General features: G+C 40.9%; 3 protein-coding genes across 3 annotated transcripts; 1 reads left to right on the top strand and 2 right to left on the bottom strand.

Moving 5' to 3' along the window:
• Window positions 1-26,127: 26,127 nt before the first annotated feature.
• Window positions 26,128-50,063, bottom strand: dipk2ab (divergent protein kinase domain 2Ab). The gene is made up of 4 exons (XM_061240311.1): window positions 49,584-50,063; window positions 43,350-44,209; window positions 33,237-33,540; window positions 26,128-26,459 (listed from the first exon to the last, which is right to left on the bottom strand). Exons 2-4 carry the CDS (start codon window positions 44,001-44,003, stop codon window positions 26,128-26,130), a joined length of 1,290 nt encoding a protein of 429 aa, XP_061096295.1. The 5' UTR covers window positions 44,004-44,209; window positions 49,584-50,063.
• A 2,317-nt stretch (window positions 50,064-52,380) lies between these two features.
• On the top strand, window positions 52,381-125,891 carry LOC133125880 (sodium/hydrogen exchanger 9-like). Its single transcript, XM_061237577.1, has 16 exons — window positions 52,381-52,647; window positions 53,565-53,716; window positions 63,487-63,567; window positions 63,779-63,855; window positions 72,426-72,541; window positions 79,748-79,853; window positions 81,841-81,979; window positions 82,979-83,084; window positions 86,811-86,899; window positions 89,005-89,118; window positions 90,850-90,961; window positions 91,962-92,115; window positions 117,042-117,111; window positions 117,965-118,062; window positions 124,932-125,037; window positions 125,194-125,891. The coding sequence occupies exons 1-16, from the start codon at window positions 52,500-52,502 to the stop codon at window positions 125,374-125,376; spliced, it is 1,851 nt and encodes a 616-aa protein (XP_061093561.1). The 5' UTR covers window positions 52,381-52,499; the 3' UTR covers window positions 125,377-125,891.
• Window positions 125,892-127,594: 1,703 nt separating this feature from the next.
• Window positions 127,595-129,921, bottom strand: chst2b (carbohydrate (N-acetylglucosamine-6-O) sulfotransferase 2b). Its single transcript, XM_061237576.1, has 2 exons — window positions 129,780-129,921; window positions 127,595-129,419 (listed from the first exon to the last, which is right to left on the bottom strand). The coding sequence occupies exon 2, from the start codon at window positions 129,302-129,304 to the stop codon at window positions 127,913-127,915; it is 1,392 nt and encodes a 463-aa protein (XP_061093560.1). The 5' UTR covers window positions 129,305-129,419; window positions 129,780-129,921; the 3' UTR covers window positions 127,595-127,912.
• Window positions 129,922-144,179: the final 14,258 nt, after the last annotated feature.

Raw genomic sequence — 144,179 nt, 5'->3', positions numbered from 1 at the left:
TGCAGTCATCTTTATTCATAATGATATATATGGAGTAAACGGACAAAGAGAGGGGGGGGGGGGTGTAGTGTTCTAATCTGATTCTTTATAACTCCAGATGTGAGTTAACAAGTCAAGGTAATATCAGTGTCTTTTCACGGCAAGGGTTCAGCCAACCAAATACAGAATAGTTTCTGATTCTAAAAATGTGCAAACTCAGAGAAACTTTTCACCATTGCATATCTACAAAGGTTATTTTACATAGGAATGCTATAATCTCCATTTTGTATAGGCTCTCTGGAACATGGTGAGCTCACATACAAGGTTCTCTGACCAGTAAAAACTATATGGCAGTTCCTATGTGTAGGCATTCTCCAATCCATGAGTGAATAACTACAGTATGATTTCTGCTCATCATACAGCCAGCTAGGGGTATAGTATGGATTGTCCTTAATAATCACATGACTATTTTCTTGATGACGAGAAGCTAACAATTTCATGTAGCAGTAGGATGCATTATATCTCAGCCTAGGAAGGTGCTATTTTGGAACAGCACCAACATTGGATTTACTGCGTACTATGAACAGAAAGAGCATAACTGTGTCAGAATAGCACCTTCCTAGGCCAGGATATGGTCAGTCCAATTGCTATATAAAAACCCCCCATTTGTTTATATTTGACCCCACATATCTTGGCCTTGGAAAGTACCCTTTTGAAACAGATTAGAATTTTTAACTCCGTAGGCTACTACTGAAAAAGACGTCCAAAATAATTGAATTGGGTCTCATATATGGCAATTGCATTTATAACTATACATGGTACTTTGAACTAAATGCCTTGGTCAAATATATCAAATGTATACCTACTGTATGATTCCACCAAAACAATACTCAAGAGGAATCCCACTTCCAATTTAAATGGTTATATATTGATTTGTACACTCTATATCTAGGCCTAGAAAGCTGCTATTTTGAATCAGGTCTGCCACTCTGAATGTAATGCCACAAAGGAAATGTAGATTAATGGAGGGATTTTATGTCACAGGTTGATACTTATCTCGTATCTCAGCCAATATGCGCATACAGAGAAGGAGTGAATCAATACACCTACAAGTTGTCAAATCGCAATGTCATCTTGGCTTGGTCCGTGATATGTGTTTCTTTTCCAGGATGGGAGAATTGTAGTCTGTTGGAAATCCTCAATGTTCCACATGAACGTTAATTCCATGTAGATTCCAACAGCATTTCCGAAAGAAAGTTCTTGTATCGTGGCGATCGATTAGAAACTTTCTCCTGTCTCGCCACTGATGCATGGGTGTAATTGCAAGGTTTGTTACTCAACACACTGGCCACGCTGGATAATGTTGGGTGAGGTTCCCATTTAACTGTAGATGCAAGATGTTACATTTTGTGCAGTCAAACAATACCGTGGTGTGATGGCAGCTCCTTGAGTGTTGGTGAGAACTGTGTGCTCTCATTCCTGTGCAAACGTCCTGTTACTGTGAGTATTTATAAGCACCTGTGAATTTGTGAATGCCCCCTCATGCACAAGATAGGCAACACCAAACATATATACAAAAAATACTTACAACACATAGAAATGGCTCAAACAGGCCTTATGAACAGATAATGCCTCGTTCAGGGCTGTGGCAATACAAATGTAATTGTAGTTTCTGTTACTAAAAAATCAACTTAGCTCAAAATGAAAGAAAAAAGAGGAAAGAGTTTAATGAAATTGAAATTCCTGTGCTCAAACATAAGGCTTTGGTGAGAGGTTAACGACTACAAAAGCACAGGGATCCCAGCTCTTCTGAAACGTCTGTCAAAGCGTTTTCCTCCAAAACTACACAGCACAGAGCCTCTGCTCCGTGTCTTTGATAAGAATAATAATACATCGTTTGCGCAGCAACCTTTGCGAATAATTAAACGCGTCGCTGTGCTGTCACACGGATCCAAAGCTCCGGCTGTTTTCCGAGGCAGACGCCGCAGTCTTTTACGCAACACATGTTCCACGTCTCCTTTCGTCACACTGTCATCCGAGTCCGAGGACGTGACAGACATGTTCGCGCCCTCGTTTGTTTGTGCCGCTGCGGAACGTTGCGCTGTTAGCACTGGCTCCCGGACACGCAGCTGCGGGCCTTCCCCGGCAACTGGCGTGACGGACAGTCGTTATGGCTTTCCGTCAGCTCGCTCCCCTAGGTCAGGCTCGCACTGGCCCGTGGGTACACATCCGCCATGTGGAGCCAGACTGATCATTTCCCTCAAAGGCAGACGCGATGCAGGCAGACAGCTGGCGAGAGGGGCCGTGATTAAACCTCTTCTCTCTCGCTCTGCCCACCAGTTCCCTGTTCCCACACCTAAAAAGCAACTCACAGAAAATAGCTCCATTAAATAAACATTGGGATCAATTTTTCTGTTGTTGTGGAAAGAATTGCTGTGCTTAATATTGACCTTTTGTGAATGTCGGAGAATAATGACAACGATGCTTACAAGAAGACTACTAAGCTATAATATGTTTCGTTTTCCCACACATATGGTTGGACAAACTGACAGGTAGATACATTGATTGATTGATTGAGAGAACCAGTCGGTGTAATCTTGCTAAAGATGTGGAGGAATGGAAGAATGATGCAGTAGATAATTGAAGGTCAATAAAGCAATGAATTAATTGGTGCTTGATAGGTCATTTTGCTGATGATAATGGAGGAGTAAATGACTTGGACCGGTTTCCCCCATCTTGGCTTGGCTGAGGTACCTTTGTTCTCTTCACATACCTACCATCTGCCTTCCTGCTCCCACTCAGACCAGGTGGGGAGCAGGAATTCATATTTTTTGCTTCCTTATTAAATCTCAAGGGACATAACACATTGCAATTATTCACAAAGACAATAAATAAACAGGCGTAAAGCATGTTCTGCAAATCAAATCCTTCGTTAAAAAAAGCATTACATGTTCATCTTTGTCTGTTAAACGTCTGTTATTGTTGATGAGTTACTACATCGCTGCTAATAATGACCTGATTCATTATTATTTGCACCTTATTTTCTATATTTTTGAGTTTACTATACATTTGCCATGCAATGTCCAGTGATAAACCCATGCACTAACCCCAAGCTGTATTATTTCTGTAACTGGCATTCACAAGGTCTATAATAATACTGCATTATCAGCATCACATTTATGTCCATCAAATTATGCTTCTTTATGTCAGGTGCTGGTGGAGGTATTCTTCCTTTTTGTCTTTTCTCTAAATAAAGATTTTATGTTACATATCACAAAAAATACTTTTAGGAAAGTAAAACAAAAATCCATAGTTCTTTACATCAATATTCCATCCATCCATTATCTGAACCCACTTATCCTCAACAGGGTCGCAGGGGGGCTGGAGCCTATCCCAGCATACATTGGGCAAAAGGCAGGAATACACCCTGGACAGGTCGCCAATCCATCGCAGGGCACACTCACTCACACACTCACACACTCATACACTCATACACTCATACACTCATACACTCATACCTTCGGGCAATTTAGACTCTCCAATCAGCCTAACCTGCATGTCTTTGGACTGTGGGAGGAAACCGGAGTACCCGGAGGAAACCCACGCAGACACGGGGAGAACATGCAAACTCCGCACAGAGAGGCCCCGGCCGACGGGGATTCGAACCCAGGACCTCCTTGCTGTGAGGCGGCAGTGCTACCCACTGCACCATCCATGTCGCCTACATCAATATTGCTGTCAGAAAACATATTCAGGATACCAATTTCTTTTTTTCATCACATGAATATTTGACAATAGGTTTGATTTCTTGAGAGGCTGTTTATACAAGCCAGGGCACAGCTGGTTTTTCTAGTTGAACAAAGTGATGCGCAGTTGTGTACCCTTTGAAGAACTCATCTCCACTACGGAGCACTTTGAGGGCAGATGGGAGTGATAATATACATATTATCTATGTAAGTGAAACCTTTTGGTTTCTGCAGACATGTACTGTAGTCAGTCAATTCAGTAGTAGTGGTCATTAGTGTGTGCAAAATATGTAGGTCGCTTGAGGGTTTTTTCGTTTTTCATACATGGACTAAGAGAAAATTTTTCACAAATAACTGCATGTTTAAAGTGATTAGGTTCAGAATTCTACCGCATGTGATCATTACTTTTTATTCAAAGAGACTAATAGTTAGACTAAGCAGGAGACAATCCTCCCCTGGAGCAATGTAGGGTTAAGGGCCTTGCTCAAGGGCCCAACGGCTGTGTAGATCTTATTGTGGCTACACCGGGGATTGAACCACTGACCTTGCGGGTCCCAGTCATGTACCTTAACCACTACACTACAGGCCACCCCACTTTATTAAAAGAAAGTGCATGTACACACACACACACAGACAGACAGACACAGACACGCAGTATATTCGGTTACTGTGTTTCTGGGACATTACCAGGCAGTTAGAGGCATACATCCATTAAAAGCTCATGCTGAGACAAGGAAATGAAAGCACTGCGATGTATGTTATTGCATTAGTAAGCTGGAACAGTATCTTAACAGTGAGTAAGAGGGAAGATGTTGCTTCTGGCCATTATTGAAGGTTTTTACTGTCCCGAAACCCCAGTGAAGCAGCGAATTACCATGCTCCATCGATACTCATCAAAGCTTTTCTCAGGGGTCCCATCCCTTTTAATGTACATAATGAAGTGGGAAAAATCACAGCAAACTGTCATCTTTAATATCTAAAAAAAAATATCCCGGTAGTCACTTTTAAGAAATGTTTTCTACCCAAACACAAGAAATTATGACAAAAATAGATCCTTCTGCCTAGCTCAGCCTGCCTTATATGATACGGAGTGAATCCATAACAGCATTGGCCGTTATCCTCTTTAAATCTCAGTAAGATATTCCAAAGCGCAGGTACATACATAATATTAATATAGCAGATACAATGGATCATCTGGTTTTCACTAGGACAGACCCTGTCTCCCTAACGACTGGGTGAGTCCCTAAATCTGTGCCAGTATGCCAGTACTGCAAATGACAGTGACCTACACGACAGGCAGTCTGCATCCCCGTCCCAGCACTCTCTGTGGACAGGCAGAGCACATGGAAATGTCCTCTCACTCTCAAATAGCCAGCTGAGCCCTAGGCCACAGGGCCTGAAAGCAAAAGGTGCCACACTTTCACAGTATTTCCCACCTCATTTAAAGGAAATAGCACCCAGGTTCTGGATGGCTCGTGGGGTCAAAGCTCATTACGGCTCCTGTTCAAAGTGCTAGTCCATCACAGGGCTATTACCGCAATCCATCTCGGTAATACTGAGTGACGCAGGGTAGGGGGTGGGGGCAGTTGTGCTTAGTAAGGCTGGAAATTGAATTTGCAGGCATCCGGAATTGTGGGAGGCCCCTGAATCGGTTAGTTTGAGACAGTGTGGCAGATCAAATTTCCCATCATCTCCCAGTAGTAGCGTGTTCCTTTATGCTTGCACATTGTAATGCCTACTTTGATATTTATTTGTATTTATTTGTGGTGTATCTGTAGCCAATAAATACTTATGTACACAAATAACTGTAATATCACTTGAATAGTTACTCTTGGTTCCTCCTTCAATGGATAGTTTGTCCCAGGAAATCATATTACACTCAGATATGAAGCACACATTTACATACTCTCTGATAAAAAGAATCCCAGAGATTCTGTCTTGGTGCCATGTTGGGTTACTAGGACAACCGGTCTTTCACAAGTGTGTTGTTCTGCACCATAAGTCAAATACAGGCCATGTGACAAGCATGGCATTAGCATATGCAAATATGAGGGCTTCTGTCATGGTTACTTGCAAATGTGCAGTCAGAACATCATCTCTGTGGAGGAAGCACAGAGTAATTACATTGTCCTTACAGTGCACACTCAATTGCAGCCTCCAACAAACACTATTGTTCCATCATTGTGCATAACACTACACTTATGAGTATTCTCATAAAACACTATAGAAATCCACTCCATAGTTTTATTATTACAATGAGAGGGTGCACAAAGTATAGAAAATATGGGTGCCAATATTTTTGACACTTCAATACTAGCTCATTCCCTGTGTTTATTTTATACAGCCTTTTTTCCCCATCTTTATCAAGTGTGCCAATCATTTTTGAGAGCACTCGTCTGATGTTTTACCATTAGCCATAACGCGGAGGTATGAAATTATATCATAACTGTGTGTTTAATTTTCTCGCAAAATAATCCACTCCATAATGTTGATATTCATGCTGCAGCTACCTGGTAATTTGGTGTACGTACAGTTTCGGCAGCTTTGATGGAAATGGCTTAATTTCATTTCCATTTCTCATTAAGTGCAGCGAGAAATGAGCAGCCCCCACACGGGACTTGATTTAATTACAGTATATCATTACCATCACCCTCAATGAAGGCAGCCGAACCGTCCTCATACCACCCAGGCACACAACCTCCAGATTACAAGGGAGGCCCTCGTTTACATACGTAATTTTATGCAACGCTTGTATACCAAAGCCGTGTTACATTTAATTGTCAAGTGATTACCGGTCTAATTCCCCAACCTGAAGTGCTAAATGTTTTAAGAGTGAGATTAAATATATAAATCCCTCATCTCCCAGCCCGTTGTCAGTTTAAGATATCCTAAATACTTAAAAATGTAAGTGGTTCTGCAGTGCCGTGAATGACATTTGTCCATAGCACACTGAGAGCTGAATTATGCTAATATCCTTGTGTTAAACAGAAAGCAAATTGTTGGAAGTAATTATCTCCCAGTAGTATTGCCTGTCTTCACTTAAAAGAACCATCTACATTCACTTCAGAGTACATTTATATATTTTGAATGCATTTATAATGCTATCATTTCATCCCATTTCAAGGGTTCCTTTTTGTATAAAATTGAATTTCTCTTCTCTCTTCCCACAAGACATTTCATTCGCTCTGATGATTCGTTAAAAAGTACATTTCCATAAATGTGGTCAAATATGCTTGTGGCTGCCATTAACAGGGAAGTCTTCCTGATTCCATTTCTGGAAGTGCATGCATGCAGGGAGCTGTGGTACAAAGGGAATAGCAAAGGCTCGCTATGGGGATTCCTGTCATCCAAAGTAACACGTGGAATCTGAGAGAGGGTACAGTCCCATCTCTGCAGTCCTAAAAGATGAGCTGAGACGGAAGGTAGAGCGGCACTAGCCCCAGCGATATGACACATGCGCGACAGAAACGGCTCTTTCAGGGGGGATTTTTGGAGGGTGGAGCGTCGATTTGACTGACATGAAATGAGGAAGGGGAAGCAGAGCCGTAGCCGGCCGGCCCGCTGGTACACAACGACGTCAAATCTTGTAAAATCTTGTTTTCCAGGAAGTGTATAGAAAATAACATTGGCGTGAAAAAGTATTACAACTTTATATTTTTCGGGGAATATAGACGGGCTTGGATGCTAATGAAGAATGGACTAAATTGAGGAAAAAGTCCATTTTAATTTCAGCGTGTCTTTAAAGCTGATGACGGATACAGTGTATGATACACTACAAGAGAAGTGCTCCTCAGATGCAGAATGCAAGAAACAACGGGGTCTCTGTCTAGAGGCAAACATTTTTACACTGGTGCAGCTGGAATTGACCTTGGGTTAGACAGGTTCACTTGCTGACCTCCTCTGGCGTAGAGGGGATGGCCGGCAGTCAGTGACTATAAGCTGATTGAGTCAGCCAGGCATGTGCCCACTCCTTTACAAAATGCACAGTCCTTCTCTGGAATAGGTAGCAAGATGCAAACACAATATCTACGTATATAAATTAATCAAAAGAGACAATGGAGTGTGTGCATGTGTGTGTGTGTGCGTTAGGAGGCATGCAGATCCTGAGAACTGTTACACATAATTTATATCACCTGTATGAATAATTAAATATACTGATGTTATTTCTCAGTGAAGCTCCAGAGGCAGACAGATGGTGAAATTAATCAGTTATAAACCCTCAGATGAGAACTATTCTCAGAATGATTAATGAGAATTCAATATATTTATGCATTGGCGCCTCTTGATAAATGCAGTACTCTTTGTGTTTTAACGATTAGAACATTTCATGTTTTTTTTCTTTTTCAAACCCTACATTGCCTACAATTTTTGTATACCGTCATAAAAATCTTCCATAGATGAAATAATGTTCATTGTTATTCAAGCTCTTTCCACAACAGTAAAAGGCTCTGGCTATAAAAGTAACATTATAAATCACTTAGAGTGTTTAGGAATTGAAGCACTCTGTTCTTTTGGTCATGAATAAAGTAATCGTAGAAAAGATTATATAAAAAAGCATTCTGGAGCTGAAATATGCTGTAATGGTGAACAGCTATTGCAATGGTTGTGCCATGCTGTTGTACCATGTTTTAAAAAGTAACATTTTGAAGCATGTTATGTGCTGTTGTGTTAAGGGAGAGGCAGGTGATCCTTTGTGTCACACCAACCCTGAAAGAACTGATAATGCATTTCATGACCAGATTAATCAGAAATACCATCCCATAGAGGCTCCTTGAAATCATACTTTTGGCCAATTTTGAAGGATACATAAGACATTAAAAAACACCCATAGAGCGGACATGAATATGCATGCCTTATGGAAACGCCCCAGGTGTCTCCTTCACAGCCTCAGATATCCCACAATTCTTTGAGCACAGGTTGCCTGGAATAAGTAACTAAATTCAAACAGTCTGATCACCACTCTAAATACATCTGCATAATGCCATGCCACAGCTAGCTTAAAAAAGAATATCAACTTGTGATTGCGGAAGCTGATAAAGAACACTTGTTTTACATTGAATATCTTTGTTCCATTGGAGTCATTGGATTGGCGTTATTGTCCTGCTGGAAAATCTCTCTACGGCCAAGACTCCTTCCGAGCAGAGGCAACCAGATTCTCTGCCAAGATTTCCTAAAAGAAACATTGAAATATGAGAGAATGTATTGAAATACAAGTATATATTTTTCTTGCATGTTATAGGTTTCCCGTAACATGCACCTACACCTGGACCGTTTGCACTCCTTGAAGTCACTGATTTTTTAAATGTGATCTAAATGACTTTGACTGTGGAATGATTCTTGGTGGCAGACATGGTAGTTTGAGTATCTCCGAAACTGCTGATCTCCTGTGACTTTCACGCACATCAGGTGCAGTTGTAATGCATGGTTATTTACATTACTGTCACCTTCCTGTCAAAACTGAACATAAACATGAAACATAAACATGAACATAAAACCTCTAAGTGGATAGGTTACAGCAGCAGAAGATCAATAAGTAAAAAAAAGAAAAAAAAAAGAAAGTCTTATAAATACCTAATAAAGTGCTCACTGAGTGTATATTGTACAGGCCTTTCCTTTGTGCTTCCATTTACACTTGCCATGTCATCAAATATGTTTCTCTTCCTGTAATTATTCCATATTAAAATGCACACTTGAGGACATCTCTGGTGGAACAGTAGACAGGATTTGAGTGACAGCAAAAGGCCCATAATTGGATAATTCCAATTCACAGGGCAGGCACTTAATCATGTGAATTAAAATGTGCTGTATGAACCCAAATAATGAATGAAAAAACTCAGGAACTTTTTTCTCTTTTATGTAACATTTTTCAACATATATTAATATGAATTATTGCTTGGAGCCAGGGCTGAGATTTATCAGGAATAAACAGACGCGCCTCTCTCGGCTATGCTTTTTATGGTTTGTGCTTTTTACACAGTGAAACTAGCTACGCCTTCTGTTCAGAAAGCAACTGCACGTGTGTGCCCCATGTGATGGTAATGCTTACTTTCTCACTGGAAACCTCACCTTGGTGCATTATCATTGCATTTATGATTGCTCTCATTATGTCTTTCCTTCTCCTAAGAGTGTTTTAATGCCAAATTATCCTATTATCCTTAGGTCCCACAGTGCCAGACACAATATTCATCCCACATCCATTGTTGAAATGGATTTACACAGGGCAGCTAAACCACCTGATCAGCAAAGAGACCTGTTATTTTCTTGCTTTCTTCTCCTTCTGCTGTTCATGAATAAGTCCACCTTAAAATGGATGTTTGATCCTTTTTGCTAATTTAACAGCTGTTTTGTTTAAAAATTGTGTATTCTGGGACAAAGGGAAAGTCTGAACCTCTTTTTTTGTTCTTATTTTTCCTTTCTGTCTTTTTGTGGATTTTCATCCACTTAATGAAGGATTCCTTATTAACTGCTCAGGCATCAGTTAGGACATGTCTCCATCTTGAACAAAGCCTAGCATAGTCTCCATGCTACTTGGAGACCATCATTGCACTTCCATTCAATCATCAAACAACACCCTACATTATTTTTTTAATGTAATCGGTGCAATATTGTGATATTTCTTCTACAAGCCAGTATCAGACTGAATATCTATGATCTGTGAGGACAATGGAATGACATGTTATTCAGTTGAGGGGTAGAACAATTGGACTATTGCGTTCATGATATCCAGTTTGGGATGTCATATATAATGAAAACTGTCCACTTGATGTATTTGTTATTATGCTTTTATGAAACTTTCATGATAATTTAGCTTATTTTCATCTGGAATGTTGTACACCCACTTGCTGTTTCAGATTCTTTGAATAAATAATTCCAAGCAGCCCCCTTCCGCCCTCCGAAAAATGTATTAAAATGAAATCAATGTTTGTAATAATTTTACGATTAAATAATGAACCTCGTTTTCAAATGACCCACACAGGAGCATGTTGAAAATAGAAAGTAATACGAAACTGACCCTTTTCTTTCTGCTGTTTTTCAAATATAACTGTAATAATAATGTGCTGTCATTGCTGTGATAATTGGTAGTGGCAATAATAATAATAATAAGGGTTGTGATAATACTGTATTTGTCTTCTGACAAATGCAAAAAACAAAATCAATTCCTGATTGTTAGAACACTCCAACTTCAATGGAAGCTCAGTGTCTTTGAAGCCATTTTAAACAAGAACTACATAATAAACCAGGTACTGTAGAACTGTATGCATGCTCAAACAGTTTTTGTTCCAACCTCAATCACAGTCCAAGATTTTTTAACAAGCTATTGTTTTTCTAAATTAGGTACTTGTCATGTTTTGAAGGATTATTTACCCTCTTCAGCCACATTACAGTATGTCTGAAATTGTTATACTTGCCCTGAACAATAAAAGTTCATATTGTGCTTATTGTAATAGAGTATACTGCAAACAATTACATACAATGAGGCAACATTTTGAATTGATCTAATTAAAGATTTAGGTTAATCAATAGTCTAAGTAGGTTGCTAACAACATGTATTTAAGTACTTTCATAATTTTTCTTTATTGACATAATTTGGCCCCATTATACTTCCTACGTTCATCGGCAGGTATGCACACTTTCACCAATTAGGAACTAGTTGATTCACGTCAGTGTTTCATTTGTTCAGTTCAGTTGCTCTCATTATGCAATTGTTTGGTTGGCATTTATATAGCGCCTTTATCCAAAGCGCTGTACAATTGATGCTTCTCATTCACCCATTCATACACACACTCACACACCGACGGCGATTGCCTGCCATGCAAGGTGCCGACCAGCTCGTCAGGAGCATTTGGGGGTTAGGTGTCTTGCTCAGGGACACTTCGACACAGCCCGGGCGGGGGATTGAACCGGCAACCCTCCGACTGCCAGACGACTGCTCTTACTGCCTGAGCCATGTTGCCCCAATACATGTTTCCAATACAGCACAATGTAAACACGTGACTTCTCTTCAGGGCATGCATAGCTATTTCTGACATAATGTGGCTTAAGTGGATAAATAATCCCTCTAAACATGACAAGTACCTAATGTAGAAATGAAATTAACAGCTTGTTAAAAATTCTGGTATTGCAATTGTAGTTGGAACGGAAGCCAGCACACACAGGGGGGTCCCAGGACCGGGTTTGAGAACCACTGCCCTAAGCTAGAGAGAGCGTCTTAAAACCTGACTCAAGAACGTTCCAGAAAGGTGCTTTCAGGATTTCTGGTTCATACTGTGTCCTCTGGACGACTGAGGAGCTTAGTTAGGGAAGGATCTGCGGGTATGTGGAAGGGACCAGGGTGCGAATTTGGGTGCAGATTGCATGCTGTTCTCCTCAGGAGCCTGCACTGTAGTTCTGCCGTTGGCTGTTTTTGAGGGAACATTTTTGTGTTGTGTTTTTAAATAATCACCCCCCCTCCCTTTGTAGAAAAAAAAAACCCAGCTTGCTCTCTCTCCACTAATGCATTTTGTCAGTTAGACTGTCTCTCACAGTCACAGCTCATCGCTGGTGGATTATAGAGTCCTCCAGGGGTTCCTTCCCATTTTTCCTTTACCCAGGAGTAAGCCATGGCGCATTGGCAGTAAGCTTCTTATCCTCTATCCTCCCCAGGGCCCGTGCGATTAGAAGAGGAACTTTATAACGTCTTACAGCGATGTCCATCGCTCAGCCCTCACGCTGGACCCAGCAATGCCCAACACCGCCCCGGTCCTGTCAGGTCACCGTCGCCTTCCAGAGACATTGGCCGGTCTCCAAGCGAATGGAGGGACAGCCGGCTTCAGGGTCTTTTGGGCAGTCGGAGCGGTGGCTGTTGGCACCGGCATATGAATTTTTTGAGGAACAATGAGCAAGGCTCCACTCAGTACGTGAGAAGAAATCTGAATTCCAAATGATCTTGTCCTTTAGTTCCTGATAGCTGAGGAAAGCATTAAATATAATGAGCTAAAACAAGCAGGTGTGACCTATTTGACCTTAAAGTGATGAGTAAGATATTTTTGATTAGTCTCCTCTTTAAATAAGTGCTATCGGGCCTCAGCGGTTCTGTAAGAGACCGTTTAAGGTCCAGTAATTACTGTAAATGTTAGGCATAGTTTATCCAATTGGTGTACATTGTCTTATTTGCTCTGTGTTTTTTTTCCAAGCATTGCGCAACTACCAGGGGTTTGAAACACGAGAGCAAGTTGATGAGACAGATTACAAAATGTGTCTTGTTTTCTTTTTACGGGCAATATTTACAGAATTGAGATATCCTTAAGTTAAACTGCTCACCTCCTTAGGAGCCAGCTGCCTCAGCATATGACACAGAGCTGAAGCAGCTGTACATTGCCACCATTTAATCACAACACAGTTCGCATTGCACACTGCTGCATAAGGGTCGCAAGTTGCCGTTTTCCCAACCTTTGTCAACATAAATACCAGCTGAATACATACAAATAGACAAAAGCGGTACTTAAGATAGACCCGTTTGCGTAATTGCCGATCCAGTTCCTGATAATAACGTGGAGCTGGTCTTAATTGCACTGGTAATGGTAAACGCCGGCTTCTCTCACAGCCTTAATGATGGATAAACGCATCCCAATCTGAGTAAACACTCATTAATTCGTTGGCATTTCACTTTGGGGACCTCGTTGTTGTTGATTCCCCTTCCTGATCTCCTCGTGCTTCGCGGAGATGAAAGGGGAATGTCTCCCGTCAGTCTGGGCTTCCCATGGCGTCTCCGAGGCTCAATACAGTCAGCTGCTCAGTCTATCCAGGGTTATCAAATTAATGAAAGCAGACAAGGAAGAAGGAAGCGGGGGAGAATCGTTTGTGACAGTGTTTATCTCAGGAAACCATGTGATAAAACCTTTGCGTCTTCTACAAACAGCAGCGAGCAAAGCGGAACCCAGTTGTGTGAAGGTTACTGCACTTTAAGTCAAAATAGTATATTTGTTAAGAAATTAATAAAAACGAAGTCAGTAAATAAGAACTTGCATCATGGGAATTTGGGTGCAGGTACAACAATACAATAAAGCATACTGTGCTGTTTGTTCAGGGTGTTCGAATCAGATTAACGTTAAGATTAAGATGTACTTCATTAGACCCCATGGGGTAATTTGCATTTGGCCCATCCAAGTTACTTAAAGGTGCAATAGGCAAGATTTCTGTGTTAAAACTTCAGCACGTTCACAGAGAAGGGGGAGGAATAAACAGTGTAGTGGTTTCAGCTTGTTTGTTGCTACAATTCCTCTCTTGACCATTAGAAGTCTGAAATTACCTATTAACAGCAGTGGGAAGTCACAGTGCAGCACCCAGGGACCAACTCCAGTTCTGAGGGGAACGCCTTGGTCAAGGGCAATAGCAGGAGCACATCTGATATGCATGTCTTTGTGGACCTTCTATGTGGACTTTGCATGTTCTCCCCGTGTCAGTGTGGATTCCCTCCCACAGTTCAAAGACATGCAGGTTAGGCTAATTTGAGAGTCTATATTGCCCATAGGTATGAGTGTGTGAGTCAAAGGATGAGCATCCAGCGCCACCTCCCCCGACTCTGACCAAGAATAAATAATAGGTTAGATAATGAATGGATGGATGCAACTCCTCTATGTTTAACACTGTCCAGACTGCAACTCCAATTCTCAAGGCACAAAAGGCAGCCAAGCCTACTTTGGAAAGTCCAAATACCCAGCAACTCTTCATCCAAAAAAAATAAATCAATCTGCTTGTCCTAAAGGGGAGAAACTTGGTGCCAAGAAAAGAAGTAAATAAGTATTGCAGATGCTCGGACAAATTAGTTGGGAATTAAAACAAATGTGTGTGTTGGGGTTTCAGGCAGCGCATTGACAGAGTACCACTTTGTGACATACTGTACTGTACTTTTCTGTTGTGCAGGTCTCAACAAATACCAAAGCAATTGCCTTTGGTTGTGTCTGTATCATGTGCCTTTCTGGATTTCAGCCTGTGTCAGCAGACAGTGTCTGACTCAACAATTATTGAGGTCTCGTGGGGGAACTACTCATAGAAACCCTGGGTTTGCTTCGTGGTGACCCAACACCAAACGATCCAGCAGAAAGAGGTGGCAAATACGAAGCAGGCCAGCGTCTCCTTTATGGTTTGGTTCCTCCATGCAGAGGCCTGCTCTGTGTAAGTCAAACTTTGGTACAGGTACTCTAGCTACCTTGGGTTGGAAAACCCCTCATACAACTAGCAACCTCTAATACAAATATTTAAATAAAAACATTACTTACAATAAAGCAATAAATAATATGCAGCGAGAACCTTTTTAACATCATGCATATCGGCATGGGGTTGGGGGAGGGGAGGGGGAGAGGATTCAGGACTCATTTTGCCCCTCACTGTTGTTTTTAAGTTAAAAGCAATGTTATTCTCCGTGCACAAAGTGAAACACTGGACAGCCTACACTGCAAATCTGGGCATTAAATCGAGGAGGCTTAATGAGATGTTAAGTCTCTTTTTTTATTACAGTTGACTGTGTACAATGTTTAGATGTCTTGGAGGTTTATGTTAATGGAATGCGCACTGATATTCAAATGCTGTATGAACATTATAATTATTTGTGCTGTATCGTGAATATTAGTAATGATGAGAATGGTGTACTTATGTAATATTGGTCAGTCAGCAATCAGCATTTAGGAGCAGAACTAAAACCTTAGAACATTCTCATACCAGGGGCTGAAATTGACTGCGTTTCCGAATCATTGCCTCAATTTCCACAAAGTAATATCATGGAGGGACCCTAAAATATAATGTGTTTGCAGTTTTATGGGTACAAAACCTTGATCATACTAGGAAATATGTGACTTGTTGCTAACATGGTCACAGAATAAAGATATGACAGTGACAGTGTCTATAATAGAGGTCCTACTGTATGTGCATCGTGCATTTTCACCTTGTCACTCAACTTCACACTTGATTGCACAACTACAGAATTTCACACTGGGATAAGGATTAATGAGGACATAATTTCATTTTCATTCTGTGTTAAATCTATATATGTTGCTGTATATCTTACTGACAAATACCCTTGAATTTAACACAATATTTTTGCAAACCAATTTATATTGTTCAGAATTTACTCCAGGCCCGGTGCACAATCTGATTGACACTATATGCTGTCTTTGTACTACATATGCAATGTTACTGCACTGCATTATAAGAAAATGGCAGTACACGGCAAACATTCATATCGAACACATTTGTGATGACTGGAGGCATTCTCATCTACTGTGAAGAGGATGGACCTGGCATTTCAGAGAAGGAGATGCAGAAAGATTGCTCGCCATTTCATTCTCTGCATTTATAATTAGAGAAATCAAGTACGTTTTATGAAGAGGGAGGCAATGTAAAGATGGCACATAGAATCTGAATAATGTTTTTCAAGCTGGAAATTAAGTTACTCTCATCTGTTGGTTGTTACTCCAGTGAAACGCAATGGTCCGTTTACCCCCCAAGGAAGAAACCAGCCCTACAGGGAGAACGCATGGGTCTGCTCAGGTATTATCATCTCTTTGTCTGAAACAAACCGGCCATTTTGCACCGTGCCTAAGGAAATAAGAAAAAAACATCCAAACGTGTGGTGGTTGTAGTTCTCTGAAACTGAGCAGGTATTTCTCCACTGACTGTAAAAGCCACAAGCAGAGTTTGTTCCTTGAATTATATTGAATCACCCATCATTTTAAATGTTTATGTAAATGTGGAAATAAAGGTTCATTTTACAGCACTTCACATTTATTTGCATTCATTTTTGTACGCTCGTTTTAATTGGCCGTTTAACATTTTTTTGGAAATAGCATAGCAAAATAGCACAGACAGTCTGTTTTTTTCCCTGTGAAAGGCAATTAGCAGCCGTCAAAGTGCATTTGCCATATATAGAAGCACTCTTGTGCAATATTTATTCTTCCCTCTCCCCTTTAAATCAGTAAATTAATAATCAGGCCATAATTATACAAGCTTTATTTTCATGTGCAGAGCCTCTCACCATGACCACCAGCATGAATCTTCCTCTTTTCCTTTTTTCCAGGAAGCACACATAAGGCATGAACTGAAATGAGGATTTCATAGCATGCACTTCATCTCTGAGCAGTAGTGCTGCCTCACTCAGAATTTATTGGATCATTTCACTCCATTCTAATAGAATTGAATTTCATTTGTTTTAGAGTGGGTACCAACCAATCACATGCTATGGACAGCCAAGAATATGCAGGTTTTCATTCCACCCTATCACTTCACATGCTGATGTTACCAATTAGTTCACTCTCAGGTTCAAGGGGTGTAAATTCATGAAATCAGCAGGTCTACTGATTGGTTTGAATAAAAACCTGCATATTTGTGACCCTCCATATGATTTACCACCACTGTTTTTAGACAATGCAGCTAACTACGTCATTGTTCTGGATTCAAATACTGTTGTACGCTTCACTGAGCTTGTCTGGTGAAGCTTAGTCGAGTGAAATCCCAGATAGCCGGGTCAACAAATCCTGAACAATCCCGGCAATCACAGGTAACAGGTATCACGACACTATAGTCCAGTTATAGTTTGTAACAATGAGCCAATCGCATTGAGTCATAAAGATAGCCAGCGTTTACGATACGTCGATACGTATAGTGGTAGTTGTTTTTTTTTTTTCACGTAGGTTCGTGAATTAATAAACACATCTTAGAACTTGATGTTGAACATAAGAGTTTGACACTGATCATGTGAAAGCAGCTTTAGTCTGCTTTGATACCGGCCCAAGGTCTGCTGCTACCAAGCGGAGGTTATGACTCATAACTTATGAGTGCATGTGGTTCTTTTGTTTGTTTGGGAGATGAATGACGAAAATCAACCAGCATTTGTTTTTAGTTAGGACTTAAACATTGTATGCAGTAGCTGTGGAATGTAGCAGCTGTGTGGGAAACGAAAGCACTCCAACTTATCCTGTTCACTGCTCCTGCGTTTAAGGGCGGCCATTCTTTCTTTTCCACATAAGAACGCCTCGAGCAAAGCTGTTAAAACGGACGAAGGGTGGGCGTAAACGGTGCGACTTCCGTTTAATCTTCTTTCGCAGAGTGGGTAATCCTCTCCTTCAATCCTTCACCCGCGAAGCTTACATTACAAGACTGAACAGACTGACATTAGTCTGATGATATCATAATGGAAACCATTACAGCTGCGCTACTGCCTACCTTACCTTTACCGTTACCTCCATCCTATCAATGTCAGCAATAATCGTGGCATGAACGGAAATGAACAGCCCCATTTGTATTGCATTTGGTATAGTGATGCTTAAACAGCCATCATTCCACATTTATAATTCATAATGGCATTCATAATTCCTGTGTTGCAGAGGTGTAAAACCCGCACTAACACATCTCATGAAACGAGAAGGCATAAAGGGGAAAGGATATTCTAATTTGCCTTGGGCAGAAATGTATATTCAATTCAATATACAAGCGCTTTATAGCACAGTTCAAGTTTGTAGGCTGCATTTTTTCCCCCTCGGTAATGGGACAGAGGCAGTGGAGTATGGGGGGGGGGGGTCCGGGGGGTATGGCTCCACTGATCCCATCACCATGAAGACATTCTGCAGTGATTTACGTCTGCTTTTGAGTCAGCAGCTCAATGCCTTCTTATCGGGGAGGTCGCACCATATTCTCACACCCTGGCGGCATAATAAAAGCGTGGGTCCGCTGCTCCCAGCAATGACACCTTGTCAGCTGAATCACATTCTCACATATTTTCTCCCTTTCTCTCTGTCTCATATTCAAATATGGTTTATTACCTCATATAACGCATATTCTTTTTTCAGCAACTGCATGAAAATAATGTTCTCATCTTTATTTTGATACCAATCCAGAAGACCGGTCGTCGACCACCCTCTGTGGAACAACCTGCTGCTCACACTAAGGGTCAAGGTGCCAGGGCCATTCCCATTCACAAATGCACACAGGACTTCAAAGTGACTTTGAATTTTTATCGGTGAGGAGACAGGTACAATAAGTCAAAGAGACAAACCACAGTATGGATTTATTTATTCATACCTTCATTCATTTTAATGGACAGATGGCCTCAGCTCCTCGTTTCGCCCCGGCGTCCCCTCTAACCTGAGAATGAGGATTAGACGGGTGCCTGAGGCTCACCGTGATCTACATCCAGCCTGACCCACATCTCAGTCGCTCTTAATCCTCCTCCTGAGACTCTCCGGAACTTTCCAGACTACGGTCTCTTCAGCCATTTCAGGCTGGGATTTTGCCAATCAGTGGGATCTTTCCCAAACAGTACCCTCTTATCTCCTCCACTTGGTCTATTCTGCCCTTCCGTGAGTTTCCTACTTGTCTTCAAATCAAACATGCACTCAAATTGAAATGATAATGGCAACATGATTACCCCGGCAGGCATAGACGGTGCCAGGCTGAGCGGCTCATCATGAAGTTAAATTAATCTCTTTGCCTGTCTGTCATGCAGACGAGGTTGTTTTACAGTTCTGATGCACCTGACAGTCCTACATATGAAACATCGTCTGAGCCCAAATTCTTCTGCCGTTAACATGCGATTTGCATCGGCAGCACTGGAATCATGTTATTTACACTCCACATCTCTACACAAGCTCAGGTTTAACAAGTGTTGCAATACGCTGACTGGCTGATGAAAATAATTGTTTCATTAATGTTCGGTTCAGACGCACGTCACCGGCGATGACGCACACAACCCGATTGCCGGTATGCCGACAGCCGTTACAAGCCCGCTGCTGTGCGGAGAGATACGACATGATGCGAACGTACGGCGCACCGCTGTGTGACATTACAGCGCTCGCTCCGGCACCGACGTGCGAAGGAGCGGAGAAAGAGAAGTGACAATATAGGCCGTAACGCACACCCAGAGACATAACTGCTCCAGGAAGCTCGAGAGATCCTGCTGGCACCGCCTCATCTCACCAGGCTGTAACAGCATGAAAACACTCACAATGTTCTCATGACAACTTAAAAAAACAAAACAATAAACTTCAGTTCGCAAGGTTAATTTCTATTAACTTGAACTGTAATCTGACTGTGCTGTCTGGCACCTATCGGGAGAGGCTTGAAAAAGAGGCAAGAAAAACAGGGAAAACAGGAAAAACAGGGAAATCGAGAAAACCTGAATTAGCCAAACAAATGTTCTCCTTCAGACATCAGTTAAAAGCCAAGACGGTTACAGACGTGCCAGACGGGAGGAGATGGATTCAAAGGTTGATAATTTATGTTAGGCTTTCTGGGAAAAAAAACTTCCACAAAGGATGCACCCATGTTTTCTTGCTCAAAGACAAGATTGGGAGTTCCTAACTTCTACTTCTAGCTCCTAGAAGGAACATTTAACGGGTTTTAATGGCCTTAAAGATGCTGGTCGATTTCCGGGTCAGGAGGAAGAAAAAGAAAAAAAGAGGAGAAAAATAAGTGAATGATTGCACAGTTCAGCTGTCGGAATAAGTGAAAAGAAGAGCTGGCTGGCTCTGAGCACCTTGAAGGCCCACACTTTAGTTCGACTATAAGCCTTCAGTAATGTTCACCCATACCAAAAAATTGGGATGACAAGAAGTAAAAAAAATTTATAAATCGAGAGGTTGTGCCATGTAGCTTGATGTGGGGGCAGTCCAGTCACATTTCATGCTGGCTTAAAAGTGAGTTCAGTACGCCTTACAGTCCCTCCTCACCCGCCCTCACATTGAATTCAACTACGTGGAAGTAAACTGCCGTGGGAGTACTTTTAACATGTTGCCTCTTCCGTTTTAGAAGTCATTCCTTTTTGTCCACTGAGTTGTGAGTAACAGATGGGGGAACCTTGGCTCGGAGACGGAAATGTGCTCACAGGTGAATGGGCTGTGAACCTCTTGTGAAAACAACATTTAAGCGCGAGTGTCAGAGGAGCTGAGCTGGGAAGATGCCCAGGTAAAGAAAGGGTTGCCACCACGGTGGTGCCGCGGTTAAGGTATCGGACTTTGGTTCGATATGGCTGCCCCCCCGGGTCCTGCCGGATCAGAGTATGGCCGGCACAAATTGGACCACTGCTCCGAGTTTGGGGGGCGGGACTTGGCGGGAAGGATCATCATACAGACACACTGCGAATGCTCTGGATTCACGGTCCGAAGCTTGAGAAGACAGTTTGCATGTTGCTCTCCTTCTGGCCACTGGGGGCAGGGCTATGGTGGCGATTCCGCAGCAGTACATGGGAGATTAAATAAACAGGGTACAATTGGCCACCAAGTTGGGAGGAAAAATGGAAAGACAAAAAAAGAAATGCATACTGGTCTTCCAAGGTGACAATATGGACTTAAGCCGCAGTACGTAGCAGAGCTCAGTAAACCCTCAATAAACACCAAGCACAAACCCTTGGGCTACAGGTAGTAGGACTGCAAGCTGGTGTGATCCAGAACCGTAGCGCATCTCCACAATCGCAGCCGTGGGTGTCCGGTAAACCCACCCTCGGCGGAGGCAGAGGGATTCTTTCTCTCCATCGCTCTGCGTCTCTCGCTCTCACTTGCTGTCAAATCATCAGTCTATCGAGTCCCCGCAGGCAACGATCATGTGGGTTTAAATGGTGGCGAGAGTTGGTAATGGGATTGAGAATGCCACTCCCCCCCCCCCCCCCCCCACCACACTGTGTAAGCTTTTCAGACAGCCAGTTTGACCTCAGTGTAGGGGAAGCAAAGCAGATGGGGGCAGGGGCTTAAAGTGAAGGGAGCGGCAACAGAGCCAGGCCACACCAAACGCGCTACGAACTAAAACGATACAATAGCACAAATTGAGTTTCATTAGAAATAGACGGAAATTGGGAGTTTCTTTAAAACTTCACAGGGACTTTATCACTGTCCAAAGGGGGAAAACTAAAAAGAATAAATCTGCCCCCTTCTCATCGATCAGTCCACAACCACAACCGTCTTTTCTCCTGCTCTCCACGGCATTTAACCGACGGAAACAGAACGAGAAAAAAAATCAAGCACACCAGGCACACAACGTACGGACGGGGATGGATCCGCACATCTTTATTTATAAAGCAAACAACGGCCGGATTTATTTCCTGGTGAAAATATAGGTTATTCCATTTCTAAAAATGGCCTGCTTTTGCTGGGCCTGACAGAGCATGAAATAGACTTTACATCAAGTTAGCAGAGCAACAGCACTGGGGAAACTTTCCTTTGTCACCGCTCATTTTTCTTCCCCCCTCGCTCCCCTGTAATCGAAGACAGCGAAGCAGGCCGCTTACGGCCTAAACAAGATATCTGTAGCAGGCACGGCCCTCGCCATCCGACAGCCGAGGCTAAGGTTGCCTTCGGATTTAGATAACGCGGCTTCAGAGTCATACAACACCCTGCATATACAAATTCTTCGAATAAAAACAAAAAACCCTCAACAGGGAAGTGGGACATGTTGGGCGTGAAACTCTCTATGGAAAAAGAAAAAGGTAGGATCTGATTACAACTGGGGAAAACACATTCCAAAACTTTTATTTTTACAGCTCTGGAAATGTGCCCTCGGAGAATGAGAATGCATGTAACCTGGGACGATGGGGTCAAGGGGAGGGGACACAGCACTTCCCCTATATTTCGGCTCCGATTGGACAAAAGGAAGAAAAGTGTTCCCCTTTTAAAACAGTCAGTTCATTTACATCACGTGCCGTTAAGAAACACGCTTCAGCTTTTGCTTGGCAGGGCCTGGTGTTTATTTAAGCGCGCGGGGGGGGGGGGGGGGGGCCTCCGGAAAGACTCATTTTCCAGCGTGTTCGCCAGTTAGCCCAGACCAAGCTTATTATTCACTTCTGCCTACTGTAGCTGCGTGGAGCCCTGCAATGCAAGCGTGGAACAGAGCAGCGCACACGTGCAGCAAAAATTTTCGTCCATGGAAGCTTCCAGCAATTTATCTTTGGACATAGTGCAGTTGGACTAGGCTTCCTCTCCCCCTCGGGCTTTCACACAGGAGATGTTTGCCAATGTGCTGAGACAAAGCGTATGCTGGCCATCGTGCAAACCCCAGACTTCCCTCATTGTGGCCCTGACTTCTGCCGCTTCTGCTGCCACTCACTGTAGTGTTTACGCATATTTTCCTTCTTGCACCTTAAAATTCATCCGAGTTTCTCGGCAGCTGAAAGAGTAGAGCGCATCATTTCCTGTCGGAGTCACGGACACTCGGTTGACAAAGGGTTCTTATGCAACACAACTTATGCAAAGAAGAGCAAATCATTTTCCTCCCTGGGAGCCGGGCGAGTACACTGCAGAAAGCACAAATGGGGAAAAATTGGCATTGGAGAGTCGAGCACACAAATGCAGATGCCTTTGAAGGGTCAGTCTTATTACGTACAGCGATGCATTCACTCAAATGTGCTTTGAGGATTTCAGGGGATAAGGTATACGTTGGTAAAAGACCACTGTGGTGTTTATGAAGGGTAATGCACCAGAGACAACACCATGCATCAATAAATTTCCACACGCAACATAGTATATATATATTTATATTTATATATTTTAATATTTAAATCCACTAAAAGTTGTAAATACAACTTTTGAATGAAAGGCACAGTAAAATCAGACATTGCTGATATGATACTCAACTTAAAAATTACAGTACAAAAGCAGACAGTTATGTATGCACATATGAACCCCCCAAACTCAGACTACTGGACCGTAAGGTTGGCAAACAGGATTAAGGAGCAAAGGAATGCATTAATCTGAAATCGTAAAACAAGCACAATGTTTAGAATTAAGTCAAACTGATTTATTGCTTTTCCCCCTATTAAGCTGGGTTGATTCGGCTGCATCTGCGGCCAGTTAAAACAATAGAAAGTTACCTCTACTTCCATTCCATGTTTTGTGGGGTGTTGGGTGTGCAGGGGGGATTCAGATTGAGATGGTCTTAAGAATGATTGCAGACCAAGTAGTGCACTTCATTAAGTATATCCTAGCACAGGGGTCTCATGCACACTGGTAGTAAGGTAAAAAGAGAGACAGAGGATTGCTTTTAACCTTCACACATTATATATGCATATTACGTCTTTCTTTACTGCGTTGGTCCACCTTTAAAACCTTTGAAACAAACTGTGTTAAATTGTTACATAAAACACACAGCCTTCACTGTAAGTGCCATCAAGTCTTTTTGTCCTCATTTTAGTGGAGAAATGGGGAAAAATCAAACAGCGGAGATGTTTCTATAGGGTGTGGGTTGCATTCCCTTTTCAAATGGTGACAGGCAACAGGAGTCATTTATCAAATCCAATTAAAGAGTCTGGCAAGACCACTTCAACAGAAATTCCCTCTTTCAATTCCACATATCAGTGTCCCCCTGGGCTCACCTGATACACAAACCGACCGCAGGGTCACATTTATCAGGGCTAAGCAGAGGCTCGTTGGTCAGTCACAGGAGATTTCAGCAGGGAACAAGAAACAACAAACAGAAAACGTACTCGCTTTCGTAAAACTCGCTTTCAACAGGGAGTAAGGGACAAATACTAAAATGGCCGACTCTTTCACAAACCAGAGTGTCACGCACTGCCAGATTGTTTGGCGCATGCCTGTTTTCGAAGAGCACGGGCATGCTCCCGTAACTTTCCAATTTATGCAATCCCGTGAATCTCCTGACGGCCGCTCCCTCCACTGAAATTACTGAGTGCAAGAAAACAAAAACAGCGTGGGCTCGCCAGACTTCCTGGGATTGGGATTGTTGTGACATTACGATTCTTGGTGTTGTCCCATGGTTTAATTCAGGCTGATGTGGAATTGCACCCCTTCAGGTGTATACGCATATTATCACCAAGAGGAGCATAGGCCAAAGGTGGCACAACAGAACTTCTTAAGAAAACATTACTCAAGGCCAACATTAGTTTTTAACAGCAGATACCTCAGTGCCAAAAAAAGGTAACTGCATTAAATTCTTGTATAGCCATCTAGATAAAGAATGAGCTTCATGGACACCTAACTGCATAGAATGGCCAGAGAACAATTATGCAGAAAATTATCTTTTTTTAATGATATTAAGACGGTAAGTTATTTTTAGCAACGATGAAAGCAGATAATTGCCTTTCGGTTCTTCGTGCCACCATCTGGAACTAAAAACATGACGTCCTGCGGGCACATTCACTGATAGCTGATGGCCATCTGAATGGAAAACCTGCGTGTGGAAGCAGGTAGGGTATGAGAACGAAGCAGGGCACGATGCCTTGCACGTTCCCTCCCGCGCGTGTCGAGATAAGCTCAACATCGCCAGGTCCAATTACTGCGTAGCACAGCTGCAGTTTGAAAACTTCTGTTTGAGAGTGAAAAATCCATTGTTCTATCCAGTTTAGCAAGATTTCTCCACCCACACGAAGTGCTGTTATCAAACCTTGGTCAAAATAACACGGGTACAGGGCGAAACCTAAAAGAGAAAGCAAAAGGCAGAGGATTGTATGGAAGCTACTCCTTAAGCAGTTTCTATAAAAGTGAAATCTCTTGACTAGCCCTTTTGTAGAGGCGTGTGTAAGGAAGGACGGGGGTAATTCTATCGCAAGACGAACAAGTTGCCCTGCCAGCTTTCCAGTCTGCGGCTCTACGTCTGCTCAGCTCCGGTCGGGAGAGTGGATAAGGGGGATATTGATTACAGGCACGGGGGACTGTCCCAGCCTTTTCGCCGGCAGCAGGCGTCTTTCCTAATCCCTTCTCGCTGTGCGAAGGGCCAGTCCCTCCGCCACCCGGTGGAAACTGGAACAGGATTTACCAGCAAAGGCCCGGCAGACTCAGAGACTCCGTAACACGAGCCCGTCGTTACAACGAGCTCTAATCAAAGCTGTAAAAAAAAAAAAAAAAAAAAAAAAAAAAAATGCTTGGTACATTTTTGTGAGTGATCATTAAAAATTAATTAGGGAGAACATAATAGTCCTAATAAATTCCCCCGCAGATGGAGGGGACCTCAGGCAAGCGAACTCCTATAAGAGGGATGTTATTAAGCATCAGCCCCTCTGTAATATCGCTGCCCGCATGCCCTCCAGCTCATTGGCTTGTCGTCATTAGTGCGGCCCAAAGTTCCCGGGCGCATGCCCTGATCTGAAGTCCGCCCTTCCTTCCGGTACACAGGGGAGGCTGGGGTAAGTGCAAAACGTAACCAGTCCATCGCTGCCCTGCTCCCATTGTACAAAACAAAAACAGACAATCACATTGCAGAAAAAATAAATAATTAAAACAAACACAAGTCGGGAAAAAACAACAACAAAAAAAACAGTTAGAAACACAGAAACGTGATGTAAACGGAAAGAGCCGACGCGCAGCCTCAGATTCCTGGGAGTCCGGTTCCAATGGTACGATTTCCAATGTGAAAAAAAGTCTGCTACCGCCCTGGAGAACGTGGGGTAACCGCAGCCAGTGCAGACAACCCCCCCCCCCCCCCCCCCAGTTCACTACCTGGCGCCGTTCCCCAGCTGCGTGAGGTAGTCGCGCAGTTCCTTAGCCGCCTGGAACCGGCCGTAGCGCTTTTTGGGGTTGGCGCACTCGTCCAGCAGGGTCTCCAGGCGGCCGTCTTTGGCCACGTCGGCCGGGGGGTCGTGTAGGAGGCCGCCCGTGGAGCCTCGCCACGTGGCGTACCTGGACAGGAGGTTCTGGCAGACGGCGTAGTAGTTGTGGTCGACCGTGACGCGAGAGCAGAGGACGTCCTTGGAGAAGGACAGGCAGGCCTCCTTGTCGCACTCTTCGAACTTGCTCTCGTACCAGACGTCATAGTTCTCCGGCTTATCTGCGGAGAGAGGGAGGTGTTTGAGTCAGGCTTCCTTCGGCAATTTCCCCATTTTTTCCCACATTAATTTGGAGTTTCCAGCAGTGTTGTCGTGTTGTAACCATCGCACCCGCGCTAAGGCCGTTATGCCCTGATACCCACCATTGTGAAGAAACAGTGGCCGATGCACGTTTTTAGCTGTGCGTGAACTTCCACCTGCATCCTACAGTTAAAAAGCCTCTCTTGTCCAACTTATTGATCCCTTTTAAAAATGAAATCCTTCAACCAAAAGCACCTGTGCCTTCTTTTACAAGATGAATCAATGACATTCCTTACCTACTCTTGAAAGTTCAAGGGACATGGGTTTTCAGTTGCGCTCAAGTAAGCAGAGATAAAAAGATAATGCCCCTCATATTGAACACTCTATAAGAGAATACTAACTTTATTTTGAAAAAGACTGTAGCATCTCCAAAATAAAAGCAGGTTCATGTTTTCTGTGACCAGATATGAATTCAACATACAAATTCCCCCCAACCTACAAATTTCCAAAGATTTAGAGTTTTTCCTTACAAAGAATGGACCTCTTTATGGACCTCTAAAAAAATCACATTTCATGCTGTGATGCCTTTTTCATTGCACCACCCGGCGAACTTTAAATGGTTCTACTGGCAAAATAGTATGAAGCTCAAATTCAGAAATGTGATATCTCCATAATCGTCTACCAACACATAGGAAAAAAAATAAAATAAAATCCAAGAGGTGCAACATTCTGTAGTGAAATGGCCAATAAATCCACAGATTTTGAATAAGAACTAAAGTGAATATTTATATTAATAAAGTAGGTCATGCAAAGGCAGTCAAACCGAGACTGAAAATCAGCACAAATCATAATGTCCCAACTCCTCTTTATATCCATCATTAAATAAAACGGACGGTTTGTCCATTTTTCCCCCCCACAAGTTTATCGATTTCTCGGAAGCTCACCTGACACGAGAGTGTTATATAGCTTTTAGGGACTCGCACACACACGGGAAAGAAGAAATAATTTCAATTACAAGCAACCCTTTGGAAATGCCTGTACAGGGGGGATCAATAGCGGGAAAAAATAAATCACACAGAGAAAATACAATCGCTGCAATTTAACGCACTCCTCCCCTGCATCCAAGCAGTTCAATCAAAATTTTTTACCAGTCCTCTCCTGGCAGTGCACCTCAACAGCCACTTCTAACTCAATCAATACATCAGATGAAGATGGATCTCTGTGCGTATAGCATGAAGAAAAGACTGGGCAGTGTGAATGCATGCAATTAATGTTCAACCGCAGCAAACTACGTACATCAAAAAGACTGACATTTTGTAACCGCCGCGTATTCGCAGTGGCCTTCCCTTATCATTTATAAATCTCCCAATTGGAGAAAATGGCTAGGAAACCACAGGAGGCCTACACAATTCTACCAGCCACTTTCAAGGACAATGGCAGAGCGATACTTCACAATTTCTATAAGGTTTTTATTTCCAAACAAGAGTTGGTAAATCTGAAGATATTTTCACTACCGAGTCTCGCACTGCAAAAATCAACAAGGCAAACATGCTGGTGCTGGTTAACCCAACACCATTCCTACCCTCTCCATATGACAATGGTGGAATAATTGTAAACAGTCTCCCATAAATGATGCTTAGAGTGGAACATCGTGGAACCACATCATTAGTGTGTATGCTTCTGAAATTGTGTGTTCTAATAGTCATCATCATTCAAGGTGCTAGGTGTGAAGGTACCATCAAAACAAAATGTATTTGTAACGCATATTTCATAAGCTATTGTCACAACGTGCTTCACAAGAAACCCGGGCCTAACCGCGACATGAGCAAGTCTAGAGCAACTGTGGCTGCCCAGTGATATTTCAGAAGAAACCTTGGACTCGAGGGGGGAGCTCATGCTCGTCTGTCCTGACAGCAAGCCAATAATACCACTCCACAATACTCTATGGCTACAAGCTTCTCTCAGCCTGTCTCCAGACAATAACTGATATAAACCTGATTATAAAGGTGCGTTCTGACCTCCTTATTCATTTTAGAAGAATGTTCCAATGTAGTGGGGCTCAGTCGGAGAAAGCTCCATCAACAGTCAGGTTTTTAGATATTCTTCAAACTACCAAGTAGCCTAACTCCTGAGAAAGGACTGAAATTGTGGGCTTATAGGGTAAAAGCATGTTAGTTAAGTACACTGGCCTAAGTCCATGCATAGCTTTAAAAGTCAGGAGCAATACGATAAACTCTGTCCTATACTTAATCAGTTGCCACTGAAGTGAAACTAGCGATGGGGGAATATGCCCATACTTCTTAGTTGTAGTCAAGATGCAAGCAGCTGCATTCTGCACAAGCTGGAGATTCTTCAGCAAGGTATTAGGGCTGCCAGTTAGCAGGGCATTACAGTAATCTAGCCTAGACATAACAAAAGAATGGATCAGTTTCTCTGCATCCTCCACTGATAGGAAGTGGCTATTTTTAGTTATGATCTGTAACTGAAAGAAAGCCAGTCTGGATGTGCTTTTTCATGTGTTTAAGAAACAACATTGTGACTAACACGACAGAGAACAAGAGGTAAATTGCTTTCCAGTTTAAAAGCCAGCTTGGAATTCACAATTCATTGTGACATAAAGAAAAATGTTTCTTTATGTATGGACCTGCAAATACTAAGCATTTAAGAAATGCGTAATTTTACACTGACCTGTCACACCAAAAGGACATTGTGGTGAAAACACATACCGTAGCCATATCACCAAACTGTCTCGGTTTAGTAGCAGTTACAGTAAAAGCCCACATAATGCAACACATTAAACCTGCACTTTATTCAAGTATGGTGTACTGACACAGAGCTAAAGTGAGCTAGCTCGAGAAGCAGCGATTAAAACATGAGGGAAAAAAAAGAAAGAAATGTGAGTAGTAGTCGGAATACCTAGCTTAGCATGTTGTAAAATAATCATCAAATCATCATAAAACAATAGTTTACCTACTATAAATTGTATGAAATGTGTGTGCCAGGTAGGGAATATGGTCACAAAATTTGGAGGGCGGAAGCTCTGAATCCAGCACAGTCCATTACCAATTAGCACATTTTTAGCAGGTTGCCCCCCTGGAAGCCCACGGGAACAAGCAACAGAATACCTGAATGCCACACATCTAGACTATTCCAATGTTACACAAAATAACAACAAAGTAATTTAATTAAAATTCTCTCATAGATAGGTTGAACAGCAAAGTGGTAGAATTAGCCAATAAGTCCAACCAAACTCACCATCAGATTTAATATTAAATGTGCAAGCAAGATACAAGATAAGATAAGATAGCAAGATAAATTACAAAAAAAAGGTACAATAGGTAAGTTTTTTGTGTGAAGACCATTGTGGTTAGCATTTATATAGCACCTTTATCCAAAGCGTAAATCCCTTCCTATTATTGAAAAAGGCTCACTGACATGTTCACTCACCCTCTCCCTGTGTTTATAGTTCTTAAATTAGGGTTTCAAAATATACAGTTGACGGACCGACACTTTGTACCAAAACACTGTATCGCTGTACAATAACTTTTTATACATTTTAATTTTTTTAAAGACGTCCAGTGGAAATTATCAGAAAGTGAGAGACCAGTAAACCAGACATCACAACATAATTATGCTTCCATCTGTGTGAAGGGAACCGGAGAAAGTGAGGTTGAAAACTATTAGAGCAAACAATCAGGGAATCACCTTTCTTCAAAACTCTGAAGGATTGAGAGGGGAGGGGGATTCATGTATGGCAAAGTTTATAGCTGATTTGTGTGCGCGTTGTGTGAGGCTAAAGCAACAAATCTTTTGATAAAACTTTGGTTCTTAGATGTGCTGTTGAAACCTAAGGGACACTTTTACTAAAATGTATTTTGTCAGGTTCATTTATGGCAAGGAATGCCTCATCTAGGAACTGACAAAATAATATAAGTAAAAGCATCCCTAGCACATCTAAGAACCAAAGTCTTATCAAAAGATTACTTGCTTCAGCCTCACACAAAGCACACAGAAATTTGCTACTGAATACCATTCAATTAAAAGGCAATGTTTGAAATGATGTTAAGAACACCAAGTACTGAAATCCCCATTCTACGGCAAAGAATATCGCTACCATGTGACAAGGAAAATCATAGAACCTGGATCTCCACAAACCAGTCTTACAGTTTTCAAATAAAAACTTTGGTTAATCATTTTCACACCAAGGTTTTCAGAAGAAAATAGATACTAAATAAAAAATATTGAAACAGGAGGAAATGTATTGAAATAATAGTATTCCATGTTTGAACATAACATACAAGTGATCTGTGTTGTTTATTTTATGCAGCCTCTTGAAATTTACTAAGGGTGCCAATAATTCCGAAAGCCACTGTACATGGAAATTTAAGACTCATCCTTCAACTGAATGTCACAGGTTGAGCATTAAAATCTAAAGACCCTGTGGTAAGGCATGGCCACTCTAGGCCATGACTGTCAGGAGAGCTTTGCAATGTGGTGCACGATGAAGTAATACAACCTTACAGCAGGGTAGACACCGTAACAACCCAGATTTGTGTAAACATAAAAGGGCCTGTGTGTCTGATTTGCCTAAAGAATTCTGTTTGATGTTTATGGGGGGGAGAGAGAAACAGGCAATAGCCTTATAATCAGATTAAACAGTGCAGGCCACTTTGTAACAATGAGACATCGCATGCACCATGAATGAAACGATAACCTGAATTGAAACAATGTCCCTCACTGCCATAAACCGCATTCTAAAAACGAGGCATCCAACAGGATATGGAAAAAATATTAACAGACCCCTTCTCCAGAGTAATACTGTAGACAGTGCCAAGAATATGTTTAATTCACTTTGCATTTGCCGTACAAAGACAGAGAAACTCCATTTTGTTAAGCAAGTTATCCAATATGAGCATAAGAAACATAAAATATGAAACCTCGCGCTGTGTGAAAATCAAGAGTAACCAGTAATCTGGCCCATTACAGAAGATGATTGATTCTTTCCCACACCTTCGTTAAGCTTCTTATGCATAACTGGTCTTTAGGTGAAAAATGAGCGATCAGTCTCACATTTCTCACAGTGCAGTGATTTTGGTGTCAAACTGCACTTGGGTCATATTGATAAAATATTCGGTTCAGGAGAGCACTCGGTTGGTATAACAGCCAAGAGGTTTAAAAACATCCACCATCCATATCCATTACATTCCACACTGCGTTCCTCATTCGTTTATCACCCCAGCTCGTTTCCGCATCACACGCAAGGCACGTTTTCCGTTTACAAACCGCCTCCCTTCTGCGTCCAAAGTAATAAAATCAGTCAGACATGGTTGCAAATGGTCTTAATAAATTTGTGCAAGACCCATGAAGTGTAAATAGCCTCATGTTTGACTGAAAAGTAGGGGCCGGTGGCACTTTTCCGACAGTGCGCCCGTTATGGGAATCGCGTAAAGTGTGATGTGGCTTACTGTATGTACAGCAATATGAATGTGTGTGTGTGTGTGTGTGTGTGTGTGTGTGTGTGTGTGTGGGTGGGTGTGGGTGTGTGTGGGTGGGTGTGGGTGTGTGTGTGTGTGTGAGTGTGTGCACATGCAAGAGTGAGAGAATGAGAGAGAGAGAGAAAGAAAGAGCGAAAGAGGAAGTGAGATGTAAAATATTATGGTTCCAAATAGTATCGTCTACTGTGAACGCAGAAGGGATATGCGTGACACTGTGAAACGTGAAACAATAGTGACATGGGAACACACTCCTGTCACTTGCGACAAATCAGAATGTTAACTTTGACATGGGAAAGTGGCACCGCACTACAGACGCCCTATGACAAACGGAGGAAATGGAAATATTTGTGAAGGTTTATGTCAGATGTCATGCAGCTTATGTAGGCATAATGCAGATGTTACGAATTTCACCTTCAAAGTAAATGTTACCATTTGACTAGGTTTAGACTTTTTTTTCTGCCGCGAGCCAGCTGAAATAATACTGCTCAATGAACCCCCTTTTCCGGTACAGGAACAGGCATCTCCAGGGACACGAAGAGACCTACATGTGTCACTCGCTCAAGCGGCTGACGCGCTCACGCACGCACGCGGACACACGCTGACGCGCGCACAAACAAAGACAGACTCGCATCTGCAGTCTGCAGACACAGACCTTGTACTTTGTCCAATTCTGACTGAAGGCATGTCCTTTTATCTCGTGCACAGCTCTGCAACACCGCGACAGGCATCACTGCTAAAACTCCTTCCTGCTGCCATTTCAGTTATATTTTAGAAACGCTACCTTTTTTTCCCCCCTGTTACTTGTCAGGCGGGGTTCTGCGGGCTTCAACTATTTTGGTGCTGCTCCTAAAAACACTGATGATCGGCTGCATATTCATGTCACGGTATATCCACTTATGACCGACTGCAAAAAGGGACACCAAGCCAAATGACAGATAATGTTCACTTTTGTGAATGTTTAGTTGTTATTCATTAACCACAGAATCAGTCTGACTGCACATTCCCACAGCTGGAGATCTTGAACAAATCAATTCTTAGTATTAAGAAATCTACTCGAATGACTGCTTCTGTATCAAAGGCTGGTCGGAAAAGTATAAGTGGCAATAAAAGCTGAATCCTGAAGCAACAAAATCCTAATGTGCCAAGAATATGGAAAATGATAATAGCAATTTGATTTAATTGCTCATCTTCCAAAGTATGGTGGACATAAAAAAATAATGTCAAAGTTATGATCGAGAGAAAAAAAAACAAAAAAACACTTACTTTGTTTTATTAATCTTTTATCGGCCACAACGATGTTTTCTGCGTCCACAACAATGACCTTTCCGTCCCGTGGCCCGACGGCAAAGTTGTCGAAGCTGACGTCCAGGAGGTAAAGGGCGAAGTCGAAGTCGTTGTTGGTGAGCTGCTCGGCTATGTCCATCAGCTGCTTGGCCAGGTCCACGCGCTTCCCCCAGGGGGCGTTGTAGAAGCTCCAGAGCTCCTCCCCGACGTAGTTCACCGCCACCATCCGCCCGCACGCTCCCAGGTACTTGGCAAAGGGCCAGCCCTCGTCTGACGGAAAGCTCTGTGGAGAAGAGACGAGGGGGACCGTCATTGTACATCTCATTTAACACTCCCCCACTGCAGGTTTTATTTTTCTATTCCACGCCACGCACGAACACATCAGCCTGTCGGGCGAGATTAACTACTGTAATTCAAACAACTCTCTGAAGGACTCTGCTACACCGGGGCTTTTCATGTAAAGAACATTTCAAGATGGCCACTGTGCCAATTTCTCAGTCTACCAGTGTGCGAAAGCATGGAAAATGTTGTATTCCCAAATGATCACGTTTGTATCCAAGATGCCGCTGTTCTGACCAGCACGGCAGCATGGTAGGTACTGCTATCTTTGCAGTGCTTGGGAGAAGAGGTAGGGTAGAGTATCAGAAGACTGGATAAGAACATTATTTAGGGTTACGGACTAGATGACAGGCAAATACAGAAAAACAGAAAACCAATTGCTTTCTTTACCAAAAGAAGGAGAAAGAAAAATGGACGAAAGAGAGTAGGCAAATTTTTCTTACATTCATTAGAATATGTTACAGGTAAGAGCCCATTTTCAGCAGTCCTAGAAGTTATTTTGCTAATATCTAGGGTGCATTTGAAGGTACATTTAATTTCCCTTTTTGTGAAATGCATACCGCCAGTTGGTGAATGGAAACAATATTTCCCATTAATGTAATTTTGTCACAGTAAAACACCAAACTACAAAGAAACTTACAAAGCTAAACAAAAAAGATTTAAAGGCTTGAAAGTAGGGACTGACATCCACAGCTGGACAGTCTGTGTTTAGGGAGAAAACATTTTTGAGGTGAACTTTTCATACAAAATCAGAAATATTCAAATAAAATAACCAAAGACATCGGTCAATCCCAGATCTTATTCCTTAAATTGTGTGTTCGAGAAGTTATGGGTCAGCGTGAGAAGGTCAGTTTGTGGCAAAGGCCGAACAATGGATCACATGTTCATTGCTCACGCCAAATGTCCGCATTGGCCTGTTTCTGAGCCCGGAAATGCCCTTCATTAATGTGACTCCTTCCTTTAGTAACTGGTTCTGCAAAGCCAAGGCACTTAAGAGATTAGTCATAACAAAACAAAAAAACACTGAGAATATCTAACTGTGCCTCCATTTATCTTACTTGCACGGCACTGTGTCCTGTGTCGTTACGTTTTTGAATGACAGATCCTTAATTTCATTCCCCCCCCCCCCCAAGATAAACTTGAGGGTTAGCAAGAAAACTTCAAGTTTTGCTTGCCTGAGCACAGCTGCAACCAGGGAACTTCAGTAAGCACAAAAACTTTGCATTATATGAAAGATGTCAACAAATCTTAATTCGGTTTCACTTCACAGCCGTAAAATCCAATACCCGTTTCAATTGCAGAGAGGAGAATTAAATATTCATTGGACATTGGTATTAAAAATTTGATGTGCCTCAAATTATATAAAGAAATAAAACAACATAGATCGTAAAAGAGGGGTCTTCCCTCCTCAATCAACTGTACCAGCTGGTGCCCAGACACAGTCACGTCCTATGGGCTCAACGGAGCGCTCTCCAGAATGATTACACAGCCATGTTGACAGGGCCTTCCTTCAGTGCTGGATATTAAGAGTCATTCGCCAAGCCGTGTGGAGAAGCTGAAATGTGAAACGGACCCTGGGTGTAATGTTTGAGATGGCTGCCACTGTTTGTCAGGGGCTCGCCGTAAAGGGTAGGATTATGAAGCCTGCAATAACGGCCATGACTCGACTCTCACCAGAACAAACTCTGCCCACATTCAACTCCAGACAGTCAAAAGTCCCAATAGACAATACGAAAAGAGTGGCAGTCTTTGCTTCATTCCCAATTAAAGGACAACTAGTAAATGTAAAAATTGTAGTATCAAAACCCATCATTTTCTTTTTTTAAATTTTGACTGCCAAGACCGGTAGCACTTTGAAAAAGCAGTTATTCCGGCCTATATGACACATTGTTAAAAATAAATGTATGTATCACTTGAGGAGTTCAATAAAATTAAAAATTAAAAAATTTTCATACATTTCATAATTTTGGTTTACGATGCAAGAATCAGTGTCCTATGAAATAGTTATATCCAGACCATATTATAAACTGTTATATCTTATATCCCCATCGTATCCCTTTCTTGTTAAGACACATCTATTGATATCAAGAGGTGGAGCGAACCACAAGGTTTTCATGCCACAAGGTTTTGATTGTAACAGTAAAATGCTGAAGAAATGTAGTAGACAGTAACTGAATATTTTAATCCACAAATGATTCTGTAAAAGCAGTCATTTACAAGGCTGGGAACAAATTACTAACAACTAACTTCCTTAATTGGAATCAACTATTAAAATTTAAGTTCATGAATTCTGTCAGAAAAGGCATATTTTATGCCAATACTGTACATGACTAAGTCATTACATCTACAACCCAAGCCTAGATCTACAGACAACCAATAAGTGCCAAATGTGAGCCAAGAACCGTGACAAGAATGTGGAGGTTTCAAATAGACATCTGGTACATATAATTGGCTTGAATTATGATATGGTATTCAATCTACACCTAGACACTTATATGAAAAATAAATGCGCCAAAATGCACCTTATCGAGCTATGCTGTGAAGCATAATGTAAAAACACTATGGATGGTGAAGAGCTGTCCGGAACAAAAGTATCAATTTTGTCATTATACACAGTCCAAGTCTAGTACTTAATAAATGTACTGTAATAAAGTTATTTACTTTACTGATGTGTGACAACCATGTAATTCAGTCCTAATGGATGTAGTTTTGGACCTTGAGAAATATCTAACACATACTACAAGAGCAATAAGTGCAAAGTTTCAGCAAAATTGGCCAATTCTGCCAAGAAAAAATGAATGACCAAGAAAGAAAAGGACAGGGTTAAAGGCATGGGTATGAGTCATGATGATTGAAACGTTTGCAGCTTGCAAATTACTAAAAAAAGCCATAACAGTTAACGTCTTACCACATTTGAATGCGCACACACTTACTGGAACTGTGCAGCTAGTTATCAGTATTATTTGTTGCACACACTTGGTTTACGTTCTTCTTTCTGCAGAATGAAGAAACAACATGGCTGGATGGGTCTTGGGGAAATTGTGCTTTCTGCAAAAATTGTCATTCACACACGGTCCCTAAATAGTAACGTTCCAGAACATTGTCTGCTATGGCTGCATGTGTGAAAAGGGTTAGTCATAACCACACTCATGAGGAAGGCTTTTGGCAGGTGCTGTTTGTTTCCTTGTGCACCACCTGGATCAGGCTGAAGGGAGATCAAAGGATAGCAGAGGAAACTTGGGACTCTGAACCCTGCTGAACATATACATAAACAAGCACAAAAAAGTCTGGAGGCAGAGAAAATATTCCTGAAAACATGATCTGCATCAATTTACGGTATTGCACGGGTGAATAAATTATACATACATATGGTTGTCCTCTGTCCTGATGTACTATTTGGTTGCCCAGATTTGTAATAGTAATAATATGCTTGGGTTGATCTGTGATTTTAAGCACTCTTGCAAAGAGATTGTTAGTGCAGACAAAACAACAGCAGGTACGCTAATGTTTGAGTCAATCAGGCAAGAGAATCTATTACAGTATTTTGTCAAATGAGAAAAGTGGAGTCCTGTAATATTGTCCAAAATCAGGTTGAGAAAACCGACTCCAAAGAAATTGTGAATAAATAATTACTGAAAAGGTGGCATTATCCTGAAAGTTGAATAGCTGAGGGATGATTTGCAGCAGTAAACGGAAAAAGGTCAATTTTACTGAAAATTGTATTATTATTTTTTTCAGTGGAACATAACCTTAACTTAACAGGCTTTAGCGAGCAGGTCATATTTTGTGTGAAGAATCAACAAAGTGAATTGTATGCATGGAGGATGTTAAGTGTTTCGTTCTATATTCTATTTCTATGGGTTGAAGAAATGGCTGCGACCACACGTTTTTATGATAATGAAATGCATTGCATGTAACAAAATGTAGCCAAAATGTATATATTAACCAAAATAAAATGGTGAACTTCCTGTGCGTGGTGCAGAGCTGAGACTGAATGGAAAACTGCTTACTGAAACACGTGAATTTCCCTGAGATTCAAACCGTGGCTGGATGTTCACTAATCAAGGTCATGGTTATATAAAGTCTTCATTCCATTCAAATTCTACATGCATAAGAAAACAGAACCTATGTGAAGCCCAGACTGCTAGGGTGAGCTTTGTCAGTTTCCCTTTTTCAGTGATTTTCTCCCACATTCGGCAGTTCCCCTGGACTTTAGAGGAATGTGCACGGAGGGAGCCATGTCAGAGTGTAATTTCACCTCTCCTTGACAACGTGGGTTATGGCATTCAGAAATGCTGATGACCACATTTCCAAAACAAAACCTTTCTGTGGTCTAATATTTGGAAATGCCCCTGCCACGAACAAAACTTTTTCCATTTCACAATTTCCTATGATTCAACATCGGCACACACCGAAATGATAAAGTTCAAGACAAAGGCAGAGGTGCTACATTCAAATCGGGTTTTGAAGTCAAACTGCACACAGTTCTTTAAGCATTTTGAGTCTGGCTGCCATTTTCACAACATTTCATTTTCCCCTAAGTTAAGCAGGACAAAGATACGATCCGTAGGCAATATGTGCATTCTATTTTGGTAGAAACATATTGTGGCTGGGCTGCAGAACAGTAGCGTCCTATTGGGGACATGCAGAGAAACATTCAATATCGCAGGCCTACCTCGTCAGAGAGCTAGTAAACAAACCATAGAATTGGACAGCGGGTCTCCAGAGAAGGCAGAACAAGCAAAAGCGAAATGCTGACAAACTCGCAACTGTGGCCCCTGCGTCTGCTGACCAGAAGTGCCCCCGGCATTTACACCGCTTGACCGCAACAGGACCGCACTGATGGGAGTTAAACGGGAGCCAGAAAACACAATGCGTTCGCACTGCCAACCCCCCTTAGGGGAGCTATGGGGATGGAAATGGTATGTTGGCTATAGATGCAACACACTACCTCACAGGGGTGGGGGGGAAAAGGCTGTGCTTTGACCATAATATTGTTACTGAAGATGTCAAAGTGAAGCAGGCTTGACAATCGGTTGTTAGATACATTAGCGGAGCAAGTTAATGTTCCCCCGTGCTAGTCAAGGGAGTAGCAAAAAACCTAATCACTCTCAGCTTTCCTGACGATAAATGTGGCCGTACACAAGCTGAGAGAGAGAGCGCACCGCACACTCAACACGACGCCGATGTGTGGAAAGGCAGGGAGACGCCGAGCTGGCAGCTGACTTCATTTGAGCGGAACCTCGTGGTAATGAAGCGGTTTCTGTGAAATACGCATCACTCGGCCCAATGAGCTAATCAAATGAGCTTTTTTTTTATTTTTTATTATTGCGTTTATTTATTTATTTTCACACGCTGATAACTTTAAAGCAGAGAAATTCCGCATTTCGTCCAGCGCTGCTCGCCCGAAAAAACACGACGTGTCCCCCCGCTCAACATTAGAAGGGCCCCTTTTTAAAATCGCAGACCCCCACTCTGACCTCCCGCATCCGAACGGGCAGCCGCGTCTGACGCTTTCCTGCCCATTAAAGTTTAACCGCAGTCAGCCCGGAACAAACGGAAGGCCCCACAGGGGACCGCTCTTCCTGCTCTTCCTGGCAGATGGCCCCCGACAGGCGGGCCTGGCTGCTCTGAACCGAGCGTGCGACGGGGGCCGCAGCACCGCGCGCGCGGAGTGGGAGGATAATGAAAACCTGCATTAATGCGCCCGCCAGAGACTGGGCAAAGGTTAGGCGGCAGGGCTTCGCGTGGGCAGGGCAGGGAGGCCGTGACACGACCGAGTGAGAGGGGGAGACTTGGGAGGACGGGACAGGGCTGATTGAGCCTGAAAACAGGCCCTGGCAAGGCCTTCTGAATGCGAAGCCAGGCTCCGGCAGCTGCGGTGAATGATGAACCCTGCGTCCTCATAAATCCAGAAGTTTTGGATTCTTGGCCTCCAACGGGCTAAAGTGGCAAGAGAACATGTTGCGTCTAAGTGTTTTTAATTCAGAAAACCGGTGGAGTGTGGCTATACAACGGCATTGAACTACGGATTCGAATCCCAGCCGCATCCTGCCAGACCTTGGCAGATAATATGCTGAACCAATCACTCCTCAGTGTACAGTGAATTCTGACCAGATAAGAATGGTATATTAATCATATTCCTTCATCTACTCTTGTAATGTGTTTTAAATCCTCCATCATGATTTTCATAAACCTTTAACTTAAAGTCCACACACCTTGTCATTACACAGCTGCAGAAGAAGATGAGTATTCTCTTTGATGAGCGCTGGACTTGCCAACACAATGGGACATCAAGAACCTGATGGTTTCCAAGACAGAGAGAAAGCATCCAGGACACTGTCGGCGTTTCTGTTGGAGATTTGTCTGTGGAGACTGGTCTGAAAGTTTCTGGCGGTCGAGTGTCTCAGGAGGCTCAGGGAGTCAGGGGTGCAGGAAGTGTTGCCAGCGTTTGTCTAAACAAACACAGCCGGTGCATGCGCACAGAGCGGATTAGGAGGTTCTCCAGCCGCCTCAGCCCGCAGCCCGATGACCAGTGGAGGGGAGCGGTCACAGACTGCCCCCCTGTCCTGTGCTAACAGGATTCGGTCTGTAAACAAAGGCCTCTCCAGAATAATGAAAGGGTTTGAAGTGCTTGAGCACTCCGCACAAGCAATTTCACATGTACAATGTGCCTTTATCCTAGCGCTGAAAGGAAAATCGTTAAAAAGTCTGAGGAGCGCCACAGACGCCTCCACGAGCCTTCGAGAGGTGCGTCTCGGAGAACGCACCAGCAAGTTGCGCGAAGAACGGGACACGCCCGGACGAGCTGTGAAAACGCATGTCCCTGTAAGCTCTCCTTTTCACAATCCTCTTAAAAGGCTTAGGCACGACGCCACGGCTAACTTTGTAATGTTATGGAAGCCAAAGAATATTTATGGCTTAATCAAGATTCATGAATTCAATACAGGGAGCATGTAATTTATAGTGAAAACTTAATTTGTTTATTTAAAGAAAAGTAATGAAATGTATTACATCCCTAAACATTTTGCGATGCGTTACATAAATGACTCAAAGATAGAACTGCAAATTGTTAGAAAAGACGTTGAATGCACCCATGCTTGTCGAAGGAAAAAAGTGGGAGTGTTCGATCCTGTGTGGGCAGGGCTTTCTATAGTTGAGTGGCGATATCACACTGGGCGTTGGGTGAAATGCAGATTTTGTCTGGAAGAGAAGGGCTTCCTTGACTGGCATGGCCCCTGAAGGGCCGTCACGCTGCATTCAGCCCAAATGAACAGATGGGACCACACTTCAGAGCGAGGTGGCAGTACAGGAAGTACAAACACAAACTTCACTGGAGGGAGAAGTCTGCAAGTTAACAGAACATCTGGTTGTTCATAAAAGAAATAGGCTAGGCATTACGAAATGAGCCAACTTTTATTTTACGTTTAACCAATATATATCAGCATAAAACATCAACTGGCAAAGTCTTACTAAGCAACTTCTCATAAAACTTTGTTTTCCCAAAAACATAAAACAAATCTCAGATAAGGATAGAATTCGATATAAATTGAATAATGCGCTCAATTTGGCAGCCATTCTGATATGTTAATTGTTTATTATAGATCTTACACCAATTGAAACTATGAAAGGGAAGGGACAAGTGAAAAGTTACTTTCCCAGTTTTAACCCAGTTTTTGCTATGATCCACATTTGTAAGGCTCTGGAACCAGACATCTGGGCTTAACTGTCCACAAGGATTCCCTTGTTCTTCAGTTCATTTTGTCGGAAAATATTTATTTACAGAAGATAAATGATCTCTGGACAACAATGTGAGACTTCAGAAGCAGGGAAAGTGTGTGCCAATTGAACAGAGAAGACACTAACACTACTGTTGGCCAAAACAAGGGATTGTTTTCCCCACAAAACGTTCAGCCTTTTTGTAGTTTAAATACAATGACTGGCTTCATCGCAAAGGCTGGAAAAAGAAGCAGTCTAAAGAAGGCTTTTGTTCAGTAAAATTGAATTTCTCCCAATGTGAAAAGTGAGGAAATTATTCCGAAGCTCTGGGAGTCAAAACAAGGCGTTTGAAAGACAATGCAGCATGCGGCCACATTCTGGCAGCCTCCTGTTCTGAAAGAGATAGATTTCAACTTTAGTTATAAAGATGGATCATTTTCCAGCAAAAGTATAGGACAAAGAACTGAAAAACAGCATCCCGGAAACACCGCCGTTTTTGTCTGTACCTTTCTCGCGCTGCGCCACCTCTCAGTGGACCAGATTAATTCTTAATGGCCTTGTGCAAATCCCACTTGTTTCCTGTCAAAAATGTAATTTCTCCCCCTTAGCACAGGGAACAGCTAAAGACACTCAGTCACTTCACTGGTGTTATTCCCAGCTTCCCCGCCTGGGCACCATTATTTCCCCCACCTCCGACCCCCCCCCCTTTTTTTTTTTTTTTCTTCTCCCACACGCTGCAGACGTAGGACCTCCCAGTAACTGACGGTTCACAAGTTCAGAACCAAATAAACAATTCATGAGTCCCGTAACCGCACACTTCCAGTCAAAAAGTCATAAAGGGGGGGCGAGCTGGGGGGGAGGGGTGTGTGAGGCGGACAAGGTAATTTATCACAGCACCAGACTGAGGCGTAATGGCATTTCAACGTTGATGGAATTAACTTGACGTGTTTTGTGTCTGTGTGTGTGTGTGTGAGAGAGAGAGAGAGAGAGAGAGAGAGAGAGAGAGAGAGAGAGAGAGAGAGAGAGAGAGAGAGAGAGAGAGAGAGAGAGAGAGAGAGAGAGAGAGAGAGAGAGAGAGAGAGAGTGTGTGTGTGTGTGTGTGTGTGTGGGAGGGGGGGGGGGGGGGGTCGCAAGAACCACAAGGCTAATCAAATTTTATAGATTGCACTTCTAAAGGGCTGATCTTGCCTTTGTCTCCCAAAATGCCGAGCATCAGTGCCTCGATTGAGAAACAAAATCGGAGGCCATTTCGCATATTGTATGCCTGTACACAATTGTCCTTTTGTTTGTCTGACCCTTCAAGACTGGAGGTCAAATCCAAATGAAATTGGAATTGATTGGTGAGCTCTAAATCAATGCAGGAAATGCAGGTGGAAAACAGCGCTGAATGGAAATCATCATTTCTACACGACGTCGTGGGGGATAATATCTGTTAACATATTGAGTACAGTATTTAAGATCAATTTACGTTTAATGACTTTGAAAGAGAGCATGAATAGGTATGTCAGCAAATGGCACTGCGGCGATTTGGAATTCATTAAAGTGAACTGACCCAGCTTTTTCCTCTAGCACATCGAAGTGGCCTAATTTCCACACCATCTTTCCAATTTCATGGAGACAAATCTGGTGGGAGAGAATTATCTGCACCCATTAACAGATGCAGGACATAAAGAATCTACAGTGCCTTATATACAAGGTTAATATGCAGAACCACCAGATAAAACCGCTTTCTGTACAGGCAGAAAACATTTCCGGAAAGCAAGTTGGTTCGGAAGGGCTTGCCTGGGAAATGGCGTGTATGACAAAAGAAAATCACGCTAAACGAAAGAGGGGGGCCGGAGGCGGTCACACGTCATATTTCACGGAGGCTGTGCTATTCTATTTACAGCGCAACAACCTAGCAGGTTCCTTTCCGAGTGCAATACCGCCAAGGGCATTTCAAGCACAAACGGTTCCGTCAGGCTTAAAAACTTCCGACAATACATCACAAGCTACACTTCTGTCAAAACAAAATGGGCGAGAGGGATAACGTACCTGAAGCACCAAGGGTTCGGGGTTAAAAGCCAGGGTCATCAGCAGCTGCATGCGTTCGGTGTCCTTCAGGTTCTTGAGTAGGAAGCTCCCTGAGTCTTTAGTCTCGGCGTACCTCCGCACCACCCTGTCCAGCAGCCTCTGAGACGGGCAGTGCACCAGGTCGGACCAGCCCTCCACCACATCGGGGGTCAGCAGCCTGACGTCCCCGTTCAGCCGGGCGAACTCCGTCTTGTACATGGCCTGGATGAGGTCACAGCGAGGCCGGCCCGTGGCCCGTTTGCAGATCTTCTGGTCGATGTCGGCCAGCTCCTGATTGGAGCCCAAGCGCTTGAGCACCACCCTCCGGGTGCCTTCCCTGGGCTCGCCGTACTGTGCAAAATAGACGTTCTTCACGTTGAACATGTCCAGGAACCTCAGCCGGCCCCAGGTCTCGAAGGAGACCTGCCCGTTCATGAACTTGCGGCACCAGCTGGTGCCGAAGCAGGCGGGGCACTTGTTGAGGTTGATGAAGCGACGGTCGGCGAGCTCGTTCTTCTGGAAGGAGGCGAACAGGTTGTGCGTGTTCATCAGGAGGACGACGAACAGGCCCACCACCAGCAGCAGCTTCAGGCACCGGTAGAGGCGGCCGAATTTGAGCGGGATGAAGCGCAGCATGATCGCATAACACGCGGGAGGAGGGGGTTGTGGGTAAAAGTCCGTCGCCCGGGCCTCACTGCTTTGCCATCGTCGCGCTCCGTCACCGTCTCATCGTGAGAGCAGGGATGTCAAGAGAGTCCCGGTTTCAGGTTTTCCCAAGAGCGTTCCCACCCATGTTCATGGCCCGTCGGCACCCCGACCATGTGACACTCCCGCGATCAAACCTGCAATGAACAAAAGGTTGTAGATAATGGTCAAAATGTAAAGATCAGCACAATGTCTACAATGCTGCAGAGCTGGCTCTTTTCCTTTAATGGATAACCGAAAAGCGCACACCAACCCTTTCCACCACCTGACTCGTCCTTTAAAACATATGGGCCAATACATGTTCTTAAAGAAAAGGGGGGGGGGGGAGAAAGAAGAGACGTTTATAGACTTCCAAATCCTTTTACAAATTGGAATTGCTTGGGTCATTTCAGAAAATTCTATTCTTTCTGAACTGGAACAATATGGATCTTTTCCAAAAAAAACTCTAGAGTCTGCTCCCTTGCTTTTAGTGCAAAATCTACCTTGTTTATGAAGGGTGTGACAGGCCTCAGCAAACAGGGTTGCTTTTCACTGCACTAAAAATTAGCAAATGTAGTTGCTAAACCCTTGTAAATCACATTTTAAGTCACAGCAACCGTACGTCCAAGGGGTAAATGAAATGGACCACACTGTATATCACAATTGCAAGATGCCCAGTCATTAATTTATCCTTTAAACTTATGGCCATGATTAGTTTTGGAGGGCAGAGTGGGATTCAAAAGGGGAAATTTAACCTTAGGTCAGGTATTCTAATTAATGGAGCCATCTTGATAGTTACTTGTGTCAGAAAGAATTAACAGAAAAGCGCAAGCTCTTTATGAGGCTTGGCGCGTACAGCAGTTTTGCCTAGCAGAGAATCTGGGAAGCAGGGACAGAGAACGACATGTCTGAGAGGGCTGCTGTCAGCGGATATAGCTTCGCATTGCAATAGCAGCATTAAAATGCCAAGAATGTATCAGAGACACCTCTGTAGCCAAAGCGGTGTCCAGAAAACGAACACCTGCTTTCACCATTTTCCTTCAGAAAAACACTACTGACCATGCAAATTACCACTCAATGAGCAATCATTTGGTCATGCAAATTAAAAAACAACAAGCTAAAAAGGCCCTGCTCTCAAAAGTGTGTGTGACTTGGACGTGTGCAAGCGCTTTAGATTTGCATGTAATTAACACTTGCCAGACGTGACAATGACGATGTCTGAGCTCGAAACCAGAACAGCGCCTGAACGCAAAGTGCCTTTACCTTCATGTGAGGGTTTCTGGTCTAAGCACAGCATCCCACTGATTATGCATAGCAAATTATAGAAGATGAACTTAATGCACTTTCAAACATTTGAAAATGTGACCCTTGGGTGTTTTTATCTTCCCCTTTTAAAAAGGCAGAGCTCACCTCTCTCCATACAATTAATAACTACACTCAGAAATTATGCATATCTTACCGATTACCTGTCACCCGACTATTTTCTTCCATTTAAATTAGGGTTGGGCATTGTTAATCGAGTAACCGGTTCACAGAAATGGTCTTAACCATTACATTTTTTTATTATCATTTAAAATCCTGCATTATAGTGATAGCTATAATTATTAAATAATTAAATGCATTTAAAAAACATTTATAAAAACATTCTTAAGACTCTTCTATATTTTGATTGTAGTTGTGGGTAGCCTACAGCAGTGGGGTCTTGCATTTCAGAGTAGCCAAATGAACATTAAATCAATCCTACAGAATTTCTTCTTTTTTAATTTTTTTTTTTTAAACACATGAACCAAGACAACATAACTAACATTGGGAAATTAATTAAAACGCAAGGATCCTCATCTGCAGAAAGGTCAGTGGGTTCAGCAAAGACTAGCGGCAGACTCCTTCCCACACGCTGGAACAGCCCGAGCGTGGCGTGACGCATGCGTGCGTGTCAGTTAGCGCCTCACACGGGCGCCGGTTACACGGCCCCGCCGGATGAAAGGGTGACAACACATTTACCTTCTGGAGAAACGAGCGGCGGAGCACGGCCATCTGGCCTGAAGCTGTGGCTGCACCTCCGTTCGGGTGGGCCCGGGCAAGCCGAGACACGCCGGAGAAGCAGGCCAAACGCCGCAGACGAACGGTGTAGACGAACGGCGGCACTAACCGCCGCGCCGACGCCCTTGGCTACGCTTTCAGAGGTGACGAGGGGGCATCTGGCTCTCAAAGCGCAAACACACCCTTCTTGTCAGCGGCCACTTACAGCGGGCGAAGATAGTTCTGCGATGTTCTTTTGCTCCTCTGTCACGTGGAATGCTCAAAGGCAGGCTACCAGGCCAAATCTCGTCGTGAAAATGGTACAGGACTCCGGATGACCTTTTTCCCTTAACCTGTGCATCAAAGATGCAGGCCTGCTGCAGGCTAGGCCAAACTTCAAATATAGATGGGACTGCTGTATAAGCTAATAACTGAGTTGAAATTTTTTTTCCCAATAACCTCCTCCCCGCAGTCATCTTTGTGTGCTATATATATATATATCCATGATCCCTGCCGACTTGCTTCACTACTGGCTGAGAGTCAATTGCCCAGGTGTATGGCATGGAAATCTTTGCCTCAGTTAATATTTTTAAACTTTTAAAAAATTTGGCTTCACTGCAACAGATGTGCAGACCACATTTTGGGAAATAAATTATATATTTTTGATATAATTATATAATACTCTGTTCCAATCCGTACCCAAGGATAGTGTATGGGACTCGTCAAAACACAACTGATGTGAAACGCAGGCATCCTTAGCTGGATGGATCCAAGTTTAAAGTGTTTTGTCTTCAACCCTTCCAAAAGCCTAATCTGTAAAGGGGATTCAGGCAAAACATTTTCACTCCATGTTTGCATTTTTCCCTTTCACTGCAGGCTACTGTCAGACTATATTAAGCCTCAGCAGCACCCTAGTGTACCTAGTTTAGTCTGCGTAATGCACAAATGTCTACAAATAGCTACATGAATAAGTCACGTTCAATACACAGGAACACAACAATCAAGTATAAGAAACAAAGGCAAATTAAAAATGCTAAATTTGACCCAATAAAGCGTGGGCATGTGAGTGTCAGAAGAAGGTAAGCTACATTTTCTCTAATGGAACCAATACTTAAATCATAAAAAGCACAAGCTCCACAGCGTTTCCACTTTCCTTCTCTAGTATTGTGCAGCAAGTGCAAAAAATGAAGAACTACAGTCTTCAAGGCTATCGACTGAGGAAGTCAATACTGTTTGATCACGAAACCATTCAACCATTACTGAAAGGCTGCATCCAGGATGAAGCTGCAATACAGCAGAAACAATCAAACTGGAATGTGCAGGATCAAAACATAAAATAGATTCAGATTACAAACCTAAACCTAAATTAATGGCATTCCTTCCTCATCACAAACTGCAAACAGAACGCACAGCCAGTTTTATGAAAATATCGATAAACATCAAGTTCTTGTACGTTGTTGCTGCTACAAATTAAACAAAATCCAAATTCAATACATATCCCCACTTGCCCAACCATGAAAATTTTAATTATCAACAGTCCAATTACTTCCATGTTGCACCTCTGCCAATCCCAAACATTTTTCATGTAGTGAGCTGAATAATGACTTGAAACAAACTATGGATTACGAGACACGTGCTGACCAATAGAATCACAGAGCAGTAACAATTGCATCTATGCAATCGGGAGGCACAAATGCTGTAGTGAAGAACACAATCAAGTACATATAGATTTAGAAGGGTAGAAAACTACACATGATTTACTGACAAGTTCAAGGACAAAACAGAAGTAAATAAGGAAAAAAGTATTACGAACATGCATGTACTGTAGCTGAGGCAATGCCAGACACAGAATAGAATAGAAATGTCCTTATAAATCAAGTGCCAAGAGAGCAGCATTGCTCAAAGAAAAATAATTGTCCCAGAGACGTATAAAGACAATTAAATAAATAAGACCTTTTATACACAGGTTATAGAAAGCCAATCATTTGAGGGGTTTCTATTTTCTTCATTTCCAAGAAAAAAAACTAACACTAAATTGAACCATCAGAATTGGGTTGCGTTTTGTTTCTTCAGATATTTCTTGGTTTTGTGCTGGAGATGGTACTCTCTAAAAGGACCAAAATGACATTGCTTTAACTTCAGTTCAAGAAAGTGCAATTTCGACTGTAAATCGGTGTAGTTTTCGCTCCATCATACTTGGTCTCTCACATACAACCAAAAGCACAGACACACAAAGCCTGACAATAACACTTGATTTGACATGTGGGACAACTGTAGAACCCTTTCATTTATTAAAAAGACAACTTCCTATGCCAGAACATCCTATAATGTAAAGGGATAGATAAATAGATAGATAGATAGATAGATAGATAGATAGATAGATAGATAGATAGGAGAGAGACAGAGCATGGCCCCGCACACACAAAATCATTGATGAAATTATTGACAGACAAGGATAAGCTTACCCAGCGTTTCAAATATCTGAAAACTGTGCCACGAAATAGAATACCATCCCCATTATGAGAATGCACAGCCGTATTGTCTCAGCATAAAACAGGTAGCCTATCAAGGCAATGTTAATGTAGATGCATTCTGATTTTTCATAATCCAGGTCTTTACCTCATATTAAGCACTAAAATAGGGTAAGGATGCATTTGACCTTTCCCCATTTTATAAAAGGGTAGAGGAATATAAATATATATAAATTGGCTACTGGAATATTACGAGGTAGGTGACGATCCAGGATTAGATTACAGGGAAATTGATAGCGACTTGACGGCTACCGTTGCCATAGCCTACATTCTCCAGAGCCATCGGGATGAATAGGCTATGTGGTCGTTAAACTCTTGATTGAATTTCTTTTCTTTTTTTTTTTAAGTTATAGAACTGTTAATAAATAAGTTACATATGACAGAAATGCTGGATATAGATCAATCATTTAAAATCAGTTCAAATGTTCGTCTTGATTTTTTTTACATTTCAATGTGCAACAAATTGGCAATATTATAGCTATCAACTTCCATATTACATGTACTGGTTACATACGTATAGCAGCAGTATCAGCGGTTTAGGAAAGCACAATGCGAGACATTGGTAACTTTCAGAAAACATTAAAAAGAACATTAGGTCTATGTACTTGTCGCTACCGCTGTAACTTTTTGGCAAATGCGGACGAGTCGAGTTTTTGAACGACTTTCAGTAATAGCTACTACCACTGTTGAAGTTGGTTAAGGTTTTAGACATATGATAACCTTACAAGGACAAACAATGTTGATTTCATCGGTGCTCGACCTCATGCATCCAACTCGTTAGCCAGTCTACAGATTTGTATGAATGTCAGGCAAAATTAGATGTTGTAGCCTAATAAGCTAACTTACCTCCTCAATATAATTAAGCATATTTAGCAACACAAAAACGAATAATAGCCTACTTTTTCAAATGCATAATCGAGTCGCTGGTGTACATAGTAGCCCATTTATTATGATAAACAAAATAGCCAGCTAGGTAACAAACCTGTATTCGACTTTCTTCACTCGCCGTGTCACGGAGTAACGCAACGCCTTTAGTTTAAATCAGCGCTTTTAGATGTTGCAACTGTTCTTCAAAATACAATTGACATGCCAGCTGGTTAGGCTACATTGTAGTATGAAATTTTAAGAGGAAAAATAAGGCTGCTACAGCTTAGAGCGTTCGGTCTGATGACGGTCTACAGAGAAAATCGTTAAAAACTCCACTATAAAGGTTTTTGTTATGATCCCGTTTGTAGCTACCGAAATCAACATTTGCGACGTCGTTTCTTAATTCTTCATCCACTGAATTCTTGTCGATAGGTATTTAATTCATACTACTCCCTTGTACAATTAGACTGTCTTGTTCTGTACATTACTGTTGTTTTTTCTTGTTTCTTTTCGAACTGCTTCTACTGTGAAAATCCAATTTCCTCCAGTCTTGCAATCTCAGTCCGACGAAGCGCCACAATGGATTCTACTCCGACTTTTCCAACACCGCGGGAATTGTTTTTACGACCGTTTCTGTCGCTTTACGTTAGTAGTTTCCAGGCAATCCTTTGTCGTTGTTAAGGTTCCAACTCCGCCCCTATTGCAAAATACTCTGATCACTGGTCAGATCCAGACGAGCGATTTTAGAATATTATCTTTTTTGTGATGCTGCAGCGGATGACAAGGCTTTCTCCGTCAAACTTTTAAGTGTGTTGAAAGTCTGCATTCTGTGATTTGATACTATCTGCTGTAACCTACCAATAGGCATATTAACTGCTTGCTTAGCTCAGTATCAGCATACGAAGAATAAGCTTGCAACCACATTTCGAGTATGGCACTGGCACATTTGCAGGTTTCATAGTTGCCATATCTCTACAGGGAATTGAACGCTAACGTGCATAATTATCTTGAGTCTCCCTGATGCATTAGCCTATATTTTCTGCTGGAACTGAACAATTTGACACAATAGCCCATGTATCTCAGATATGAATTGATCTTTGCTTTTGATGGATACGTGTTAAAATGGCACAGCATATAAAATATTAGGCTATTACAACAAATGAGTATGACTACACTGATTTTAAACATCCCCAAGAACATGTATCAAGTGTTGTTGTTATTGTTATGAGGATTGCTGCTGATTTTGTCAGACATGTTTTGCCTTTTTCAAGTTTCAGTCAGGATTCACAGTAGTTAGCCCAGCTCCAGAAACCAAGAACAGTGTAAGGAAGCACTCCCTTCACCTGCTTACTGATCTAAGATGCTGACCACTAATTATTTATGGTGTAGCCTGGTCATGCTTTTGTGAACAATGCAGCTGTAGGGCAGTATGAAACTGTATCTGGAGAAGGTACTGTACCAGCTAGTGTTGGTACTAGAGTACATGAGGAAAAACAGAAAAGCCCGCCTGACATGGTTGGCTGGGAGAAGAATGTTGGGTTTTGTTAGTTACATTTTTATGTGTTTCCCCCAACAGCATTCCTATATATTCAGTCTTCTGGTTGTGCAAGCAACATGGCCTTTCCCAGATTAATGAAACTGCAGTAGATCAAGGAGTGGGCAAAACAAAATTGGCATTCAAAATTCACAAATAAAAAGAGCCTATATCCTGCAAAAATAGTTACATCTGTGGGCAGAGGGGAATGCGGAGAGAATCACCTATGAATATTTGATAAGGTTGTCAGGCCCAGGCCAGAAAGATCCATGAGATTTGAAAGATGGAATTACCCATACCACCACCTGGGTGCCACACATTACAGGTCTCTGTACATTATGGGCTGCATTACATGCCTAGAGAAATATTCCTACCAAGGTATTTTGAAAGAGCATTTTACGCATCAGTAACTCCTCTTGCTTAGATTTGTGCTTTTAATTTGAACATATTTTGGAGGTTGCAAATTTCAAGACAGCTCATATTTAGACACGTTAATGGTATTATCACTATTGATGAATTGATCAAATACATCCAGAAGGAGAGCAACCGATGCCTATTAAAAAAATTGGACACTTACATTTTTCACATATTTCCCTCTGAACTGTGCAGGTTGCTTTTTGTTTGATTTTAAGTCTTTTGGGTAGTAATATGACGCTAAAGGGACACAATAACATCGTGCTGGGCTGCACTGAATTTTCTCATCAGGGTAAAGATACATCTCCATTTTCGAATCAATATGCAGTTTCAGTTATTTCCGGTCATCCTGTTTAATCAGTCGAAATAAATGTTTATTGATATTTTCAATATACTAATAGTCTATGCCAGAAAAACAGATTGGAAAAAAATTGTTTTATCATACATGTATTTAGTGACCTCTAATGGTAATCTCTGGAATTGTTTCGAGAGGAAAAAATGGTCTCAACCTAGTCTATTGAAGATACGAACATGACTGAATTACTTTGTTACATCAACATGAATGAACATATATGAGATAACGTAGGAACATATTTCCTATATTATTAGCTACTAAAAACACTGTGCATAGTGCAATAGCACACTGTAGTAAAGTCTTCCCATTTTTAACATGGTGTAAAATGAGACAAACAGACAAACACATCAACGACATTTTAAAGTGATTCACACTCTATATTCTGTAGCCTACTAATATTGAAATGGCCTCTATGGGAGTTATATTTTAATCAAGCCCTGTCTGTTTCAGCCAATCAATAGTGCTGGCATGTTTTAACATGTTCAGGAAGGCTGTGACCAATTTCAATTGATAATGTCACCATCACACACCCTCCCCCCCCACCCCGCCCCCACCCCGCACGTGGCTATAAGATTGAAATTTGAAAGTGAATTGAAAGTGAGTTATACAGCAACCACTCTGGATGCGGATGTACACAGCCGGGTCCATTGCAAAGTGGTTTGGTCGAAGGGTTTTACCATACTTAATGTACCATACAAGTTTAGGGCAGTTATATTTCCAACAATAAAATGTTTACTGCACTAGACAATCACATACAGTTGAGCACAGAATTGCTCATGTTCGATGTATTATTGATACTGACCATTTTAACAATATGGTTGCTCAGAAAGCGGCAGATTAGATGTATACACGAAACTGGCGGAGCTATGCTTTATGGTAAGTAACAGAATGTTTAAATTGACAAAACCAATAAGTAAAACTGTCGTTCACTTGCGACAGACGGTTTATGTTCTTGCAGTTTAAAATGTCGGCTATAATATCTGGATAATTAGGCCCATAAATGAAGCAACTAAACACATTGCAATTTTATAGTAAAGTAATTTGAGTAGTGTTCACGATAATATTATCATCGTGAAGGCGTATGTACATTTTTATGTTATAAAATATATATTTTTAAACTAAACATTATTTAATTGAAGTCCCGTGTCATCAGTTTATTTTTTTATGAGTGATGGTGACACATTACCAGCGAGAACGAATTAATTCCGTAGCCTACCTTAAAATGGAAGAAGGCGTCAGGTGCACGCGTATTTTCAATAAACGGATACGGCACTTACAATATGTTAACTGATGCTTATGCTCTAAACCAGACCCAATTTGTATTGCTGTGAAGAATTTCATTATTTTGTTTTGGTCTAGGCTACAGTTTGAGTTCAAAATAGTGTTGTAGCACCCTCTCCTTTAAGTCACAGGCTACAATTTTCAGTTCTGGAACACTTCACATTAATAATCTCTGTACATCTCATTAAAATGGCAAATCTTGTAGAGCATAACGACAACCCTCATGATGAATGTTGTGTTTTAATATTGCCTAGTTTAACAACAGAGGTTTTCACAACACTACAGCGACATTTATTGTGTGAGATGTTCTTTTTGTAAAAACTTCCGCTCTCTAGCTTGGTGCTTCCTTTTTTAATCTTACCCCGAATGACACTCCCCACATCGCTGGTTAATGTGCATCCTGTGCAGTAGTTTTGTTTCCCGAAACACACCCGTATTTCTGTGGGCCTCAAAATGTAAAAATACTTTCTTGAATTTGTAAATGGTGATTTAATTCTGTAAGTAATCCACAGGTTTGATTCTGGGTTTAATTCTGAAATACACTGACAGACAGTGGAACAAGAAGGCTCTGGATGTTCATGGCTGTGAAAGTCTAAACCACACCACACCGTCCCTGGCAGCCAACATTACACTGGACAATGACAGGCACAAACATGTTGGAGAGGTAAGTGTATACCCACTGGCACTGGCTGCAAGTGTACTTTGCTGTGAAAAGTATACACACTAATGTACTCATGGAGGACTTTGACACAATTATATGGCCTCTTATGAGACATTTTATATTACATAGTATATGATGTTAATTTCCATGTGCTTACAGTATAATTAGGGGGCTGTGCATAAAGCCCCAGCTCAGATGTTCCTAATCTTTCTAACATGGTTCATACCAACTCCACAACCAAGCAATGATCAACCATTTTTATGCATCAACCAATAGAGTACTAATAACAGTATTTCACAGGGGGTGTCAAGTGGGCACCTTCCTTCACATGTGTTTCATTGAGTTAGGGGCACGACACCTCCAGAAGTCTGAATGGTGAAGTCTGGCGTCCCAAACCCACCCCCCTTCGTACCAACTTTCACGTACCACGCCCCATGCACAGAATGGCAGAACCACACAGACCTCCCTGGTGAAGGTTGGGGGTTAGTTAAGGTTGTAACTAACCCCACTGGTATTATTAATGCCTACTCAGTGCCACCGGTCCCATGCACATTTCTGAATAATCATAGGCCATACCTGCCAACCATCTTCAAAACTATACACCACCAATTCAGTAATCATTCATACCGCCACCACACTAAACAACTATACTGCCAAACAATAGTATACAGGATGCACAGATTGCCAGTTCCACGCAGACCTGGTTGTGACTAAGGTTCTGATAACCCCACTGGCACTGTTAATGCATGCTCAGTGCCGAGGGTCCTATATGGATTCCTAAATAACCTCTAGCCTTACCTGCCAGCTGTCAGCTACTTTAAGATGCCCCCCAACTAGCCTGCCCTCTCCTCATCCACAACCATTGACTGGCTTTTTTCAGCTGCTTCTGATAACTCTTTAAGTGCTTCCTTGCTTTCCTATTTCTATTGGTCTCACATATGCTTGCCACCCTCATTGCTTGCCTTAGCAACCAAAAGTTGTATATGTTTGCTTCTTCATCAGATTCATACAACAGAATATATTTTTGGTCTCTTTCCATTGCTGCTTGTGAAATTTGTTTGCAGTTTGCATCCTTGGCAGACAATTTCCCATCTTTTATAAGACAGAGGTTGCATACATTCTGCTACATTGATTATATTTAGGTCCTGAAGGAGCACAGACTACACTTCACTGATTTATATGACAACATACAACATTAAATGGCCTCTGCTTTACAGAACATGTTTTAGACATAGTCTGTTTGAATTTGGCTATTGCATATTAAATAGTTGATTTTCCATCTTCATTGAGGCTGAAAGGGTAACTAAGTCCTTCAGTGCTTTGCAGTGTTTTTTGTAGTGGCTACCAGACACAGCTTCTTGAATTACTTGGCTGTGAATGTGAGGTCTGACTAAGTCTGAACTTAACATTTCCATTGTGTTGGAAGGATTGCATTCTGCTGGATTCTCACACTAGAGAAAATATTGGAACTCTGAACAGACAGCGCATGTTCTTTAAGAGGCTTGCACATCCTGTTTGTCACTGACAAGATTTCAGAAGAGGAAATTGCACTGCCTCATCAGTTTCTATTTACGCGTAATTTACTAAGAAATGAACCACAACCAATGACGTGAGTCAGCTTTTAAAAACATTGGCCTGTTGTGCAATCTACATTGGTGCCAAGTCTTCACTGCTGAGTGTGAAACAAATACAAAATAAAGGGAAAATATTCCTTTTTACAACAGCTCTCTATATGAACTGCAAAGTTTACAGTATAGAGTTCTACAGTATCTGAACAATGTGGATTCTGATTATGGGATGGTGTTTGTAAAAAGTTGTACAATCATTGACCAATATATCATATCAATATCAATATTTGCACATTTAGCATCGCTAAAGAATGCACAACAATTTTCAAATGTCACCCTCTTGGAGAGAAATTCATCTCAAATATTGCAATCCCTTTTCCAAGAGTAATGTTATGCATTAAAGCAAGATTATATTATAAGTATATATTATAGCAATATGTATACATAAAAAGGGATGTAATTCCGACATGGATCTCCCAATATGGATGTAAATGGCCACAAATTAAAGGTAACAGGCTTTAACTTTAACCTCATTCAGTTTTTCATTTCAAATTCAATGTGCTGGAGCACAGAGCCAAAAGAACAAAAATTGTATCAAATACTGTAGATTATTATTTGTGTTGTTTATTATATGCAGCCTTTTTATTCATTTTTATATATTCAAGCGTGCCAATAATTCTGGAGCCCACTGTAAACAGTATATTGAAATGAGCAGGGTCACAGGGTGTGCAAATTCTTAGAAACAGCACCCCAAAGCGGATGGACTCAGCACCTTCAGCATTGAGAATTGAGCACACTGCACCTCTTCATCACAACGTACTTTTGTATGGCATCTTCACACTAGGAGAACCTGTGAACACACCCTTTGTCGCCTGCACTACTTTGAGGAAACATTTGAAATGATCATCTTGCTAGATGCTTTCTCCCAATGTGCGTTTGATTACAGGAAGTAGGTTACATTTTGTTCGAATTTTGATGTGAAGGGGCAAGCAATGCGGGGCTGCTGAAATATAATTCTTTTTTTGCGTGCACATATTTTAGGAGCCAGATGTGATTTACGCTAAATCTGCCTGTAACCTAATAAAAAAAAAAGACAAAAAGCAAAAAGCTAAAAACAAATCATGCACTTGCCCTTCCCTTTTCACCCAACTGTTTGATTAGTTCCTGTTTAATTTGTTGCCAAATCTAATCTCTTACCGTTTTGTTTCTTGTCAGTTCTGAGCTCTCCCTCCCTCCCTTTTTCCCCAGTCCGTAAGAGGCATTTGTTCCTATTTACATAGAAACCATCCCATAAGTCCTGTGACTTTCACGTTGTTACCAGCCGTTCTCTGCTTCCCACTTGCTGTCTGAACCGGCTGTTCTTCTTTATCTTGGGGATGATAATATAGTCATTTTCTGCTGGACATATTCCAGTGCCTGAGCTTTAAAACCCCTTAACCCTCAGGCGACCAACTGTCATATCTGTCCACAGACTATATACTTTTATTGATATCTTAACGGTAATATATTTGATCCATCTGCAACTTTTTCAAGTAACATGTCCCCAATAAATATGTACCATTTCTTTTGTTTCCGTCTTAATTTGGAGTGATGTGATGATATATCCTTTGGGGTCATTCATATGGTATTTGGTATTACAGCACATGGCACAGTAGAGTGTGTGGTAAAAGTTTAAATTGTACAATTCTGGGCTGTAGCATGAAGTAGAGGATGTCTGTGGTTCAGTAGCTGTAGAACAGTGTAGCAATGGTAAATACAGAGCTTGTGAATAGTATCACTGACTCCCCTGAATGAATTCATGGCGACATGGCTCAGGCAGTAAGAGCAGTTGTCTGGCAGTTGGAGGGTCGCCGGTTCGATCCCCCACCTGGGCTGTGTCGAAGTGTCCCTGCGCAAGACACCTAACCCCCAAATGCTCCTGACATGCTGGTCGGTGCCTTGCATGGCAGCCAATTGCCGTCGGTTTGTGAGTGTGTGTATGAATGGGTGAATGAGAAGCGTCAATTGTACAGCGCTTTGGATAAAGGCGCTATATAAATGCCAACCATTTAATTCACAAATACATATCAGAGAACAGTGTCACATCACATTAAAAACAAGGATATATGCAATTTATCAAAATGTTACCTCAATGACATTATATATGGTCCTCACACAGGTCACGTGTAATGGCTTACCATTCCCCTATGTAATGTGGGTGACGCTAATGATTGATAAATGTGCTGTATTTGTAATAATATAGATATATACTTTTTTCTTATAAATATGAAATAATCGTTTACATGTTTAATTACATTTTATTAAAATAAACTGTTTTTGAATTGATTGCGGCTTCTTTTTCATGAGTTTGAAATTGGGGTCATATCTGACTCCAGTTGGTCATTAGTGTGTGCGAAATATGTTGGTCCTTGAGGGTTAAAAAGCCATTACACCGCATTACGTTTTTGCAACAGCTGGTAGAAAAATGAAACTACTTGATTTGTGCAGCTGAGCATTGAGACCTCGGAATAAAGATTATGCATAAAGAGTGCCAGGACCCTGTAAAGAATATATATTCCATTTGCAGTCTAATGTGTGTGTAGCCAAGCATTGGGTCTTTGCATCTGATTGAGTTATACGATTAATCTCATCGCACAGGGGACACAGCCAAAATGGCTTGTAAATAACTCAGAAATCGCATCCTTATCATTCAAACTACAGTAGGTCATCATGGAAGCTCTCTTTTGGTGTTCAGCATGGCTAATTCTAGCCTATTGGGTTCGCAATGAAACGCTTGGCTCTTGGAAATGGCTCTTACTGAAAATCAAACTGTCACTCTGGCACAACAATCAACAATCTCGCAATATGCAGACTAATTAGTAAATTGTGCAGTTTCTACTGTTCTTGCCACTGTTGAAACAGTGTGTGCTGGCACTCCCATTGTTTTGTCCAGGATATAGGCTACAGTACCAAAGAATCGTGAGCTTTGAAAAGTGGTTCTCCCTTAATTTGTTTGGAAGATGGTAGTTCCTGAGAGCATTTTGAGGTAAGAGTGCAAGTTGAATTTGTGCAATGCCCTTCTTTAGTTGCTCAAGTACTCCATCTGTCAGTGAGCCACAGTATAGCTCTCTCTTATCCACAGTAGCCTACACAATGGTGGCTGTGCTCAATATAAATATTCAAATAAAATAAACCAATTTAAAGAAATATGTTTTTGTATGTAAAAGTAGGTAAAATTTGCCATCCACACAGGGTGTTTTTGGAATAATATCATAAATACAAGGTTACCAAGCAAGATTAAATATGCATGGGTGATGCAGTCTGTTTTTGAGCAGTGGGCTAGGTTTATTTTAATCGAATGATTGTAATTTCAGATTTAGCTAGCCAGCCAATCCAGGCAGATAGTCCGCTGTGACTGTGTTATATAGCTGGGCTGTGACTGTACTATACCTCTGGGCTGTGACTGTGTTATAAAGCTGGGCTGTGACTGAACTACACCTCTGGGCTGTGACTGTGTTATAAAGCTGAGCTGTGACTGTACTACACCTCTGGGCTGTGACTGTGTTATAAAGCTGAGCTGTGACTGTACTACACCTCTGGGCTGTGACTGTGTTATAAAGCTGGGCTGTGACTGTACTACACCTCTGGGCTGTGACTTTACTACACCTCTGGGCTGTGACTGTGTTATAAAGCTGAGCTGTGACTGTACTACACCTCTGGGCTGTGACTGTGTTATAACGCTGGGCTGTGACTGTACTACACCTCTGGGCTGTGACTACTACACCTCTGGGCTGTGACTGTGTTGTAAAGCTGGGCTGTGACTGTACTACACCTCTGGGCTGTGACTGTACTACACCTCTGGGCTGTGACTGTGTTGTAAAGCTGGGCTGTGACTGTACTACACCTCTGGGCTGTGACTGTACTACACCTCTGGGCTGTGACTGTGTTGTAAAGCTGGGCTGTGACTGTACTACACCTCTGGGCTGTGTCTGTGCTGTAAAGCTGGGCTGTGACTGTACTACACCTCTGGGCTGAGACTGTGCTTCTGGTCCGTGGCTGTATTATACTGTAGCTCTGAACTGTGACCTTGCAATATCTCTGGACTGTGACTGTTCTAGTGTCTGGACTGTGTTGCTGCAACTTCTCTGAGCTAAAGGAAGACGATCGTTTATATTCTACAAAATGGAATTACTCATAAGTTAAATTAGTTACATTTAGGATTGTGCATTGTTTTGATGTCAGTTTTTAATTGTGCATATCAACACGAAATAAACACATTGGACACAAATGTGTATATTTAAGTTCACACAAATCTTGTGTGAACTTAAATATATTATTTTTTTATTTTTTTGGTCCAGTAATATAATTGTGAAATTGGCCTTGTTCCTTGTTTAAATATAAGTACATTTACGCAATTATGCTACTGCAACCTGCTTCTACTACTTCAACGGATTAGTCAAAAGTGGAAAGCACTTTTTTTTTTCTCTATTCCAGAATCATGACCTGCGATTTCACAGTTGATTTATCTCTGCATTACCTTCACTGTCTCCTTATCAGTGGGAAAATATTCAGTCGTTCTGGTTTGCATAACATTCCAGAAAGTTCGTATTTCTTCAACCTACTACTTTGCCCAAGTAAACATTATTCATTTTTTCCTCTGTTGCTGTGAAGACATTGAACCAGACAAGTCCTCTGGGAAACCATAGCTTTCCCTTAATAGCCTGCTCACCCATATCTTACACAACTGAGAGGTCTTATTAACAATCCAATGGAGACCTCCACAAAAGCCATTAGGAGAGCTGGTGTGTGGAGATGGCCTTCAAGTCATTAGGCCGTGATACAGATGGGTCCAAGCAGGGAAAGATGAGGATTTCTTTGCATTACTGAGACCATTAGACGGTAGCCATTGGGAGCTTTGCTCTAAAATTTGTAGCCTGATTAAATTTAGTGCTGCTCCATTGAAGAGCCAATTAGACTATGGTGCACCCCAACCTTACACACTGCTGTGTGGTTACTAGAATAAAACCAGTGCAGTTTGCATAATTTTCGGATCCCTATTATGTCTTGTTACATAGAACAGAGATACAGAGCGAGGTCACTTAAGTGTTACATATATTTTTTTACTGATGAGGCTATAGGACTATGAAACGTCATTTCGTACGTGGATAATTGTCATTGTGAAAAGTAATCTGTATGAATTGAACAGCATTGTTATGATAATGTGATCCATTTATAGCACTGTGAGGTTTTGCCCATGTGGGGTTTACCCGAAAGCATGGCATTAAAAAATAAACCCGCTTCCAATACTACCAGATCTATAGACAAATCGACAAGTTGAATTTTCTCATAGCACTCTTTGGAGTTGTTTTAGACAGATGCAAAACCAGACAGTTCTATGAAGACAGCATTCCTCACCGGATTCTCCAATTACAAAAGCTTAATTACTGTATATTAGCTTTCAGGACCATATTAAGCTTTTCAGCTTTCAATGTGGTCCTAGAAATTGTATTTTCTTTTCTGGAATCCATTTTAGAATCTTTACTAGAACACCCTGACAAATGTTTTATGGAGAGCTATACGTATGTGTTAGTGTTTGGGCATATTTGCACATACACTGATTATATATTTGAAGTTTGTTTGTACTGATATATATATATATATTTTTTTTTACCATACTACAAGATAGTGTGTATATTCGAGTCAATGCAAAAAACAAAGAATGTCCGCACGCAGAGTGTGGGCTTTCTTTGTTTTCTATATCCTACTTTTTATTGCCCAGCACCGCAGGAAACTTTTTAGATGTGCGTGTGTCTTTATGGGAGTTTATGATTTGCATCAATACATCATATCTTAATATAGGGAGTCTATTTAATTGAAATGTAATTAGATTCCCAATTTCTGTGACATTTCATTATGTGTGGATATAATGTGAGGCTGGAGAATTTGGTTTGCTTTTAGTTCTGAATATATTTGATGTCTTCACATAGAACAGAAGCAAGACAACTGTTATTGAGTGGTTTCCATGGAAACAAGGCCAAGAAATAGAAAATATGTCCAAAAAGTTGTTAAAGTTATGGCATGAATATGTATGAGTCATAAATAAGCACTAAATAATTGGAATGCATCATGTTTATCTGCAATTGTTGCATGAAAATGCAGCATAATTGTCATTTTATAAATATTTTATGAAGCATATGAAATTGCATGTGGCACCAGAGTCTATTTTTTTAGGTCTGTAGTCATATGCTACTATAATAATACATATATAATTGAAGAAAGTTGAAGTAGCTTACCAAAACTGGGCCTTTGTCCCAAATGTTATGGGGGGGACTATATATTGACAATTTTAATATTGTGACTAAATTAGATATTTTTTCTGCAATTTGCATAATAAAATGTAAACAAATATTTCAGGGTGTGCTCTGTGTGCAATGAGATTATCACTTGACCTCAAAGTTCAAAGTTATCTGAATATCATAATCTTTTTATGTAACATAAGTATCATTCACTCAGAGTGAAAGCTTGTGTACTTTATGGAAACACATCTCATTTCATAGATTAATCTACAAAATTCACCTGTCCTAATTTAACTGTATCTCTCCCACTGATAACAGACTGCTTCAGTAGATATTGTTGCTGCTTAATGAAGCCTGCTGTTGCTGTCACTGTAGTATTTCCTGTAGTATTAGAATGGCAATAATCATTTTTAAATCTTTTATGCTATGATGCACAAATGGTAAAACAAAACTACAGTTGAATTTTAAATAACACAACTTTTGCATGCTGTGTTGTTTTTATTCGCTGTTGCCCTTTTGCATTATTTAAAGTTTATTTAATGCAGAAGTGGTACTGCCGACTTCTGGACATTTTATAGTTACACATGTCCAGTGAAATGAATTACAATGGCAATGAAATAGAAACCCCATTCTTGTATTGGCCACTTAGATCCCACCTACCAATAGTATAAGGTCACAATCATCTCTTCTCAAGCATCTTGATAAAGAATGATCACAGTACCTTAAAGGTACAATAGGTAATTTCAGACATCTGACAGTCAAGAGAGGAATTGCAGCAACAAACACACTCAAACCACAACATTGTTTATCCCACTCCTTCTCTGTGAATGTGCTGACATTGAAATGCCATTGGCCGTGGTAATTACAACTGATTTTCAACCAATGAGCTTGAATTATTGTACAGCTATACGATGTTTTGGCACAGAGTGCCAGCCGATGAACTGCATATTTTGAAACTCGAATTTAAGGACTATAAATACAGACAGAGGATGAGTCAACATGTCAGTGAGAGTTTTTCGATGATAGGAAGGGATTTACAATGGTTCTGTAATAATGTTCTAAGACAAAAATCTTACCTATTGTACCTTTAAGCATCTGAAGTAATCATCTAATTACCTCAAATGAAGTTTCTGGGCATGTGGATTGTTAAAGTATAATTAATTTGCCTAATCTTGTCTTTTGTCTTTTGCATGCGGTCTAACTTTTTGCATGTTGTGAACTGAAGTGCAATGAACCAGATATTGTTGCACTTTTGGCCTTGATGGTCACACAGCAGCTGTGCTGTTTATCTAGAAATAATTTAGATTAGGAGACTTACAGTGATGCTGATACAGTGAGGACAATAGTTGAAACATGCTGTAGACTCAAGTCATGTGGTCAAACATACAGGCCCTGTGAAGCCAGTGGTGAAGCCAGAAATAAGGGTGGTTCTCAACCCTGGATCTAGACTCACAGGGACTGCTGGTGGGTTTTATTTTCACCTTAATATTCAGACCCAATAAATAAGATGAGCTGAATTTACCATTTAATCAACAGTTTTAATTGAATGAAGCGGTTGGCTAAAAAACCAGTGCCAGGACCAGTGCCTCAGAAGTTGAAGCAGTAAACATACAGAGATTTAAGAGATATTTGTAATGTATAGCGTTGTGATAAGTTTGGTTTGTCTGCAAATAAAAGAAGGCTCAATATCAGGGGGTGAAGATAACATGAAGACTCTCCAGACTCTGGTTTCAGCAAGATGGATGGATTCACAAGTCAGTATGCTGTGTGAAATAAAGACTGAGTGCCTGCTTAAAATGAAGCTGTTGAACTGCAATGATTGCTCTCTTTTGCCGTCTGTCACATTTTTTGAGAGCGCATTTTTGTTTCACATTGAGAGCCTTTGAAGCTTTGTCACTCATTGTGATTCACAGAACTGTCTTTCTCATAGCAGATGGCCTTTGCCCCAGAAGTCTTCTTCAATGTGTTTCTGCCGCCCATCATATTTCAAGGAGCCTACAGCTTAAACCAGGTTAGTCTGTGTAATGGATTTTCTTACAGGAACGATGGAACAGCCATTTCACGTATTGACATTATCTTTCGATTTCGAATCCTCAGAACAATAGCCTGTTGTCCATTGCTAAAGAATTCTTGGTGCATTATTGCATTTCATTTTTGGATATTTTGGTTCATTTTGCTCATTTTACCATTTTTCCCAATTTTACTGTGAATGTCTTCTCTAGAGGCGTCTCTTCCAGAATTCTGGCTCAGTGTTGACCTTTGCCTTTCTGGGAACGATCATCTCATGTGCAGTTATAGGGTGAGTATGTGCTGTACATATATATGCTGCCATATAGTGTTGATACATTTCTCCACTGCCACCAATTTATCCTCTTAAACTGATTTTGACAGTGCAGGCCTGGGTTTAGAAATGAATGGAACTTCCCTTATTTGGGCCATGAATTTGTTAAGGTAGACTGTCCCCTGAAGACCACCAAGTTATTTGAAAATACTACTCAATAAAAAAACAATAAATAAGCAGGCTTGCCAGAATAGGACTATACCATATCATCCAGCAGGTGTTGTGCTTTAAGTGTTTTAAAATACATCACCCTGGTAACAGCAAAGCCTGCTGTTAATGCCCCACAGCAGCACAGGCACAGTTAACATGCACTAGCTACCTACCTGACAAGAACTTCCAGTGTGACAGTACCAAAGACAATTTCAAATTCAGTTAAATAAGTAACATCTTTTTGTGAAAATTTGAGTGGGGAAGACCCAAGCATGTGTAAGACTGTGAAAAGCTATATACTGGCAGCTTCAATGCCAGTTGCCAAATTTTAGAATTACTCAGCATAAGTGAGAAACTTCTGTAGATGCCAGTTTCAAACAAATGGTAAGGCTTTTTTGTGGGTAATCAGTTAAACGTATGTTTGACACCCCTGCTAAATGAAAGAATATTACACCTCCATTGTGGATAAAAGCAACATGTTGAAGTGTGGTTGCTGGGAAACCAAGCTGCTTTTGAAGTTGAGTTAGTGGACCAGAAGAGTGCACTCTTCATTCTGCTCCGTGGAATCCAATGCGGTGAGGGGAATATTGTGCCCTTTCCTAGGGGAAGATTTAATTGAAAATCCTCAAATGCCTGGCCTAATTGATGATGGCCTTCATGGTATTGGGCATAGGTGTTATGCTGGTGTCATGACCAAATTCCATGTGATGAATTACCCCCTGCTCCAGTCAGCTTCAATTAAAGAATGTTCTGGTGCTGTGCATCCCTCAAACAACCATAAAACCAACTCTCACATGCCCAGTCTTGCATTGGAGAGCACTGTATGTCGAACACCTGTGGAATTAGGCATCTGCTGAGATCTGACAGATTGTCCAATTCCACACAGCTTGTTTTGCAGACATCCAAGGCAGAGTCTAGGGTGTGTGGTTCCAGCCCATTGGCCCATCTTCTCTGATATTTCCAGACTATGTCATTACAGAGCAGCAGTGCAGTGACCTGAGCCGCACAATGACTGACTGTCAGCATCAGTCATTCTTTGGAATTGAATTCTTATTTCTCAACTGGAACGGGTTTTAAAACAGTAAGGCACTCTTAACCTGTTGGTGTGCCCTCTGCTATGGTGGCAGGGAGAACTTAAGTGTTTAGAGTAAATGTGTTTTTCTTTAAAACTTATTTTACTCCGTAGAAACATGTAACCGATTTTACCGAAGTTTGGACTGGGAAGGCTACTGAAGAGCATTGAACTCATTGTCATGCTCATGAAACCAGTTTGAGATTTTTGCTTTGTGACATGGTGCATTATCATGCTGGAAGTAGTCATTAGAAGATGGGTACATTGTGGCCATGAAGGGATGCACACGGTCAGCAACAATACTCAAGTAGGTTGTGACATTCAAACGAACACCACAGAAACGTGTTGTTAATGAGGAGAAGGGCCAGACTGGTTGAAGCTGATATGAAGGTGACAGTAATGCAAATAAGGATATATTACAACAGTGATATGCAGAAGAGCATCTTTGAATGCATCACACGTCTAAGTGGGTACGTTACAATTGTATAGACAGCTACACCAATTAGCTGTGGGCAATTATACATGTCCACTCAGCTGAGTACATTATATTTTCTGTCACGTCAAACTGATTAGGTCAATTGATCCATACCTATGCCAAAGTGAAATTCTCAAACTTGTGTAAACATGATTGTTGAGCAATATAACATTTCTATAGTATCTCTCTCCCATGTAGGTACAGAAATCTTGAGAAATACCATTAAGAATACATGATCCACAATTGGGCACAGTTCCATACCATATTCCCCTCATGCAATAACTGTGTCAGAGCAGGAAAAAAATCCATCCGTAATATTCAGTGCATTGGCATAGTTTAAGTACATTTCCTGCTGCGTGAATTTGCTGCTTTCCTGTGTTTAAATGCTGACAGGTGGCTTTGAAACAGCAGGGGGTTAGAATAATTACTTGCTGGGAAAATGCCTGCTGGAGAAGATAAAATGGTGAAGAGAGATCTCTGTTTTCTGAGCAGCAGCAAAGAAACTGCTAAATGCAATACGGTCTGAGATTAATCAAGACTGTTACTGTGTTTCTGTGTCCGGACCTTGAAGTAATGCTTGCCATATTTTCTGATGTTAATATGTATTCACCGTGGAAATTAAACTGTTAGTATCTGTTTCAGACCAATTAGAGACATTTATTTTTTTTGTACAACTGATATTTTGTATGTTACAGCAGTTAATGGTTTGGTAAAATGTCAGTTTCTGGCAGAAAAGGACATTGCTTTAAGGCTGCACTAATTAATTTAGATTCAGTGCAGTTTAGGTGACTCTGAAGTTTTGCATGAAAGCTATCAGTGTCTCATTAACATATGCAAGATTGCTTCATCCTTGCAATGAGATGTTTTCAGATAGGCTGCAAAGTTGGTTTCTGGCTTCCTCCCCTGTAAGCACTAGGTGGTGCTCATAATCTTTCCAAGATGTTTGCCTGTGTTCTCATCTCCACATGGATTGGAGATCAATGTTTGCAAAACTGATATTTTGTCTTGAGCTGACATCAATATTGCATCCATCACCTAGCATGGAAAATAAATAGACTCACATTGTAAGCATGACTGGGAGGAAGCCATGGGGAAATGACACTCTCCTCACTTGGTTTGCACACATATGGTGGGTTGGAAAGCACTGTTAACATTGATGAAGAGTAGCTCTCTCAGTAGAGGAGGTATTACTTTTTGATGTTTACAATTATACAGTTAATATTACACCATTTAAAAGATCATCATAATATTCTTCAAACATATCACTTATGCTAATGTGAACACTGTATGAAAGATAAACTCACTGAGCTCTTTATTAGGTATTTATTACTTATTTTTTAGACTTCTAATGCTGCAGCCAATCCACTTAGAGTTATGATGCGTTGTGTGCTCAGAGATGTTCTTCTGCATACCACTGTTGTAATGCGTGGTTATTTGCGTTACTGTCACCTACCTGTCAGCTTTGACCAGTCTGGCCATTCTCCTCTGACATCTCTCATTAACAAGGCGTTTCCGTCTGCAGAACTGCTGCTCACTGTATTTTTTTGTTTGTTTTTTGCACAATTCTTTGCGAACTCTAGAGACTAGTGTGCGCGAAAATCCCAGGAGATCAGCCGTTTCTGAGATACTCAAACCACCCTCTCTGCCACCAACAATCATTCCACGGTCAAAGTCATTTTTTCCCCATTGTGATGGTTGATGTGAACATTAACTGAAGCTCCTGACCTGTATCTACATGATTGTATGCATTGCACTGCTGCCACACAATTGGCTGATTAGATAATTGCATGAATAAGGAGTGTAATAAAGTGCTCGGTGAGTGTATATTGTTTACCACATCAGTGGCCTTGTGACCTACAGCTGAAATTGTCTGTATGAAGCATAAAGTGGGGTGGCCTAAAGTAGTCTTCACTGTGATGGTGATACTTTATCTGTAAACTGTATTTATTTTAAATTGTAGAGCAGTGGTGGACAGACATGGCCAGTCATAGGGACTCAGACAGCTGTGGTGAGAATCATCAGACTGAACCAACTGTGAGGGCCAGACAGTGGCAGAGAAAATCTTGCCAGTGTGCCAGGCCTCTCGGTTCAAACAGGCATATTCCAGTGACTGCCCCAAATCTATGTGTATAATTATGTGCCCAGACTTTACAACTGAGTCAGTCTAAAGAGTTGGGTGTAACTCAAGGAGCTTCAATGAGCTTTCTCATAAACAATAAATTGTGTGACAGAAAATCTACAGGCAGAAAATGCATTATTCTTTATCCAAAAATGAACTAAAGCAGATTTATTCTTGCGTAAAGTGAGTCAGACTTCCAAGGCTTTTATACACATATACAAACACAGATGGCTAAGCTGTTGGTTATACCTTTATTTTATAAATTGAATAATCTTTTTGGCTTATACAGAAAAAAGATATTTGCTTTCCCTTCCAAAAAACATGTATTTTTTTTGAGAGTTTTGTTTTTCCTGGATTGGGAAAATGAGGAGTATGATGATACTGCAATGCTTTCTGGATTGAGTGTGTTCTCGTCCCAGCACAAACCCAGGTCTTGTTGTGGAAAGAACCGTCATGTTCTTGGTGACTCTCAGGGAACAATTACACCATAATCATTCCCTGAAACTCACCTGTCCTGTCTAATTAAGGGGCACCAGGATAATATGGTGAGTTAAGCTTCATTCTGTCACCTCTCTGTCAACTGGCTTTACCCTCTCTAGCTGCACGCCTTATTCGGCTACAGCCAGAAGTACCATGGCCTCCACTGTCGTGTTTTACTCAGGAAGTTAGTCTGTTAGCTGCTAAATTTTTAATCATGAGTCAACAGCTGGAAGGCTCTGCCCAAAACATCTGCACGCACGCACACACCAACACATTCACAATGCGTCTGCAGTTCGGAAATTCCTTAGAGCGGTTTGAAAAATGATTTTATGCTTTTGTTATGCAGTCATAGTTTTTCAAATTAATCACAGATTGGAGGCTGTCATCTTTTGAACTCTGAGGCATGGGTGGGACAGCGTTGCCATGGAAGTGAGGTCATTTCAGGGTGAGGGCCTGCCAAGAGTTGGAACAAAAACCCCATACAGTAGATTGTTGCTTGACTATTAGACTGATTGCTATTATAAATGTTCTTTCACACAATGAAATGAGTGCAAATGGCCTACATACTGATGGAACAATACCCAACATGGTAACTATTTGTTACCATATGCAAAGCCACATTGAAGATTTTGCCTCCAATGAATCTGTGACCTTCATAAATTCTGTTCTGATTAAATATAGGATGTGTTAATGACTTCAGATTATGAAAGATGCTAATTTATAGTCAAGGTGCCCTTCACAAAGTCTCTGGAGGCCAAAAACATCAGTCTCCTCCTGCAGGAGAATATTTAACTTTTTATGATGTTTGCAACCTACTGTAAGGATACCACCATGGAAAACTGAAATGGCAGGAAATATTTTTTAATGGCTTATATAGTTTTAATGATGCTTTCGAGAAGGTCAACAACCTTTCCTCCTCTCATTCGTTCCATTCTAGGGCAATTATTAAAAAGTAGAAAAACAAAACATGTATTTTCAAAACATGCAGACATGTTTTTAATACAATATTGTGATTGGATTTTCTTACCAGCACATAATATGTTGCATGTACAGTCATTATAATACATCCCAGTATATCCCATGAGATACTCACAAAAGTCATAGTTTATTAGCGAGGACCTGAAACGAGAAACTACAAAATTGAGTGACATTATTAATAACATATGTAATGACAAACATAAATATTCAGATTGTTAAATCATACATCACACCTGAGATCTGATTAAAAAGACCTGAGTTCTCAGATTGATAAATGTTTAGGAATTAACAAAAGGACATAAGAATATCATAAGCAGCATTGAGTAATACTGAATTAAATCAGGACACGTATCTGCATAGTTTGCACAGGGGTGTAGCTAGGATATGGGGTTTGTGGATGATAAGTGGAAAACAGAGGTGGGTGTGCATGTCAACGATTGTTAGGGAATTAGTTAGGGAAAAAATGAAAAAGGCCCTCTGCAAAAGTTTGGGAACCCTGTCAGTTAGTACTTTGTAACTTTTTACTTATACTAGCTAGTGAATGCTTCCTGTAGTCTTTCAATTCTCTCTTCTGGAATTTCCCCCCATTCCAACACCTTCATCCGTCTTTTCTAAGGTACTTCATGGTTGATTTTGAGGTATGCTTCAGATCATGGTCTTGCTGGAATACCCAAGCTCTCTTCAACTTCAATGCCTGTACTGATCTAGAATTTCTTGATATTTTGTGGAATCCATTCTTCCTTTCACTCACACAGTATTTCCTGTGCCCCCATATGCCACACAACCCCAAAGCATCATGGATTCACCTCCATGCTTAACAGTTGGCAAGGTGTCCTTCTTTATAAAGGCTTCAATTTTGGTTTCGCCAGTTTCTATTTTTGCATACTTGCGATGCTTAAATTTGTCTTCAGGTCATTCTTTCTGGTAACTATGCCATGTCGGTCTGTTGTTTGTTGGTACGTTGTATTGTTGTCCTGTGAATAGCTAGACCTGTGTCAGCCTTTTGCAGATCTTTTGCAGCAAGAAGTAGCATTGCCAAAAATTGCACAAAGTTTAGCCATACTAGCTAGCCTGTTACCTTCCTCAAACACGCAAAAGCTGCAGGGGCAATGTGCGGTCAATAACTATGACACCAACATGACTAAAACATTTCACTTATAGAAAGAGTTCATGTGAAGTATCTTTCATTGTTAATACCAACAGCGACACTGGGCCAAAGGCTATACATGGCTTTGTCTACTCATTAATTTGAAGGGTATCCTTGTGCAGTTAGTGCAGGTCACACAGAAGTTTAACCATGGTGGAGTCTCGTGTTGGTGATTCTAAATAAAAAAACAGATTCTCTACTGATCCTCTGTCTTCCTTCCTAGCTAACTAGCTGTGAACTAACTTCACTGCAAAAACTACGTAATTACATAATTCTCCATCATAATATTACATAACAAATAGACACGTACATAGACAACATAGACTATACATGTTTAGCAATCTTTGCATATCAGAAAAGAGGACAATACTGCTTTCAAAGAAAGTAGCCTACAGATCATTTCATTAATAGTTTGTGCAATACATTCTCTACTCATGTTTGACATAAGGCTATTGTATTTTTTACATTCGTAACCATGAGGTCGAAAGATTTGTCAAATTCACAGGATATAATAGCCTTTATGAAATGCAATCTGGTTAATAGCAGTGATACAATAACAATGTACCACTGCTATGACTTCTTATGCTTGTTTACAGTTCTATTTCAACTATCACTTCACGGCAAAGCAGTCATTTTGTCAAAAATTGTTACTTGCAAGCTGATGCTCATCAACCACCTTGCAACACTGCTGCCCAGGTTTGCAAGTGAGCAGGGATTCAGAGTAACACACTGCCTCCGCTTCTACATGATTGAGAAACTATCCGATTCAAGATTTGTGTCCGTAAGCGGGTAGAAATGTAAGAGTTATCTCTGGTGATCGAAACTTGAGGACCGGAGAAAGCAGACCAGCGCTTGGCATGCCGAGCAATCATGAGTAGACCTACACAACTTGGTCCCACTGACTTTGGACAGGTTTTCAGTGTTTGCACAATGGGAACGTACTAATAAACACCAAAAAGGCATAAACTGTTGTTTGCTCGCTCACAGTAGCTTGCAACTAGCTAGCTAGGGCGTTTTGCAGAACAAACTACATTACAGTTTACTTTGCATAGCACTATCTGGAGCAATAAGAAACTATTTTATTGCAACTTATTCTTGTAATGACATTGTTAATGAAAAACACCTTTAATTGGACTGTGTCTATAATATCTATATCTTCATATTTGATAACTGTTTTATAAAAGCAATAACTCACTCCAGGACATTTAATATAAACATTTTATTTACAATATACCACTGCCTACTGTTCGGACTGTAGCGTGGTGGTCAAGGTAAATGACTGGGACACGCAAGGTCAGTGGTTCTAATCCTGGTGTAGCCACAATTAGATCTGCACAGCTGTTGGGCCCTTGAGCAAGGCCCTTAACCCTGCATTGCTCCTGCTTTGTCTAATCAACTGTATGTCACTCAGGATAAGAGCGTCTGCCAAATGCCAATAATGTAATGCCTGTCGTGTGTTATTGCTTAAACACTTTACATATATTTATGGAGAATGGGCTGGCCGCTGCGCATCTGGCGCTGCACATTCAATGTTGGGACATAAACATTGCGGGGGACAAATAACGTTAGGGTTTTCTATTAGGGGGGGATGCGACCTCCATGGAAATGACCCATATTCTAACGTCTAACATTCTAACATCAGTGAGGCCTACATGTTGGGGACCTGAAAAAAAAAGTTTTTAAAAAATCACTTAGTTAAGGTCTAAATATGAGTTTGCGTATTATTCAGAAAATGGTTATTATTAACATTAGCTAGCTTGCCATTTGCTTCAGAAACTGGCATTGCTTCGGCCAGGATGATTATGATATGATCCTGCCGTCAGATCATGCCCCACCATGACTGCTTGGCAGCAGTGGACAAGTACGGATGCATACAAAGGTTGCATTCCTGGTGGGACTACTTCCCTGATGATCGCCCCCATACCCACTTTCCCCTTGCACTGCAAAAAAAAGAACCGAGCACATCAACGAGCAGCAGGAATGGGCAGTGTAGCAGTAGGTTGCTTGACTGCCAACTGTAGAGTTGCTCGTTTGAGCCCCTGATGGAATATTGACCTGCACCTGGATTTTCTTGGTCTTGCTGAACTGACCATGTGCTCCTTCACAGGGCCACCATGTACGGCTTTGTGAAGCTCAGCGTGCTCCTGGGTCAGACGAGAGACGGAGATTTCCACCTGACAGACTGCCTCTTCTTTGGGGCACTGATATCGGCCACTGATCCAGGTACAGCACCCTCTCAGTCATTAAGAAAGAGCTCACACTCGTACAGATATGCCATGTGCATACTCACCCAGGGAAGCTCTGTCACGTCCGTGCCCTTCTATTTGTTTTTCCCTTTTCTATGTTCTCTCCTATCACTCCGGTCCTTGTTTTACTTCTCTCCCCATTTCGTGTCTCCGCCCCCCACTCCTTATATGCATTTCCTCCCTGTCTTGTCCCAGCTGTTTCTCATTGTCTCATCATCTCTTCCCCAGCACCCACACCTGTTAATCGTTTACTTCATTTGTTAGTCTATTTATAATTGCCTGTTTTGTTCTTTGGCTGCTAGTTCATCAGTTATGTTCCCCCTGTGTAAGGTTGTTCTCTGTTCTGTTCCGTTCTAGCCTCTTGTCTGCTCTGCTCTGCTCTGTTGTTGGATTAATGAATTTCTGTTTTGACTCCTGCCTGGCTCTGTGGACTCTCTCTTTCTGGATCTGGAGCTCTGCCACGTTTGGACTGACCACCACTGAACTTTGCCTGTTTTTGGAATTACGCTTTGTCTGCCCCTTCATCTGCCTTTATTAAACCCACCGATTTTCTCATAAGCATTGAGTCTGCGCATGCTTCCTCTGGCCCACATCCCTGACAAGCTCAAAATTCACACCTGCACACCCAGTCACATTCAGCAGGCCATGATCATTGCTTACCTCTTGGCCTGTTTATCCCCTTAAAACATAAAACACTGGCTTCACTGATGTGCCTAACTCTTGTTTTCCTCTAAGTCAACTTACATGTTTCTTCTTCAAGACAATTTATCCATTTATACAGGTGGATAGTTGCAGTATCAACTCGTGGTTAACTATTTTGCTCCACAGTACACAGTCACTGAGACTGGGACTCAAGCCAGCAAAACCTGTTACTTCTAAGTGTATTTCCCTAATGTATATGCCTCACTGGTACTGTGAAAATGACTCACAATCCTTTAAACCGTATAGAACATTCAAGGTTACCTTGCTAAATGTAGTGGCAGCATTTTACCAATGACCTCTGCAACCTTTGCAAAAATGCCTTCCCCAAATAAGGCAGGCTTAGTCTGGTCGATTTTCTTCTAAATCCAGCTCTTAATTACACAGTTTTTGAGACCTCATCATAATCACCACAAATGGAACAGATGTTTCCTTTGAGGGATGATTAGGAGTTCCTTTTAGGGCCACTCAAGAGTACTGAGCAACAGATACACAGCTTTTTGCTTAATTTAGTGAGGTTTGGAAGTTTGTTTTTATTTTATAATGGGTGTGATAATAGTAGATAACATATTAAGTCAGAAAGCTGTAAAATGATGGGAATAATGCCTTGTGCTAATAACAGTGTGTCCCACACTATGAAATTCTAACTGGCTATTGCTCTTGGGTCCTGCTGAGTTTAATCTAGACGAGCGAATGAGAACCGAGGTTGTGCTTTTAGGGTGTTTCATTTACAGTGTCAAATAAGGCGTGAAAGGACAATTAAAATTTCCCTCATTTATTGTGCAGTTCTTTCTACTTCCCATAAGGAGCCAAATTCTCCACTTCCATATCCTTCACACCTCAGGTTAATGATTCCAGCAAAGTAAGACAGAATATCTAATAAGGTATTTTGCATTCATCATAAGCAGGGTATTTTGCATTCATCATAAGCGGGCTGTAATTATCCCTCCATAAACACACATACACACACACACACACACACACACACACGCACACACATGCATTGTGCAGGTGAGCTGTTTCACATGCTTGACCTTTGAAGGAGACTCGGGACCCTTTCAGTTGTGTTATACTGTTAAATGTGTGTTATAATGAGACAGTGTTGCTCACAGTGTTGTTTGCAGAAGGGTGTTCTCATGTGCGTGAGCATGTCTGGCTGTTGTAAATGGATCCTCTGTGCTTTAGCCTAGAATAGTCTAAAGGGAGCTGGGAGAAGAAGGTCATGTAACGTCTTGAGTCCTCAGACCCACTTCCTGTTGTTCAGCTCTCCCTCGGCCCCTCAGTCTCCCCTTCGAAAGGCAGCGCTCAAGACTTATCGTTAGCAGTTGCATCGACCACTCTTATCTCTTAGAAGTACCAGTTTGTTGACTTGCTCATCAACCATTGTCATCTATCCTCCGTTCTGACTTCCCCCTTAAAAAAACATTTTCATACCTTTTGGGAGGATTGAACGCTTTTACCCTGTGCGATAAAAAAATTGAAATAGACTAGGTATGAGGGGTGTTCTTTATAGTACCTCTTCCCGTCCAATCTCAAGAACATGACCAAACACTGCTGAGGCTCAGCTTTCAAAACATGGTGGTGATTCCAGTTGAATGAAGTCATTGGCACAGTGGTACTCCGCAGTCCAAGTCAAATGCTGAGGCTGCCAGCACTACATAACTGGCCATAGCATTGCCTTGGGAAATTAATGTTTCAGTTGGCAGGGTTTTTCCTATGTGGCTGTGCATGTGCAACTGCTGTGGGTGATGTGGTGTTCTGCAGTCTGCCTACGCAGATCAGGAGGTGGACTCAAGAGTGAAAATAAGTGGCAGCTGGCTACAGTGCGGATGCATGTGCTTGTCTGGAATTGGAGGAGGACAAGAAAAGCACACATCTGGAGGATTGTAGGCATACAATTTTGGGCATAAAAAATAACTGAGGAATATCTGCAGAACATCTCTAGTACAATAGATCCAGTCAGCAAGAGAGGGCACACGCACAAAGACGTCATAATCTCCACCCCTCCCCCCCCTCCGAGGACGAAAATTTCCATAGGGATTCAATGAAGCAGTCAGTTAGATTCTGTACATGAAGACAAAATGTTGTCATATATTTTAATAATAGCGATTTTCAAAATGCCAAAAAGCTATTGTGTGGCTTATTCCACAACAAACAGAATGAAATCAACAGAATCAAAAACCATGGGTTTGCACTTTTATTTAATTACCAAGAAACCCGTTGCGAGCAACAGTTAACGCCACTAGCCCATTAAATCATTATCACCGCTTCTACAACAGGATCTTAAAAGTGATCAACTACATAGTCTAGTTAGTCTACATTTCATGGTTATGGATAATGCAGGAGAAGATGTCCGGGAATGACCAAGGGTGACTGAGTCAAATCATTTGTTCTCTCTGTAACTGCATAAGCACTTGCTTCTGTTTGGTTTATTTTGCCGAAATATTTCTGCTGGTCTTTAGGAAATAACGATTGAATCTGCTGATATTATTATTTATTAAAATATTAAAATAGCATCTATGATAGCTACTCATTCAGAACAATGGCAGACACATTTTTCCCCCCACACATGCCTATGACACGTTGCCGACAGTATCTATACTTGTATTCGGTTTTATTTGCAATGAAGATGGTGCTGCATTTCCACTGTAAAACATTTCGGCCAGAATCGAAAATGATGCCTTGCTTATGAGACTTACGGGTCTCATAAGGGAACTTTCCATTCCTGTAGAGCCAGTATGTATGCAGATTTAGCTTTTGCCAATCATCCCGCGTCAATTAACTAATTATCCAACTATACCAACTCTGGTTACCTTAATTTGACCACAGAAAACGTCTTCTAAAGGGACATAGCAACAGAAACAGATATTTCCATCTTTGCCCACCCTTGATTTAGCCCCCTGATCTTTTTAAAGACATTAAGATTTAAAGGTTTTTGCATTTCTTCCATACACTTGCTAATGTTCATGAGTGCAGTGCTGCTAATTTAGTGCTGTATGCTTACCCTAAGATATCACATTGTATTTTACATAACAAAGACTTGATGTACAATACAACAATGTATTTCTTAATTTATTTGCACACAGCCAAGAAACCACTGTTATTGTGTTTCATTAACACCCCCTCAGATGCAATGCTGCAGGATAAGAGCTTCACTCTCTCATCCTTATACTGTTACTGTAGAAACTGAGGCATTTATGACAGACATTGGCCGATGTTGCCATGGAAACCCGAGCCGTCATAGTAAGGGGGATTTTCGCTGCAGGAGGAGCACAGCATGCAGCCAGCTACTCTTATTGAAATGCAACAGCCGGAAATGCTTGCAAATGATAGGCAGCATGTGTGATCTCTGCAAGTCAGACCAGCTCTTGACTGGTGATCAGCATTGTGAGAACACTCGGGCTAGTGCTGGTGCATAGCAGAGAACGGAGACTCTGGGATCAGCTGCCCTGTAGAGGCATAGTGCTTTGGTCTTTTGTGGTGCTGCTGAATAGCAACCTTGGATGACTAAAGAAGTCAAAGCCTACCTAGATGTGTGAAGCACCTTTATAGAGTTCACCCGAGACAGGTCACTGGTTTCTGAGAGACCTATTAGATCTTTAAAGTGCTTGTGGATAAATGTCAAGCTAACAAGCAACGCAAAGCAGTTTTCTCTGGGTTCTTTTTTATTATTTTAAAGGTAAATCACCTGAGGACAGAAACCAAAATCTGCTGCTCCCAAGATTGGTGCTAGCCAGCAGACATTTTCCATTTTACTGCATGCAGTATTTTTCAGTTTGCAGAGTGCTGAGAGTGTCAGATGCACTTTACATTGTAAGGAAATAATTCAGTGGCCTTATAAATGTGACAATATTAAAAACATTACACCGTCTCAATACGAATACTGAATGTCACTGAAGTGATTATTTGAGTCGGCAATATCTAAATAAATTATTTTTTTACCTAATAAATTGCTAAAGTCCAACAAGTTATTTTGTCTGAAATTTACACAGATGAGTCAAAGCATTATGACCACTCACAGATGAAGTGAATAATGTTGAATATCTCATAACAATGTCAAGGTCTGGAACATATTAGAGAGTATGTAAATAGTTGGGCAGGCGTAAAAGACCTGAGCAACTTTGACAACTTTGGCTTTTACAGCAATACGAAGCAACACAGCAGTCCATACCCAAGGGGTGAGCAAGGACGACATTATCTTTATCTATATCTGTTTGTGTTCAACCAACTATATTATCTGTATCTGTATCTGTACTTGTAAGTACGCGTGGTTTAAACCAGAAGTTTGCAGAGTCTTGTCTGGTACCTGTTTGAATAGTCCCAACTTTTTTATGATGACTTCTGAACCATTTTAAATAGCAATTTGATGTAAAGTGCATTGTAAAGCCATGATTTTCACCTTTACGAAGAGTAAATGTCATTTCCATTGCTCTAGGCCATTCGGGGGCTTTGCCATTTCATAAAATCAGGTGAATCTTTTGTCACTGTCGGTAAGTAATGTAAGTTGGATGTTGGATGTTATTCCAACATGAGTGAACAGTAACGCTTTCTAACGGTATATTCTATTACCATAGTGATTGAAAATTGCACCGTAAAAAAAGAATGGATGCAAAACAAAACCCACATCAGCCCAGACTTAAGGGGTTAATGTATATGTAATAGGATTTCAAACATTTTAAATAAACTCAATATTTTTTTCTGCATTAAGCAAATCAGGGTGCAGAGTTTTTAAAATGTACCAGACAATACCAGAAAGTGCCTCAAGTCATAGATTAAAATTATTTCTTTCATGTTTCCCCATGCCCTCATCTATGTCAGGAGTATTTTCAATTTTAATAACAAAACTTGATTCTAATAATTACATGCCCTTATACAGCTGTGTGTTTGCACAGAAATTAGCTATCTTTTGCCTCTACATTTCTGAATTTACTCTCAGTGCCCAGAGCCATTCTGACACCCTGTGTCAGTTCACCTTATCTTACCCCTTGTATAGTCTTCTCCCTTCACTTTACCAGTGTGTTGCATCCTCAACTTTACTCAACTAACAATTCAAAGTAAAAATGATGTCTTGCTTTTCTTCAGAAACACAGTTTGTGTTTCTAAAACTGAACACTAAAACTGACTATTGTAACTTCTAAATCAATGTTGTGAGTCATGCTGGTTTAATTCAGCCCATTGTCACTGTAAGACACAAATAAACAGTCATTTTGAGTTCAGTGCAAGTGAAGGAATAAGCATGTGATGCTCTGTTCCAGGATAGATAAATAGATTGGTTGGTTGTTTGATATGTGTAATACTTCTGAAAGTTCAAGCTTTTGAAACGGAAATATGTGTGCTGTCTGTGCTTTTGAATATATGTACAGATTACATATGAACTACTGAGATTACCAGACCTACTGCCAGACTGGGCTTTCATGTTGTTTTTCATGCTTTTGAAACTTTGGCACATGGTTGTGCAATCGAAACACCCAAGGCAATGTACTCTGCTGTACTACACAAAGGGGATTTGTGGAAGAAAAAAAATCTGGGAAAGTTGCAAGCCTGTTTCCTCTCCAATATGTTAAGCTGTACAGCATGCTATTGAGATAGACTCCCGTAATCTGCTCACCTCCAATGCACAGACATATCTGTTCATCGCTTTCTCTGGGGAAGCAGCAGATGGCACTAGCTTTTCTGGTTTTGATCACACTGCAGGAAAACACAGCTCAAGCTACGTTTGAAACAGTTGGTAGCTGGTTGACCATTACATTACATTACATTATTGGCATTTGGCAGACGCTCTTATCCAGAGCGACGTACAACAAAGTGCATACCCATAACCAGGGATAAGTTCGCTGAAAGACCCTAGAGGGAAGTACAATTTCAACTGCTACCTGTACAACAAAGATGAGGACAAGGGCCATTTTTTTATTTTTTTATTTTTTTATTTTTTTGAACAAACAAACAAACAGAGCAAAACTATCCAAACACTGCTTACCTAGCCAACTAAAAATACCGATACACAAAGCAAGTCACAGAGACAACAATTAAGGTTCACAGGGAGGTAGGGAGGGATGGGGAGAGGTGCTGCTTGAAGAGGTGTGTCTTCAGCTTGCGCTTGAAGGTGGGGAGAGATTCTATAGTTCTGACCTCAACGGGGAGTTCGTTCCACCACCGTGGAGCCAGAACAGACAGTAGTCGTGAGCGTGAGGTGGAGGTTCTGAGAGGGGGAGGTGCCAAGCGGCCTGTGGAGGCTGAACGAAGAGGTCTGGTAGGGGTGTAGGGTCTGATGATTTTTTGCAGATAACCGGTTGATATGGTTTAACCAGCTCGAGCTATGTTTTGAAACTGCTGGTAGCTACCCAACTAGACCAGATTTATGACCAGTTTGGCCATGCTGGTTGACCAGTTCTTGGTCAGCTCATGACAAGCTGGCATAGCTGGATTTTACAGCAGGGCAAATAAACCTGTGACAGTGAAGCTCTCACATTTTTTTCCCCAACAGTGTCTGTGCTGGCCATCTTCACTGAGCTGCGCGTGGACTCCAACCTCTACATCCTGCTGTTCGGGGAGAGCGTGTTGAATGACGCCGTGGCTATCGTCCTGACCTAGTGAGTGAAAAGACTTGTCATACTTTATTAAAGATGATGCCAAGGATGTGCTATGCCCAAGGTAAACTAAATGGGCGATAAGTACAGGGATGGTGGACGCTGCTAATGAAGCGAAGGCAAGCGTCATGAGTTCAGTGTGTAGCAATAATGGCACATAGACATATGCACACACACACATACAGAAAAACTACATCAGAGAAAATACATGTGCAAGCATGTTCTGACATGCAGTCCGAGCCAAGCAGCTCCGATGATTCTCCAAATATCTTCTGTTGAATGTCTCTCTGCAACCTTTGACTGTCTGAACAAATAACATTCCTCTGCTTTAAACAAGACCTCTAGGTCTCTCTCTCTCTCACACTCTCTCCCTCTCTCTCTCGCTCTCTCTCTCTCACACACACACACACACACATTTACGTCTCTTATGTCTCTTGACACAAAACGAGAAACAGCAGACAAACACAGCAGACAATGTATAATGGTCTTCAGATTGAAAAAGATATTACGGAAGAGAAAGATATACAGTATTTTCGGAGATAAGTGGAGACCACGGACTGCGCGGTATCGTATGACACAGAGCCACCGTTATCGGTAGCCTAACTGTGGATAAAGTACTTTGCAGTGGCTTAAGCCTATTAACAGTCATGGAAAGGCCTGATGAAAAAAAAAAAAAACTTTTGCCGGTATTAATGAGCTCCAGGTCGGCAGCGTCTCGCAGTGACACTTCCTATCCTGCCTCCGCGGGTTCCCACAGCGCTGTCCCGTTTGCTGTAATAAAAGCGAGCAGTGACCCTTTTCAGAGGGCGCCATGGAGAAGCATCCCCCCGGACCACTTTGACAGAGAGGCAGAGAGCGCGGCTCATTAGAACCGCGCTCTGTTTTATCTGTGGCTTATGCCGGCGGGACAGCTCCCCCGACGTCGACCGTGACCGCGCTGTGTTCAGCCGGTCACAATATCATTTAGACCGCCGCTGAGAAGCGACAAACGCAAGCGACCGCTTCCCAGGCTGGAGTCCGCGGAGGACCGCCGTTACCTTCGGAGGAAATGTCATTTTGCTGGAGGCACACGCACGGCTCATTGCGCAGGTGTCTCGCTTTGCTTAAATTGCTTACAACCCTCACCCTCCAGTAGTTCAGTGTGAAAGCCGAGGGAGGCTCCATTTTTGTATATTCCCGTGGTAATACGATGCCTCATTTGCCCAGTCCATCCACATAAGCACAAGAGAATCGGTGCTCAAATCGCATCAAAATACTAGTCGCTAAGAACCTGATTTAATATATATATATAGATTTTTTTAAAGCAGGTTGCATACAATATTTTACCTATTGCAGCAAAGATGCAAAAATAGCATTTAAAACTAAATGAAAGCAATGGCGTCTCAGAAAAAATGGTGTCAAATGCGACCCTTCGGAAGAGATGATAGCGTAAACAGTAGATAGGCCTACAGACTCAGGTGGTGTTTACCATCAGACTGAGAGTGTTAAACCAAAGCTGGTAAATGGAAAAAATGATCTCAAAACAACTCCTGTCATTTTACAAGGTAGAGAATGCTCCCGGCTCACTGCAAAGTTAAAATATATTCTACATCAAACTGTCTTTCATTCTCCCCTACGTCTCTGCGGGAAATCTATGCTTCTGCATGGAAAACGGTAAATATTTATAAGTTCACGAATGTGCGTTGCATTATTCTTGTGTGTCCTCACAGGAGTCAGGTTAATGTTAATGAACAACTATGAAAATTGCAAATGTTTTGCTCTTCCTGAAACCTTTACACACGTTATTTTTCAGAAAATATTGTGATCAGTCAGTTATACTGAAACAGCTTACCACAGGATAGTATCAGTTGTCGTTTTGTAATAAGTTTGCTCTCATAGGCCTTTGTCAAGGGGAACTTCTCTATAACTTCTAGAATTTTGTGCTAATCTTCCAGGAATCGTTTTCATAAATAGATAACATTTCTTCTGTTTATTTTAACATTCTTTTCAGTGCCATATCGACCTACAGTCAGTCCGGGGGACATCACACCTTCAGTGTATCAGCTTTCTTTTTTTCCATCGGTCACTTCATCGCAGTGTTCATTGGCTCTCTCTCCATCGGCTTGTCTTTCAGCATCATCACTGCCTTGATATCCTTCCTATAACATATTTATATGTAGTCCTAACAACTCTAGTATTCGCTTCACTCTGTGCACAACATATCAGCATCTAATTAGGTTCATCCTTAAAAAAACTATTCCCATATTGCTAATGGTGCATGTGTTCTCTGGTATTTCAGCCAGCTGTATAATCCATATTTTATTATGTTGTTTTATATTATCGATTTTTAATGCCCTGGGAGTTAAGGTATTCTCCTGTTAGACAGTATGCTTGCAGGTTTGTGGGGTTCTTAAGTGTTTTATATGCTAAACGTGTTTCAGACAGTTCATTGTGTAATTTGTGTAAAGACACAACGCCTCTTTTTATTCATACCATATGCACACACGCAGGCATACACACTCACAAAGGCATACACGCACACACATGCAGGCATATACACACACACACACACACACACACACATATTCAATTACAACAATGCTCTCTACCCCTGGGGGAGCACTGCGGTAAAAAATCTGGAATTAATTTTGAATGACAAAACTCATAGGAATGGTAAAGTACTGTAAGCTGTTAGAGCGAGCCTCCCTGGTTACGGGGCTGACAGTGATGGAAAATCACTGGCATGCATGTTTGTAGAAAATGTACACATATATAAAGCAACAAAACAGCAATATATACAACACTTTATTATTATTATTATTATTATTATTATTATTATTATTATTATCATAATAATAACGATAATAATAATCATCATCATAATAATAATAATAATAATAATCATAATAATAATAATAATATTATTTTAATATTATATTAATATTGTAAAGTGTATTATAGTCTTGCCTCAATCCGGGATTGTGTGGAGGCATGAGTGTGTGAAATGTTGGTCCCATGACTATTTTACTTTTTGCCTGTGTCTCCTATTAAAAGCTTGCCACTATTCCACAGCAGGTATAGGTGCAGTCAGGAATATGCTTTGTGCACATGGTAGTTTTCTTATTTTCTTTAACACCTAGTGGGCCCACTTGACCAAGTTCACAAGGCTGTCAGAGTTCCCACTACTGGAGACCGGCCTATTCTTCCTCCTCTCCTGGAGTGCCTTCCTGTCAGCTGAGGCCTGTGGGTTGACGGGTGAGTGCTGACCTCCTATTGACCTTCCCCAAAAAAATCTTGCACGGTAATAACTTGGAGAAAACCTATGTGAACATGCATAAGGGAGACCATGCAGACTCCACACAGAAATATCACACAGGATTCGAAACTGGACCTTTTGCTGTGAGGTATACATAATCCAAAACTATCCACCCATTTTTGGTCTGTAAGGGGTACCTCTTGGTAGGGTTTTGAACTACGCCTGTAATTCCACTGTCCTTTGGTGTTTAGATTTTTTAATTAAAATGTAATGGAGGGTTTGCATTATTATTTTGGCAGGGTAACTTAGCCAGCTAGCATGAGGCTACAGGCTGGGTCTGCGCTGTTCATAGCGCAAAATTAGTGCTGTGGCGTGGGTATGTTCTTGAGGCATGGCTAGCTTTAAATGAGCCAGGCTGAAACAAATGCAAAATATAAAGCCATTGTTCATCTATACATCCAAGTATATACATGTGCGTATGCCCAAGTATCATAGGAGTAAAGCTAATGTTACTTTTCAGTCCATATACTTACAAATTATGGAACAAAAGATTAAAGCTATAGCTCACATTATTCACTAGCCAAATGCTAACATGAAACTCTACAGCAAAGATAGGATACAAAAACATGTTTTTAAGACACTGCTGCACTGCTAGGTTATTGGCTTACTGTAAGACGGTAATAGATCCTTTTCTGCAATAAGCTAGTGCTTGGTATGGTTAGCTAGCTATGCACTACAAAAGTAAGAAGTCAGACTAGAATTGTTAACGTTGACTTACATCAGCAGTCCATTCTCCTCTTGCCTTCAGATCGTTGCTTTGGTTTACTTCTTTTAGTGGTCTCAGCCAAGCTTGAAGGATCCGGGGAGAATTGTTTGACTTTTTTTCACCTAGCACTTCTTCACCAAGCTTGAGTATTCTAATAATTTGCTCCAGTCGGCAATCTGCTGCCTTCTTCCATATTAGAGCTCCCAGATGTACTTTGATTAGAGATATATCAGGAGCTAGCAATAGCCGTAATGCTCATAAAAATTATTTGAACCAACAGTTAGCAAATGTTTCATTCATAATGAACTAGTAGTACTATGGGTTATGGGTATCTCTGGTTCTGCACTGAATATGTAAAGTGCATCACTTCCTGTGCAGCTTCAATTTTGGCGGAAAAGTAGATCCCCTACAGCAGCCTAGTCCAGAGATTGAAAATAGCTAACGCAGAGATATTAATAAGGTAATTATATTATTATTAATTCGCTATTGCCTGCAAAGTACAAATGATAAAAGTTATCAAAGGTACATATTATACATTTAAGGACAACAAAGTTAGCATTTTGTTCTTGGAAAACAAATAGGCCTATTACTGTATTAAGATTGATATTTATTTCACCACCATCACATTCTGACCAGAGTGCTTTGTGGATCTAAAGCTGCATACTGTATACAGGTTCTAAAGTAATACTGCTATAAAAGTAATATTGCTATAAAAACTACAGAAATTTCTATAAAAAACATTTACAGTTTGCCTGAGGAAGTCATTGCCTGTGCCAAGCTGCAGAAAATGCTGGCACTGAAAATAATAAAAATCTATCACTCTACAAAGACAAGATCCCTCCATGTTCAATGTTCAACTCTACTGAGTGTGTATACATGTTTGTGTGTGTGCCTGTGTATGTGTTCAGTTGTGTTGCCTTATAGAACCTTTGCTGCAGCTTTGCTCCTTCGTCTCCAGGAAACTATGCCACTACTGAGGCATCCAGTTTCACGTGGATTAAGCTCATAGGGGAACATAAGAAGGGTCTTAACATAGGAGTGTGTTACCGACCACCAGCTTTAGACTGTAGAGTGAATGTAATGCTCTTTGAAAATATAATACAAGCTTATTGGGTAGGTGAGACTGTTATCATGGGCAACTTCAATTACCCAACTACTAATTGGTCATTGGTGACAGGTCAAGGAAAAAGTGAGGAGGAATGTTCAGATGTTATAAATTACATTTTATTTGGCACAGTATGTCACTCAGCCTGCTAGAGGACATGTTGTCACACTTTCCACTCTGTCTTACATTTACTGGGCCCAATACATCACAATGGTATGAAATATGAAATAACAAATGAAATAAGGAAGTCTTGGACACATATTTTGTATGCATTACATTTTCATATGTTGCACCCAGTATACATTGAAGCACAGTGTAAATTAATTCCAAAGGTGCGGAAACATTAGTTGAAAAATCAGTCTCCACAGTGGATGAATAAAGCGAGGAGAATGTGGAAGAGAATGTGGAATAAACGTCCAGGAAACTACAGACCTGTTCATATGACATGCATGACATGACAATAAACAAATTAGAATTGTTTATTGAAAATAATAATATCCAAAGGAATATCCAACATGGTTTGCACTTGGTGTTGTCATGCCTGATGGCTGTTGGCATTCTTTGAGGAAGCGTCCATCTCTTTTGATGGTAGCAAGGCTTATTTGATGCAGTACATTTAGATTTCCAAAAAGCATTTGATAAGGAACCGCATGACAGACTAATTTACAAAATGAAGACCATATGAATTGCAAGAGGCAATTCAGAGTGGGTTGGGATCTGGTTAGGGGATAGAACACAAAGAGTAGTAGGAGGGGACTTATCTGAGCAGGGTATTGTGGGTAGTGGAGTCCCACAGGGTTTAGTGCTGGGACCACTGTTCTTCCTCATTTGCATACATGACCTCGACAGAGACATTAAAATTACACTGGAAATTAAATTAGCAGATGATACAAAACAGGGAGGTTTAGCTATGAGAGATATTCCCACAAATGTTTCATAAACCTTATAATACAGATGCCCTAATGAAGCGCACTTTAACAGGGATATCAGTGACATTTTATTAGACAGGCATGCAGCTTTGACCTTTTGATAAATTCCTGTTTTTTTTGTGGCTTATTGGGTGTTCCTGTAATCCTCTTTTAACTCAATCATCTTTTCCCTCTGTAATTTCTCTATAAGTTGTCTTTGAAACATTACCCAGGGTATCAAATTGGATCTACTGTATTTTATGTTTGTGCCTTTAAGTGGTGATGATTTTATTTTGACTAATTTCACCCTTTGTGCCAAATCCTTTTTCCCCAGTGGTGCCACTTTGTATTATAAAGAGAATCAGTATTTTACTAGAAGAAAGGGTCTTAAGATCATCTAATGTGGGGACAATCCCCAGCTTATTTATTTACACTTCAATTGATTAATGTTTTGTTCCTTCAGTTGTCTTAGAGTGACAGTTTCTCTTGTGATAGCACCATTCATTATAGGACTTACCTTTTTGAATAACATTTTACCCCCAGTTTCTCAAAACTTGAGTGTCAACTCATGTTAATTTGGAAGCGCACAGACCAGCTAGTATATATCAAAAGATGTGCAGCCATCCGCTGCTCATTTTCACTGCACTGACGTCCAGCTGAAACTGCTTGACCCTGAGCCCAGATGTCTTTATGATGTTTTTGTTTGTTTTTTAAACATTTTTTATGCTTTCCCTATTTCTCCTCAATTTTTGAATGCCTGGTAATATTCATTGGAGCTCATTGCCACAGTATCCATTATGGATTTGTCAGAGCACAGAGCCTGTGCTTGTCCAAAGCAAGTGAGCAACCACCACATTTCATCAGGCCATACTTCCCAGAATCCATTTGGCCACCAGTGGAAGGGCTTGCTTGCTTGGACTCTTATACAGCGACTCTGTTTCCACAGGCATCGTGGCTGTGCTGTTCTGTGGGATCGCGCAAGCTCGCTACACCTTCCACAACCTATCCACTGAGGCCAAAACAAGAACCAAACAGGTGACGATTTCCTAGAAGATTACATTACGATATTGTATTTGACTAACATTAATTAGCCTAATCCAGAGTGACTGAAACATGTAGCTTCTGCAGTGTAATTGTATCCATGTAAACAGCTACTGTAGATGTGAGCTGTTCATGTAAAGAACCTTAATGAAAAATGATGGCACCGCTCGCCCTGAGATTTAAACCTCTAGCCTTCTGATTACAGGCCTTGCACCACATAGCCGCTCACAATTGTGGGAATGGAAGCCGGTTCCTTTTTTCTTCTTTCTTTGTGATTTGTGGCCTCAGAGTCCTCTTTCAGGGAACCCACAGTGGGACTGCGTTTTAGTCTGATGCACTAGTGTTGCAGTACTTGTCATGTGTGGAAAGAACCTACACCTTTATCACTTTGATAACTAATGAAAGTTCCTCATGACTTTTTACATGTTTAAGAAAGAATGAATTATCAGTGAATTAATTTGAAAGGAACATCTTTCAAGCCTCTAAATGGAAGTTCTGCCTTGGGAATACTTGCTTGATAGATAAATGGTTCACTTCTTGATGGATAAAATGTGAAAGGGAATTTGACAATGAAGGTCTGAAATTACTGAGACTCTTTGTTACCCAAGAGAGTGGTCTGTTAGCCAGAAATGTCAATTACAGTGCTGCAGTGTCTCCTAAATAGGGAGGAGCAATTTTACACAAAGGTTTTATTGTTGGCCTTCAGTTTTCCCCTATTAAAAACCCAATGCGGTATCCATGTTGTTTCATCCATTTATCCTGTGCAGTGAGAAAACATGATCATCTGCTAATACTGGGACAGAATGAAAAGACACATCTCAGTGGCAGCCACGATTGACAAGCTTTATTAACAAACTTTCCAATTAGGACATGCCCTTACCAGCATATTTATTTTATTTGGTTCTGTCTATAGTGAGTGCTACGGCTTTGTGAACTTTGAACTTCCTATTTCTATATTCAGTTCACATAATTGTTTTAAATACAGCAGTCAATCTGCTGCTATTTAGTTTGCTGTTTTGTTAATGTCATTGCCATTAGCCAGATGTAAGAATGTAAATGTTGCAAGAAAATGAGTTGTGTTCTATAATGTATTTAATATAACTAATAAATGAATTCACTTTTCATTCTACTAAAGGACATAATGGGCTGTTAATGGGTGATAAAACCTCAATTGCAACGATTGTTAGCTACTGTGCAGAACATTCTAGAATAGGTCATGATGATTGCGAATTGAAGGTAGGCGCACTCTCTCCCTCTCTCACCAGCCTGCACTCATGTGTTTTGCCAGCATCTTATGAATAGGAAATAGATGAATATGAACTGTGCTTTTTAACTTTCTCCTAATAATGTTTTTACAGTGGTTCAAAATTAATTTAATTACTTTGCTACTGGATGGAGGTGGGCGTAATTGCTGCCATCGTGCGCACTTGCTGTTGTGCTGAGCTTGTGCTGGCACAAAATATCCCCAGATATCTGGCAAGAAATGATTCACAGATGGAAATTAGAGAAATATCACACTTTCTTTATTCAAAGACAGGGAAAAAAACAGCTGAAATATTCATGTATACTAAGTTACGGAACTTGATGGAGTATTCCACATTTCAGTATCATAACAGTTGATTAAGGAAACTGAGCATATCTAGTGGCTCACCCCTCCTCTGCAAAAGTATGTGGGTTTTTCAAGCTTATGAAGAGTAGGCTGGAGAAGAGAATAAGCAGACCAGAGGAAGAGAAAGAGGGGGCTCTTCCTGATGGGGGAGGAGTGAGACATTGCATCAGGTTTTTATTGCTGAAGAGAATGTTCCCTCTCTTGCAGTAAAGTTTTCTGCAGAAGCACTGTAAAACTGTCAGCAGTTTATCATTTATCATTCACAAAACATAAATATTGGAAATTAGCCTTTCCAAAGGTAAAAGTCTACTCTCACGTGCCCTCTCTCACGTATACACACGTGTGCACACACCAGGCTCTGTTCTATGGCATGAAAGCTGGGCCATCAGTAAGGAATCCTTTGTTCTGTAGCTATAAAGAAGTAACATATTCATATTTGTAATAACCTTTTCATTCTGCGCATCCGTACGTTTCTTTTTTTCCTCCACAGCTCTTTGAATTCTTGAACTTCCTGGGAGAAAATTTCATTTTCTGCTACATGGGCCTGGCACTGTTCACATTTCAGAATCACAACTTCAAAGGCATCTTCCTATCCGGGGCTTTTGTATCCTTTTTCCTTCCTTTTTGATACCCCTCTGTGAACCGACTCAACTGATCAAGACAAATTAGTTTCTGCTTCCAAGCTAGCTTCTCCCTTCGATCCCTAATATATAAAACCCTGTGACTGAAATTATTTACCCGTTTTAAGTGCCGTTTAATTGATTTCTGTGTGATTGCTATTTTATTTTCTCCTCTCATTTGTCTGAATCCCACTGGTACCCCCCCCCCCCCCCCCCCCCTTGTCTTTTGTTAATACCTCTGTAAAACCTGAATTCCACACTTCTCAAGATATAGTAAATCAATTTGTATCTGTTTTTTGCATGCTGAGAATTGTAATTGTAATGGGAATCTCCATAAAGTAAACTCTTGAATTGGTTTTTTATCTTTGTTTCTCGGTACAGCTTTCCCATATCTGTCTGAATAGCCATTCACTGAACTAGCAAATAGTACTTTCACAACATTGTGTCGATACTGATTTGGTAGTACTGATCCACAGTGAGAACATTATCCATCATTGTTTTTGTACAGGTCCAAAGTAGAGATGACAGCCAAGAGGACTAGAATGCATTATGATAGTATAGCCATTTAGTATAGTGATTTAGTCCGCTCCTTTTTGTGTGTAGCTCAGTTGACTAATAACATAGCAAATGTTATTTAACTTTAGAGTGTAGCAGCAGTGTTGTGACACCATTATAGTCTTCAGAATTTAAGCATTCTCTCATAACATTTCACCTGACGGTTGACTGAAGCTCTACCGGAATGTGAAAACCACTTTAGCAGGAAAATATACGCCTTGACCTTTGGTACTGCTTTATAGTGTGCATGGCATTACATGGTCTACTGTCAGTCTAATGTGGCCATCCTCCAAAAAGGCTTTTTCAAGCTGAATGCCCACATAGTCAGCAACATTATCTAGATCATTTATTTCTCTTATGATGTCTGAGGAGGGAAATTATTTGTCATAGATGTTTGACCTGATGTATTTTAAAGTGCCCAAAGTACTCCTGACAAGTACTCGGATTTGATTAATCTTTTTTATTTATCAGCTGGATGTTCCAGCTGATTCTGTCACTGTAAACTGAAAAAATTGGCAGATAGATTTTTTTCAAAAATAAAAATTTCTGTTTCTTGTGATTTTTAATTAGTTACGCCCAAGTCAATACATCAGTGTTGTAAATAAAAAATGACTGTTCTTTATAGAGAAACATTTTGCCCCTTAAATCTGCAGAGTGTTTCACAGGGGAAGCAGTGAACTGGGTCTGCGTTTAAACATGTATGCGATGGCATGACCCACCCAAAAACTCTTGAAAAGGCACACCACCTGCCAAGAGCTCTGAAAACGCCCCCTCTGTGACCTTAGTCTCTGGAAATGGTGTAGCAGCCAACGGAGTGCTTCGCCACACCAGCGCATTTTCCCAGTCAGTGTGTGCAGTTGGCAGTCTGAGGAAGTTCATGTAATACATTCTCCAATACAAATCTGGGGAGAGCTATTAGTCAGTAATTAGTCGGAAGTACGGAAAGTCTGCAGCTGGTTCAGCATTGCGCTGGCATCTCTTAAGATGCACTAGCATACAAATTATGCAACTACCATAAACTCTTAATATTCTGCGTCTTCTTGTGTGAAACATGAACATGTGGGTGGCTGGAATATGAGAGATACAGCCTCAGTCATGTTGTACAATAAGTGGAATAGGAACAAGAAGAACATTTCTCCTTAAGTGCCACGTACCTACAGCTCTCCATCTTCCTGGCAAGGGCGTGCAACATCTACCCTCTGACTTACCTGCTCAACATTGGCCGCAAGGAGAAGATCCCTGCCAATGTCCAGCACATGATGATGTTTTCAGGTATGCTGTGGTCTCCACCAGCACTGCAGTTACCATGTCCCTGAATCCACAAGGCAACAAAATACAATTTAAAGAAATCTAACTATGGCTGTCATTTCTTTAAGCTGAACTATTCCATTGCATTATCATGTATCAGTTATCTTTAGTTGCACTGTTATTCCTAATTATTTCCAGCTGTTGATATTCGCAAAGCCATGGAAAGAATGTTTCCCCAGTGGAAAGGGGGAAAAGCAGCTAATGTTTTGCCTAGCCACATCTGGCTATCATTTTGGCTTCCTGTACTGCACGTATTAGTGCTGCTCATTTCAGCTCACTTGCATTTATTCAGTGCCAACATGGGCAGACCATGGTAGTGTATTATGGCACATGTTCAGAAATATCTGTAATATATAACATTTTCCTCCATTTCCATCAGTCTGACTCTTACAGTAGGCCTGGGTTAGATGTGTACTTGAATAAAATACAAGATTAAACTATTATCACAGTAACTATTTATCAAAGCTTGCAGTTTACTTAATGTATACTTAAACTTCTATACATATTCTGAACAACTAAGCTTGTAGTTAAAAGAAAACACATTAAAATATTTATATGGCACTCTTATGAGTGATTAGATTATGCTTGTCAAATTATCTTTTAAAACACTGTAAACCATTGTTCATAACGATTGGATAGCAAAAAAAAGTATTAAGCTAACCCAAGCTATCAAATCTGGTATATCTTAATACTAATTCTAAATCCAAAATTAATCATTACTAATAATCTGCCCTATATATTTGTTTTTGTTGGATTTTCTCAAATCTAAACCATTCTTGTTTAGTATTGATGGTCGATGAATGTCATTATATCATTGAACAAGCACCAAGAACACAAACTAGCCCTGGTAAATGATAAGAAAACACGCTGACAAAGAGGCCACTAAGACGACAGGCTGCTGGTTGAGAGTACTGGGAGTGTGCCGAACATGGACTGCCCCTGACAGCTGAACGACTTTCCTTAGGTTTGCGTGGAGCAGTGGCGTTTGCCTTGGCGGTGAGGGACACATGTACCGTAGCCCGGCGGACCATTCTGAGCACCACCCTAATGCTGGTCTTCTTCACCGTCTGGGTGCTGGGCGGGGCCACCTCCCCCATGCTGGCCTGGCTGGACATCAGGTCAGTCCCCTCCCAGAGCCCGACCCTGAACTGAGGAACTTAAAGGGACAGTTCACCCAAATGAAAGTATGTTTTCATATGCTGTGAATGTTGTGAATAACTTTCGAGATTTGACAACTTTTTGGATGAAGTTCCCCATGATGTAATGGACTATGGGTCTCGTGTTTCATGCTCATCAGTGCGCCGACAGTTTACATAATAAAAACTCAACAGGAACGAGGCTGTTGTACGTGAAAATCCCAGGAGATCAGCAGCTTCTGAGATACTCAAACCACCCTGTCTGGCACCAACAATCATTCCAAGGTCAAAGTCACGGAGATCATATTTCTATCCCCATTCTGACATTTGGTCTGAAAAATAGCTGATCCTCCTTATGCATTTAGTTGCTGCCACATGATTGGCTGATTAAATCAACATCAGCATCAACAAGCTGGTGTACAGGTCTACCTAATAAAGTGGTCACTGAGTGCATACTGACATAGTTACTCACGGACATCAACAGAGCTCATAGAATTCACATTTAATCGAGAACAATTATCTGTCCGCACAAGCACATTCAAGTTTCCCTCGAAGGATAAAATTATTCACATCTCAGCGAAACTATCTGGAAATATACTTTAATTTCATTTTTGGGAGAACTGTCCCTGTAAGTGCTTTTAATGCACTTTTTATGGCTCTTACAGTACGTGCATCAGAAAAATGCCTTCTCTCTCTTGAGACCTGCTTTACTTCGAAATGGATGGTTCATGCCGAGTTGCCCTGGTGTATGTTTAACTAGACCTACTCCTACTAACATTACCATCCTTGTGTTACGGGACGTAAGCAGAACTTCGCTTGTTCAGTGCATGGATTCAATGGGCCTCGTGGTAACATTTTCATAGTCTTATCATACATTTTGAAGGGCTGATACGAATGTGCCAGGTCAGATTCAACAGACCTAGATGGCGAATGTGCGTAACAAAAACAAGGGGCCAAAAATACCTGATTGGGTATCAGTCTGATGCCTTGACTGCAATTTTTGACAAAACATAATAATACGGTGGATCATTGATAAACATAGGTTTTCTTTCTCTTAAGTCAGCCACTAAAAATGAGCAAAGCAGTTGCTGAATCTTGATTAATATTTGATCTGCAACACCTATTTTGAAAGTTCGATCCGAGTTTCGTGTGCCAGGCGAGCTGCGCTGACATGCACTGTCACGCTCTTCTTTACCAGGCTCTTCTTTACTAATGTGGGGAACGTTATGCTGCCTGTAACATCATCCAGCATGACCGGTTTGGAGGTGGGTCAGTGGTGGTCTGGGGAGGCATATCCTTGGAGGGTCGCACAGACCTCCATGTCATAGCCAACGGTACCCTGACTGCTGTTAGGTACCAGGATGAAATCCGATTGTCAGACCTTACGCTGGTACAGTGGGCCCTGGGTTCCTCCTGGTGCAGGACAATGCCCGGCCTCATAACAAGAATGTAACAAGAATTTCCCAGAGCAGGTATAAATAATGTTGAATACGACTAAAAATTAACTTGAAGCTCAGTTTGTTAGTTTTTGTGCAGTGGGTAGCACTCCCGCCTCACAGCAAGGAGGTTCTGGGTTCGAATCCCGGTCAGCCGGGGCTGCTCTCTGTGGAGTTTGCATGTTCTCCCCATGTTCATGTGGGTTTACTCCGGTTTCCTCCCACAGTCCAAAGACATGCAGGTTAGGCTGATAAATTGCCCGTGGGTATGAGTGTGTGAGTGAATGGTGTGTGTGCCCTGCAATGGACTGGCGACCTGTCCAGGGTGTATTCCTGCCTTTCACCCAATGTATGCTGGGATAGGCTCCAGCCCCCCTGCAACCCTCTTCAGGATAAGCAAGATAATGGATGGATGGATGGTTTGACAGACTGGCTGAAACTGAACCTAGCTAGGCCTTCAGGACATGTTTACACGTTTATCATTATTTTCCCATAATATGCTATCATTTAATTCAATGTGTATATGACTATATCAGACACAGTGGGTATGTTATAAATATTTGTGCACATAGGTAGGAAAATACAGTGATGAATGCCCATTTATTGTTAATAAACGCACCTTGAACAAGGCTATTATGTGGGGTGGGGGGAGATCAACTGGAGGAAACCCTTTTGCCTGGACGCACCAATCAGCTGCAAGTGTTTTATTGAATATAAATATGAATCTGATGCTATCATCCACAAAGCAGAGATTATAGCCATTATAAAATTGTAAAATGAGAAGTTGAATCGATCGCTATGACTGAGGTGGAATGTATGAGACATATTAACACGTTTATTAACTTATATTTTATGAACTTAAACATAAATGCATGTTTATCATTCATCATGTAGCTTTTTGCGTAATTATTTAGATATACCACCCGTTTGTAATCAATAAGATGTTGTTGTAGCCTATACATGTTTGTAAATGGTATCAAGCGTAAATAATATATAAATGCGTAAAGTATTGTCCTCAAAGGCCAACCATAGAGACCTAATTTTTCTGCTGAAGATGTTGAAGTGCGGAAGAATAAGTGTGAGGGTGTTCCAAATTGAAACAGCTCCGACCCCAGCTCCGAAGAGAAAGGAGCATTTTAATTTGGATTGGAATGTAATCCAGGCATATTCCTTTAATCAAAAGGGTTCAAGAATAGTAACCACTTTATTTTTGGTTTGTTATTTTCAAGCTTCTGTTAAAAAAGAGGCTTAAAAAGCAGATGTGGTTACTCATAAATGCAGTCTGTGGTCTGTATTGTGCTGAATGCCTAGATATCTCTGTCCTTCTATAAACCCAAGCAGTGGTCTGTGTGCATGCATGTCCATGTGTGTGTTTTCCATTCGTTTGAAGCTGGTCTTCAGATCTCATCAGAACTGCGATCATCTGAGTAACATTTTTTCTTGTTCACCTGGGAGTAGGATCTGTTGGTTGTTTTCTCGCCTGCCACTCTGTTCCTTTGGATTGTGGGAAGAGGACAATTGATCCACAGAATTTTGATGACTGATAAATCCTGTATCACTTCTCTCCATAGACCACCAAGTTAAACTGTTATTTATTTATATTTGTATTTTTATTTTGTTATGTTTGCCTTTGCTTAGCAATTAGATTTGGAATAATATGGGACAACTTGTTAGAGCAATCATGCAGTCCTGAAGCCATTGTATTAATCTCTGTCAAGACAGAGAAACTGTCCAAAATGACAGAATTCACTGAGTGGACTCAATATGTGCACCTGTGTGCATTTAGATACATGTACGCATGTGCATACACATGTTCATACTTATATGGGTGTGCATATATGTTTTTTTGAGTGAGGGAGAGAGGGAATGAGAGAGTGAGAAGGTTTGGCTGGCAGAAAAGGGACAGTAATTCTTGTGCAATTGTGCAATTGCTCTTGTGCAATTCCCTCTGCTGTGCTGGAGGTTATGAACTTCCAGGCAGGCTTCTGCAGTCATATGGCCACACACACACACACACGTGTTGCAGTGCTTGTTTTCAGTGAACCTGCACTCCCCAAGCTACTGCTGGCTCGTCCCATGATAGCTAGTAGCAGCCAGGCATAGGGCAAATATTTCTGCTGAAATGCAATTAACCCTTTAAGCTACTCGCCACACAGCTACTGTATGAAGCGTTCTTCACTAGGATCCATCACAACAAAAATAATTCCGTTTTTATTTTAGGGGAAACAGAAACAACATAATGGAATGTCATTTTTAATGTAAAACATGTGTGCCAAAAGTATATCTGTGTTTTATTTTCATATTTTCTTCTTGAAAGTAAACCACCCTCAAGCACCCCAATGTTATTTTTGTAACTGAGAGAACATCAAGGCTTCCCGTGGCATCAGGCAGGATACCCTGAGAGGCAAAAGAGGGGGATTCAGAAACATGCAAAGGCACAGGTCCCATGGGCATAAAGAGGGGACGATGGATGATGCATCCTTCTAGGGTGGAGGTTTTCATTTCTCTCATTTATCTTTCAGCATTTTTGGGTTCTTAGGCGAGAGGAGTTTATATAATGGATGACTCAACAATACGCAGGGAATATTTAGAATGTTCTGGCCAACTGAGGATTTATCTTTGAAATCATGGTGACTCCTGACCCCTGACTTTCTTGCTGTTGCCTCCCTCTTGTCATCCTTTCATTCTCAATATGCTTTGTTAGGAAGATGTGAAAATGTTGTAAGTTAATCATAATCGGTAAATGATTTAATGACACAAGAAGTATCTGACAGTGATGGAAAACAGCCACTGAAAGGAGAAACAGCGGCAGATGAAGACAGAATCATTTAAAAACGGGTATCTTTCCTTGCCTGGCCTTCTTGGCCCAATTTTTAACATTTTAATGTTTGTTAAACCCTACACTCTCAGAAATAAAGTGACAGTGGAGGTACTTTTTTGTTCTTCAAGGATCCCAAATGTATCCTGAAAGTACAGTCATTTTCTCTTTGGGTACAGATGCGTACATTTTCCAAGAAAAAAGGTACAAATGAATGATATATTGTTGGTTAGGGAAACAATTTTATGCACCAATAGGGTACCGCCCCGAGTGATAAGCATTTTTACCATTTTGGGCAGTTTTCGTACCTTTAAACCTTTAGTTTCTGAGAGTGTGCATAATATTTTCTGAAATGTCAGCAATATAATTTTCAAGACTGCTATGCTCATCCACCTTCACAGCTTGGCTATCGCTGTTTCTCTTCTTCCCCCTTCTTTTCATCTCCCCTTCTCAAGACCCTCTTTCCCTCTCTCCACATCTCTATGTATAACTCATGGGCACATACTATGTGTCCTGGAGCTCTCATGGAGGTTTTCTCAGGACTGGGTTTTCACTAAATCTAAAGCCCATTTCCACTGAGGACAGCTTGGGATTCAGAGTACACTGTTGTGTACACAGCGGTACCTGTGTGGGTGCATTTTTACTGTTGGCCTAGTACTATGAGGTAACTGGTATTACAGTGGGAAGGAAATCTCAGTCCCAAATGACTGAATCGGGAAAGCCTCTCACAAATAATGAGGGGAATCTGCAATGGTGGGTTTCAATTAGCCTGGGCTCTCCTGGGGTAGGAAGGTCAAATGTGTCAGTTCACACACTTAAGCCTCAGTGCTGCGGCCCTGTGGTTATGGGTGTGGTAGTTGTAACTGAAACAGCAATGCTGTATTTTGGAAGAAATCAAAAGAAGGAAAAAACTGCTCAAGCAATTTTTCTAAAAGCAGGCCTCAGACCTCAGAGATGTTCTACACTTGCCAGGCTGTTCTTGTAAGTGTTCCTTCAGCTAGAAGGTAAATATGTGCTATTTTTCAAATAATAATTAAGAAAAATGATTAAATAAATAAATATATAACTTGGATGCTAAGTATGTCATTTCTAAACACAAGCTTGAGGTCTGACGTGGCATATCTGCTCTCTGCAGATATTCACTTGAAGTTAATTTTGATTGACATCTCGCTAAAAGCCTGTGCTGCTGGCCAGTTAAAATGTAAATGGCTCGTTAATGACACAATAAATATGGTTCACAGAAGACCAATGCCAATGCCCTGTAGGGGGCAGAATAAGAACTTGCTTTCAGGAGGAAAAAACTAATTTACAATATCAAATGAATAAAATGGGCTTAATTAACTTGCTTCTTGATTACTCATGGGAAATTCCGTTTTTATCTTCAAGATTTATAAGTTATTAGTGATGGCAGCCTGTATGTGTGCTTATTTTGAGTGCAGCAGTATGCGACACTGTATTGATAAGGGACGTTGCCTTGTTACCAGAAGGCCATTGTTTCAGATCCAAAATGGCTATGCATGCAATTACAGCAGGGTCCTGGTTCTGGAGAGCCGCAGGGTGTGCTGGCTGTCATTGTTACTCAGCATAGCCTATGCCTCTGGGGGGAAGATTGCACACTGCGCCATGAAAGCTTAATTGGAGGGGAATGGAAAATTGAAAGACATTTGACACGATGATGTAAAATCTAAATAAAAATTATTTTCCATAACATGAATGGAAAAAAGCTTCAGTGTGAATATACACAATAATTGTATACATTTTATGTGGGGTCATATTTTATATATATATATATATATATATATATATATATATATATATATATATATATATATATATATACTTTAAGACATGATCATATGGTTATGAAGAATCAACTAAATTAAATGTTAAATGTTCATTTTGATTCCAGCTTGTCTGTAACCTATATTGCATCAGTAAACATAGCACAGTAAAAAATAGGAGAAATGCAGAATAAAAAAATATTACTGATGTAAGTCACCCTGGGCTTCTGCAATGCAGTAACTGCATAATTTGGACAGTGTCACACATTTCTGTTCTTTTGGCTCTGTACAGCACATTAGATTTGAAATAAAACAATGAATATGAAATGTGCAGACTGTCACCTTTAACCTCCTAAGACCTGGCGTACACATGCGTGGACTCCACATTTTGGGCTGTACAACCATAATACTTCATTCTTAAGACCGAGAGTCCACATATGTGGACATCATTTTTCTCAAAAACTACATCATGTCAAAAGATGATGCTTAGTTTTTATACTTATCAGGTCCCAATAAGCCCAAATAGCAAAGAGAAATTAAAAATGCATACCAAAAAAGAGTGCGGGTCTTAGGAGGTTAATTTCGCGGGTCCACATTGGGTGAACAATTTAGGAACCAAATGGGGGGGCTATGGGCTATGTATTTGGTCAGAATTTGCCAAAAATTAGCCAAAAGAATCTAGAGTTGATTCTAGTACAGTGCCAAAACAACAAAAAAAGATCTGACCGGTTCAGATCCAAAATACTTACAGATTGCACTGTATGTAGGGACTATAAAAAAATTAAGATTATTATCAAGACAGCGTGCCAATCAAGTCATTGTCCATCCTAGAACAGGTGCATTGTGGCTAAGTGCTTGCTAACATTTTGAGAGGACAGATGGGCCAGCTCCTGCCCATGTCATTCACACCTCCTTCACGCCTCGCTACTACCACTATGTGCTGTTCGCCATCACTTCCTCTCCCCCTCTGCCACTTCCTGTGAGAGCCTCCAACAACCAATGGCCACAGTCTCATACCATAATGAGAACACTGGACTGTGTATGCGGGCGTGTGCACGTGTGTTGCATTTTTCCTCAGGCTGAGCCAAGTCCCAGTGCCTCAGAGCAGTTTGTGTTGGGGAGGGGGAACTACTGCATGTGGTTCACTGTCCCCTCTGCAGACAATTCCTGTGCCCAGCTCAGCTAGTGCAGCACAGAGTCTGCCCTTTCCACTCTATGTACGAGGTAAGCAGAAGAACCAGAGGCCTACAACCATCTCCTTTTACACAGTAACATGCAGTCAACGGTCAAATGCAAACCGACGGTTCTCTCACCAGGATAATGGCCCTGTATGGCCTTGATTTTGACTATTTGCCCTTTAGCTGCATGTCTGACCAGTTTCGTGTGAGCAAGGCTGTGAAAACAGGACGGACTGAATGCTCCTATGAATGATAATGCAGAGCTGCCAATCATATTCTCTGTCAGTATCTGGAACATCTATTTTCAGTCTAATGCAGTTCTGCATTGGCAGGAAGGTACAGACAAAAAACAGCACTTGGGCCATCTGCAATGGGAGGAATGATGCCCTCCAAGGTCCGGAGGAAAAGACTGCTGCCCTCTCCCCTCCTTTCCTCTCCCCATCTGTCTTAATGTAAAGAGAAGGCCAGAGCGATTTTGCCCTGAAGAGGTTAAATTATGAAGCTGCTCACGCAGATATTTTATTCTGTCGGTTTGGAGTCATTTCTTCCCAGAAAACTTTGAAAAATGTGCATTAGAAAACCAATTTGCAGCGCTGTTGGCTTCGGAGCGTTGAAATTCATTCTCGCTAGAGGGATGTACCGTGTAAGTTAATGAGATTTCCAAAGCTATTTGCTTGCTGTAATATCTTTCGCGGTACCCATTACAAAGCTTGGAAATTAACCATCTTTGTATTTATATTTGTGAGGAATGTTATGTCACTTGAAGTGTTGTCTTTGTTGAGAGATTTTGTTTCAGCAGTGGTGTCAAAGAAAACAATATTTTGAGAGTAAATTTGGTGGGAAACTGCGAGGTAAGGTTTGAGGTTGTTTATATTAGCTGCAATCTTACGCTCCAACAAGGTGCTTGCAGGCCTGAGATTGTTTTGAGGCCCTGTTTTCTCAACAGTCTGCCTTTCTTTCTGTGGGTCTGTGAACTTTCTGTGGGTCTTAGCACATTCAATTCTCATTTATCATCAAATCAATCAATGAGTAATCCGTTACTCACGGGGGCGGAGGGGTGGAGCAAACATTGTAAGTCACAGATGAGGTTAATATCAGTTCATGGCGGGCCTTTATTGATTATGCTGTAAGTGATGGAGAGTTTTTTTTTGCTTTGGGTCGGTCTAATGCATTGCTGTCAGGGCTATTTATCTCAGCTGTTAGTGTTCATTCGTTTGAAAAATGAAAACATGGCTTCCCGTTATTAACTGTCTCCCCGATATGTTTAAGTAGAGTGCCACAGCACAGTACATTAGTGTCGTCAGAAAGGTGGGTCCTTCTCAAACTAAAAGGGTACTTAACAGCAAGCTGTACTCAACACACATACTACAACACACCCCTCCCCCCTCCTCCATTTACACACACGCGCAAGCACACACATCCTCCCACATTAAAGAGTAAATATCACATTAGCAGAAAGATCCACTCTGCCTTGCTTTTGTCTTTAATGCTTTTAAAGAAACCCCTCTTTTGCCACTTAGAGTATTAAAGTACTGAATATGGTTCCTTCATAGAGTGACATAATGGCTGGAGGCCATTGCTGTCTTACCCGATAGATTGGGCCCTTTTGAAAATATTTTATTCCCATAACAATCTTGATCAGTAAATCCCTTATTTGCACAGTACAGTATATTTACTCCAGGGGTATATTTCTCATGGTTTATTATGAATATGCCCACATATCTACCCATGCTTTCCCTATGGATAATCTGGGTATAATATACAGAGTCAATGCTGTTTAAATGAAGCCTCCTGCAGATAATTGATACTATTCAGTCCTAATATGCTGTAACTGTAAACTGCAGAGTGCAACGGTGGCTTTATATCACCTCAGCATGTGTGTGTGTATGTGGGTGTGCTCAAGATATTTTTTGTTTGTGTTTGTCTATGTCCATTTGTATGTGTGTCGAATATTTATGTGTATGTGTGTACACAGTTGTCTAGGTGTGTGTGTGTGTGTGTGTGTGTGTGTGTGTGTGTGTGTGTGTGCATGCGTGCATGTGTGAGAGAGAGAGAACTTATTTTTGTATGGATGTACTATGTGTGTGTGTGTGTGTGCTTGTGTAATTATAATATCAGCATGCGCAACATTCCTCAGTAGCTGACAGGTATATTTGAACTGAAAAGACTCTATATGAGTATGAATAATAGAACAGATAGTGCTAGCACTGCTGTTATGCTCAGGCATGCTGTGCTCTGACTGTAAAGGGCAAAAAAAAACACATTTCCCATTATGAGAAGACTGCAGACAGCGAAGCTTAAGTTTAAACTCTTCAAAGAATACGTGCACAGCTTGTGCTTTGCACAGATGAAACCCTTAGCAACAGCAGAGACAGTGCAGTATCTCTTTAGTATAATCTCACAATGTCACCTGCTGAGGGATACAATTTGTGGTTAATCAAATGTGTGTAGCATAACAAATAGCTGAATAGTTCTATGCGGTTGGACCTATTGTGGCTGTACTACTCACTGAAGGAATGTTTGAATTCTTAAAAGATGTGAAAGGTACTATGCAAATGCAGTTCATATGCAAGTACACCCAGTTAGCACTTTATTCTCTAGACTGTACACCAGCCATTCATGTGGCAGAAACAAAATGCATAAAAGCATGCAGACATGGTAAAGAGGTTCAGCTATTTTTAGGCCAAATGTCAGAATGAGGAAGAAATGTGATCTAAGTGACTTTGACTGTGGAATTGTTGGTGTCAGACAGGGTGGTTTGAGGATCTCAGAAACTGCTGATCTCATCTGATTTTCACACACAACAGTCTCTAGAGTTAGTAAATTTCTACATGCCAACTGCATGCTTTCATTTCCGCACACAATATAAACAACTGGGTGCACTCGTGAAGTCCATTCAGATCCTACTTTACGGTATAATTCGATAAATGAGGCCGTTTGTGTGTATTTGTTTTTACGTGCTTGTATGTGCATGTTTATGCATCTAGGCTATCTGTTCATTTGTGTAGTTCTTTCTGTATTTGTGTGAATGTGTGTGTATGTCTGTGCGTGCGTGCATGTGCAGGCACACATTTGTCTTCGCTGTCGCTGTTCGCTGTCTGTGCGCTCGCATGCGTGAACTGTATTATTTCATCATTTTTAATTGCATTTCTATGCATTTGTGTGTACACGAGATTGTGCTTGTACATGGGTGTATGTCATGGTGTGTGTGTGTGTGTGTGTGCGTGACAGACACTCTGCTCTCTGTTCTCAGTTCAACAATACTGGGGGAATCGCAGTAGCAAGACCACACAGCTCTCCCCACAATCAGACTTGATTGGCACCATTATTTATAACTTCCTTATTTTTAGCCTGTGATAATTTCAGCGTTCTGTGTGTGTAGAACTGCCGAGCAGAGAACTGGAAAGCAGAGAGGTAAAGCAAAGGGTACAGTGGGGGAGGGGGCTGAAATACTCAGGGGGGCACTGAGGGGTGAGTTTATACAAGAAGGGGGGGGGGGGGGCAGGGGATATAGAGAGCGGGGAGGGGGTAGGCCCCTGAGGGGACTGAGGAACCAGGCTCTTTGCAGATGAGTAGGTGTGGAGACAGCCAAGATCCTTGGGGGAGGAATGAGAGGAGAAGAAGGGAGTGGCAAGGCTGTATTTAAATTCTGAACAAGATTTGTTTACTTCCTGTCCTTGATTCCTTCTGAGCACGTCGCATAGGAACAAGAAACGGAAGTGGGAGAGGAGAGGAGGAAATCCAGAGGGAAGTTTTCATAAGCTATCAGACATCCTCTTTCATTCAGTGCCTTTTTGACCCAACTGTATAGATAGCGATTTGGAACAATTCCATTATACAGTAATATAAATGGTGCTATTACAAATCACGTTATTGAAGGATTAATTATATTAATATTTTGAAAGATCATCTTTCCCTTACGACAAGGTCTTTGTCCACATTATCATAGATTGATGTGCATGTCTGTGATCTATTTTTATCACTGAGAATTATTGGCACCCTTGAAAAATATGCACAAAATGTCACTTAGATCGCATTTCTTCCCCCATCCTGACATTTGGTCTGAACAGCTGAACAACTTTTTGACCGCATCTGCATGCTTGTATGCATTTAGTTGCTGTCACATGATTGGCTGATTAAATATTAACATTAACAAGCTGGTGTTCAGGTCTGCCTAGTAAAGTGGTCACTGAATGTATATACTTTTCAATACATTTACTCTCATGTTTCAATGTTCTTTATTAGGCTAAGTAATTTTTTTCTTCTGAAAACAAAAATTATTGGCACCCCTTGTTTAATCATATGTGCCAACATCCCTGGCACAGACAAGCCATGAGTCTTTTCTTATAATTTGTTAGAGAATGTCTAGAGGTTAGAGAAAACATTTGGAGGGATTTATGGACCCCCCCTCTTCAGTTCAGTCCCACAGGTTTTTGATGGGATTTAATTCTGGAGACTGTGATGGCCATTGCAGAATATTTTGTTTTCACCTTATCATTTCTGTGTGGATGCATGTTTGGAATCATTGTCCTGCTGGACAATCTACCTACGACTTCCTAGCAGAGACATTATAATTAATCACTGAGATAGATTAAGTAAAGTTGTATAGTGCCAATTCCACTTTGTTTGAATTTATTTACAATAATTGTTTGGGGTGGCAATACATTTGGCTCCTGTGGTAAAAAAATGGACTACTTAATAAAATCATTGAAATGTGAGACTAAATGTAAGTGTAAAATAAAAATATATAGTTTTTCCACGTTTTTGAACATAACATGTATGTATATTATTATCTGTTGTTTGTTATATACAGCCTTTTTTCTTCATTTTTATTTATCTGGAGCCCACTGTAATTGTTTATTATTGTTGCATGATTAGTGCAACTATGATTGTACAGAGAATAACCTTCAACAATATAAGCTTAACTATTGAAGTTGATGTAATAACATCAGTATGTTGTACCAAGCTAATATCACTTTAAGAAATCTTCTACTGCTGTGTTGGTTTCCTGAGACATTCCCCTGTCCACTCTCTCCTGACTATTTGCTCATTTCTGCCTTCTCTTCACCCTTTCCTCCATGTATTTCCTCATCACTTCTCACTTCTTTGTTTCTGTTTCTTACTGCTCTCCCTCGGCAGTCGTAGTTTCTTTCCATTTCTGTCCTCTGCTTCCTTCTCCACTTAAAATACCTTTAACAAACTACCTTTATCAGCTAGCTGGCTAACTTGCTACATCTCGTTATAGATCAGTATTGTACCGTTTTAATCAGCTACTGTCACATGTTCAGCAACCATAAATTACACTAACAAGCCCTCACTATATTGTCTAAACTTAAATGTATCATTTCACTGATATCACTAAATACAGCCATCTTGGTCCTACACAGACTAGAAAAAATAATAGCTAATACTTTTATGGGTGATACATATGATCACCGACTTCATTGTCTTCTTCTTGCATCAAGATTCCACTGACACCACACACCAGCAAGGTGAGCTATGTGCAGGCAGAAACTTGATTGGTATAAAAGGATGTTACAGAGGACTTGCTGTCAAACATACGTAGCCAATTGACAACCTTACTGTAATGTTTAGGAACTAAGCTCAGTTTGCTGTGCTGAAGAAATGTTTTTTGCCTTGCAAGTTATATACATGTCTATGTTTTCATCAGGGAGCAGCTTCGTACGTAGTTAAGGTTTTTCATTGGTATGAGATGTGCTTAGGTAGCGTGAGAGTGTGAGACAGAGCCTGTAAGCATGTGTCTCATGTCAAAAGTGTGAGAGTTGACAACCTTGTAGCATGAACTATGGATCTTGGATACATATGAAAATTTCACCACCAAAAATGAGTATTCCGTCATAGCAACAAGTTAAAGCCAAAAATAGCGAGACGGTATTCTATTAAGCACAAAGAATTCTTGTGTAATTATACCTTGTCATTATTCTATCAATATCTATGACTAAATAGAGAATAAACTTCTTTACATTGGTTTTACGCATACATGTGGCTTTCAAGATGGTCATTTATTGTCTTGAACAGTCTGTTTTTGAAACAAACACCCAAATCGTAAGTGGGTGTAGACATTTGCACTGCCCGTGCATCACATCCCAGTTGTTAGTTACACCATGGTAAACTATTTTCAGTTAATTCTGATTGCAAACTGTTACCTAGCAGTGGACAGTATAAGGCTTCAAACTGGAGAAAACAAATTTGTCAGATTTGTACAGCTGTGCTGCGGGTTGGTTTTTGTGTCTTTTCATTTGCATGTGAAAGTGATTGTGCTGTGCTGCTGCCTTTGATTAGCCTTGAGCTCAAGACCTTACACCAACCTCTTGTTATTTTGTAGTTGACTGTATAATGCACTGTAGTGTTCATCTGTATTTTTCACCTCACTATTTTTGACATACAAAGGAATATATAATTTGAGTACTGTTTTAAAAAACGTGATTTTCTTTTTTGCATGCAGCTGGGTTCATAGTAACCATTACAAGTGAAATTTCCATTCAGTCAGTGTCTTCCAGGACATATTTTCTTAAATCAAATATGCACATATTTTTATTACAGTGCTTTCACTTGCACCTATCTGAAGTTCATTTGATTTGTGGAGTGATTTACTACTGTAGTCCCAAATGTCTCAGCCACATCTGATTTCCCCAAAACTCAACCCTGTGTGTTCTAACACTGCACTGCTCTGACATTTAAATCTCAGGTTTTCATTATTTCCCAGCAGTCCCCCAAGAAAATTAATTTTCACATGTGTTTTATTCACATATTTAAGAGTATGTTTTTATAAAGCATGCCCAAGGTGTCCAAAAAGCTCTCCAAAAATAATTACTCACCCTAATGCTAACCAACTTTATTTCAAAATTAGGTTAACCAGAGCCATGGTAGCCCTGTTAGCCAGTATAATGAACATTACAAGTTTATCAATAGCAAGTTGCATGTGTCGCACGTCTGCTCATTCGTTCTGCTATGCAAACACAGCGATATTCTTAAACTGTCCCCTGCCTGAATAATTTGCGGAACAAACTTGTATTTCTACCAAACCAGAAATATGTTGGCTGGATGTGGAATAAAAGTGAGCTTAGAAAAAAAACAATGTGTTTATTCATGCAACTTCTGAATTGTATATTTTTATTGTTATATTGGAACATGATTTTTGACGTAGAGTAATGGTATCAAGGATTGTTAGAATAAGCATTGTCTCTGGCGAGGTATGGATTGTAAACTGTGATACTGGCGAGGGGTAGGCTTATTATTTTATTGCTCTGATTTGCAAATAAGTCTGATAATCATCGAAACCTGATAATGGTTGTTTGTGTTTTGTGATGCCACGTTATGCAAAGAAACCCTGGGTATGTTAAACTCGCTTTGTATTACACCCGCCAGATCACCCCATATCAGATGTCACTATGTTGGAATACATTACCCGACCTGTGCATGGCACAAGATAGAATATATAGTTGTTTAGATTGCCTCTAGTGGTTCTGGAACAATGAAATAGAATTACAAACCTACCTGAACACAAATTATTCAAGGTGCAAGGCAGTGACAGAAAGCACCCCACCCCACTTTATTGGGATCATCACCCAAGTGGCAGTCTCACCATTTGAAGAGGGTGTAAATTCAGGCCCAACTTGCCTCCACAAGAGTCTCCAGCCACTGTCAGTCTTTTTGATACAGTGTGCAAGAACTGGGTACACACATGCCTGTTTTGCATGTCATACTTGTGAAGATTGGAACTGACTCGATGATTGAAAAACAGTTATTTGTCTGTGTGGGCAGTGTTAATTCTGATGGGGGAGGGTGTTTATAAGGCTCCCTCAACAGCACAACCTGGCATCAGAAAAATGCACAGTGTGACTGCATTCTTTTCCCCCCACTTCTCTATCATTCATCAGTCTCAGTCTAGCACTCTGGGAATGCAAACAGTGGCAGCAGTGCCCTTACACCCCCGCCCCCTCCCAAAATCTCAAATTCTGTCCTCTATCCACTGTTAATCTTTGCATCACTGGTATGGCATTTGATAGCGTTTCATAGTTGCTAATGGATGTGCATTTCGAAGTGGGCCTTTCATTCAGTTTCATACAAAAAAAAACCTGCAGCTATCTGGATGAACCTAGTGACTTTTGCCATTTATTAAAAATATATATTTTTTAAGAACTGAAAGAACAGGCAGAACAGAATGTTTTGTAGAATGCTCAGACCAGCACTTTTTAATGTTCCAGGTTGTATCATTAGTGCTTTATCTGCTTGTGAACCGGTACCTTGTGTCCTCCTACCTTCTGTTAAAGTGCTCTGCTAAATATGTGTGTTGTATTGTTACAAAACTCTTTATAATTCTAGTAGCTCTAACTAAAAGCTTTTCACATAGTTCAGTGTGTGCTTGTGTATGGGTGGGTATGTGTGTGTGTGTATGTGCTTGTTCTAGAAACTTGGAATAAAAGATCCTCCAAATAGAGGCCTTAAAAAAAGGCTTGGCAAACCTCAACTTGGACATCTGTTCCTGTGTGTACAGTCAGGCTGGGTTAGGCCTCACACAGTCTCTGCCTTGTCTCCTCGATCAGTCTGGCACACAGCACTGCCATGTGTCTCACGGCTCATCCTAATGTGTTCGAGGTTAAGAGAAAGCTGGGCAGATGGACTTGATTTCAATAGGCCTGCACTCGGAAAGGAGAAAAAAAGAAGCAGGAATGTTTGAGTAAAGTCGTTATTCAGAGTCAATTATGGAAGAAGCAATGTGCGATAAAAGGTCCATGCGGTTAATTTGTGGGGGTTTTTTGTATATAGTGGTAAAATATGATATTATATATGTGATACTATAGTAGCAATATACTGTCATAATATGCTATAGCCGGGTCACTGTTCACTCCTGACTCTACAATCCAGTAATTTATGGTCTTCATGAAAGATTCATTACCACTGTATTTTCAGTTCCACCACTTCTGAGACGGGGGCGTGGGGGTTGGACCCAAAATGCACGACTCAGAAACAATGGTTAGATAAAGTCCCGTCAGGGCTTTATTCAGGACGAATCCCAGGAGCGTAGTCAAAACAAGCAAAGTCCATATACGTAGATCCAGCCAAACAAACACGGTGCCGAGGGAAGAGGCAAACTCGTAGTCGGTAGACGTGCAGGAAGGTCCGGTAGCAGGAGAGCTGTCAGCGGGGCAGAAGTACAGGCGGACGGCAGGCAGGGTCATAGTCGAGGGGGATGCGGAAGTCGAAACCATGAAACAATCAGCGAGGCAAAGGTACAAAAACGGTAGGCGAAGACGTGGTCAAAAAACAAACGATGGTCAACGAAACAGAAATCAATAAACGATGGTCGGTAAAACAGGCTTGGATCGTAACGTGAATCAAACAGTAAATAATGCTCAAGACTTGCGTTGTAAACAAGAGGCAGACAATTTCGCAATGAACAGTAGCGCGACTTAGTTAGGTTAGGTCGTTACTAATAAACCTATCCTGCCCTAGCAGGATTAGTAAATTAGTAAATGACATGCACGAGAAACATAAGGTAACATGAACACATGATTAGTTTGTTAGTTCTACCCAATCCTGATCTAGTAGTTTAGTAGTAGTAGTAGTTTTAGTAAATAGACAAATGGAAACAATTAGGGTGTGAATGACAGAAAGAGAGAGAGAGAAAAGGCGGAACGCAAGGTTTGCAGAAAGACATGTAAAAGTGTATGTTTAAACAGTAACCAGTCTACGTAACAATAAACATAAATCAAAACATAACACAAAACGAAACTAAGATGATAACCACTCAACATAACAAGGTAATATAATCGTAACGAAACATAACTAGACATGACGAAAAAATAAATTGTAACAAGAAATAAACTAAACAACATGACGAACCTAGACTAACATAATACATGATAAGACAATTACGAGACTAAGACAAAATGAATAAACATAAAACATGGCAAAACAGACCTGAAACGTGACAACTTCTGCCCAGAACAGGGGAGAGAGTGATAAGACGATAAGAGACTGAGGTGTTTATCTTAGGTGAGAGTTCCAACATCTCTCCCCTCAGTGTCAGTTGTGGGCCATGGGCAATAAACAGTTGTTAGATATGCTACATTTGCGGTTTCATATGACATGACTAATTTTGTGAAGTTTTAATGCTCACTCTATCTGGGTGTGACCCAGTCCCAGTACTCAAAAAAAGTATCCTCCTTTCCTCCTCTCATCTCCTCCCCCCATCCCCCAGAATGAGAAATATATAAAAATCTTCTCTTTTTCTTAGTATTGGGACACTGTCTCTGACTCCTGTAGCTCCACAGTCCGGCCTTCTCATATTTCTGCTACAAGCAGACCGCAATTTTATTAAATGTCTGCTGCAGGATAAGCATGGCCTATTGTGGACATATTCTCATACTGTGGTTATTAACTACCCTAGATACCACCTCTGTTTCACTGCCCTGCTTGTCTCAGACCATTTTTTGGCGTAATGCCTGTTGCTATGAATCAGCAGACAGTATTTACGAATAATGACAGGTATGAAAGAAGAATTGTCCAAGCAGAATTGGCCAAGCAGAATTGGCAGTGAAATGAAATTGGCTTCAGAAGTGAAATCAAAGAGGACATATTCTCTGGGTAGCCTGGTCCTCCTTAGAAAGTATGTGTGCCTCAGCGTGGATTCCCTGAGGGGGTCAGGTCCCTGTCTCCTTCATATGACGAAAGCTGAATGTCCCGGGTGGGAAGTCCACAGGAGGTGATGAAGTGGTTTAGGTTGTGTGTTGATGATGTTGTGTGTTGATGATGCCTGCAGACAGTTTCCAATCAGATAGATGCTTCTCAGCAGGCTGGACAGGAGAGTGATAATTGATTATTTGTGGACACCTGTGTTCTTTTTGAACACCGAACAGCTCCAGGCGTTTGTGCGTGCAGTTGTGGTTTTACATGTTTGCGCTTGGCTTCAATACTACAAGAAGTCACCATGCAGTGATCAAAGTGCAATGCATGTTCTCATTCTGACTTTGATGGAACATGTAAGAATCTGTTACCTAAGTTATTGATGGCATAACAAAATAAGGTATTACCTTAAGCCTGCTGTATAGTGGGAATGCACAAGTTCAAGTCATCTTCGTCTTGTTGGTGGAAAATTCTATTTTGATTGTTGGTGCCAGACTGGGTGGTTTGAGTATCTCAAAAACGCCTTAATGTCCTCGCCAAGTAAAGAGCCATGGAAAACATATAATATGCTCTACCAAACAGTCAAGCAGAACATTAAAGGAGTAATAAGAGAAGTCAGAGGACAAGAGACTGGTCGAAGCTGACAGGAAGGTGGAGACTGAGGTGGCCATTGCAGAACATGGATGTTGTTTTTACATAACCATTTCTGTGTGGATTTTGATGTATGTTTGGAGTCATAGTCCTGCTGAACAATCTATTTATGATCAAGACTTGGTATCCTAGCAGAGACAACCAGATTTTCTGCCAAGATTTCCTATCTTAAATAGTGCCCCTGGACCACAGGCAACAACACATCAATGACCCACCTCCATATTTGACAGTAGGTATGAGCTGCTTCTCGTTATGCATTCCTCAATCAAATATGTTTATGGTGTGTATGGCCAAAACATTCCATTTTGTTTCATCTGACCGAAGCACTCTCTTCCAGTCCTAATTCCGATGAGGTTTGGCAAACTCAATGCTTGGTTTTGTTTATTGTGCTCAATAAACAATGGTGCAATTTTATGATTTTTTTTAAGACTTGGTGACCCCAAGACTCAACCAATCTTTGCAATTCTTGAACTGTGATCCATGGGTTACTTATGGCCTCACCATCTTCCTTTAAATATGTGGGGATAATATGTACTTGCAACCTCTTCCTGGCAAGTTTGCACCCATGTTTTATGCCTTTTTATTATTGCCCTTACAGTGCTAAGTGGAATGTTTAATAATGTATTTTTCTTTTGTACCCATTACCTGCCTTTAATGTTCAATTACCATCTGTGTCTTCTAAATTGACATTTCTTTGGATCTTCCCATGCTGATGGATTAATGAAGTTCATAGATTCAAGAGGTTACCTAAACACCCTGTGTCTACATCAAGAACCAAAAAACCCTGTTTTACGTGAAAACAAAACCATGATGTTTTTCCCCTGTGAACGTTTTGTCATACTGTTACATTTCGACCACTGAGCTCCTCATTCCTCTTCAATTAAAGTCCTGCTCAGCAAGAGGTGCACTGAACTCTGCTTTTCCTCTCATTCTACCTGACAGCTCACATTGACTCACATTCAGAGATCAAGGAGCCAGGCTTTTGCCAAAAATATAGACGTTTATGGAAAATGTGACGTTCAGTTTTAACTTTTTAACTTTGTAGCAGTATCCCACCGCCATAGGTTTTGACTGTACATTTTACTCTGCATTGAAATACAGTATATCATTAAAAGATTTTACTTGAGACACAGGGTCAGCCATAACTAGGCAGGGCAATTTCAAGTAAAGGAATATTATTGCTATTTAGGGGGTGGGAGAGAAGGAAAAATATTTAGCATTCATAAGCAGTGATATCTATGAGGGCAAAGGTGGTTGACTATACCATTTACCTAAAGTAAACAATGGCCTGGAGACCCTTTTGTATAATAGATTGTATTTTTTCTTTTTTTCTTCCTGTTTTGTATTCAGTTACTTGTGTGTTTGTATCCAAAAAACCTGGGGTCTGTCCAGACCAGTATACCCTCTTTGGAAATGGGCAGATATATTGTGCACTGTGTACGGTTATTTATTATTCTCAATGGGTTTTTTTAAAAGATGAAATTAGTGCTCATCTGCTCTTTGACACAATCGCCGATGCATTTATTGACCATTTAAGAGATCACAAATACGTCATTAGCAGTGGTGCGACTGAGGTTTCATACATTGGGGCACATTACATTATTGTACCTGAGTGCATTTATTTAGTTCTTAATGTTTTCATGTGTATATTTTTATTTGTAGGGTTTTACTATTCTTAGGAGTTTCCCTGTGTATGTGTGAATGTGCTACACAAATAATGCATGACTCAACATACAGCATTTAACAAACCTCAACATGCAATGAACAGTCTCTGTGTCACTTAAATAAACAACAGACTAGACATACAGACGCATATTAGCAAGAATGATGTATTGTAAATTACTAGTGCTAATGGTGCTCAAATTAATTTAAAAAGGTATATATAATAATAGGAGTATTATTTAAAAGGAATGCTGTGAATAGAATTGAAAACTATTTTTAGCGTGCTTTTTTGCATATTCTTTTTTGCATGTTTTGCATACGGGCCATAGCTGTATTTGCAGTTTGGAATATCTTGATACGGAAGAAAGAATTGTTAAATTGTTAAGAGAAGTTAGAATCAAACTCATGTTGATGCGCTTCACTAATCACAGCAATTATAATATGCTCCAAGCATTCAAAGATAATTTGAACCCTGGCTGTAATGGAATTTAATTAAATGATAGGCCTATATTCTTTCCTTTGTCAAAAAGATTCAGGGCTAGGGCTAAAAAGCAATCCTGGCTACAGTCCCAGAAGCCAAATGCTGGTGACACTGAAGGTCACTAGAATGTTCTGTCCAAGTCTAACTCTGATGTAACAATCACTACTATTAATTGAAAGCAATTGAGTTCATAGACTTGAGGAGAACACATACTTAAAATGTAGACATTTTTAAGATTTTTAATTTCAAAAATACGTACTCTTCAACGGGTTAAATAACAGTGCTGAATGTCCAAAAAAATTCTACACCCTCTTATGACAGGCTAATAGACAGTTACAGAGAATTTACTGCATAGATACAGAATAGATCCATGGTCTAAATTCCATTGAACCTATGTACCAATCGTTCTCCCCTCTCACTGCTCACTTCTAAACCTTTGAACCCACCATAGCTATTGACTGAAGTTTTATTCAGAAAGACGTAAGGGTTTTGACCATTACAAAGGTTGGCATTTCCCAGGAATCACTGGAGGTATGTGCATCGTAATCCTACTGCAGCTTTTGGTGTATGCAAATAAAACATCCATCCATCCATCCAGCCATTATCTGAACCCGCTTATCCTGCTCAGGGTCGCAAGGGGGCTGGAGCCTATCCCAGCATACATTGGGTGAAAGGCAGGAATACACCCTGGACAGGTCGCCAGTCTATCGCAGGGCACACACACCATTCACTCATACACTCATACCTATGGGCAATTTAGACTCTCCAATCAGCCTAACGTGCATGTCTTTGGACTGTGGGAGGAAACCGGAGTACCCGGAGGAAACCCACGCAGACACGGGGAGAACATGCAAACTCCGCACAGAGAGGCCCCGGCCGACGGGTATTCGAACCCAAGACCTCCTTGCTGTGAGGCAGCAGTGCTACCCACTGCACCATCCGTGCTGCCCAAATAAAATAAAACATTCACTGTTTTATTTTATTTATTTTATGGGCGGCCTGTAGCGTAGTGGTTAAGGTACATGACTGGGACCCGCAAGGTTATTTTATGTGTGTCTTAGCAAAAAAAAAAGCATTTACTTTTAAAATCACAATAATCTCCTTTCTGAATGAATGAATGAGTTTATGAAAAAGTCAGGTTGTATTACTCGTCATGGTCTCCATCCTTGGCATCGAGTTAGGAGTTAGGTATTAGCACAGCATCTGGTTCAAAAAACAATACTACAGTAAAATAAATGGTGTATGCGCCTATGTATGTGTCATGCTGCACTTCAGTTCAGAAACCATGTGGGCGTATTCATGCAAATTCTGTTTCGCTTTTCTCTCTGAACCTCAGGCTCACTTCAATCAAAGTAGTCATTATTAACGTACAAACCCCCTGCGTACCCCCTACCTCATTAGCAAAATCAGAGAGGAGCCCCCCCGCCTTTTAAGCTCTTGATGTTTATTATTTGAAGAGTTGATTCAGAGAGGACAAATTAAGCATGATTCAAGAACAGTAAAAGCAGTGGAGATAGTCGATGAATGCTGGTATAGAAATTTAATTTGTTATGTCATACATGCACATATTTACACATGCATACACACGCTCTCTTTATCTATACCAAACACATACTTCAAGATGGCAAGCTCACTGCTTCTTTAAGTAGAAACTTAATGATTAGGATTCTCAAAGGCAGCTTCAATGTGATGGCTGTCACTCTGGCCCTTATGCTGCCGGCGGTGACAATGATGTGGGACAGACAGACAGCACACCTGTCTTAGAGAACAGCTGCCATAAGGATGCCTGCTTTCCGGTGGACCATGCTGTTGTACTGAGATACTGCCTGCGGGCATTAAGGGAATGAGCACATAACCCATTGGCTGCTGTGCAGTTCCCCCTGCTTTGCTCTTGATGTGTAACCTCAGAAACACTCTGCAGTCGCCTTGCATATCTACATCTAGTCCTTCGGAGTGGAGGAGGGAATTTTGGTATGGATGTGTACAAAGCAAGGTCTTGTGTTCAAGCGCGTCCAAATTGTGGTCCTCCTGGAGGTCTATTGGAACTGTACTACATTTTGGAAACGACTGTTAATTACATTTACCTTCTAACCCACATCCAGAAAGGTTTCATTTTAGTGGAATAGATTTCACAATATACAACCTGTGGAGTGAGTGTATATTCCCCTCACAGCTTTTGTACACGGTTCTTTGGACGTCTGGGAGTTTAAGGTGGAGGTGGCATTCTGACGAACGAGGCAATGTGGAATTGGAGTGCGGATTCTGCTCTGAAGCTGGACAGAAATAATAGAGAGAGAGACTGTGGAATTTTCTCATTTACAAATGAGATAGTTCACTGGGCTGTCTCAGGCAGGTTACTAGTCCATTTGTTTCAATTTCAGGGGCCGAGACACACCACGACTACCCCCCACCCCACTGCTCACGCATTCAGAGCAACCCAAATGGTCGACTCGATACAGAATAGTAATCACATTCATGGAATTATCAAGAGTAATTGGCTTTGTGGTTTTTACTTCATTTGCATAGGCCTCACTTTCCATCAACAGGCAGCATTGGAATTTCCATTGTGAATATTCGCTGTGTGACACAAAATATTCAGTACAACATGTCCGTACTTATAATTAATTTACTGGGCCATGAGTGTGGCATAACTCTCATTTTACTAATACTGAAGACGCTTTACTGTACTTCCGGACAATGTTTTTAAAACTATATGTATCCCTTATTTGTCTTTTTATCAGATACTAGGAATTTCCACAAAATGTTTGTAGGCCGTTCCCGTCACATGATCTTTGTGGCAAGACCGGTCTAGGAGAAAGCCAGGGAACAAAACCAGGAACTGTATATTGCTTTTGTAGACCTAACAAAGGTATTCGACTCCCCCGGTAGTTGACCCCCAGGTACTCTAGTTCAGGGTTCCACCCAGGTTCCTGGAGATTCTGAAACGGCTGCATGATGGCAGCAGGCCTGTGTGCATTAGTGGACTACAATCCCCACCCTTCCCTGTACAAGTGGGGGTGAAGTAGGGGTGCATACTAGCACAAGTCATTTTCAACCTTTTCCTCACAGCAGTAACTCTCATTGCACACAAATCCCTCAGCGCTGATGATGGGGTCCAGCTTCAGTTTCGCCTTCATGGCAATATTTTCAACCTTCGCTGCCTTTAAGCCTTCACTAAAACCACAATCACCCATTTATACAAGCTTCAATATATGACTGTGCTTTTCTAGCATACAGCCCTATTGCAATGCAACATGTATTGGACATTGTATCAGAAGTCGACAGAGCGATCAGCCTTCAAATAAACTCTCAGAAAACAGAAATCATTGTTCAGACCTCAGCCCTCACAAGTACTTCCTCAGTATGTGTAAGTTTTACACAAAAATATTGTTGAAAAGTATGAACCAATGCACGATTCAAAAGGTTTTATTTGCTTAGATCCCATTCACTTTCGTATCTTTGAAGCTCAAAATTTCAAAACTACTCAGAATGCAGACCATAATTCCAAGGTCACGCAATGGTACTGCCATCAGCAGCAGCCTCAACCCCCTCAAATCACTCCAAGGAAGTGACATCATCTTCAAGAAAGCAAACAACATCCTCCAATGTATGAAGATATTGTTAGGACCCCACCTCTCTTAAACTGTCAGGACCCAGCTTCTCTCAGTGGAATCAAAGTCAGGACAACGCAGGAGTTCACCCAAGTCAACAAACACTTACTAGAGAAAAGTCAAAGTTTACGGAATGTCACGCTGCCCCAGAGGTAAGATCAGTGAAACAAAACAAGTTTGCGGTACAGAAATCTGGTCACGTGTCTTTGCCTAAATACCTTTGGCCTTGATGGACATGTCCTATCTCTTTCTTGCAGGTTGACATAAGTTTTGTTAATTAACATTGCAGCGTAACTATGCTTACGGAACAACCCTGAAACCATCAATACTTTTCCAGTTTATGTAGCCTCATTGTGTCAACGTGGTATATTTAATGTACAGTTTTTGAAGATTGTACATTAGTAACTGCGATAAGAATGAGGAACCCCTGCTGACAATAACCTCCCTTTAGTTATGTGCTCTCCTGGAGAAGGTTTCAGTTGCAGCCAGGACTTTTGCCTTGTGTTTTAGTGTAGAATGTTGAATCCATTCACATTCACTGTAAGACTGTGTCGAATGTACAACACCTCCCCTCTCTGTCTGTCTCTCTCTCCCTCTCTCTGTGTAATGCATTGATTTTGTTACATTTCTGTTTCTCTAGAGTGGGAGTTGATCCAGATGAAGACAAAGGGGGACAGGCCTCAGACCAGGTGAAGTCAGCAGAGAACAATGTAAAGTGGAACGTAGTGGTATTCCTATGGGCATGCTTTGCCTTTGTGAGCAGAATGGTGTTCCTATTATTACCACCTATTATTATACTACTACTATTATTATACTACTATTACTACTACTATTATTATATTACATTTACCTTCTGTAAACTGTTTTTGCAAACAATAAGTCACCCAGAGGTAAATACACAGATACATGCTGTCGAGTGAGTGTAATGCTCACCATTCATTTGTGGAACGCTGCTTTCATCTTCACCATGTTTCACGCCCATTGTGTTATGTAGAGGTTAATTAACTTGTACTGTACATCAAAGCAGGGAGACTTTCTTTGTTGTTTCAAACAGCAACAAGAGTCTCAGTGACTTGAAATGCCAAACTATTTTCTTTGACCATGCAGTCATAGATACTATCTGTACATTTACAATAAGATTAACTTCCCGGTCCCGACTGCTGCTGCTCACAGTGGCTTTGTGAATGAAGTTGGAAAGTTTGATATCTTGGTGGAGGGAGAGAGAAGCCTTTTGAGCACTGTACAGCGACTTTTCTTATGGAAATAGATGGCGTAACCGTGCCCCTTTAGAGCGTCCTCTGGGGGTTGGAGGAGTCCCTGAGCCCACAGAGAGGCCTTTTCCTGTTCAGCTGCAGCCCGGCCTGAGAACCCGGCCGTTCTCATCCCACCAAGCAGTCCACGTATCGTTTAGCCTAGGTCGTTCGATTTCACTAACTACTCTCCCAAAGGGGGTCGGCTTACTTCTCTTTCCCATTATTTGGGTCCCTGGACACTTCGGCCGGCCTGTGGGAGCGTGTGTGTGTGTGTGGGTGTCCCTTACAGCCATCCTTATGTGCTTCCCAGACTGGCGAGGACGGGACACCAGCGCATGCAGCCAGCGCACCTGAAGGCCAAACCCAAGCCTCCCGCACACCAGGAGTCTGGCACAAGCTGGACAAAAAGTATCCTTCAGTTTTATTCCCCCCCTTTATTCCGCACTTCTCCATTAAAACAGAAATCTACAGTGGGCCAGAGAAAACCAGACACATCCAACCCTCTATTTATGAAAAGATATCATTGTCATGTGGACCAAAAGGGGTGGTAAAAAGACTGATGGAGACTCTTCTTTCACAGTTATTATGACACTGAATGTACTGGCTCTGTAAAGACTGTGGCTGAAATCCCTGCGGTGTCCTAGAACAGGATGAGTCAGGCTTAAGGTCACTCACATGGTCTTTTTATGTGAACAGTCCAGGAAAGACTTTTTTCTATAACAGAGCGTGCGACTGTGTACAGAGATTGTAACTGGATCAGGGAGCTGAAAAACAATGGCATTGTCCTTCCCAGGGCGAAGTTAGACGCACAGTGGATTGAGGCAAACTCGATTTTAGCTCGTATAATGGCTAGAACACGAGGGCTGCCAGCCATTAAAGCAGAGGTCGCCCCAACATGTTACCGAATTATCCCAGGCCATCTGGTGGAAATGAGGAACTAATACACTCGGTAATGTGTGAAATTACATTAATAAATTAAGAATACTTGAATCTTTAAATATCACTGATCTGTAAGTACATCTTTTTTTAACCTCCAGAAGGAACTCTATTCATAGTTGCGTGCCATCTGCTGGGCAGACAGACAGTGGGGGTGACTACTCGGGCGATTAAGCGAGCGTTGCTGGAACAGCAGGGCTCGCTGTCCCCCAGGGGCATCTGCTATCCTCCGACGATCTCCCCCCGTGATCGAGAGGGGAACGGCTCCTGCGGCCGCTCCAGAAATTCAATAAGAAGAACACTCGTCAAATTAGAAAAATCAGGGAATATAAATTTATGGCTGTCTGAGAAGGAAAATTGACTCGGACGGTGGCGATGACAGACTTGCGTGCCAGATGGCAGAGGCTGTTTGCCAACGCGGAAAGTGTTAAGGGAAGAGGTGTTCAGTGCAGACGTCAGGTCAGCCGAAGATGCTACTCTGCAGGTGTGCTGCCAGGCTGCACAACGAGCAGCTCAGACACAGATAAGTCACAGAGTAAACAGTCTGTACTCTGGAATTAGACCATTCGGGCCTATGTGGGAGTATAATGAATTCTGATGACTATGTCTGCGTGTGTATTTAGTTTGAAGTGCAGCAGCCTCACGGATGTTTCACAGAACAGAAGGCCTGCTAATATGCACTGTAATTGGGGTCAAGTAGTGGAAAGGACAGCAATTTCACTGCTCTCTTCTGTACCATTTTCAACTCTCGGTTTTACTTTCAGTGAGCCGAGGCAAAGTACGTACTGGGTAACCACAGAAGTGGAAAAGGGCTACAAAGTAAAAGTCCTGCCGTCTGGGCCTTCCACCCCGCCGCCAGCCAGCTGATTTCACTCATTAGTTCTGCCTCCTGGCTGAAGAATTTAGCTAATGAGCAAATCCAGGTAATTGGAACAAAATACAGCTGAGGACTTTTACTTTCTCAACCTGTATTTTCCACCTCTGGGTATTCAACGTAACATTAAACGTGTCTCTGCCTTGAAATGATTTATTTGATGAGGGACAGTCGGTAACAGTATATCATCTACCTTCATCTTCGACCTTTGAGTGGGTATGCCGCTATTTCTACACGCAGTGGCACAGATGGACGCCTGACAGAGGTGAGAAATGGTATCAGGCTGTTCCTCTTAGTGAACATGGCGGGCTGGGAAGACCAGTCCAGCATAATTCGGCATCAGTAATGACCTCCTTCTGTTACTGACCGACCTGCGGCAGCGAGAACCCCACAGCCCACGGTGACCAAGCAAAAACAATGACCTTCAATATGATCTCAGCTTGAGTTCAGCCTGGCATGGCTCATACTATAAGCAGCAGAATGTCCGTCATGATTGCTACCTCTTGGGCCTCAAGGATGCGGTGATAATGGTGATGCTTGTTTTTCTTAGCTTGTTTGCCTTTGTTGAAAATGTAAATCCTTCGCTACCAGGTCCACGGATATCGAGTGACATTTCCATTTTCTTTTTGTTTCAAGGTATGATGGCTTGTTTTGCTGTCCCCACTAGACTGTAAAGCTTTGTTGAATTATGGGATGCTCTTGGCCACTGAAAGAGCATTAGGTCCCTGTTGCAGGGAGAGCCTGCAGATTAGATAGAGTCACTTGAGAGCCGATGATAGATGGATAGATTCATAAGTACTTTATTTGTACCCAGGGGGGATGTTTGGTTGTCAACACAATGAGTGCTTTATAGAAGGTACATTGTGATGAGTGGGAAATTGTACAAGCTAATAGCTAGTGAGTGACAGAGAATGTCCACCAACTCCCAACAAGAAACGGGAGGATGTTACCAGAATGTTGAGTGAGAGCTTAAGCTAAGAGCCAGTGTGTGGGGGGAAGCACAAGCCAAGAACCAATGAGTGCGATACGATTTTGATGAAGAACCAGTGAGGACAGCGGCTGAGAGCCAATGTGTGGGAGAGGGTTATAGCATCTAAGGCAGTGATTGTCAGTTAGCTAAGAACCAACTCAGTCTGTGCAGGTGTAGGCATGGGCAGACCAATTCTGGTTGTGCCTTGTCCATTACTGAAACATACGTGTGCCTCTACCTCCTTACACTTCCAGAAGGTTTGTTTCCACCATCTATTTCCTTTGATTTGGCCCCATTCATGCAGGAGGACATTTTGATCTAGGTAACCATAGTAACAGCCAGACAAATACACTGAATTTAAATCAAGGCCATAAGTATGGAGATGTATAGTAGTGGCGCTGAACTTTATTTTAGGTTATTTGAGACCTCTTCCCATTGTCAGTATTTCATCTTTTTGTGATAGGTGAACAGTCTGAGAAATGTCCCAAGCACAAATGACCTGGGTTCTTGGGACACACTGTCCTTCATTATCATCAGCCCTTGAAAAGCAATGAATGCATTCCCAAGTCACATAAAAGTATATGAAATACATTAGGCTACTTTTTCTTGGAAACTTTTTGTCGTGTATTATGAGGCCTAGCAATATCAGTGTGGTCTCATTGCTATCACATTTGCTGGTTTACACATTTTATCTACCAAAAGCCATTAGCGACTACTGTCTGCATTATCACTGCGATATATCTGTAAGTACAAGTTAATGGCGAATGTTGATTCAGTCCAAGCCATTGTTTCTTTTCTTTTTTTTTACCACCAAGTCTGTCATGAATGCTCTTCACTGTTTTTGTCAGGTGTGGGAATGGTTCTAGGTTGCATCTATAGTTGCATTTAATTACTATTTCTCACAGACAGGGAGGTTTGGGACCGGGTGCAAAGTGGTTGAAGAAGCAGGTCTGGCACCAGAGGCACCTGCTCAGCACCTTTTCCTGCCAACACCCCCTCCACCACCCAAGCACTGAGCTGAGAGGGTTAGGATTCATAATCTCCGTGTCCTGTTTGCCGTAGTTATTTCAGATGCTCTGGAGCGTGGAGGAGGCTGGACAGTGTTGGCCTTCTTTGGTCTTTACAGTTGTCACGGCAGCAGGGGAGCCATTGTGGAAACGGCCTGATTTCAAGCCTTAATCGAAAAAATCTAAAGGTGTTCCGACAGCCCTTCCTCTCGGTCGCTCTGCTGTCCTTTCGGATAAACCCTGTTAGCGTGAGGCGGGGTTCCGGCGCTTTCTTGTTGCTTGATGCCGATAAGAGCGACTGGATGTTTAGCTACTGCACAGAATAGCACCTGGCCATCCGTAGACCCAGTTCTGCTTATAAATGAAACTGTCACAAGGACAGCCTGTACCAGAGGCCAAAGTGAGCATGTGTATTTTCAGATAGTGCCACAGATTGATTATGCCACTCAGATGTGCACACAAAATAAGGTTCTCAGAAGCTGTTATCATTGGGGGGGGGGGGATCGTATCTCTGAACCTCCTAGTTCCAGAAACCATTTATTCTTGTCTCACATCATATTTATTCCAGTTACTGGGTGGAAATGGCCATCTCTGAGGAGAAAATAGGAAGGGGACGATGGCAGGTCAAGTCAAATGGAGTTCCTCTTCCCCTGATAGAAATGGAAGGTGACATAACTGGTCATCTCATACAATTCCTCAGGTTCATCAGGTGACAGTGCTTCCCACCAACTGACATCTGTCCTCCATATTAACTATAGCCTAGCTTTATTTCTCCAGTGTGCATATAATGTATAAACGTGCACTTGTAAAAGCAGTTGTGCCATACCTTGGGAATTGGAATATTTATGCATATGTACAGTGGACACTGGTGCATCTGGCTAAAGCCTGTTGTATTAAAGCATGGATCATTTTTTTAATGATTTGGAAACCATGCCGTCACCTGCATTCCACTGTGCTGAGTCAAGGATATTTCACAGGGACCATCAACAAAAGCCTGTTCAACCTCGAAAGGGTTGTTTTAGAAAATGTATCATTTCTCCACTGTGTCTGCAACTAGTTCACAGCTGAGGCAGAGCGAAATCTATCTTTACCGGGCTCCCACTGTACAGTCACAGTGGAAGTGGCTGGTTGGTGCCAGTATTTTAGCACATGCTGTACCCGTTTCTGTACCCATACTTTCAGCTCAGGCATTCATGCTTCTGTCATCGCTCACAACAGTGAGTCACTGAAAAACATTCTGAACTCGAGCCCATTCTTACAGATTGAATTTCTGTAATCATTGCCATGAAAGCTATCAGTCAGCTAAACAAATGTGCCATTCATGTCACTTTTTCAAAGTAGTGATATTTGCGTACATTACATTGTTGAGTGCGTGTGTGTATCCATTTCAGCTGCAGCAGGCTACAAAATGTCAAGGCTCCTACAGAAGATGGGTTAGTGATGGAATTTCATAAAATAAAGAACCAGAAATAAAGAACCATTTAGTTATTGCAGATGAGCTGGTAATTATTAATGGTGCTAAATAAAATATCTGAAATCAGATACAGTGCCGTGAAAAAGAATTTTCCCCCTTTCTGGTTTCAGATGTTTAGACAAAATGTCATATTAGACAAGTCAGGACTCTGATTTACATTTTCCCTTTGAGCCAAATTACTTCACTCTGTCTAGAAGTAACAAATCAATTGTTAAGAATAAACAAGTAACAAAAAGTATCTTCACAGTGCACCCAAATGAGTTTTAAGAACTAAAGTAACTACTAACTACTACAATTTTTATTGCAGAAAAAAAAACATTTTTCATTTATTTGTCTCAAACCCATGAAATTCCACGCAAAGTGAGCTGTAAAAAAAGTGTTCAACATAAACACTTTATTTCCTTTTTCATACAGTAGCAAAAACACCTGAAATACATTTTTATACTCTAAGCTGAAACGAATTTGTTCAAAGGAACAATGATTTGAATGTCAAAATGTGAAAGCTTGATGTCTCAATACCTGTCTGTGAATAATGCCTTTGTAATTTATTGCAGTACATTATGCATAAGAATCATAGCACAAAATGTGTACTGCAGGAATTGTAGAAGGGTTGGTAATTTAATTGTGTGAAGCAAACCATATTCAGTCTAGGAACTGCTGACCAGTCTAAAACAAATCTATAGCAGCAGAGAAACTAAGCAGCGGCCCCCAATTCCCTCCCCCTTCCATCCCCCAGCATGGCCTCCCACATATAGTGAGGAAATGCTGACGGCAGTTTCATAGCCTGAAGTCTTGACTACTGCTTTCTGCTTCCAGGTTCCCCGTAGTGTACAGAGAACTAGAAGTGTTTATTTTATCTAGACACACACACACACACTCACACCACTTTATTAGGTACACCTGTACATTAGCTTGTTAAAGCAAATAGTTTATCAGCCAATCATGTGGCACTGTGAATGAATAAAAGCATGCAGACATGGTCAAGAGGTTAAGTTGTTGTTTTGACCAAACATCAGAATGGGGAAGAAATGTGATCTAAGTGACTTTGACCGTGGAATGATTGTTGGTGCCAGAGAGGGGGGATTTGATTGTCTCAAACTGCTGACAACAGTCTCTTGAGTTTATGGCAAATGGTCAGAAGAGAATGGCCAGACTGGTTCTGTGTAAAATGGTCAGTTCGGTGCAAAAGTCATAGGCACCCTAGAGTGTTTAAATATAAATTTGGTCTTAGATGTTTAATTTTCCAAAACATTTGTGTATTTTGTTAAATAAAATAACACATTAAGGATTTTTTTCCTGATAAAACATGATCATCGTTGTCTGGGATTACCCGTAGAGCCAGAAGTAAGTAATAGCCAAAGTCTGTAGGAGAACTGTGGCAAGTTCTCCAATATGTTTGGAACAACCTACCAGATTATTTTCTTATAAGCCTGTGGGACAGTGTACCTAAATGAATTGATGCAGTTTTATAGGTGAAGGGTGGTCCCAGCAATGATTCAGTTTTTGATGGTTTACTGCTCTTTCTACAATTGTTTTTCAATATTTAGAAACTTTTAATTTTATTATTTTTGAAAGTATCTTTGCTTTCCAGATTTTTGCCTCCAACTTTTGCACGGTACTGTATGTAGTATGTATTGATTTTAATGTGCACTACAACATTTGTTAACAAATGGCACTGATTTCCTCTTTTGCTCAAGCTTTGTGATTTAAAGAAATAAGAACATCAAGCAACTTTGCCTCCTTACATAATGTCTCCCCTGAAGGTGGTAATTTGTTACATTATTGTGCCTCAAACTGTCTGAACATTTGATGTGAATTTGTGCAGCATTTATTGTAGGAATGAAATAAAACTCTCATGGAGAATGCATGTTCTTATGTTGATATTGTGTGTTTGTCCCTGCAGGCATGTACTCAGAATAATTAGTATGTTTTAATGGCAAATATGAGCCCAGGAACCTGCAATGCTCCTCTGTTTCTCTCTCTCCTTTCTTTCCTCTCTCCTTAACATGACCACAGTTACCTTAGGCCTGCGCTGACCCACTCTGGCCCACCCCTGACCTCTACACTGCCAGTGTGGTGTGAGCCTCTGGGCAGACTACTGACCAGTCCGCACGCATACGAGGTTAGACTTTCAACTTGACAATGTCTTACGTATTGCATGTTTTATTCACAGCAACCTCTGGAAGTTGCTTTGTAAAAGGTTATGCGTGTGAAGCCACATCATTACCAATAGTGCCACCTCCGTATTGACGTGAAACCAATTCTAATTGGACTTCAGAATCGGGAGCGGCTAAATGACACGGAGGCTGACTGCAGCTCAGTGAAGCTGGACACTGCAGGGGAAGACAAAGGGGCTCCGGAGGGCGATGCGGAGACGGTCACTGAGCCTGCACACCAAGATGACCTACTAGAGGGGGATCTCGGGCTAGGACATTGTGCTGACCCTAATTGGAAAGAGTGACAGCCTTGTTCATGGATCAGAGAAATCAGGAACAGAACTGCAGTCTGCAGTTGTAGCAGAGAAAAGCAATGTCCTGCATCCCAGAGACCAGACATGGGCTTGTAGGCAGAAGCCACTCACTGCTATTTTAAAGCAAAAAATATAGTGGCAAGGATATTCCTTCAAAATCAAAATAATTTATTTGGTTGAATTTTGCAACACTTGTTGGGGGTACTCTGAAATTTTCCTTGAGGGTAATTCAGTTAAAATGATATTTGATTCAAATGATCAAATTCCTTTTTAATTCAAGTGGTTGCCAAAATGTCAATCAACCTGTATGTTTATTTTGAATTGGTTCAATATGTTATGAGTTATGTTTTCTTAGTTTAGCCATGTAGATATACAGTTAAAATGAAAATAATTTTCTTTCATTATACAAGTATATGCTAGAGAGCTGAATTTCTCCAGCTTTTTCACGCTGTGCACACATTTTCCGGTGTAAAAGAAATAATAAATTAAACTCAAAATATCAATAAGTTGCATGTGCTTTGTTTGAATAACCTTACAATGCCAAATCATTCACATTGATGAAAGGCATCTGTAAGCCAGTACACTGGCCAAACTCTCTCTGCAAATTGGCTGCAGAAAGTGATTATTGTAGCTGGAACTTGGTGCTCAGGGAGTACACAAGCCAATTCATTCATTTCACACTTCTTCCATTGCTGGCACAAGCAAGGAATTGTATTCTAATATGTTACATATCAGTTCCCCGGCAAATTGAATAATTAACAATTACAGCATTCACCAGTCTAAAACAAATTTAAATCTGGTAATCCTGTAGTACAATCAATGTCGTTCTTGGTGCGTTACTGACGTGTGGTTACATTCATATTCAAATATACTTTATTTCCACAATTCTTTTTCAATTCCCAACAGAAAAGATTTTCAGACATGCCATGTCTCATACTATTTCCAAGCCAGAATGTTCAGAGCTTCTGATTTTGAAATATGCAAGTCAGTTTGTACATACCCATTTCAGATTACAGACTATCCATGGCAGTCGTTCTAAAATTCAGGATATACACTCACTGAGCACTTTATTAGGAAATTCTTTACTTTATTACATCTACTTATTCATGCATTATCTAATCAGCCAATTGTGTGGCAGCAGTGCAATGCATACAACCATGTAGATACAGGTCAGGAGCTTCAGTTAATGTTCACATCAACCATCACAATGGGGAAAAAATGTAAGTTAAGTTAATCTAATCTAAATCTAAGTTACTTTTACTGTGGAATGATTTTTGGTGGCAGACAGGGTGGTTTGCGTATCTCAGAAACTGCTGATCTGGGATTTTCACGCACACTAGTCTCTAGAGTTTGCAAAGAATGTTAATGAGACATCAGAGGACGCTTTGTTAATGAGAGATGTCAGAGGAGAATGGCCAGACTGGACAAAGCCGACAGGAAGGTGCCAGTAGATGAAGCCTAAAAAATAAGTCTAATAAATACCTAATAAAGTGCTCACTGAGTGTATATTTTCTTTCTTCATACTATGATTCCAATGATTCAAGGAGGCATGCGCAAACAATTATTCTTCCGTGTTGCTTTTCTACAATCTATTGCCTTTTGACGTTTTTTCTTTTTACTTCATGAAACCATCTTTTCAAATGTATCATACTTTATGGCATATTTACATATGACAAACTGAAGGCTCAGAGGTATTAATCCTTGATAAATTAATAATCCTTTCTTCCTCATGCTTTTTGGGTTGTGAAAATCTTTGGGCAAAAATCTTTCTAACATAACCCTATATTATGCAGAAGTATTTCCAATTAATTTAATATGACTGTACATACTGTGAGCATGGCTAATAAATTGTCCGCCTGGGGAAAAAATCAATAGATGAGGTGGATTAAAACTATAAACCTACTGTACGCTGTATGTTGTGAAGGAAACCACACATTAAAAGGGCACATTTGTTTGCAAACCAATTATTACAGAATGGCTTAATTAAAGTTTCTGGTACACATGACCCTGTACTCACAATGTAATACTGCCGCCTCAAGAAAGGAGCTTTTTCTCAATTTACTGTCTGTTTTTCTTCCACGATTTCCACTTAGACAGTACCCGGTATATCCTACCTGCTTCCCACGTAGGTACATTTTTCAAAGCGTTAAAAATTACCAAGAATCATCCAGATTTAAGTGTCACAAAAAGATGATTTACACAACTGCAGTTTCCTTAGTTGTAGTGTACCATTTAAATTTTAATTAATAGCTGTGGCATTGTCAAACACATCCAGTGGTCCAGTTGCAAACGTAGTGGTCCCATAAAAGGCCACACCGTTACGTTTAAAAAGAAAAAAAGATACATTCCGATGTGATTCATTAAAACAAGGACTTTGAAATAAAGCTTTTTCATTCAGCACATATTACGATTAATTTAAGAACACAATGATGATTGATGATGAGAACGGGCAATTCAGTCCATCTGGGCTTGTTCCTTTGCCTGCTGCACTGAGTAGTCATAGTCATTGTCTTTGGTTGCAACACTGTCACAGTTTTGGGACTGTCAGTAAAGATTTGCTCAGGTCCTTTGCCTCCCCAGCTGTTCTTACGCGCTCGTATCCAAGCAAAGCCATTGAGTGGTGACAATAGTCCTCGACCTGTTTAATTTGTTGAATGCTAAGCAGAGTTCTCCATGCACTGGCGGCTTGTGTCGCATTCCTGGCTGACACAATGAAAGGCTTAGATGAAGAGCTTGTACCACTGGTCATGTTCCTGGCGAAAGACTCTATGTCATGGTTAGCGGTCAGATTTACAAAGCGATAAACGAGCCGCAAGGTTTTAATTGGATTATCGACGAGATCTTCGTATCGCACTGCCATGTACTTTCCCTTGAGCCAGCTGGGTGGATTTAAGGCAGTTCTCAAAGTTCTTGAGGTCCGATCGCATAATACTTCCATAGCTCCAATCGAATGGTAGTCTGAGCCATCCTTTTTGTTTGCTTTGTGACTGGGGTCGACGAAAGGTATCCGGCGAAGTTTGGGGTCTCTGCTCCTGACCACTTGTAAGTTTTCACGGATCAAACCGTGCCTCGACTTGATCCTTGAATTTGCTACGGCCCTCGGGTCTCTCACCAGGTGAATCACTTTCAGGTCTAATGATGGGTCCTCCATCAGTGGAGCTAAAACGTTAATGTCCAAAATGCGTACCCCCTTTATAACCACAGTACTGTACTTGAGACACTCCTCTTCCAGAAGCCTTAAACTCTGAGGTGGGCACTTTTTGCACACTTTGTCGTCCACCATCCCCACAACGTCTTTTCTGTAAGCGGAGCAGAGGGGATATGAGCAAATTGCCTTATTAAGCGTAGCCCCAAAGAGCCCGAGGGAGGTAAAATTCTTGCCACCTGGGCTGTTATACAGTTGGAAAACGGAGAGATCACAACGATACAAAGAACTTAGCATGTCTCTAGCTGCCCCTTGCAGAGATACCGCGTCCCCTGGGTACAGTTTCTGCCAGATGTGCCACATTGGCTCGTACAAGAAGAACACTTCTGGATGTTGGTTAAAGAGCTCTCCAAAAAATGAGGATCCCGATCGCCAAGTTGTCAGAACGTATACTAGCTGTCTCTTTTTAGCCAGTGAGGGTCTGTAGAGAAAGCGGATGTCGGATCTGCTTTGATAAGGAGTGCTCCTCATCTGGTTGCATTGTTGTGGCTCTTTAGTCCATTTGTAGTTAGCCAGGTTCAGCATTGTTAAGACCAGCAGTAAAAAATACGCTATGAGCAAGACAATCCTCTTTCTGCGCAACACTTTCATCACGATACCTGGTTGAGCAATTATTTTGCTCTGATTCCGGTATGTTCTGAGCCTTCTTCCAAAGCCAGCATCCTTTTCCCAGGGTGCTGTTAACTTAAGTTGTTGATATTGTTTGCTTCTCATTTATAACACCGGGAAAGTAGCCTATAGCTCGTAGCACGCAGGCGGAGCTTTGTACATTTCAGGTTAAAAAGGCCTGCCCAGAGCCATATAATTATGGCATTACAAGGAGTGGCATCTACAAGAGACAAAATCGAAAGTCAATGGACTAAATAACACCAATTGCAACCTGTTTTAATATCGCGTTCGCAACAAACCACGGTAACGCACACCGGCTATTTTACTGCAGTGCGCAAGGATAGGCTATACTTCAGCGCAGAACTACAGCGAAAATACTCCCATCACAGTGCAAGCTCTTGTTTAAGGCCACTCGTACATAAAACATGCAAACGCATATTTCGCAGAATACTTTAGGCTATGTCTACCTCACGAGAACCCAGGGCAAGCATTTCTAAGCAGTTCAAATAGTATGTAGCCTTATGAACAATCAATCCGAATAATTGTTGTCATAGCTAAAAGATAAAATGTCAATAATTACGTGCGCCGATTTCCACCAAGGTCCACTTAATTTGAGTGTTTAAAATAAGAGATTTGTCAGCCTCACATTCGGGAGGGTTACCCAGTTTTAGACCGAATATTCGCTATTACTTGTTCTAATGTGTCATATTGCTGTAACCAATTGAAACAGGACTGATTCAATCAGGCTCTGAATAGAAAGACCCTCCTTTCCTTGCCTGCGATTGATGAATGTAACATGATTCTGGTTCAGATCCGCCTCTCTGTTGGTTGTCAGCCACGTCTGTTATTTTTCGAGCCAATCCTAGGAGATGCCAAGAGTTTGTCACGAAGACCGCCTCGCGAACCATGGTGCGAAGTGATGCAAAATGATGCTGGTGTTCAGAGTGAAATTTAGAATGTCTGATTCCTCTTCGTAATTCATGGAACACACTTTGCCTAGATGGGCTTGTGTTGTTGTTGCACGCACATTTCAAATAAGGCTGTTAAATGTGTTGCATTAATATGTTGCTACATACGAGTTAGTAATGTTGCTGCATTATAGTAAGAATCTGCATATCTCGCATACCCTATCCTACATCTCTATATCTGTACTAACTTAATTTCTCGTTATTTCTTATTAAGCCTACGTCCCAGAATATTGCAGAGAATAAACCAAGTAATAAACCAAAACACTTATAAATGGTATTTAGAAATGGTAACACTAGGCTAAATTAATAGCATAAGTACATGTGCATTGTTTTTTAAGAATATGAATGCAACTCACTGTTGTCATTATTGTTGAGGGTGCTGTTATCATAGTGACCGTTACACTTATTTATAACATGGCATTGTTCAAGCGCTTTATAATAAATAAATAAATGTATTGATGGATGAGGAGGCTCATCCAGCAGACCGTAAATAGCTGAGGGATGTGAGTAACCAACTGAGTTGAAAAATATAATTTGTTATTGTATAATTTTAAAAATGAGCACAACAATGTGGAGCAGGTGAGCCTTGAACCCTGGTCTCCTGCATGAGAGACACTAACCACAACATCAAATCTACCAGGGATGTCTTTTCAGTATATGAGGCTGCCCTCTTTTAATTCTTTTTTTTTTCCTGATTGATTAGCAAAAGTGCAGGCATGAGATTACAATGCAAGTTTACCCTTTTGACACAACCATCCGCCCCCAGGGTGCTGTTGGGCATGGCAAACCGAATGAAGATTTATTACATATCGTTGATATCCAGTTTCTGTTTCCCCACTAGTTTTCTCAACATGTTGGACATTTTGTCTTACTCAGAAAGCTTACTAGTTGCTCACGGTGGCACCACGGTATGACTAGTGAGCAGCATTTAACTAGCATTTAAAGCAGCACTAGTAACACAAAAATTGTGTGCAACTAGTTCACTAGTTACGTAAATATATGCAACGTAACTAGTTAATATGTCACACTGTTGCTAGTGCTTTAAATGCTACACATTAGGTTTAAAAGGCTACTAGTTGGTACTGTGATCAACTAGTAAGCTTTCTGACATAACTAGTAGAATAAAAGTACAACTAGTGGCTCAAAACGAATTACTAGCAATGTGCAAGTCATTGATATCAACAAGGCTTTGTTCAACTAGTAAGACAACATATCCAACACGTTGTGAAAAACAGGAAACTAGTGGGGAAACAGTAAGTGGATATCAAGAATATGGAATGAATCCTCATTTGGCTTGCCGTAGTTGAGGGCAAAAATATAGCTAAACCATGTAGCTAACCCCTGCACAGGGACAGCAGAGTGTGGCTCCTCTGTGTGCTATATCAGCCCCTGAGGAAGCAAAAAACATAAGGAATTCTTCAAATGCTGCCCTGCATGCCAGTCCCACTGATCACATTGCTCAAAGACTGCACCGTGTGGGCCAGGCCCTGAAAATCCCTCCTGCGCATTCAACTGAGCTCCCCAACCTTCATTGTTTCACAGAGAAGACCTCCTCTCTGGGTTCCATTCAGTCCTCTATCCTTCCCAATTAACACACACATTTTGTCATATAACTAACTTGCTTTCAAGGGAAAAAACACAAGAGGGCCAGAGAGAAAGAACCGCCATGACTTGCACTGAAACATTTTCATCAGGGCAATGTTTTTTTTGTTTTGCAGAATGTTAATGACGCTGCTCTAGGTAAGAATGCAAACCCGCAATAAAGTGATTCAAGATTACCCACCACTCTGAGAAATAAGACAACCCACCTGATGTTCACAAGATAATTCATCTGAGAGGCATGGCTTCACAGCCAAAAGGTGTTTGTTGTAACTACTTGAAGCTGTTCTACAGATTTAATCCATATGTGGCTTTACCAACCTCCATAAATCCACCTACCCATCCCACCCACATTTACAAAAACACATTTAAAGTCTTACGCCATCCATACTGGTATTTAACATTGGTGGCCTTGATTTAAGAGGAACTGTAGGTCTTAAATCAAACTTAAATCTTAATCTTAAACTTAAACCAGAGCCAGTAATTGTCCCTAGATGCCCTACAACAACCAGAAAACATGTGGAACCTACTTGATGACACATGTAACATGTATTTTATCTATTGTTTATTCAGTTTTATTTTTACCTCATTCTTCAAGATCTATCGTCTTGTTATTTACAGTACCTCTCTGTAATTAAGCCCAAACTTTATAACAATTTGAGTGCTTCCTATGGCTACTCTAGTCCGAATAAGTGTCAAATTTCCGTCCTGAGATTTTATTGCCAGCCTTATTTCCTATTGCCTGTTCTTATTTGGATAAACTTTTTATGGGAAGATTGATACTCATTCCATAACAATGTGTCTTCATTTGAAAATACTTAAAGCAGTGATGCTATCATGAGATTGTATCATTCTAACTGGTATACCATTTTTAAAGTAAAACCAGAAGAAAAACTAGCCTTTTCTTTTGCAGTAGAATGCCATCTGGTGGTTGAAAATGTTTTTCTACTGTCATCGTTTCATGCGTGGTTGCTGTTTTCAGTGCACAGATTTGTATCATTCCTCTGTAGGCTTCTAGGCTACTAGTTAGTGAATTCTGTTCCTTTTGAGAATTACCTGAACACTGAATTCTCAGTTGCATATTATGCATAGTTGCATATAAACACTTTCATTTCTGTGGGTGTGGGATTCATATTTCTATATCTTTTAAATATTCTTAATATCTTTAAGATTTATTTCAATCTTGTTATTTTCATTTAGCAATGTAACTTCTGGTGATACAACTGGGAAGACCTCATATAATTAATTGGCTGCCAGGAAAGAGATTGAGGGATCATCACCTTCTTCAGAAGTGATAAAAGGTCAGGCCACTTGAATCACTTCAAACAACGCATTTATATGTTTCCCTTCTAATGCTAATTGTTGGGATTGAGATAAATGTCAAGGGTATACGTATGTGTTAAATAGCTGTTAGTCAAGAGTACTTATGTCTTGATCATGAGTTGAGTATGTTTGTGCTGCTACTTTTGAGTCATTGTTCTTTACCTGAACGGTCCAAGCCATTCAATGTATTTTTGTGAATGCAACAATTGACTATGTCAGTATATGTATAATGTATATGTATAATTCTAATAAATTATAATGTATTCCTATAATTATGCTGTCATCCCTGCACAGTGGAAGTTCAAGTATCATGACACATGCCACGGATATCATGTCAAGCACGATATTCAAACTGACTTTAAAACATCCAAGGTGTCATTTATCCTGCTGCGTAAGATTTAGCTGAAGGTTTTGCATTACTTTAACTGCTGCCCTTTGTCTCTCATTGAGCTCCCTGAAAGTTTGCTAAAAAGCTGTAAATTGCTGTGTAGGCTATGCTGCTACAATGCATTCACTAATTAATGCATTCACTTGGCTGAGGTTCTTCTCGCCTCGGTTCCATGGCTGTTGTTAAGGCAATCCTTTACAATCAGAACCTTTTTCAGAAATGTAATCAAAGCTGCACAGAAAGTGATAGGGTATCACTTATTGTGGGAGTTTGGCCATTATAAGCTTCAATCTAACAGCCACTTAAAGCTGTTATTGCTGCACACAATCATCCATACCAGTAGAAGAAATGCCACAATATCTAATTTCTTGAAAATCAATTAAAGTTATCCCGAACTGTAAAGACTAACTCTTTTATACAATATTCAAAGCATCTTACTGTGCAACACTTGTTAATCGTATCCTATTTTAATGCAACCAATGCCTAAATTTCCCAATTTGTATGGTTTGTGCATACTGGATAATGGTTAATATATTTAGTTGTTTTCAAAAGGTGCAGCTCAGTGGCATCAATAATCATACACACTTACCTTACCTTTATAGGAAAGAAAGATCAATAAATCAATAAATTATTTTTTTTTAATAAAAAGTTTTATTTAAAAAAAAATATTTTTAATAAAAACTCCCTTGACTAGGGTGACAAGTTCACAATGATGGCAAGATGTTTGTGATACACTGCATGTAATGCAAAACTATGACATCTTATGAATGAACACGAAGTAAAGCATATCGATAAATGGTATATGGTATATTAAAACCTGTAATGTCTTTACACTGCAAGCAAAGAAAACTTTCACAAATGTAGGATACTGACAATTCTGTTCGATTCAATTCTGAATCGAACAGAATTGCCTGTATAAGCCTATATTCTTGGGCAGGAATGTGTTTAGAGTGTTTTATTGACAGGAAGGATAATGCTTCATTAACACTTGAGACAGCCCTTTCATAGCAGTGGCAGCCATCTTGAGCCATGGAGCACAAGCAATTTTCACTTCTGCAGGTAATCAAAAAGTTAATGCAATGTCCAAACAGAGCCACTGCTCTCTTTGATGAGATTCTTGTATAAACATAATGTGGGGGCAGCATAATAAACTGTTTTGCACATCCAATCTCCTGACTCATACTTTCATTGTGGGTCTGCAGGTATTAACATAATATCTTAAACCAACTATTATTCTGAACCCAAGACCGTTTTGTTGTTATCTGAAATCTTCAGAAATGTGAATTGCTTTGAACTGGACATACTGAATTTGACCATGTTCATTTTGTAGGTGCCGCCTTGACTGGTTCAAACCTGATTATGTTGATGAAACAGTTCAGAAATGTAACAATCTTATAGGGAATACAAATTACTGTTGATTCAGTGTAGAGAGTAGTCATTGGGCATTCTAGTGTAATAATCTCTGGTGAAAGAAGATATGCGCATCTGATACCCCACTCCCAGGCATTTGATACTATAGCAGATTCATGTGCAATTATATCTTTTGTCTGGGACACAATTTTTCTGCAACCTTTGACAAACATATAGGGCGAGGCGCTGAGAAATGTTCCTTTATTCAGAGGGTCAATGTGGCTGTGTGTGGTTTCCCACCACAATAATTCATATTGATCTCTCGTCAGTCGGACAGAGGAAGACTCTCCTTCTCCTCAAAGACAGGCTACAGCGCTAGCGGTTTTGACCTGATCGTTGCTGCATTGCAATCCTCAAGAATCACTGTAGCTTTTATTTGGGAGGACAACTTTTTTAACTTTTTAAAGGATTCTGCTATCATATTTTTCTCATCTGTGCTTTTTAATTATCAGTAGAGTGTACATACTGACAGCAAATATCAACTCTGGCTCCCAGTCATATGTGACTCCAAATCTGACAATGTAATTTTCAATATTTGCAAGCAACTGTCACCCATTACCGCAAATATCATTTAAGGTAATGGAGCCCCACTCATAAAACATCACTCAAATCAAATTGTGCGGTTGGTAGGCTATTTTAGATCCAACTAGTAGGTTGCAATCAGATGATTGAATGCATAGCCTACAGTATAATGTGTGTCTTCCATATACTGTATGAGTGTTCTACGAATTATTACAGCGACTGACACTCCAAAAATTGAAAGTGCGATTAATATAATTTAACTGCAGTCAACTAGAAACAAAGACAGGCATGAGGTGCTTCACATCTATAAAAGTTTTTAGGCCTCAGTATGCATGTGTATGGTGTGTGAGTGTGTACACACGCATATTAGGGCTGTCACAATAAAAACGGTAAGAACTGTGTGTACATGCTATAATTCGTAGACACACATTAAAATAAGGCAGAAAAGAATCGGTAGGGAAATGCATTGAGGGAATATATTACTGAGATATTCATTGTGACTCACAGCAAAGCTGCATAGAAATTCTGGAACTCATTGTAAAAGTTAGGTAAATCTAGCTTTAAAGCTGTTTGTGGACATTTAAAAATCCGGTGTGGAATAATAATAATAGACAGAAAATAGACAAGCTAACTAATTACGTAGTGGAATACATTGTTACATCACAGGCCAAATGGCATCTGCCTCTGTGTCATTTTATATTCTAAACATCTGTTTACTGGCACATGTTGAAAGGATCAAGTTTCCAGTAGATTTACATGACAGTATCTACAGCACAGATGGTCACAATACTCTAAGAAGCACCACTAATTGCCCACCACTTTTCCTATGTTTCACTTGAGTTTCATTGCTAGTGACTTCTGTCCCCTTTCAAAAGTAGACAAGGAACATTTCATTTTTTTTCCATTTTAATATATGTTTTTTAAATTTTGTTTTGTTTCCTTTGCCAATGCTGGATGGACTTAACAACATGTTTTGTACCTTGGAGGAAACCTTCAAGATACATTCCTGATACATTGTTTCTGTTTGTCACTTTACCACCCACACACACCCAAGTGGCCCAGTCCTACACACAAGAACCCTGGCCCCAGCCCATCCCAGCCCTCATAATTCATCTTTGGATGTTAGATTTCATTCGATTTTCCGATTTTTATCAGTCAGTGAAAAATATAATTTCATAAAACTCCAGGAAAAATCAAAGACAGCTTTAGCATCACAGGTTGGTTTTATCAATAATCACCTCAGAAACCTCATAAAACAATACACTGCTATTTTGTGAAGATGCCAAGATGCAGAAGAATCAACCAACCAAATGCGCTTACATTTTCCCATAAGGGCTCCACAACAAGCATAAAATGCCTCGGCGATATTCAATTTCCTCATTCAGCAGTATGGATGTGCTGACAAAGGTGAATCCACACAGTGCCTCCAGAAAACAAATGGCTGTGCGGGACAAGTTTAGGGGAGTGCACATGCGCATTGCTTTCCCCATAGTTTATAGGCAGCTTGTTTCAGGATTCATCACCATTTGGCCTAATATGTGGGAGACTCCATGGGTGTTCATCTTGAGGACAGACAGAGCATTGCCAACCAAGGGCAATACAACCCTTATTTCACCATTACTTTTCCACATAACAGTGCACGCCATGCAAATGGGAACTGTACAGTAGGATACCAAGCTGCTTTCAGCCTGACAAGCCACCATTATAGTGCACTTCCTATCTATATTTTATGCCTCCAACTCAAGTGTGATTGTTCAAGAGTTTTCCGGTCCCATACCATTTCACTGACCTTTCATGGGTCAGCACAGGCTACACAAATCTATTGAATCGAATAAAGGGTAAAATCTCACAAAAGCTGTTGAGGACCTACAGTGGGTTTCGCAGTATGGTGGCTGCATGGATGATGGCAGTGTTGGCAGTCGATGAGAGCTGCTTGTCTGTTGAATACAGACCAGTGAGCACAACAGAGGCATTGTAATGTGCACTGAAGCACATGCTCTCTGTCAGAGTCGCTACAACAGTAGCTTCATGGTTCCAGATCTTTGTGTTGTGCAGTTTATTCAACTTCAGGGTTGGTCTGTGTGCATGTCTTCCCTGGGTCTGTGTGGGTTTCCTCTCATAGTCCACAGACATGCCGTCTAGGTGAAAAGAGGAAGAGAAAGAGGGAAACAGAGAAATAAAGGCAGAAAAAGAGTGACATTCGACAGTAAAAGTGAATGGATTATTCAACATTCAACACTGAAACAAAAGCAGCCTCCCAGGTGGCAGAAAACTAAAGCACAAGTCCTTGGTGCAATGACTAGCCAGAGTATCAATTTGACCTGTCTTTCGGATGTGATGTTAAACTGTGGTTTTGCCTCACTGTGGTCATTAAAGATCCCATGACACTGCGCAAAGAGTAGAGATATCCCCAGTGTCCTGGTTAAATTCCCAACCTGCCACCTAATTATCCTCTGATTTTATTGGCAAAAGTTGTTCTCTCACTCTTCACCTCAGCTGGTGTTCTGGCGTAAAATGGCTAATGTAAACTCACTGTATGAACACCAAGTTAGCTCACCATGTTCCGAACAGCGCAACTTTAATGACGAAAAACAAAAATAAATACTTCCAGATCAGCTTTGGTTTTTGTGTGTGTGTAAAGTGTAATTCCTTCCATTTTTATAAAAAATTGGTGACATACATGATCCATTTCAGCATACAGTAACATGATAATAGTGCTCCACTGTGACATTGTGGTGGGGAAGCTGTTGCTAACTAAAGTCAACAAACCCGGCAGACTTATGCGGCAGTGTTCTGACCATTTGGAGCTAGCACGGTCGTCCGAACACAGGGATATTCTCTCTATAATTATTGGTCCAATTCCCATCAATCGAAGTGTTTTAGTGCCTGATATAGACAATAAGCAACCATAATCATTAAACCACATTCCTCAGGAGAAAAACTACCATTAAACGGACGTTAACTTCTGTTGGAAACGACCGCTTCTCTGTGTTTTGTTCAGAACATGGTGAATTTATATAATCTAAAATCTGTCTGCTTGCCTGCCTGCCTGCGTGCCCCTGCCTGCCTGCCTGTCTGTCTGTCTATCTGTCTATCTATTGTATCTTCAGTATCTGGAGCTGTAATGGTGCCTTGTTGACGTTTTGTGTCCAGGTTACGGCCAGATCCTGTTTTAGGCCTTGTAAAACCCAGAATTGGTGCTACTGTAACTTCATATTTCATCAAAGTAAAGCAGCAACTGAAAAGGGGTTTGAATAACCTTCACAAAATTCACATCCAAATGCTCTTATTTTCCTGCAGGAAAAAATTATAATCAGCCAAACAACATCAATGACAGGGTTACAAACCAAAATAAATAATGACATTTATAATGGCTGTGTGTACTTTGTTTCGCTTAGACCAGGATAATGTAAATGGCTACATGCTGGTACACTTTGGCTTTTACAGTAAAAGAGGTACCTTAATGAAAATGAATGTAGCTACCACATCATTAATACATAACATAGTCTATGCCATTCTTCTCATAATTACGTCCAAACACAATTTCTCTCCTTCTTTTTTTCCACCTCAGTCCTCCTCATGAATAACTCATTAGAGTGAAGAAGGCATGCACTTCATTTCCATAAAGAGGTTTTTCTGATGGACCTTCTACCTGTGGAGGGATGACTCCAGATGAGCCTTTAATGAAGTTATCCGTATGGAGCTCAGTGATGCGTGCACACAGAAGTGGAGTGGGGGAGTTGGCTCAGCTGACAGGTCAATTTGTTCATCTTCCTCTACACACAAGGTATATCTCCAAGAATGTGAGGGTCAGGAGGCTTCAATTGGTGCTGGGCCTGCTTTAGAATCAGGCTCTGCACATCCAGAAAATTATTTAGCTTCATCTGGCTGAGTCCATTGATTGCTGAGGCTATTCAGTTCAAATTGCTCTCCCAGCCATTCTGATTTTAGCTGAGAGGACTGCTGACATACGGCACATATGCTGGGTGATAGTCCTTATTGCCTGTAGAACTGCTACTGTGTCAAGCAAATACCAGCGTTTCATTGAATTAATAACTTTAATGAACTGATCTCATATATCCTCTGATCTGTATCATCTTATTGAACTAATACAATGAAGCTTATAATCAGGGGTGTTTTTTCCCCCTGGCTAAAATGACTTATGTCAAATATACAGTAAGCAATTTGGATAATAGGGGTAAACAGCATATGGCTGTCATCACTTAGCAATGCTTTATTTAGTGACAGGATTTATGATCAGCCTTGAAACTGGACAGAGCAAAAGAGTGTCTGGGGGGGATAAGGAAGACTGGCTGTGTGACTGGATAGAGGATAATTATTTACCTGATGGATTGGAAGATGCCTGTGGTCAGTGGAAGAACTGGACTGATTAGTCACTACACACATACTAGGTGCCTCCATGTTGACATATCTAACTGCATTGCTTTCACTTAGTGCAGAACATTTTTCAAATAAGTGTATGGAACAGAAATGTATGGAACGCTCAAGTATTCTACACTGTGCAATGGTTTTCCACCACACAAGAAGATTCTGATACTGTTCGTATACTTATCATAATCCCTTGCTGTAAAACATTACTCAACTATTTTTGGTAAAAATTCAAAACCTGGTTGGCTATGCAAGAGTGGAAAAGGGGTCATTCATACAATAAGAACGATATAACATTTTCAGTGAATGACAGCCCTAGCCCCATCAGAAAAAAACATGCACAACACAAATTTGCCACAAGGGGCCACAAAACTCCAATGTGAATAACAGTATGGCATAGTCAGATTCAGCCGGATATTTCTACCTGGGTAGGACTGCTACTAAACTGCTACTCCCTTGCTGGCACATTTAGATAAATGTTACTAATGTGCATTGTCCCTCTCAAATAAACAGATAAATTAAATGTAAATACCATTCTATTTAATTCGAGAATTTTCTAGATTTAACAAATATTCGCTATGTTCCGCATTCAGTGTTGAAACTGCTGTTTCAATGGTGCTGTAAAAGAGAGGACCCCCCAGTTTAGTAACGGCAAGATTACAATAGTGATAAGGTAAGAGCTGCAGCTGTGCCTTTGTTAACAATCATACAACTTTATTTCCCACAGACAGTATTTATCCAGTGGGTTAAAACAACTAGAAGCAATAGCCCTGGGCAGGCACTCGGTTTTACTTTGTCAAATTATCTGGAATAAGGAATCTGTGGATGTCTGGTTTACTTCCTCGTCTGATAATAACTGGGGTGGACGTGCTATCTCTGACTGCTGTCATTAGTTAATAAAAATACCTTGAAGTTTATGGGTGGAAGCAAATTACATGTCTCTTTCTATCCTTCATCCGAATGCTTTCCAATATGTGGCTGAAAATGTAAGTGTTTAAGATGTATTGCTTTTGCACTTTGTTGTCAAAATAAAATGCTCTTTAAAAGTTGAAGTAGAATGGGACATTGTTTGCTGGAGTGCACATTTGGATTATTTTCATATGGGAGCCATGCTCGTCTTTCCATTATACCATCCCAGATTCAAGCTCTACTGAATTCAGTCATTGTTTCACTTTGGACTATTTTTTATCTTTTTTCTTTCAGATTTGTGAAAAGTAAAGTCATATTTTTCTGAAGTACACAAGTACTGTGTAGTTATATTTTCAAGTGATTATGATATGCAGAGTTTCTGAAGCTGCTGGCTTGACTGGATAGTCAAGGGACTAGAACATGTATACTATACATACACTATAATTAACTTCTTACATTCCTTCAGTGGAAAATATATTTGATACTTAATGTACTTGTACATAAATTACCTCATTTTATATGTAAAGTAGTTAATGTCACTTCATGTACCTTATTGTGAAGTGTGACCTTACCTTTCATAAGATTGGATTGCAGTCACTTGCTCTTTTCCAGAGCAACTTGAGAGTGGGGGACATCAGTATGTACAAAAGTACAATTTCACCAAGCCCATATCAATCAAGACATGAACTGATTACCAAATGACTCAATGGTTAATTTTGTAAAGAAAAATTAATGGTAATATGCAGTTTTCTTTACATAGCTATACCTATAACATAAACCCAGTCTGCAGTCTGAAGAGGTGGGTTTTCAGTATGTGCCAGACAATTGGTAGAGCAGATAGGAGAAATGACCCGGGGGTGAACAGAGAAGACTGCTGGTGTGTAGGGTCTGATGACCTTTTGCAACACCTTTTTTTAACCAGCCAATAGGCTAGCACCCATGTTTTGCATTTGATGCAAGTCTATACAGGTATCCAGCAGAGATGAAAGGGGGAATGACATGGCTGAGCCTGGGGAAGTTGTAATCGAATGAGGGCAGCTTTCTGGATGAGCTGCAGAATTATAGTGATAGTGGAGACAGGGACACCAGCGAGGAGAGAGTTGCAATAGTCCAGTTGAGAGATGGCCAGTGCTTGAACTAACAGCTGGCTTGAGTAGGTGGCCAGAAAGGGGTGTATTCTCCAGATATTGTATAGGAAGGCTCTGCATGCCTGACACACTGCCATTATTTTCTCAGAGTGGGAACATCAAAGAGGTCCAACAGAGGGAGGAGCTGGCTGGAAAATAGAGAATCTCAGTTTTAACTCTAGGCAATGGATGGCTGAAAATTTCCACTTGGCAAGCTGAGATTTATGTTGAAACCAGTATATTAGAGGGGGGAGGACAGAAACAGCTATGTGTCATTAGTGTAACAGCAGTGATATGACAGGCTATGGGAGGTGACAGAACCAAGAGACTTAGTGTTGCGAAAGATAAGGAGAGGACCAAGCACCACACACTGAGGAACACTTTTTGGTTAAGAGGTCTCCAAAATGAGGGAGGGTAGGAACGAATGTTGAGGGGGGTCGGCATCCTTTCATTGAAGAAGGTGGCAAAGTCATCTGAGAAGAAGATTGAAGAAGATGAGAGGGGGTTAACAATTTACCATTCTTCCCATTTAAAGTGGTGTGGCAACATTGTGTTTAGCATAACATAGACATGACTGTGTTGCCCCTTCAACCCCAACCTGCTCGCACCCCCGACCCTGGCTTGATCTTAGTCCCACTGTTTAGTGTGCACTCCATAACATCTGCTGCTGTTTGTTTTGTTATATTTAAGCTTATGATAATTTGTTAAGCAAACAGTATCCGCTGCAACTTATGGTGTCATAGTATATGCTGATGTCGCGGAAAAACTATTGAACCATAAAAGTGAATTCTCATTGCTGTGATATTTTGCTCATCTATGAGCATATCTCACACTTCACCGTGTATTTTGCATTATTAATGGTTGTACTGTTCAGAAAATATTGTTACATGATGCAATAGTGCCCCCTAAAGATAGATGATGTACACAGTGCTCAGTGCACTAGTAGAATCGTTCCACTGTAATCATTGGACACCACTCTATTTTATACATAACTGCTTGAACACTCATAATTGTTTTCACAATTTATATAAGCTCCCTCTTTGAATGTAATCCACCTTCTGTATTTTCTTAGAATGACATACATATGCAAAAGTGTGGATTCTGTGTGGATAATGTTCTAAAACATAAAATGTAATTATTTTTAAACTATAATTTATGATTGCGCATATACATCTGTGATATAGATAGGATTACATTTAATGTACTACCTACAAACTGTATGTAAAAAATACTGGTTCATTTTCAGCTCAAATGAAAGACTGAATTTGTTCTTAGTTAATGTCACAGAATGGTTGGAGGGGCGGACCCAGGAAATTAGCACTGTGGCTCTTCTGTGAATTGGAATTAGAAGTATCACATTCACATCCAATACCATTAGCATAGCATGAAAATGAATTATTATGCATTTAAAAAAAGATGACTAATGCAGAACAGGAATCTCTTACCTCACTAAGGGCAAATTAAGGTCTAGTCTTCTTATAGATTTCATCAAATGTTTCTATCTCTCATATTTCCTTACTGTCCTTCTGTGATTAGATTTTCTGAAGGTCTGACATTTCAGTTTCCAGTAGAGTCTGAGCCAGTGACAGATAGCACTGATAGCTTGATGAAAGGGACAGTGAAAATGGCATGGGATGTATTCATAAGCCTTTTCAGAACCCTTTTGAGTCTGTGTCAAATATGACCACTAAATATTAAATTGTTATTTGCATCTGCAAATTGCAATTTGCAATGAAAAAGTATATGCAATGAAGGATAACAAAAACATGAAGCCAGTGGACAGGGTTTACAGTACAAAGCAGTTACAAAACAGTCCAGATTATGAACTTGCAATAGATGTCCATGCTATGGAAGCAAAACATGGTCATTTGTTCCACTGTCTTTGCTTTCACATTCATTTATGCAGTGTGATGAATAAAATACCTGTTAATGTATAAATCATAATTAGAATGTCTAATCAAATTGTTCATTCATGTATTCATTCCCATTATAATAAACCACAACCAGTTTAAAATATAATCTGATTTGCTTCATTACACCTAGATACTCACTCACTTCTATAAACAGTGAGCTCCAGAATTATTGACTTTGATAAATATGCACAATAATGCTGTAAACGAAAAAATAATTGTTATTAAAATTAGTTTTATTTTCCTGCATGTGTAAAGCAGTGTGCTTTATTATTTATTATTATTATGATTTGTCGGAATCAAACAATCTTTCATTTGTCAGAAAATGGAATATGTATACACGTATACACTCAGCGAGCAATTTATTCGGTAGACCTGTACACCAGCTTGTTAATGCAAATATTTAATCAGCCAATCATGTGGCAGCAACTGAAT

Source organism: Conger conger, chromosome 4 (genome assembly GCF_963514075.1).
Source record: "Conger conger chromosome 4, fConCon1.1, whole genome shotgun sequence".
Taxonomy (NCBI): Eukaryota; Metazoa; Chordata; class Actinopteri; order Anguilliformes; family Congridae; genus Conger; species Conger conger.
The sequence above is the reverse complement of the archived record's forward strand: the minus strand, read 5'-3'. Positions and strand labels throughout refer to the sequence as shown.

What these genes read in the sequence shown, in the direction of transcription:
- dipk2ab (XM_061240311.1), bottom strand. Translation starts at nt 44,003, where the DNA reads ATGCTGCGCTTCATCCCGCTCAAATTCGGCCGCCTCTACCGGTGCCTG. An exon ending in CCGAACCCTTGGTGCTTCAG is followed by an intron (nt 33,541 to 43,349) that starts GTACGTTATCCC and finishes TCTTCTCCACAG; the next exon opens with AGCTTTCCGTCAGACGAGGG. An exon ending in TAAAAGATTAATAAAACAAA is followed by an intron (nt 26,460 to 33,236) that starts GTAAGTGTTTTT and finishes CTCTCTCCGCAG; the next exon opens with ATAAGCCGGAGAACTATGAC.
- LOC133125880 (XM_061237577.1), top strand. Translation starts at nt 52,500, where the DNA reads ATGTTTACTGCACTAGACAATCACATACAGTTGAGCACAGAATTGCTC. An exon ending in GAGCCTACAGCTTAAACCAG is followed by an intron (nt 63,568 to 63,778) that starts GTTAGTCTGTGT and finishes TGTCTTCTCTAG; the next exon opens with AGGCGTCTCTTCCAGAATTC. An exon ending in CCAGTCCGCACGCATACGAG is followed by an intron (nt 125,038 to 125,193) that starts GTTAGACTTTCA and finishes ATTGGACTTCAG; the next exon opens with AATCGGGAGCGGCTAAATGA.
- chst2b (XM_061237576.1), bottom strand. Translation starts at nt 129,304, where the DNA reads ATGAGAAGCAAACAATATCAACAACTTAAGTTAACAGCACCCTGGGAA.